The following is a 144,179-nucleotide window of genomic DNA, read 5'->3' on the forward strand; positions in this document are numbered from 1 at the left end:
ACACGTGCTGCGCCGATTCTTTGGAATGCACTACCTAGGTTAATACGATTAATCCCCAATCCCCACAGTTTTAAGCGTGCCCTAAAAATGCATTTGTTCAGACTGGCCTACCGCCTCAACGCATTAACCTAACTATCCCTGTGTGGCCTAATAAAAAAAAAAAAAAAAAAAACATAATCAGGTTCCTCGCATCATGTTCTCATACACTTTATGCAGTCAATAGCCTCTGTGTCTGTACTGCTACATACTTAGGCTGTTAACTGGTTCATGCAGCTTTACATGAACACCCGAGCCTTACACTATGGCTGGTCCAAATAACTAAAGCAATTGTTACCATCCACCTTCCGTGTCTCCCCTTTTCCTCATAGTTTGTAAGCTTGCGAGCAGGGCCCTCATTCCTCCTGGTATCTGTTTTGAACTGTGATTTCTGTTTTGCAGTAATGTCTATTGTCTGTACAAGTCCCCTCTATAAGTTGTAAAGCGCTGCGGAATATGTTGGCGCTATATAAATAAAATTATTATTATTATTATTATCTCCTGAATGTCATACTCGGTCTTTCTCCAACATATTGCAAGATAATAGGATCAGCTTGAAGAATAGAACAAGACTTCTCAAGATAGAATCTCATCAAATCAGTTTGGCCATTGTATTGGGTGATATATCTAACTGGTTGTTTTGTAATTGATGGCCTGGAAGAGTAGAGGGCCTGGTGTTTTGTGGTATTCTTGGCCCGATTATATGCTTTTTTTTAATGGAGCGATGGCTATAGCCACGATCCAAAAATCTTAACTTAAGATCCTCTGCCTGTTTTTCAAAATCATCCTGGTCTGAGCAGATTCTACGGAGGCGAAAAAATTGGCCAATAGGTATTGACCGTATCATTGCCGGTGGATGTGAAGAAGTTGAATGTAAAAAAGAATTTACTGCTGTAGATTTACGAAATAAATCTGTTTTTAGACAGTCATCATTCCCCCTTTGGACACTGACATCCAGAAATTCAATCCGATCTGTACTGGAATGATAGGTCAAATGTATGTTATATGCATTCTGATTTAGATGAGATATAAACTTATCCAATGATTCAGCAGAGCCCTGCCAGATCAAAAATATGTCGTCAATGTACCGTGCCCAGAAGAGGACGCGGTCCATTGACGACGATCGATCCGACAGGAAGAGGTCGCTCTCCCACAGCCCCAGGAACAGATTGGCATAAGCTGGCGCAAAGGAGGCGCCCATGGCTGTTCCCTGGAGCTGCAGGTAGAAGGACCCCTTGAAAAGAAAAAAATGATGAGATAAAGTAAAAGATAGAAGTTTTTCCACAAACGAACCTATATGGGTTGATGTAACAGATGACTTTAGGAAGAACTGAGCAGCTCGTATACCATCCACATGACGAATGTTCGTATATAGTGACTCTACATCGCACGTCACTAATAATGTATCCGTGTCAATGTATAAGCCATCCACCTTTTTTAAAAAGTCATTTGTGTCCTTAATGAAGGATTGTAGTGTTTCCACTAAAGATTATAACTCAGAATCACCAAATCTGTTCACATTTTCCAAGTAGTTTCCACAACCAGAAATAAGTGGTCTGCCTGGAGGTGTCCTTTGATTCTTATGGATCTTGGGCAGCAGATAAAGAGTGGGAATGGATGGTTCAGATACCTGCAAGGCACCAAATAAATCCTTGAAATAATGAAAGACTCAAATCTTAGGGTACCGTCACACAGTGCAATTTTGATCGCTACAACGGCACGATTCGTGACGTTCCAGCGATGCATTTACGATATCGTTGTGTCTGACACGCTACTGCGATCCGGAACCCCGCTGAGAATCGTACGTCGTAGCAGATCGTTTGAAACTTTCTTTCGTCGTCTAGTGTCCCGCTGTGGCGGCATGATTGCATTGTGTGACACAGGCTGTATACGATGTGCGCACAGTAACCAACGGCTTCTACATCGCAAATACGTCATGAAATTATCGCTCCAGCGCCGTGTATTGCAACGTGTGACCGCAGTATACGACGCTGGAGCGATACTTATACGACGCTGCAACGTCACGAATCGTGCCGTCGTAGCGATGAAAATGGCACTGTGTGACGGTACCCTTATAGTGAACAAAGTGAACAAACTAAAGCCAATAAAAAAGAATGGTGGAGAAATAGCAATGATGAGTCAGAGCCATAAAATGAACAAAAGGCGGAGGGAGGGTCAGAGAGAACTTGTTGGTCAAAATAATGGTCCGACCATGGGGTTAATTATCTATTAACTGCATGCAGTAATTGTAAGGAAGAGCAAACTATGCCCTGTCTATAGGAAAATAAAAATGCAGACTCTCTCTCCTTCTGCTTCCGCAACTTGCATGTCCCTGCTATACGCATTACCCATGATGAAGCCACAAGTCTAGTGGCGAAACAAGTGGGGATTTCTCTCTCCCTCAACTTAAAGGTCCCTCCTTTACCCATTAAACATGATTAAGCCACAGATCTAACTGCGATAAAAATGTGGATTTCTTCTTCCTCTGGCTCCACTTACAGGTCTCTCCTATACCCATTACATGTGATGAAGCCACAGGTTTCTTAGCGACACAAATAGGGATTTCTTCCTCCCTTTTCTGCCTCAATTTATAGGTCCATGCTATACCCATTACCCATGATGAAGCCACAAGTCTAGTGGTGATATGAATGGAGATTTCTCTGTCCCTCCTCTGCCTTAACTTACAGGTCCCTGCTACACCCATTACCCGTGATGAAGCCACAAGTCTAGTGGTGATACTAATGGGTATTTCTTCCTCCCTCCTCTGTCTCAACCTACAGACCCCTGCTGTACCCATTACCCATGATGAAGCCACAAGTCTAGTGATGATATGAATGCAGATTCCTCTGTCCCTCCTCTACCTCAACTTACAGAACCCTGCTATACCCATTACCCATGATGAAGCCACAAGTCTAGTAGCGATACGAATGCAGATTCCTCTGTCCCTCCTCTACCTCAACTTACAGAACCCAACTATTTCCATTACCATTGATGAAGCCACAAGTCTGGTGGCGATACGAACGGTCCCTACAATGCACATTATCTCATGGACCACTGTTTTTATTTTTTCACTACAGATCTTTTGTGCATATTTCCCCATTACAATGTTTATTATTACAACTGTGTTCCATGACTTGTTGTTATCTCTGATATTCTGTTTATTATACCGGGTATATTATTAGCTATATTGAGGTGTTCTTATAGGACCAGATTTGTTTTAATTGCTTGATAGTCTATACATTGTTTGGAACTGGCACTTACAGGTTCTTTGGGTCAATACTCTATTCCATTTTGAAGGTTACTCTGTTCTGTGACACAATTTTGGCCTATGAACATTGTACTTATTGCTGCCTTTTGGCTTTTAAAGTGTTTTTTATTGTCTTTTTTTGTACATTTCTATAATAGGTATTTGATCCCTTTCACACTTCCTTTTCTTTTTGTCTTAAATGTCTATGGGAAAAGGTAATAAAGCGAAAGAAAGCTGAAGCACCTTCGTGCATGGATCCTGATGCCCGAATGATACATACTCTAGGTTCTGTTTTGTAAAAATGAGCCTAGTCATTGACTAAATAGGGGCTTTCTTAATTGCAGGTTATTAATAGTGCCAATGGTTCTTACCTATCCAAGAGCTGCGAATATAATCTCCTCTCCTCCCTGTTCAACCCTTCGTATTCATTTCTCCGTCAATCCATATATACGTGCACATGCCTGCATACCACTATATGAAATATTCAGGATATTGACACGGAATGACGCGGCTGCACGCTGCATTCTGGACTCACTCATTGACCCAGCTCTCCAATTAAATTAGATATATACCGTACTTGCATTGGCATGCCTAGGCTGGGATTAACCCATACTTTTTTTTTCTTGCATATCGGAAGGGTTAATATTTTCTCCTGTGACTTGGCCTCTTTTAAAGTCCCATCTCGTGCACACTCCTTTCTAATCTGATACCTCAGTGTACATATCCAAACATGATCAGTGACAGTTTTAGCTGCGGGGTGAGACTTTCAGTGACAGGGCTAGAGAGCTATGATTTGAGACCAGTCATTGCAAGTGACTTTAGCTGCCTCTTCAAGTGACATGCTTTTACTTGAGGAACGAGGAATGACAAAAGTTCTTTGGACAGGAAACTTTCACTGACAAGACGGTGACAGGTCTTTGCACAGCTGGTCTCTGAGAAGCCTTGGATGGGGCCCACATAGATGCTAATTTAAGCTTAGTGGTGGCAAGGAGCCTAGAGCAAGCAAGTTCTTGTAGGCTTGTAAGTCATCTGTAAGAATGACAGCAGTGCGCGATGCGGTACACTTGTGGAATTAGTGTTGTTGTATAGGATTTCTCATAAGCCATGCTTATTTCAAGACGACGGGGAAGTTAATATACAGGCTGTTGTTTTAACTCCTACAGCAATTGGCCAAGTCATCCAGAAGGTAATAAGAATACTGATTATTTTGCCGCCTGGACCAGCCTTTGGATTATTTTCAGGCCTTGGTTTTCTGCCCAGTGGAGTCCAGTCTAATCTCGGTTCCCCCAAGGTTTACCCACATAAAGAGACTAGCCTGAAGCCACAAGGACTGATGTTAGGATTAAATTCAGAGCAGTATTTTAGGTAGTCGGCCTATAAGTATAATCGAAACCTTGTATGTGCCATTTATGACTGTTATTAGGTAGTTGTTCTATGAGTATATTCGAAACCTTGTATGTGCCATTTATGACTATATTATTAGGTAGTTGTCCTACAAGTATATTCGAAACCTTGTATGCGCCATTTATGACTATGTTATTAGGTAGTTGTCCTACAAGTATATTCGAAACCTTGTATGTGCCATTTATGACTATTTTATTAGGTAGTTGTTCTATGAGTATATACAAAATGTTGTATGCGCCATTTATGACTATTTTATTAGGTAGCTCTACAAGTATATTCAAAACCTTGTATGCGCCATTTATGACTAATTAGGTAGTTGTTCTACGAGTATTTTCGAAACCTTGTATGTGCCATTTATGACTATTTTATTAGGTAGTTGTTCTACAAGTATATTCAAAACTCTATATGTGCCATTTATAACTATTTTATTAGGTAGTTGTTCTACAAGTATATTCAAACGTTGTATGCACCATTTATGACTATTTTATTAGGTAGTTGTTCTACAAGTATATTCAAATGTTGTATGCGCCATTTATGACTATTTTATTAGGTAGTTTTTCTACAAGTATATTCAAACATTGTATGCGCCGTTCATGACTATTTTATTAGATAGTTGTTCTACAAGTATATTCGAACCTTGTTTGCGCCATTTATAACTATTTTATTAGGTAGGTATTCTACAAGTATATTAGAACCCGTATATGCACAATTTATGACTATTTTATTAGGTAGTTGTTCTATGTGTAGATACAAAACGTTGTATGCGCCATTTCTGACTATTTTATTAGGCAGTTGTTCTACAAGTATAATCGAAACCATATATGAGCCATTTATGACTATTTTATTAAGTAATTGTTCTACAAGTATATTCGAAACCTTGTATGCGCCATTTATGACTATTTTAATGTAAAACATGATTTCTTGAAAATTGGATTTTTAACCAATTTATATTGGTGGATAGGATTGTTGTCTTCCATTGGGATCCGGAGTACAACAGCATCTGAAAAATATTGGTGCTCCATGGAAAAAATATATGTTATTTTGGAATTTAGATTATGAGCCCTGGTAGTTAGAGGGACTGGTTATATGTTGGTGCTATTATAAGTGACTTGCATAAGTCAATTAAGCTTTAGGAATTATTGGACATATGATATAGGGGGGATTGGACTTGTACTTCCAGGGAGTGAAGGCATCTTGATGCTTGTTATTTCATCAGGGTAACTCCAGAAATATCACCTTTAAAATCTATACTGCAGCTAAAGGAAAAAGATATCCTGCTACTGACCTCTCCAAACAGAATCAAGAGGTCCTGGTGTGCCAATTAAATGGCACAGCCCTATCCTTTTGGGAATCGGTGGACTCTTAATTGTCCCTGTAAATTAAATTATCTTTAAAAATGAATATATATAATATTAGATTAGTTCCCAGGTAAATAGTGCCTACAATGGCAGTGCCAATGCACATAGCACCCAGATAAATAGGGTCAAATAGTGCAATACAATGTCCATGTAAATAGTCCTATATAGTGCTAAGCCATGTGCAGATAAATAGTCTATATCGTGCCATAGTTTTCAGATAAAAAGCCTTGTACAGTGATATAGTGTCCAGATAAATAGCCCTATATCATGCCACAAAGAGTCCAGATAAAAAGCCTTGTACAGTGCCACACAGTGTCCAGATAAATAGCCTTATACAGTGCTACACAGTATCCAGATAAATAGCCCTATACAGTGCTAGCCAGTGTCCAGAAAAATAGCCCTATATTGTGCCACAGTGTCCAGATAAATAGCCGTATACATTGCCACAGTGTCCAGATAAATAGCCCTATACAGAGCCACACAGTGTCCAGATAAATAGCCCTATACAGTTCCACACAGTGTCCAGATAAATAGCCTTATACAGTGCCACACAGTGTCCAGATAAAAGGCCATATACATTACCACAGTGTTCAGATAAAATGGCCTATTCAGTGCCACATAACGTCCAGATAAATAGCCTTATACAGAGCCATAGAGTGTCCATATAAATAGCTATATACAGTACCACACAGTGTCCAGATAAATAGCCTCATATCGTGCCATACATTGTCCAGATAAATAGCCCTATACAGTGCCACACAGTGTCCAGATAAAAAGCCCTATTCAGTGCCACATAATGTCCAGATTAGGGTTGAGCGAAACGGATCGGTCATTTTCATAAGTCGCCGACTTTTGGCAAAGTCGGGTTTCATGAAACCCGACCCGATCCCTGTGTGGCGTCGGCCATGCGGTATGTGACTTTCGCGCCAAAGTCGAGTTTAAATTACGCTAAAAGCGCCATTTCTCAGCCAATGAAGGTGGACGCAGAGTGTGGGCAGCGTGATGACATAGATCTCAGTCCCCACCATCTTAGAGAAGGGCATTGCAGTGATTGGCTTGCTTTCTGCGGCGTCACAGGGGCTATAAAGGGGCGTTCCCGCCGACCACCATCTTACTGCTGCTGATCTGAGCGTAGGGAGAGGTTGCTGCCGCTTCGTCAGAAGCAGGGATAGTGTTAGGCAGGGTACATTCACCCCCAATTGTAGCGATTTCCACTGTCCAACACCACCTTTTGTTTGCAGGGACAGTGGAAGCTACATTTTTTTTCCTCAGCGCTGTAGCTCATTGGGCTGCCCTAGAAGGCTCCCTGATAGCTGCGTTGCTGTGTGTGTACGCCGCTGTGCAAATCAACTGCTTTTTTCAAAGCACAAATCCTGTTGTTCCTTCCTTTCTGCACAGCTATCTTGTTTGTTTGTCCACACTTTTGTGTACAGCTGTCCTTTTTATAGCTGCCTGCCATACTTTTCTGAGATTACTGCAGGGAGATAAAGATTGGCAAGTCTGCCTCTGTGCCAGTGCTGTGTGTGGCATCTGTCTCTCATTGTGTGCCACAGAAAACCTAGTATGTAATACTGGGCCATTTTTTTTTTTAATTCTCCCTGAAAAAAAATAAATGGTGGGAGATAAAGATTGGCAAGTCTGCCTCTGTGCCAGTGCTGCGTGTGGCATCTGTCTCTCATTGTGTGCCACAGAAAACCTAGTGTGTAATACTGGGCCATTTTTATTTTTAATTCTCCCTGAAAAAAAATAAATAAATAGTGGGAGATAAAGATTGGCAAGTCTGCCTCTGTGCCAGTGCTGTGTGTGGCATCTGTCTCTCATTGTGTGCCACAGAAAACCTAGTGTGTAATACTGGGCCATTTTTTTTTTTTTTAATTCTCCCTGAAAAAAAAAAATAGTGGGAGATTAAGATTGGCATTTCTGCTTGAGTGCCGGTCCTGTGTGTGCCATCTGTCTCAAATTATTGGTGCACAGAAAACCTAGTGTGTCATACTGTTAATTTTTTTTTTTTTTTTAATTCTCCCTGAAAAAAAATAAATAGTGGGAGATTAAGATTGGCATTTCTGCTTGAGTGACGGTCCTGTGTGTGCCATCTGTCTCAAATTATTGGGGCACAGAAAATCTAGTGTGTCATACTGTTAATTTTTTTTTTTTTTTTTAAATTCTCCCTGAAAACAAAAAATAGTGGGAGATTAAGATTGGCATTTCTGCTTGAGTGCCGGTCCTGTGTGTGCCATCTGTCTCAAATTATTGGGGCACAGAAAACCTAGTGTGTAACATTGGGCCTGATTTTCCTTTCAGTGTCAGGCACCTATAAAGGTATATATAAATCCTACAGAAGTTTGAGTTCACCTGATAAGTTGTTTTACAGTAACAAATAGCGTTACTTTGGTTACGTTTTGCAAAAAATGAGGAAGTCTGGTGGAAGAGGTCGTGGCCGTGGGCGGTCATTGTCAGCTGGTAATGATGGTAGTGGTGGTGGAGCATCAGGTGGTCCTGGTAAAAGCAGTACAGCACCTAAGTCTCGAGTTGTTGAGCCAGGTTCATCGTCTGGCTATACAAGGCCTCGAACGCTCCCTTTTCTGGGAGTAGGAAACACCAAGGTTACTTACCGGTAGCCGGTTTTTCCGGAGCCCATGACAGCACACCTGAGAGAGGGATCCGCCCAGTCAGGACAGGAAACCTACTGAAATAAAAGGGCGGTACCTCTCCCTCGCTTCAGTTGGTTTTCCAGAGCATGAGAGGCCCTTTTGGTTAGTACATGGTAATCCATCACCACATTATAAATATAACAAAATACACCCAGCTAAAAAGTGCGCACCAAAGGGTGAAAAAGAAGGGAGGGAATATACAGGTGCTGTCATGGGCTCCGGAAAAACCGGCTACCGGTAAGTAACCTTGGTGTTTTCCCGTCTCCCATGACAGCACACCTGAGAGATTTTTGGAGAAAGAACACCTTAGGGAGGGACCACCGCTTGCAGCACCCTTCTACCAAAGGTAAGGTCAGACGAGGAGGATAGATCTAGCCGGTAGTGTCTAAAGAAGGTAGACGGAGAGGACCAGGTAGCGGCTTTACAAATTTGATCTATCGATACCTCTGCTTTTTCAGCCCAGGAAGTAGACACGGCCCTGGTGGAGTGAGCCTTGATGCCATCAGGGATCGGGGCGCCACAGGAAGCATAGGATAAGGAAATAGCCTCCCTAATCCACCTGGCAATAGTACACTTGGATACCCCATATCCTTTCCTACTACCCTGGAAGGCTATGAAAAGGGATTGATCTTTTCTCCACTGATTTGTCAAGGATATGTACTGCACAATAGCCCTCCTCACATCCAGTGTATGAAATTTTGCCTCCCCTGGGTTCCTAGGATTATTACAAAAGGAGGGCAACACAATCTCTTGACTTCTATGAAATTTAAGTACGACCTTTGGAAGGTATGCCGGATCTGGTCTGAGTACTACCCTGTCATCAAAAATTTGCGTGTAAGGAGGGGAGACGGACAGGGCCTGTAAATCACTCACCCTACGGGCTGATGTTAACGCAACCAGGAGTACCGTTTTAAGAGTGAGTATCTTTAATGATGATTCCTGCAGGGGTTCAAATGGACTATTGGTTAGAGCATTTAATACCAGATTTAAATCCCACGGGGGAAGTCTCTGAATTTTTATCGGTCTAGACCTACTACAGGATTTAATAAAGCGGGACACCCATCTATTGGAGGCAAGATTGCAATTATATAAGGCACCTAATGCCGACACCTGGACCTTGAGTGTATTGGTTGCCAACCCCAGTTGTAAACCCGCTTGTAAAAATTCTAAGATGGTACCCACAGGAGCCTTGTCCCCCAAAAGTTGCCCCGAAAAATCCAGAAACTTTTTCCACGTTCTACCGTAAATTCTAGATGTTACTGGTTTTCTACTTTTTAATAAGGTGGAAACTAACCCTGGCGAAAACCCCCGCCTACTCAGTAATGCCCTCTCAAATTCCAGGCTGCAAGATGGAAGCCCTTCACCTGAGAGTGGCATATTGGGCCCTGGGTTAGAAGGTCCGGAATCTCTGGTAGGATCCACGGATCGGTTATAGACATTTGTCTCAGGAGGGAGAACCAAGGTCTTTTCGGCCAAAATGGAGCAATCAATATTACTCTCGCTTGCTCCATCCTGATTTTCCTCACTACTGCTGGTATCATTGCTATTGGTGGAAACACATACGCGAGACTGAAATCCCATTGAATCTGCAGGGCATCTACTGCGAAGGGATTCTCCCTCGGGTCTAGTGAACAGAACCTGTCTACCTTCCTGTTGATTAGGGTGGCAAACAAATCTATCACAGGTAAGCCCCAGGCCTGCACTATCTCTTGAAAGACCCGGGGATTTAAAGACCACTCCCCCTGCCTCAGTGTCTTGCGACTTAGGTAGTCTGCTCTCGAATTCTCGATTCCCCTTATGTGAAGAGCAGAGAGGGATAGCAGGTGGTGCTCTGCTATTTGTAGGAGGACAGACGCTGACTTCATTAGGGAAGGGGATCTCGTCCCCCCTTGGTGGTTGATATATGCCACCACTGCGCGATTGTCCGACATGACCCTGGTATGGTGGCCCTGAATGATGGGAAGGAAGTGTTTCACAGCTCTTTCTACGGCCCCTAATTCCCTTAAATTTGACGCCTGTTGAGACTCTAGATGGGACCAAGATCCCTGAACTGAAAGAGTCCCTAAATGAGCTCCCCATCCTGTACCGCTTGCGTCTGTGGTGATGACCTGTTCTATCGGAGTTACCCACTGGACCCCAGATGTTAAATGATTTCTTATGGTCCACCATTTTAGGGAATCCGTTACCCCCAATGAAAGACACAGTTTGCCCTCTAAACGCCCTTTTAACAGTTTTTGCGCCGACAGGACCTCCCACTGTAATAATCTTAGATGGAATTGAGCCCATCTTACTGCGGGTATACAGGACGTCAGAGAGCCCAGCAAGGACATTGCTTTTCTCAAAGTCATTACAGGGTGTTGAATTGCTGATTCCACCAGATTTTGGATTTTGACCAACTTGTTTTCTGGTAGAAGACAAAGCTGACGCTCGGAGTCCAGAACCAGGCCTAAAAAGGACTGAACCGGCTCTGGCGTCAACCTTGATTTGGCAAGATTTATTTTCCACCCCAGCAATTCTAGTGTCGTCGTAACCTCTTCTATTTGTGACCGGCAGTGCGCCGCTGAGTTCCCTATTATCAGGAAGTCGTCCAGATATGGAACAATTACCACGTCCCGTGAGCGGAGGAAGGACATGACCTCTGACATCAGCTTGGTAAAAATTCTTGGCGCTATTGACAGGCCGAACGGGAGGGCAGCGTACTGATAGTGCCTGAGACAACCTTGGACATAAACCGCTACCCTTAGGAATTTTTGAAAATCTTGATGAATTGGGACGTGATAATAGGCGTCTTTTAAATCGATAGCTGCCATGAAGCACTGTGGGAACAGGAGTTTTATCGCTGTATTTATAGACTCCATTTTGAAGGAACAGTTTTTTACCGATTGATTGAGGTTTTTTAGATTGACGATAGTTCTTAAAGACCCGTCTGGTTTTTTTATCAAAAAAAGAGGGGAATAAAAACCTTTTCCCTGTTCCTCCCGCGGGACTTCTACCAGAACACGTTTTGAAACCAGCTCTAGTACCTCTGTTTCCAAGGCTAGCTGCTCTTCCGGGGTTTTTCTTTGGGGTGTTGAAATAAAAGTCCGTCGCGGTGGATAAACAAAATCTATTTTTAGGCCGTCTTTGACCACCATCAGAGCCCAATGAGAGGGGGAGATGTTTACCCATGCTGGGAAAAAAGATGAAAGCCTCCCCCCTACTGGCCTGGCGTCATTGGGAGGGCTTTTTAGTTGAAGTTGAGGGACCTTTAAACATATATCCAGATCCCCTTTTGTCTCTGGAGTCCCAGCCCCTTCTGTCTCCCGGGGGGCGGCCCCTACTAAATTTGCCCCTCCGAAAATAAGGCCTTCTAAAGTCCACTGGAAAGCGAGGAAAACCTTTTTTCCTGTCACCGGCTTTTTCCAGAATGTCCTCCAACTTTTTACCGAAGAGGAAATGGCCATCACATGGTATAGAACAGAGTCTATTTTTTGAGGGCAGGTCTCCCGGGCACCCCTTTAACCAGAGAGCACGCCTAGCTGCATTGGATAAACCTGCAGCTCTGGCCGCCAGCCTTACGGAATCTGCTGATGAATCTGCTATAAAGGCGGCTGCCCCTTTAGCCATAGTCACATTAGATAAAATTTCGTCTCTTGGGGCTTTAGATGTCAACTGCTCCTCTATTTGCTGTAACCAGACAATAAGGGAACGAGACACACAGGTTCCTGCAATTGCCGATTTCAGTGCGCCTGCGGTTGCTTCCCAGGTGTGTCTTAAGAAACCGTCCGCCTTTTTATCTAAGGGGTCCCTTAATACCCCAGAGTCCTCTAAAGGAAGGGATAGTTTTTTAGAGGATTTTGCTACTGCGCCATCTATCTTAGGTACTTTATCCCAAGTCTCTGAATCTTTTTCCTCAAAGGGGTAACGTCTTTTAGAAGCCGAGGGCAGATTACCCGATTTTTCCGGCTTTTTCCATTCCTTTTCAATAAGGGCTTTTATTTTGGAGTTAACGGGAAACGTACGTTTTCTTTTTTCCTCCAACCCTCCGAACATAATGTCCTCCAGGGATTTGGTTGTTTTCTCGTCTTTTAGGCCCATAGAAGTTCTAACGGCTTTAACCAGTTTGTCCATGTTCTCGGTAAGAAAGCATGGACGCCCCCCAATATCACTGTCTGAGGAAGAGCCAGGGGACTTAGAGGCGGAGGAGCAGGGAGACAACGGATCCTCCTGATATTCCTCTTCAGAATGAGAAACCTCCGACGCGGAAACCGGTTCTGGGTCTCTACTACCCTTTTTCTTAAGGGCCGCTTTAACAGAGCCTTCTACTTCAGCTCTAATAATTGCCCTAAGACTAGAGGCAAAGTCAGGGGTTTCTTCCTGGATGGTTTTTTGAATACAATCTATGCAAAGACTTTTTTGCCACTGGACTGCCAACGGAGCTCTACAGAGGGCACATTCCTTATTCCTGGTCTTGGAGCTAGCCTTCCTCGGCGCCTGCCAAGTAAACAGAAAATGTAGCCTATTACCACCAGGGTGACATTCACGTAGATCACTCACCACCCGCTGACCACAAACGGTACCGGAATCTGAGGCGGACTAGGAGCACGTTGGACGATTCTCCTGGGGGTAGAATCCTGAGACGACCGACCAGGGCGTTTGCCACTCCTTGCACTCGAGCGGCTATCTTTTTTGGTACGCTGGTGAGCAGGCGTATCACTTGAAAGGGGCTCACGCTGCTGCTGCTGCTGCTGTAAAGGCTGCTGCTGCTGCTGCTGGAGTTCCATACGATCCTCCATGTCTGGATAGCTGCATGGAAATGAGCGTTGTTCCAGCGTTATTTCTCCCTTAATAAAGGGTACTCGTGCTCCCACCTCTTCCGGTGACCGTTGCGCTCTTTTTCCTCCCCCTGGATACCGCCGGGTAGCCTGTGGCGTTACCGGCGTTCTTTGCATGGGCGCCGCCATCTTGGATCCGGCGCGCCGGTCTGACGTCACGCGGGCACGCCCACTCCCAGCGTACCTTGCGCGAAACGTCAGCCGCGCACCCGGAAGTGGCCCAGCTGAGGGGGAGAGAGCGGCGTGGCGGACAGAGACCGGCCCCAGGAGTCCGGACTGTGCCGGACCGACGCCCGCACGTGCGCAAGAGCCCTATGGGATCTGCGAACGGCGCTACCGCTTCCTGAAGGCCGACATACAGGCGCCCTGCCTGTGCTTCCAGTGCCGGGACAGGAGCGGGTAAGAAGATCTTCTATTAATAAAATCGAACCGCCGTTCTTCAGCACAAGGGGTTCCCATCAGGACAGGAAACCCAACTGAAGCGAGGGAGAGGTACCGCCCTTTTATTTCAGTAGGTTTCCTGTCCTGACTGGGCGGATCCCTCTCTCAGGTGTGCTGTCATGGGAGACGGGAAAAACCGCTTTTAAAGCCGGAGCAGCAAGAACAAGTTTTGGCTTTCCTTGCTGACTCAGCCTCTAGCTCTTTTGCCTCCTCTTCTGAAAGTGCTAAATGTAAAAGCAGCGCGTCGTTAGTGGATGTTCACGGTCAGGGACAAGTCGCTTCCTTGTCTTCTTCACCCAGAACAAGAGAGAAGGATGCGTCAGGCGACACAACGGGTTACTCCATGGAGCTCTTTACACATACCGTTCCTGGGTTAGACAGTGAAACAGTTAACAGGCCATGCCCATTAGAAGTTGAATCGGACATGGAGTGCACAGATGCACAGCCACAGCCAGATTACTATGCTGTTCCTTTGACTCAGAGCAGAACATTGCCCTCGCAGTGTACTGAGCCAGAATCAAACCCAGCGGAGACTATGGTGCCCCGTCACGAACGCTATACCACCGGCTTACACGGTGCCACAGACGAAGTTGCACACGACATAGAAGAGGAGGTCATAGATGACCCAGTTGTTGACCCCGATTGGCAGCCATTGGGGGAACAGGGTGCAGGCGCCAGTAGTTCTGAAGCTGAGGAGGAGGAGCCGCAGCAGGCATCAACATCACAACAACTTCCATCTGCCGGGCCCGTATCTGGCCAAAAACGCTTGGCAAAACCAAAACCAGTTGGAGGACAGCGTGGCCATCCGGTTAAAGAAGCTCAGTCTGCAATGCCTGAAAAGGTATCCGATAGTAGAAAGAGTGCAGTCTGGCATTTTTTTAAACAACATCCAAATGATCAGCGCAAAGTCATCTGTCAAAAATGTTCAACTACCTTAAGCAAAGGTCAGAATCTTAAAAGTCTAAATACAAGTTGCATGCATAGACATTTAACCACCATGCATTTGCAAGCCTGGACTAACTACCAAACGTCCCTAAAGGTTGCAGCACCCTCGGCCAATGAAGCTAGTCAGCAACGCTACATCCCTTCCCTCCCTGTCAGCCCAACATTTCCCGCACCACCTGCAGTATCTGTGCAGCTTTCGTCGCCAGGCCAAAGCAGTCAGGGAATCACCAGGTTAGTAGTAGGAAACACTGCATGTAGGGCACCGGCAAGAATACCATCTCCAACCCTCTCTCAGTCACCCATGTCCACCGGCACCCCCGCTAGTTCCACCGTATGCAGCTCTGTTATGGTTACCCCAATGACCATGGGAAAAAGAATACAAAACGGACTAGCTCTCGGGTGATGGAAACTAAGGTCGACCGTGACCTGAACCTGACCCAACACTTACAGTAGCCGGGGGATGTACCTACGATGCCCTAGACACCACGCGCCAGCCGGAGATCTAACTACCCCTATAAGAGGAACATACAGGCCTGCCTTACCTCCAGTGAGGAACCCCAAAAGATGATAGTAGGCCCCCACAGATATTGACGGTGAGTTCAGAGGAAAGGACATACGTAGGATGAACAGCAGATTTAGCACAGTGAGGTCCGCTTACTAGATAGCAGAAGGACAGGAAAGAGTTACTTCACGGTCGACCTAAAAATCACTATTCAAAAACACCATCCAGAAATTACTTTAAACTCCAGTGACAACTCATGCCACTGGAGTAGTAATTTTCTGTCCACAAGAGCTTCCAGCACTGAAGAGTCACATTGCAGATAGCTGGACAAAAATAGCAAAACAAGAAACAAAATTCCACTTAGCTGAACTGGAACTTGAGGCAGGTGAATGCAACAGAATGCTACTAGCACATTGTTGGCCGGCATGTGACTAACAGCCAAGCAGCCTTAAATAGGAAACTCCCCAAGAGGGTGGCGACAGGTAATCAGAGATGGAGGAAGGCACATAAGAGACACTACCATAACAGACCACCGGGGGAGCCCACAAACCGAATTCACAACAGTACCCCCCCCTTAAGGAGGGGGCACCGAACCCTCACCAGAACCACCAGGGCGACCTGGATGAGCACTATGAAATGCACGAACCAAATCGGGAGCATGAACATCGGATGCTATCACCCAAGAATTATCCTCCTGGCCATAACCTTTCCACTTAACCAGATACTGAAGTTTCCGTCTGGAAACACGGGAGTCCAAGATCTTTTCCACCACATACTCCAATTCACCCTCAACCAACACAGGAGCAGGTGGATCAGCAGAAGGAACAACCGGTACCTCATACCTCCGCAATAATGACCGATGGAAAACATTATGGATATTAAAAGATGCTGGGAGGTCCAAACGAAAGGACACAGGATTAAGAACCTCCAGAATCCTATAAGGGCCGATAAACCGAGGCTTAAACTTAGGAGACGAGACCTTCATAGGAACAAATCGAGAAGACAGCCACACCAGGTCCCCAACACAAAGACGAGGACCAATACGCCGATGACGATTAGTGAACTGTTGAGTCTTCTCCTGGGACAACTTCAGATTGTCCACAACCTGTCCCCAAATCTGATGCATCCTATCAACCACAGCATCCACTCCAGGACAATCCGAAGACTCCAATTGACCGGACGAAAACCGAGGGTGAAACCCTGAATTACAAAAAAATGGAGAAACCAAAGTGGCAGAACTAGCCCGATTGTTAAGGGCAAACTCTGCCAATGGCAAAAAGTCAAGCCAATCATCCTGATCAGCGGACACAAAACACCTCAAGTAAGTCTCCAAGGTCTGATTAGTACGCTCAGTCTGGCCATTAGTCTGAGGATGGAATGCAGACGAAAAAGACAAATCGATACCCATCCTGGCACAGAACGTCCGCCAAAATCTAGACACAAACTGAGTACCCCTGTCAGACACTATATTCTCAGGAATACCATGCAAACGCACCACATTCTGAAAAAATAGAGGAACCAACTCAGAGGAGGAGGGCAATTTGGGTAAAGGTACCAAATGAACCATCTTGGAAAAACGGTCACAAATCACCCAGATGACAGACATCCTACGAGAAACCGGAAGGTCAGAAATAAAGTCCATAGAGATGTGCGTCCAAGGCCTCTTAGGAATAGGTAAGGGCAACAACAACCCACTGGCCCTAGAACAGCAGGGCTTGGCCCGAGCACAAACATCACAAGACTGCACAAACATGCGCACATCTCGAGACAAAGAAGGCCACCAGAAGGACCTAGACACCAAATCCCTGGTGCCAAAAATTCCAGGATGACCTGTCAACGCGGAAGAATGAACCTCCGAGATAACTCTACTGGTCCAATCATCAGGGACAAACAGTCTACCAGGCGGACAGCGATCAGGCCTATCCACCTGAAACTCCTGCAAAGAACGCCGCAGGTCTGGGGAGACAGCTGACAATATCACCCCATCCTTCAGGATGCCGGTAGGTTCGGAATCACCAGGCGAGTCAGGCTCAAAACTCCTAGAGAGGGCATCCGCCTTCACATTCTTGGACCCAGGCAGATATGACACCACAAAGTTAAATCGGGAGAAAAACAACGACCAGCGCGCCTGTCTAGGATTCAGACGCCTGGCCGACTCAAGATAAATTAGATTCTTGTGGTCAGTGAGGACCACCACCTGGTGTCTAGCACCCTCAAGCCAATGACGCCACTCCTCAAACGCCCACTTCATGGCCAGAAGTTCCCGATTTCCCACATCATAATTTCGCTCAGCGGGCGAAAATTTTCGGGAGAAAAACGCACATGGTCTCATTACTGAGCAGTCAGGATCTTTCTGCGACAAAACTGCACCTGCTCCGATCTCCGAAGCATCCACCTCAACCTGGAACGGAAGTAACACATCAGGTTGGCGCAACACAGGAGCGGAAGAAAAGCGGCGCTTAAGCTCTTGAAAGGCCTCCACAGCCGCAGAGGACCAATTAGCAACATCAGCACCCTTTTTGGTCAAATCAGTCAAAGGTTTAGCAATGGCAGAAAAACCCGCTATAAATCGGCGATAGAAATTAGCAAAACCCAAGAACTTTTGCAGACTCTTCAAAGAAGTAGGTTGCATCCAATCACAAATAGCCTGGACCTTGACAGGGTCCATCTCCATAGATGAAGGGGAAAAAATATATCCCAAAAAGGAAATTCTCTGAACTCCAAAACTACACTTTGAGCCCTTTACAAAAAGAGAATTAGCTCGCAAAACCTGAAAAACTCTCCTGACCTGTTGAACGTGAGATTCCCAGTCCTCCGAAAAAACAAGAATATCATCCAAATACACAATCATAAACTTATCCAGATATTCACGGAAAATATCGTGCATAAAGGACTGAAAAACGGAAGGGGCATTTGCGAGACCGAAAGGCATTACCAAATACTCAAAATGGCCTTCAGGCGTATTAAATGCGGTCTTCCACTCATCCCCCTGCTTAATCCGCACCAAATTATACGCACCACGTAGATCGATCTTAGTGAACCACTTAGCCCCCTTTATACGAGCAAACAGATCAGTCAGTAAAGGTAACGGGTACTGGTATTTAACTGTAATCTTATTCAAAAGTCGATAGTCGATACAAGGTCTCAATGAACCATCCTTTTTACCTACAAAGAAAAATCCTGCCCCTAGTGGAGACAATGAGGGGCGAATATGACCCTTTTCCAAGGATTCTCTGATATACTCCCGCATAGCAGTATGTTCAGGTACAGACAAATTAAACAAGCGACCCTTAGGAAACTTACTACCGGGGATCAATTCAATAGCGCAGTCACACTCTCTGTGGGGAGGGAGAGAATCAACTTTAGGCTCTTGAAAGACATCATAAAAATCTGACAGAAATGCTGGGATCTCAGAGGGAGTAGATGAAGAAATAGGAACCAAAGGTGCATCCCCATGAATACCCCGACATCCCCAGCTCAACACAGACATAGATTTCCAATCCAAGACGGGATTATGAATCTGTAACCATGGTAATCCAAGCACTAAGACATCATGTAGGTTATATAATACAAGGAAACGAATAATCTCCTGATGGTCTGGGGTAAGACGCATAGTCACTTGTGTCCAATATTGTGGTTTATTGCTAGCCAAAGGTGTAGAATCAATACCCTTCAGGGGAATAGAAACTTCCAACGGCTCCAAATCAAACCCACAACGCTTGGCAAAGGACCAATCCATGAGACTCAGAGCGGCGCCAGAATCCACATAAGCATTCACAGTCACAGATGATAAGGTACAAATCAATGTCACGGACAAAAGAAATTTTGACTGCAAGGTACCTGTAGAAAAAGATTTATCAACCTTTTTATCAACCTTATTTATACGTTTAGAGCATGCTGATATAACATGAGCTGGATCTCCACAGTAGAAGCACAATCCATTTTTGCGCCTGTAATTTTGACGTTCGCCTCTAGACAAAACACGATCGCATTGCATATGCTCTAATGCCTTTTCAGAGGTCACCGCCAAATGGTGCACAGGTCTTTGCTCAGAAGACACCGCCATATGGTGCACAGATTCTTCCTCAGAAGACCCCGCCATATGGTGCACAGATTTGCGCTCCCGCAAACGCCGATCAATCTGGATAGCCAATTTCATGGCATCATTCAGACCTGTAGGCACAGGGAACCCCACCATGACATCCTTCACGGCATCAGAGAGACCTTCTCTGAAATTAGCTGCCAAAGCGCACTCATTCCATTTAGTAAGCACCGACCATTTACGGAATTTCTGGCAGTATATCTCAGCTTCATCTTGCCCTTGGGAAAGAGCTATCAAGGCTTTCTCAGCCAAAATCTCCAAATTAGGTTCTTCATAAAGCAACCCCAAAGCCTGAAAAAACGCATCTACATTTAACAACGCAGGATCCCCTGGCGATAATGCAAATGCCCAACTTTGTGGGTCGCCGCGCAGTAGAGAGATAACAATTTTAACTTGTTGAGTCTGATCACCAGCAGAGTGAGATCTCAGAGACAAAAACAATTTGCAATTTTCTCTGAAACTCAAAAACCGGGATCTGTCTCCGGTAAAGTATTCAGGCAGAGGAATCTTAGGTTCAGACATTGGAGCACGTATAACAAAATCTTGTAGGTTCTGTACTTTTGTCGCAAGGTTATTCAAACCCGCAACTAAACTCTGTGGATCCATGTTTCAAATGGGTGTAACCCAAGCATTCAGAGTTTAAGAGGAGAGGAGAAAAAAAAAAAGGCTGAAGACTGCAGTTTAAGCAAGGAATACAAATGATCAAACTAAGGTGCACTTTCAAACACAAAAAAAAAAAAACCTTTTCTTCTCCTTCCTACTTTAGTGCATATTTTAACACATAGATTTTTTAATGGCCGGCCAAACTGTTATGGTTACCCCAATGACCATGGGAAAAAGAATACAAAACGGACTAGCTCTCGGGTGATGGAAACTAAGGTCGACCGTGACCTGAACCTGACCCAACACTTACAGTAGCCGGGGGATGTACCTACGATGCCCTAGACACCACGCGCCAGCCGGAGATCTAACTACCCCTATAAGAGGAATATACAGGCCTGCCTTACCTCCAGTGAGGAACCCCAAAAGATGATAGTAGGCCCCCACAGATATTGACGGTGAGTTCAGAGGAAAGGACATACGTAGGATGAACAGCAGATTTAGCACAGTGAGGTCCGCTTACTAGATAGCAGAAGGACAGGAAAGAGTTACTTCACGGTCGACCTAAAAATCACTATTCAAAAACACCATCCAGAAATTACTTTAAACTCCAGTGACAACTCATGCCACTGGAGTAGTAATTTTCTGTCCACAAGAGCTTCCAGCACTGAAGAGTCACATTGCAGATAGCTGGACAAAAATAGCAAAACAAGAAACAAAATTCCACTTAGCTGAACTGGAACTTGAGGCAGGTGAATGCAACAGAATGCTACTAGCACATTGTTGGCCGGCATGTGACTAACAGCCAAGCAGCCTTAAATAGGAAACTCCCCAAGAGGGTGGCGACAGGTAATCAGAGATGGAGGAAGGCACATAAGAGACACTACCATAACAGACCACCGGGGGAGCCCACAAACCGAATTCACAACACAGCTCTCCAGTCCAGCTCACCCTTCATGAGACTCTCATTAGGAAAAGGAAGTACTCATCCTCGCATCCGCGTACACAGGGTTTGAACGCCCACATTGCTAGACTAATCTCATTAGAGATGATGCCCTACCGGTTAGTTGAAAGCGAAGCTTTCAAAGCGCTGATGGACTATGCTGTACCACGCTACGAGCTACCCAGTCGACACTTCTTTTCGAGAAAAGTCATCCCAGCCCTCTACCACCATGTTAAAGAGCGCATCGTCCATGCACTCAGGCAATCTGTGACTACAAAGGTGCACCTGACAACAGATGCATGGACCAGTAGGCATGGCCAGGGACGTTACGTGTCCATCACGGCACACTGGGTGAATGTGGTGGATGCAGGGTCCACAAGGGACAGCAATATTGGGACAGTTCTGCCTAGCCCATGGTCTAGGAAACAGTTGGCTGTAGGTGTTCGCCCCCCTCCTCCTCGTCCTCCTGCAGAAGCGAGAGCTCGTCCACAGACTGCAGTCGCACATCCACTCCATCCGCAGGTGCCACTGTTGCACACCAGGTGTGCCATTATGGGACAGCTAGTGGCAAGCGTCAGCAGGCTGTATTGGCAATGAAGTGTTTGGGCGACAACAGACACACCGCGGAAGTTCTGTCCGAGTTCTTGCAGAAAGAAACACAGTCATGGCTGGGCACTGTACATCTTGAGGCAGGCAAGGTAGTGAGTGATAACGGAAGGAATTTCATGGCTGCCATAGCCCTTTCCCAACTGAAACACATTCCTTGCCTGGCTCACACCTTAAACCTGGTGGTGCAGTGCTTCCTGAAAAGTTATCCGGGGTTACCCGACCTGCTCCTCAAAGTGCGCAGACTTTGCTCTCATATCCGCCGTTCGCCCGTACACTCCAGCCGTATGCAGAACTATCAGCGGTCTTTGAACCTTCCCCAGCATCGCTTAATCATCGATGTTGCAACAAGGTGGAACTCAACACTGCACATGCTTCAGAGACTGTGCGAACAGAGGCGTGCTGTTATGTATTTGTGGGAGGATACACATACACGGGCAGGCAGTTGGATGGCAGACATGGAGTTGTCTGCTGTGCAGTGGTCGAAGCTCCAAGACCTCTGTCAAGTCCTTCAGTGTTTTGAGGAATGCACACGGCTGGTTAGTGCAGACAACGCCATAATAAGCATGAGCATCCCCCTAATGCGTCTGCTGATGCAAAGTTTGACGCACATAAAGGAGCAGGCGTCTGCAGCCGAGGAAGAGGAAAGCCTTGATGACAGTCAGCCATTGTCTGGTCAGGGCAGTCTACAGGATGAGGTAGCGGACGAGGAGGATGATGGGGATGAGTATTTTTTAAATGAGGAAGCTTCTCCGGGTCCAATGGAAATTGCTGGTGTGGCAAGGCCGGGTTCAGGTTTTTTGAGGGAGACAAGTGACGTAGATTTGCCTGTAACTGCCCCTCAAACCAGCACAACCGCAGATTTGACTACTGGAACTTTGGCCCACATGGCGGATTATGCCTTACGTATCCTCAAAAGGGACCCACACATTCTTAAAATGATGACCGATGATGATTACTGGTTGGCCTGCCTCCTTGATCCTCGCTATAAAGGCAAATTGCAAAATATTATGCCACATGAGAACCTCGAACAAATATTAGCAACCAAACAAGCAACTCTTGTAGACCGTTTGATTCAGGCATTCCCAGCACACAGCGCCGGTGATGGTTCTCACACGAGCTGCAGGGGGCTACAGGGCAGAGGTGTTAGAGGTGCACAAATCAGAAGTGGCGTTGGACAGAGGGGTTTTCTGACCAGGTTGTGGAGTGATTTTGCAATGACCGCAGACAGGACAGGTACTGCAGCATCTATTCAAAGTGACAGGAGACAACATTTGTCCAGTATGGTTACTAACTATTTTTCAGCCCTTATCGATGTTCTCCCTCAAGCGTCATTCCCATTTGATTACTGGGCATCCAAATTAGACACCTGGCCAGAATTGGCAGAATATGCATTGCAGGAGCTTGCTTGCCCAGCAGCTAGTGTGCTATCAGAAAGAGTATTCAGTGCTGCTGGTTCAATATTAACCGAAAAAAGGACTCGTCTGGCTACCCAAAATGTTGATGATCTAACCTTCATTAAAATGAACCACTCCTGGATTTCAAATTATTTTGCCCCACCTTTCCCGCCTGACACCTAGCTTTCCTATAAAAAGGTCTTGCTTGTGGACTGGTCTTACTGAGTGTTCCAATCTCTTAATTTGCAGCAGCTGTTTGTCCAGCATACGACATGTTTACACCTCCCTAAATGGGAAAACTACCCCCACGGGGCCGTGGTCTCACCACTTGGCGCAAGCACCCGTTAGAGTGCCGTTTGTCTGAAGAGGTGGGTGTGCCCACTTTTGGTCGACGGCACTGCCACTGGGTCCCTCATAGTACAATAAAGTGTCTCTGGCGGTGGTGGCATGCAACCAACGTCAGACACACCGTTGTAATATGAGGGGCCCTGGGCCTGTACCGCCGGCCACAAGAGAGTTCCCCCCCCCAGCTCAAACTGTGCTCTACCATGTGCAAAATTATCTCTCACAGCTCCAACAATGTTTAGTCTATGCGCTGACATCCTTCAATGCCTGACACTGACAATACCAATTTGTTGACATGTATGATGCTAGTTAAAATAGTCAGGGTCAGTGTCCTATATTGACACCAGTAAATACGTATTGCCAAATTACTATGTCTGAAACTCAGTAGAGGCGCCCACCCCTGTACCTAAGTATGCCACACTTTTTTTTTTTTGTTTTGTTGTTTTGCGAGACATTAACATCTATTTATTTTTTGTGAGTACTAACTGTGTCAGACACTCCTTGCAATCGTCCTCCGCTGACCACACCATTGCTGCCTGTGTACCCCTGCGAGATAACTCTAAGTGCCTTGAGCCTATTTTTATTTATTTTAGGCCTAGTAAGCCTGTCTGCGGTCCCTCCTTGCAATCGTCCTCCGCTGACCACACCAATGCTGCCTGTGTACCCCTGCGAAATGACTCTAAGTGCCTTGAGCCTATTTTTATTTATTTTAGGCCTAGTAAGTCTGTCTGCGGTCCTTCCTTGCAATCGTCCTCCGCTGACCACACCAATGCTGCCTGTGTACCCCTGCGAGATAACTCTAAGTGCCTTGAGCCTATTTTTATTTATTTTAGACCTAGTAAGCCTGTCTGCGGTCCCTCCTTGCAATCGTCCTCCGCTGACCACACCAATGCTGCCTGTGTACCCATGTAACCTATTTAAAACGGCCTTGAGCCTATTTTTATTTATTTTAGGCCTAGTAAGCCTGTCTGTGGTCCCTCCTTGCAATCGTCCTCCGCTGACCACACCAATGCTGCCTGTGTACCCCTGCGAGATAACTCTAAGTGCCTTGAGCCTATTTTTATTTATTTTAGGCCTAGTAAGCCTGTCTGCGGTCCCTCCTTGCAATCGTCCTCCGCTGACCACACCAATGCTGCCTGTGTACCCCTGTGAAATAACTCTAAGTGCCTTGAGCCTATTTTTATTTATTTTAGGCCTACTAAGTCTGTCTGCGGTCCTTCCTTGCAATCGTCCTCCGCTGACCACACCAATGCTGCCGTGTACCCCTGGAACCTATTTTAAAGTGCATAGAGCCTATTTTTTTATTTTAGTTAATATTAATAAAGCCATGATGGACTGCGCTGTACCACGCTACGAGCTACCCAGTTGACACTTCTTTTGCGAGAAAAGCCATCCCAACCCTCCACCAGCATGTAAAAGACCGCATTGTCCATGCACTCTGGCAATCTGTGAGTACAAAGGTGCACCTGACAACAGACGCATGGACCTGTAGGCATGGCCACGGAAGGTTACGTGTCCATTACGGCGAAATGGGTTAATGTGGTGGATGCATGGTCCACAGGGGACAGCCTACTAACTCTGTCTGCAGTCCCTAATTCAAATTGTCCTCAATTCAGGTTTTCGGGCTTTTTTAAAAAATAGGAAACTGCATTTGGGCTACTAGTTTGGTTGGGGCCTACTGTTGATGTCTGCCGCTCCTGGGTGTTCTCCTCCTCCTGGGTGTTCTTCTCCTGGGTGTTCTCCTCCTCCTTGGTGTTCTCCTCCTGGTTTCCTTGTCTGAGCTTCAACCTTCAGGCTCTCAAAGTATTTTTAAATGTAACACTGCAGTTGCCCTGCTACCTGGGTTGGGGCCTAGTAACGGTGTCTGCCGCTCCTTGGTGTTCTCCTCCTCCTTGGTGTTCTCCTCCTGGTTTCCTTGTCTGAGCTTCAACCTTCAGGCTCTCATTAAGTATTTGCTTTTAAAAATTGGTGGTTGGGGCCTACTAACGGTGTGTGCCGCTCCCTGGTGTTGTCCTCCACTGTATAAAGCTGAGCTTCAACCTTCAGGCTCTCATTAAGTATTTGTTTTTAAAAATTGGTGGTTGGGGCCTACTAACGGTGTGTGCCGCTCCCTGGTGTTGTCCTCCACTGTATAAAGCTGAGCTTCAACCTTAAGGCTCTCGTTAAGTAGTTGTTTTTAAAATGTGTGGTTGGGCCCTTAAAACGGTGTCTGACGCTACTGGGTTTTCTCCTGTTTTGTTGTCCCGACCTTCAATGTTCAGGCTTTCGGCTTACATTTTAAATAATTAAACTGCAGTTGGCCTACTACTTTGGTTGGGCCTAGTAACGGTGTGTGCCGCACCTTGGTGTTGTCCTGTGTTATTTTCCTGACCTTTAATCTTCAGGCTTTCGGCCTTCATTTGTAATATTAAACTGCATAGGGCCTACTAGTGTGGTTCGGCCCTACTAACGGTGTCTGCCGCTCCTGGGTTTTCTACTCCACTGAACTAAGCAATGCCACCTGGTTAGTCCTGTTACCAATTTTGAACTGCATTTTACCCACTTTATTATTTGGGCCTATATCAGTGTTTCGTCCTCATCCTGCCCATTGCCCAGCCGCTGCTAGATGAGTCTTGTGGTACTTTGACCCAGACCACTACATTCCCCTTGCACGCTACACAGCCACAATCTGACCCTGCTGAAAGTCAGGTTCCCCTTCCCGCATACTATACCACCTTACACAGGGACAAAGAGGAAGGTGCAGATGAAAGTGCAGCTTTCTTCAACAGGTAGAGGGGCATACTCGTTGGCGACGTCACAGGCACAGGGCCCCTCAGAGTACGCAAAAGTGTCGCTGCCGGTGGGAGGCGCCCCCGCCGTGCAAACACACCGCCGTACTTTGAGGGGCCCTGTGCCAGTGCCAATGCGAACGAGTGGGCCTCCCTGCTTGCTCAGGATCACAGCACTTGCAAAGTTGAAATACTTACCTCTCACTGCTCCACCGCCGTGACGTAGTCCACGTTTCCTGGGCCCACTAAAACCTTGAACCAGCCCTACCCCCCACAACTTTTGCCAAATGACCCCCAATTTCCAATGCCCAACTATTATTAGAAAGTTAATTAAGATTGACAAGCTTCAGAAACAAGAATGGATGTTTTTGGCATTAAAATGGGCACTGTAGGTGTTTTCCTGGCCTCCACTCACTGCCGACTATGCTTCCCCATTGACTTGTATTGGGTTTCATGTTTCGGTCGATCCCCGACTTTTCGCGATAATTGGCCGACTTCACTCGACTCGACTTTGGACAAAGTCGGGTTTCGCAAAACCCGACTCGATCTTAAAAAAATGAAAGTCGCTCAACCCTAGTCCAAATAAATAGCTCTATACAGTGCTATTCAATGTGAAGTTAAATAGCCTAATACAGTGCCACACAATGTCTAGGTAAATGGCCCTATGCAGTGCTACCTAATGTCGAGATAATTATCCCTATACAGTGCCACAAAATATCGAGATAAATAGCCTGATACAGTGCCACACAATATCCAGATAAATAATTCTACACAGTGCCACACAATGTCGAAATAAATATTCCTATATAGTGCCACACAATGCAGCGCCATACAGTTCTAAACAATGCCAGATAAATAGTTCTATACAGTTCCACACAATGTTCAGATAAATAATCATCTAAAGTGACCCACATTGCAGTGCCATACATGACAAACTATAAAAGACAAAAAGTAGTGAAAAACAGTGACACACAATGCTCGGTTAAATAGTGCCATACAGTGCCATACAATGTTCAGATAATTAGCCCTATGCAGTGCCACACAATACCCAGATAAATAGTGCCATACAATGTTCAGATAATTAGCCCCATACAGTGCCACATAATGTTCCAATAAATAGTGACATACAATGTTCAGATAAATAGTTCCATACAATGCTCAGATAAATAGTCCCATGTAGTCCCACACAAAGTTCAGATAATTAGCTCTATACAGTGCCACACAATGTCAAGATAAATAATGTCAAACAGTGCCACACAATGTTCAGATAAATAGTGCCATACAATGTTCCGATAAATAGTGCCATGCAATGTTCAGATAAATGGTGCCATACAATGTTCAGATAATTATCCCTATAGAGTGCCGCATAATGTTCAGATAAATAGTTCCATGCAATGTTCAGATAAATAGTGCCATGCAATGTTCAGATAAATAGTGCTATACAATGCCCAGATAAATAGTCCCATGCAGTGCCACACAATGTTCAGATAATTAGCCCTATACAGTGCCACATAATGTTTAGATAAATAGTGCCATACAATGTTCCGATAAATTGTGCCATACAATATTCAGATAATTATCCCTATACAGTGCCACATAATGTTCAGATAAATAGTGCCATACAATGTTCCGATAAATAGTGCCATGCAATGTTCAGATAAATGGTGCCATACAATGTTCAGATAATTATCCCTATAGAGTGCCGCATAATGTTCAGATAAATAGTTCCATGCAATGTTCAGATAAATAGTGCCATGCAATGTTCAGATAAATAGTGCCATACAATGTTCAGATAAATAGTTCCATGCAATGTTCAGATAAATAGTGCCATGCAATGTTCAGATAAATAGTGCCATACAATGTTCAGATAAATGGTTCCATGCAATGTTCAGATAAATAGTACCATACAATGTTCAGATAATTAGCCCTATAGTGTGCCACATAATGCTCAGATAAGTAGTGCTATGCAATGTTCAGATAAATAGTGCCATACAATGTTCAGATAAATAGGGCCATACAATGCCCAGAGAAATAGTGCCATACAATGTTCAGATAAATAGCTCTATACAGTGCCACACAATGCAGTGCCATATAGTGGTGAGCAAAGCTGAGAAATAGTCCTATACAGTGCCACACAATGTCCAGATAAGTGATGCCACACATTTTTCACACATACTGTGCTCTGAATAGTGCACTGAGTGATCCCAGAAATATTGCATCTAAGGACCTTTTATATCACCATTCTATGGCTCATTAGTGTCATGTGAGAGTTGTGATGGCCTCCATGTTGTATGTTGCTCAGATTTATAGGAATTAGGTAAATTAAAGCCATATTTATGGGGATGTGGAAGAAACCACTATTTAAGCTGTTCCATTTGGAAGTTCGCAGAATATCAGTGGGAAATTTTTCAAAGTTTTGTGAAGTGAAAGCCGATTCTGTAGAGTCTGAATAATTTAGAGCCTGTTGACGGCATCAAGTGTTTTCCTGCACAACGTGTCCACTTAGCAGCTGTTGACATATTTGCAAGAGCTGCATTTAGATTTTGTCATCTTGAAAGATGGTAAATGAGCTGGGCTAATATTGTACATCGGTAATGAATCTGCAAACATTATTGCTAATTATGTGACAGACATGTTATGCCATTAGAATGAGTTAAATAAGAGAGATGAGGACAGATGGGCATAAATGGACGCACTGTGATGAAGGCAGGAGAGTGTAAATCTAGAAGATAAAGCTATAGCTATCACTCTTACTCCTGACCACTTCTAATAATATATATATATATATATATATATATATATATATATATTTATATATATATATATATATATATATATATATATATATATATATATATATATATGTATATACACTCACCGGCCACTTTATTAGGTACACCATGCTAGTAACGGGTTGGACCCCCTTTTGCCTTCAGAACTGCCTCAATTCTTCGTGGCATAGATTCAACAAGGTGCTGGAAGCATTCCTCAGAGATTTTGGTCCATATTGACATGATGGCATCACACAGTTGCCGCAGATTTGTCAGCTGCACATCCCAAAGATGCTCCATACAAGGCAGGATGGATCCATGCTTTCATGTTGTTTACGCCAAATTCTGACCCTACCATCCGAATGTCGCAGCAGAAATCGAGACTCATCAGACCAAGCAACGTTTTTCCAATCTTCTACTGTCCAATTTCGATGAGCTTGTACAAATTGTAGCCTCAGTTTCCTGTTCTTAGCTGAAAGGAGTGGTACCCGGTGTGGTCTTCTGCTGCTGTAGCCCATCTGCCTCAAAGTTCGACGCACTGTGCGTTCAGAGATGCTCTTAGGCCTACCTTGGTTGTAACGGGTGGCGATTTGAGTCACTGTTGCCTTTCTATCAGCTCGAACCAGTCTGCCCATTCTCCTCTGACCTCTGGCATCAACAAGGCATTTCCGCCCACAGAACTGCCGCTCACTGGATTTTTTTTCTTTTTCGGACCATTCTCTGTAAACCCTAGAGATGGTTGTGCGTGAAAATCCCAGTAGATCAGCAGTTTCTGAAATACTCAGACCAGCCCTTCTGGCACCAACAACCATGCCACGTTCAAAGGCACTCAAATCACCTTTCTTCCCCATACTGATGCTCGGTTTGAACTGCAGGAGATTGTCTTGACCATGTCTACATGCCTAAATGCACTGAGTTGCCACCATGTGATTGGCTGATTAGAAATTAAGTGTTAACAAGAAGTTGGACAGGTGTACCTAATAAAGTGGCCGGTGAGTGTATACATATACTGCTCAAAAAAATAAAGGGAACACTTAAACAACAGAATATAACTCCAAGTAAATCAAACTTCTGTGAAATCAAACTGTCCACTTAGGAAGCAACATTGTTTGACAATCAATTTCACATGCTGTTGTGCAAATGGAATAGAAAACAGATGGAAATTATTGGCAATTATCAAGACACACTCAATAAAAGAGTGGTTCTGCAGGTGGGGACCACAGACCACATCTCAGTACCAATGCTTTCTAGCTGATGTTTTGGTCACTTTTGAATATTGGTTGTGCTTTCACACTCGTGGTAGCATGAGACGGACTCTACAACCCACACAAGTGGCGCAGGTAGTGCAGCTCATCTAGGATGGCACATCAATGCGAGCTGTGGCAAGGTTTCCTGTGTCTGTCAGCGTAGTGTCCAGAGGCTGGAGGCGCTACCAGGAGACAGGCCAGTACACCAGGAACCGTGGAGGGGGCCGTAGGAGGGCAACAACCCAGCAGCAGGAACGCTACCTCAGCCTTTGTGCAAGGAGGAGCACTGCCAGAGCCCTGCAAAATTACCTCCAGCAGGCCACAAATGTTCATGTGTCTGCACAAACGGTTAGAAACCGACTCCATGAGGATGGTCTGAGTGCCCGATATCCACAGATGGGGTTTTGCTCACAGTCCCACACCATGCAGGATGCTTGGCATTTGCCACAGAACACCAGGATTGGCAAATTTGCCACTGGTGCCCTGTGCTCTTCAAAGATGAAAGCAGGTTCACATTGAGCACATGTGACAGACGTGACAGAGTCTGGAGACGCCGTGAAAAGAGATCTACTGCCTACAACATCCTTCAGCATGATCGGTTTAGCAGTGGGTCAGTAATGGTGTGGGAGATCATCCACCGCCTCATCAGGAGCATGCCGAGGCATTGTACAGAGGTCATACAGGCACGTGGAGGCCACACACACTGCTGAGCGTCATTTCCTTGTCTTGAGGCATTTCCACTGAAGGTGGATCAACCAGTAACTTCATGTTCCACTTTGATTTTGGTCATCTTTCCAACTCCAGACCTCCGTGGGATATTAGCTGTGATTTCCGTTGATAATTTTTAGGTTTTATTGTTCTCAACACATTCCACTATGTAATGAATAAACATTTACGACAGGAATATTTCATTCAGTGATATCTAGGATTTGGGATTTTAGTGTTCTTTTTATTTTTTTGAGCAAAAAAAATAAAATAAATAATATATATATATATATATATATGCAGTATATTATATATATAAAGAATTTAATATATACCATCTATATAAAAAAAGTCAATCTATGCAATAAAACATTGTGTTTGTTAACCCCTTTCTGAAATCGGGTTTAATAGTACGCCAATGGCGGACTCCCCCTGTACAGCTGACATGTGTATCTGTGACAGCTGCATTTAACTTGTGCTTATTGTGTCGGAAATCCCGCCCATCGGTGACCCCGTCACATGATCGTGGGTCACCGATGGGTCAGCATGACAACCAGAGGTCTCCAGCAGACCCCTATAGTTGTCATTGCCAGATTGCTATGAACACCACCCTATGGTCAGTGCTCAAAGCACGTGAGCATTTCTGCTACATACAGGCGATCCTGATCATCACTTGTGTGCAGCAGAGGTGATCAAAGGACTGCAGCTTCTAGTCTCCCATGGAGACTATTGAAGCATGCAAAAAGTAAAAAATAAAGTTTGTAAAAATATAAAAAAAAAAAAAATATATATATATATAAACGTTCATATCACCCCCTTTCACCCCATTTAAATAAAACCATAATAATTAAAAATATACACATATTTGGTATCGCCGCGTTCAGAATTACCCAATCTATAAAGATGAAAAATAATTAACCCGATCGCTAAACGACGTAACAAGAAAAAATTTCAAAACGTCAGAATTAGGTTTTTTGGTACCTGCTACATTGCAATAACGGGCGATCAAAAGATTGTATCTACACCAAAAATGTATCAATAAAAATGAGAGCTGAGCAAGCAAAAAATAAGCCCTCAACCAGCCCCAGATCACAAAAATTGGAGACGCTACGAGTCTCGAACCCCCCCCCAAGAAACTGTGGAATTGCCCAATTTCTTTCAATTTCACCGCACTTGGATTTCTTTTCCCGTTTTCCAGTACACAATATTTTAAAACCAATGGTGTCGTTCGAAAGTACAACTCGTCCCGCAAAAAACAAGCCTCACATGACTATATTGACGGAAAAATAAATAAAGTTATGGCTCTGGGAAGAAGGGGATTAAAAAATGAAAACGCAAAAACAAAAAAACCCCTGGTCGCGAAGGGGTTAAACATCATGCCACTTACTGTCCATTGAAACAGGAAAAGAAGTTAGATACTTCCTGGTGTTCCCATCAATGTAAACTCAGAATATAGGAGACCTCTAGGTTTTTTTTATTTTATTTCTTCTTTGAAATGTCAGTAAGACACATCAGAAAATTAAATAAGCAGAGCCTTTTGACAGGGTGATATGTGAGTGGATAAACTACACATATACACTCACCGGCCACTTTATTAGGTACACCTGTCCAACTTCTTGTTAACACTTAATTTCTAATCAGCCAATCACATGGCGGCAACTCAGTGCATTTAGGCATGTAGACATGGTCAAGACAATCTCCTGCAGTTCAAACCGAGCATCAGTATGGGGAAGAAAGGTGATTTGAGTGCCTTTGAACGTGGCATGGTTGTTGGTGCCAGAAGGGCTGGTCTGAGTATTTCAGAAACTGCTGATCTACTGGGATTTTCACGCACAACCATCTCTAGGGTTTACAGAGAATGGTCCGAAAAAGAAAAAAAATCCAGTGAGCGGCAGTTCTGTGGGCGGAAATGCCTTGTTGATGCCAGAGGTCAGAGGAGAATGGGCAGACTGGTTCGAGCTGATAGAAAGGCAACAGTGACTCAAATCGCCACCCGTTACAACCAAGGTAGGCCTAAGAGCATCTCTGAACGCACAGTGCGTCGAACTTTGAGGCAGATGGGCTACAGCAGCAGAAGACCACACCGGGTACCACTCCTTTCAGCTAAGAACAGGAAACTGAGGCTACAATTTGCACAAGCTCATCGAAATTGGACAGTAGAAGATTGGAAAAACGTTGCTTGGTCTGATGAGTCTCGATTTCTGCTGCGACATTCGGATGGTAGGGTCAGAATTTGGCGTAAACAACATGAAAGCATGGATCCATCCTGCCTTGTATGGAGCATCTTTGGGATGTGCAGCTGACAAATCTGCGGCAACTGTGTGATGCCATCATGTCAATATGGACCAAAATCTCTGAGGAATGCTTCCAGCACCTTGTTGAATCTATGCCACGAAGAATTGAGGCAGTTCTGAAGGCAAAAGGGGGTCCAACCCGTTACTAGCATGGTGTACCTAATAAAGTGGCCGGTGAGTGTAAATATATACCAGCAGGATATGTAGTGTATACATGGATATATACATGCAAAGAACAAACTGTGTATATTAGTGTACAGATAATGTGCAGAGAATAAATCATCCCATTAACATATACCAACAGAGAATCTACTATATAATTGTCTAAGGGTCACTTCCGTCTTTCTGTCTGTCTGTCATGGATATTCATTGGTCGCGGCCTCTGTCTGTCATGGAAATCCAAGTCGCAAAACACCCACGACCATTGCCACGACCAATCAGCGACGGCCATAGTCTGGCAGCGAAATGGCCGCTGCTTTACTGCCCTGCAGTCAGCGCTGAGCGCTCACACAGGGTTAATGCCAGCGTTAACGGACCGCAGTGTAACGCACTCTGTTAACGCAGCTATTAACCCTGTGTGACCAACTCTTTACTATTGATGCTGCGTATGCAGCATCAATAGTAAAAAGATCTAATGTTACAAATAATAATAATAATAAAAAAAAAAAGGTTCTTCTCACCTTCCGACGTCGCGCTCTGTCCTCGGCAATGCAAGCGGCAGGTTCCGGTGCCAAGGATGCTATGCGAGAAGGACCTGCCATGATGTCACTGTCATGTGACCGCGACGTCATCACAGGTCCTGCGCTCATACCAACCCTGGGACCGGGAGCTGCCGTGTGCACCGCACACAGGCGCCAGGACTTCAAGGGGCCTTCGGAAGGTGAGTATATGTTTATTTTTTATTTTAAGACTTTTTTAACCACGCATATAGTGCCCACATTGCTATAAACTACGTGGGCTGTGTTACATACTGCGTGGGTTCTGTTATATACTACATCTCTGTGCTATATACTATGTAGCTGGGTAATATACAACGTGACTGTGCAATATACAACGTGACTGTCCAATATACTACGTGGCTGTGCAATATACTACGTGTTCTGTGTTATATACTACGTAGCTGTGCAATATACTATGTGGCTGTGTCGGTTCTGTTATATACTACGTCGACTGTGCAATATACTACGTGGCTCTGTTATATACTATGTGGCTATGCAATATACTACGTGCCTCTACAATTGTAATAATTATAGGGGATAACTCAGGAGACTCTTTGCGTGGAACAAGACAACTACAGGACACAGTTTTATAAGTGGTAAAGTCTATATTATCACACGGTGATTCAAACAGGTGCAGAGAGAAACTCAAGTCCACAACACTTGTAAATAATAAATGCAGCTTAACAGTCTATAGGGAACTTCAGAGGAAAATGCAATCAAGCAGAAAGTCTATGAAGCACAATTATTCTTGAGGATACTTGACACGAATAAGTCCTTGTCTAGTCCAAACACAGATAGATATGCTTATAAGGCAGTTCAAGCAATGTCTTATCTCAACCAGGAAGGCCTGGGTGATAATCTCAGGTTTAAGCAGAGCAGCAACAGCTTACATGTCCAGCAAATGCAGATGGAGAAAACACCGCAGCAGATGAAGGAGGATTACTGGAATCTGGTGTATGCAGCAGGAACTCAGAGCAGAGTAGCAGGAACACCATACAGGTTCACAGGAGCAGGTATATAGCCAGGGAGTCACCAAGGTCAGGAGCTGGATGCAAGGCAGAATACTCTAGCACAGACTGAAGGCTGGGGTGGAGTTTTATAGCAGGAAGACACAGTGCACATGAGACCAAAGACGCCATCTTGAAAAAGGGCAGTAATGCACAAAAGGTAATAAAAATGTTCAGAGTCCTGACAACAATATACTACGTGGCTATGTTATATACTACGTGGCTCTGCTATATACTACGTCGCTGACCAATATACTGCCATAGCTGTGCCATACACTACGAAGCTGTGCAATACACTACGTGACTGTGTTATATACTACGTGGCTGTGCAATATACTACATGCCTGTGCAATATACTACGTGGCTCTACAATATACTACGTGGCTATGTTATATACCACGTGGCTCTGCTATATACTACGTGGCTGACCAATATACTGCATACCTGTGCAATGCACTACGTGGCTATGTTATATACTACATGGCTGTGTTACATACTACGTAGCTCTGTTATATACTACGTAGCTATGTTATATACTACATCGGTTGTGTTATATACTACGTCACTGTGCAATATAGTACGAAGCCTGTGCTATATACTACCTACATATTCTAGAATACCCGATACGTTAGAATCGGGCCACCATCTACTAAACCATATAAATGAATTAATATCAGGAGAAAAAAAATATATATATACTGTGTATATATATATATATATGTATCTATAATATAACGCTGGGAGCGTCACTCTGTCCGAAGCCTCTATAGACTGCGCAAGCGCACGCGCCGGCGCAGTCTAGGCCCCACAGAGCGACGCTCCCAGGAGATCGCGGTATGCGTAAACACTGAACGCTCACCGCGATCTCCAACGGAGAAGCAGGGACCGCCAGGAGGGTAAGTATGATATATTTACCTGTCCCGTTCCTCCGTTGCGCGCTGCCCCTCCGTCCTCCGGTCCACATCCTCTGCCTGTGACGTTCACAGTTCAGAGGGCGCGATGACGCGCTTAATGCGCGCCGCCCTCTGACTGAACAGTCACAGGCAGAGGACCCGGAAGACAGACCGGCGCGCAGCGCTGGATCAGGGCCAGGTAACTATAGCAAGTGCCGGGGGCCTGAGCTAGCGGCGACTCCGGCACCTGACCCCCACAGCGCGCCGGTGTCCCCGCCTGCTCAGGCCCCCAGCACCGCCGCGCACAGCCTGAGCCACCGCACCCAGCACAGCCTGAGCCACCGCAGCCAGCACCGCCTGAGCCACCGCAGCCAGCACCGCCTGAGCCACCGCAGCCAGCACCGCCTGAGCCACCGCAGCCAGCACCGCCTGAGCCACCGCACCCAGCACGGCCTGAGCCACCGCACCCAGCACGGCCTGAGCCACCGCACCCAGCACGGCCTGAGCCACCGCACCCAGCACGGCCTGAGCCACCGCACCCAGCACGGCCTGAGCCACCGCACCCAGCACGGCCTGAGCCACCGCACCCAGCACGGCCTGAGCCACCGCACCCAGCACGGCCTGAGCCACCGCACCCAGCACGGCCTGAGCCACCGCACCCAGCACGGCCTGAGCCACCGCACCCAGCACGGCCTGAGCCACCGCACCCAGCACGGCCTGAGCCACCGCACCCAGCACGGCCTGAGCCACCGCACCCAGCACAGCCGCCCACAGCCACGCACAGCCGCCGCACCCAGCACAGCCTGAGCCACCGCACAGCCTGAGCCACCGCACAGCCTGAGCCACCGCACCCAGCACAGCCACGCACAGCCGCCGCACCCAGCACAGCCACGCACAGCCGCCGCACCCAGCACAGCCACGCACAGCCGCCTGCACTCAGCACCGCCACGCACAGATGCCCGCGCTCAGCTCCGCCACGCAAAGCCACCCACGCACAGCACAGCCACATACAGCCGCCCGCACTCAGCACAGCCGCCCGCACTCAGCACAGCCGCCCGCACTTAGCACAGCCGCCCGCACTGATGGGGGCGCAGGATGGAGCAGCACATGATAGGGTGGAGCAGCACATGACAGGATGGGGGCGCAGGATGGAGCAGCACAGCCACCGCACCCAGCACAGCCACCGCACCCAGCACAGCCACCGCACCCAGCACAGCCGCCCGCACCCAGCACAGCCTGAGCCACCGCACCCAGCACAGCCACGCACAGCTGCCGCACCCAGCACAGCCACCGCACCCAGCACAGCCACGCCCACCCAGCACGGCCACGCACAGCCGCCTGCACTCAGCACAGCCACGCACAGCCGCCTGCACTCAGCACCGCCACGCACAGCCGCCTGCACTCAGCACCGCCACGCACAGCCGCCCGCACTCAGCACCGCCACGCACAGCCGCCCGCACTCAGCACCGCCACGCACAGCCGCCCGCACTCAGCACCGCCACGCACAGCCGCCCGCACTCAGCACCGCCACGCACAGCCGCCCGCACTCAGCACCGCCACGCACAGCCGCCCGCACTCAGCACCGCCACGCACAGCCGCCCACGCACAGCATAGCCACGCACAGCCACCGCACCCAGCACAGCCACCGCACCCAGCACAGCCACGCCCACCCAGCACGGCCACGCACAGCCGCCTGCACTCAGCACAGCCACGCACAGCCGCCTGCACTCAGCACCGCCACGCACAGCCGCCTGCACTCAGCACCGCCACGCACAGCCGCCCGCACTCAGCACCGCCACGCACAGCCGCCCGCACTCAGCACCGCCACGCACAGCCGCCCGCACTCAGCACCGCCACGCACAGCCGCCCGCACTCAGCACCGCCACGCACAGCCGCCCACGCACAGCATAGCCACGCACAGCCGCCGCACCCAGCATAGCCACGCACAGCCGCCGCACCCAGCATAGCCACGCACAGCCGCCGCACCCAGCACCGCCACAAACAGCCGCCGCACCCAGCACAGCCACGCACAGCCGCCCACACCCAGCACAGCCACGCACAGCCGGCCACACCCAGCACAGCCGCCCGCACCCAGCACAGCCTGAGCCGCCGCACCCAGCACAGCCGCCGCACCCAGCACAGCCGCCGCACCCAGCACAGCCACCGCACCCAGCACAGCCACGCCCACCCAGCACAGCCACGCACAGCCGCCCGCACCCAGCACAGCCGCCCGCACTCAGCACCGCCACGCACAGCCGCCCGCACTCAGCACCGCCACGCACAGCCGCCCATGCACAGCACAGCCACATACAGCCGCCGCACCCAGCATAGCCACGCACAGCCGCCCGCACCCAGCACCGCCACGCACAGCCGCCGCACCCAGCACAGCCACGCACAGCCGCCCGCACCCAGCACAGCTGCCCGCACCCAGCACAGCCGCCTGCACTCACACAGCCACGCACAGCCGCCCACAGCCACGCACAGCCGCCTGCACTCAGCACCGCCACTCACAGCTGCCCGCACTCAGCACCGCCACGCACAGCCGCCCACGCATAGCACAGCCACATACAGCCGCCCGCACTTAGCACAGCCGCCCGCACTGATGGGGTGCAGGATGGAGCAGCACATGATAGGGTGGAGCAGCACATGACAGGATGGGGGCGCAGGATGGAGCAGCACAGCCACCGCACCCAGCACAGCCACCGCACCCAGCACAGCCACCGCACCCAGCACAGCCACGCACAGCCGCCCGCACCCAGCACAGCCACGCACAGCCGCCCGCACTCAGTACCGCCACGCACAGCCGCCCGCACCCAGCACAGCCACCTGCACCCAGCACAGCCACGCCCAGCCGCCCGCACCCAGCACAGCCACGCCCAGCCGCCCACGCACAGCACAGCCACATACAGCCGCCCGCACTCAGCACAGCCGCCCGCACTGATGGGGGCGCAGGATGGGAGCACATGACAGGATGGGGATGCAGGATGGAGTAGCACATACCAGGATGGAGACCATATACCAATATAAATGCTCGCCACCCGGGCGTAGAACGGGTTCAATAGCTAGTATATATATATATATATATATTATTAGTATGTATCGAAGATAAAAAATGGAGGCGACACACCAGTTTTAAAGGTAAAAAAAAGAGTGCTGTTTAATAGCCCATAATAGTGCCGTTTCAACACAAGGTATGAACCTTTCTCAAACACGGCGTTTTATTGCATGAAATAAGTATGTGATCACCCACCAACCAGCAAGAATTCTGGCTCTCACAGACCTGTTAAGGTTTCTTTAAGAATCCCTCCTACTCTGCACTCATTACCTGTATTCAGGGCTGCCACTAGAAATTTCGGGCCCCATACTGGCAAAATTTTCGGGGCCCCCTTGAGATTCCTCCCAGGCTCCACCCCAGCCCCGCCTCCACCCCTCGAACTGTCCACAGCCCCACCGCTCTCTCTTGGAAAAACTCCACTTCTCATCTATCAAACATTAACAGTTCCCATCACCAGATCACACATATAGCCGGCAGCTTTTGATTTGGCCAAAAGAATTTTTAAGCATCCACCATAACACGGTAGACACTTTTGGCCGGCCTCTACTCTACTGTAACCTGCTAAATATTTGTTAAAATATGCAATACAATTTAGGCATATTTTTATTTATTTTTCAATTTTTTAAATGACCAATAATATTACATACAACGAACAAATACTGCTACACATGTCCAGACCACATATTACTACCACAGTGATCGAATAATATCAAATACAGGGAACAAATACCATAACACCATGACCAGGCCACATAATACCACCAATGACCGAATAATATCACATACAAGGAACAAATACCACCGCACCATGACCAGACACCATATTACCACCACATAGTGACCAAATAGCACATACAAGGAACAAATACCACCGCACCATGACTAGACCACATATTACAGCCACAGTGATCGAATAATATCACATACAAGGAACAAATACCGCTACACCATGATCAGACACCATATGATTACCACATAGTGACCAAATAGCACATACAAGGGACAAATACCACCGCACCATGACTAGACCACATATTACCACCACAGTAATCGAATAATATCAAACACAAGGAACAAATACCACCGCACCATGACCAGACCACATGTTACCACCATAAAGTGACCAAATAGCACATACAAGGGACAAATACCGCAACACCATGTCCAGACGACATATTACCACCACATATTGACTGAATACTACATTACTGATCAGTAATAAAAAAATACAATACTATCACCATAAGTGCCATTATACACAGGAGATCTGTACTTAGTATGCAGTGTCTGTGTACAGGTAATGCAGTAGTCACCTGTGGCATTATACACAGGAGCTCTGTATATAATGTATAGGTAATACAGTGATCACTGGTGACATTATACACAGGAGCTCTGTATATAGTATACAGTGTATAGGTAACACACTGACTCACCAGTGACGTCTCTAGGTGAAGTCCTTCATCTTTCATCCAGCACAGACCGCCATCACTTCATCCAGCCAGGACTCGTCTCTGCAGGAAATAACACAGTTATCTCGAGCTCTGCTTGCAGAACACATTACTTAATTTTTCCCAACTTCTACATTACACCACATGAAGAAAAAAAGGCGACACTTTACACAGTAACAGGATCGCCGCCCATTTAAAACAGTATTCTCAAAAAATAAAATAAATACATGACTGCAGTAATATCCCTTAATTAGCCCCTATGGTAATAATATTCCCCATCCTGACCCCCGTGTGTCTCATTCCTGGCGTCAGCCATACGTTCTCCCATCCTGCCCTCATGAGTATCCATCCTGCCCCATATGATCTCCCCATCCTGACCCATCTGTCTCCATCGTATCCATCCTGCCCCATGATCCAATCCTGCCCCCATGTCTTTCATTCTGCCCGTGTCTCCAATCATGCCCTGTATCTCCATTCTTGCCCCACCTGTCTCCAGTCCTGCCCCAGTGTGTCCAGCATTCTGCCCCCAGTGTCTTCAGTCCTGCCCCCAGTGTGTCCAGCATTCTGCCTCAGTGTGTCCAGCATTCTACCCCCAGTGCTCCTGCATTCTGCCCCCAGTGTGTCCAGCATTCTGCCCCCAGTGATCCAGCATTCTGTCCCCAGTGTCCAGCATTCTACCCCCAGTGTCTCCAGTCCTGCTCCAGTGTGTCCAGCATTCTGCCTCACTGTGTCCAGCATTCTGCCCCCAGTGTGTCCAGCATTCTGCCCCCAGTGTCTCCAGCATTCTGCCCCCAGTGTCTCCAGCATTCTGTCCCAGTGTGTCCAGCATTCTGCCCCCAGTGTGTCCAGCATTCTGCCTCAGTGTGTCCAGCATTCTGCCCCCAGTGCTCCAGCATTCTGCCCCCAGTGTGTCCAGCATTCTGCCCCCAGTGCTCCAGCATTCTGCGCCCAGTGTCCAGCATTCTACCCCCAGTGTCTCCAGTCATGCCCCAGTGTGTCCAGCATTCTGCCTCACTGTGTCCAGCATTCTGCCCCAGTGTGTCCAGCATTCTGCCTCAGTGTGTCCAGCATTCTGCCCCAGTGCTCCAGCATTCTGCACCAGTGTGTCCAGCATTCTGCCCCCAGTGTGTCCAGCATTCTGCCTTAGTGTGTCCAGCATTCTGCCCCCAGTGTCTCCAGCATTCTGCCCTAGTGTCTCCAGCATTATGCCCCCAGTGTCTCCAGTCCTGCACCCAGTGTGTCCAGCATTCTGCCCCCAGTGTCTACAGCATTCTGCCCCCAGTGTCTCCAGTCCTGCCCCTAGTGTGATGAGCATTCTGCCTCAGTGTCTCCAGCATTCTACCCCCAGCGTCTCCAGCATTCTGCCCCCAGTGTCTCCAGCATATTGCCCCCAGTGTGTCCAGCATTCTGCCCCCAGTGTGTCCAGCATTCTGCCCCCAGTGTCTCCAGCATTCTACCCCCAGTCTGTCCAGCATTCTGCCCCAGTGTGTCCAGCATTCTGCCCCCAGTGTGTCCAGCATTCTGCCCCCAGTGTCTACAGCATTCTGCCCCCAGTGTCTCCAGTCCTGCCCCTAGTGTGACGAGCATTCTGCCTCAGTGTCTCCAGCATTCTACCCCCAGCGTCTCCAGCATTCTGCCCCCAGTGTCTCCAGCATATTGCCCCCAGTGTGTCCAGCATTCTGCCCCCAGTGTGTCCAGCATTCTGCCCCCAGTGTCTCCAGCATTCTACCCCCAGTCTGTCCAGCATTCTGCCCCAGTGTGTCCAGCATTCTGCCCACAATGTGTCCAGCATTCTGCCTCAGTGTCTCCAGCATTCTACCCCCAGTGTGTCCAGCATTCTGCCTCAGTGTGTCCAGCATTCAGCATTGTCTGTCTGCATTTTATTGCTTATTTATTTTTAATTTTATAAAATAAATAAAATATTTTTTTTTTCTTTGTATTATGGGAATGTATGTAATTGTGTGCATATATGTGTATGTGTATTATACAATGGGTATGTGCATGTATACAGTACATGGTTATGTATGTATGGAGATGTGTATAATTTTTAAAATTCTTTTTCCCGTTTTTTTTCCCCTTCGTATAAATGGGAGGACTGAGGTTTTGTGTATATTTATATATATCAGCACTTATATTTATTTACATATTTTTTCTTTATATATTTATCTTTGTTTAGGATCGTATTTGACAAGGGATATGGATGCATATGTCTGTGAAAAGGATCCGAATTAAATTTGAATCGAAGATCTTATTGCACTTTATTAAATAGCACTTTATGTGTAATATTTTTTGCACATATTTATAATTATATCTACGTAGGTACTTAGTTATTTTGTTTATGCATATTTATGCACTTTTGTACACTGTATTATTAATATTTTTTCCCTTTAAATAATAGATATATCACATTATGTCACATATTTATATGTTGTATTAATGTTTATTTTTGTCTGGAATGAATTTATTCCATTTCATGTGATTATGTAATCTTCGTTTTATTCTATTTTTGTAATGGTTATTGTTTTAAAATTATCTTCTTTTAAGTGCTGAAATGGTTATAATTTGCCCATATACTTATTAGAATGTAATATGGCTTTAGTGGTGTTGTGCGCGTCTCCTGCTTCTGTTGTGTGGGCGTCTCTATTCGCACGCCTCCTTTGTGACGTTGTGAACGGCGCACCTGCACCTCCTTTGTGACGTTGCTGGGGGGGTGTGTGGCGGGGACACCGTCACCGCGGCAACACGCGACGCGCCGGCATAACACGCACTTACCCATATCCAATATGGCTCCAGCGAGGTGGTGCGCATCTCCTGCTCCTGTTGCCTAGGCGTTCCTGGCCGCATGCTTCAATGGTGACGTCGCGGTCGGTGCGACTGCGCCTTTCTGTGACGCCACTGTGGGGTGTGTGGTGGGTGCGCCGTTGCCGCGGCAACACGCAATGCGCTGCCAATTACACATCTTATCTTGGATTGGTTTAAGCCTCAGCACAGACCGGATATAAACCATGGGGGTCCTCCCATTGCTTCACTCCCTGACGAAGCAACGTGTGAAACGCGCGTTGGAGTGTGAGGCGGCGGGATCACTACACCAAACATGAGCACTGGTTAGTATGCATTGTGCTTCTTTTGAAATACAATGATAGAGGAGGTTCTTTGAGGAAATATGCCATTTATTGGTAGCTATTGGCAATATAGCATTATGTGGTTCTTGAAACTATAATTGTGGAGGAGTCTCCTAAAGATATATGCTATTTATGCAATTATTGGTAAGGGGTTACATGTTTGTCTCCTCCCCTCCCAGTTATTTATTGAATCTTATATTGTCTAAGTGACCAGTGTTGTGGAATTATAAAATATTGAGACTTGTTGTACAAAAAAATCATATATATATTGACCTACCCCTCTTGTTTTTATATTTTTCTTTTTTGTGTATTGTTCTTGATTGGTGTATAAATAAAAAGATTTATTGGATTTTAATTTGTGTGAGAAAATTTCTTCAAGTAGTTTCATTTTTTTTTCTTTTGGATATTTATATGTATCTACTTGAAATATATTTATATTTATTTAGGATAATGATATTCTCCTAATTTATTGGATTAAATTCTACCCCTAGTGTGTCCAGCATTCTGCCCCAGTGTGTCCAGCATTCTGCCCCAGTGTGTCCAGCATTCTGCCCCCAGTGTGTCCAGCATTCTGCCCCCAGTGTCTCCAGTCCTGCCCACAATGTGTCCCGCATTCTGCCTCAGTGTCTCCAGCATTCTGCCCCCAGTGTCTCCAGCATTCTGCCCCCAGTACTCCAACATTCTGCCCCCAGTGTCTCCAGCATTCTGCCCCCAGTGTGTCCAGCATTCTGTCCCCAGTGTTCCAGCATTCAGCTCCAGTGTCTCCAGCATTCTGCCCCCAGTGCTCCAGCATTCTGCCCCAGTGTGTACAGCATTCTGCCCCCAGTGCACCAGCATTCTGCCACCAGTGTGTCCAGCATTCTGCCCCCAGTGCTCCAGCATTCTACCCCCAGTGTGTACAGCATTCTGCCCCGGGCCCCCCCGGATCGCCGCTCTCAATAATAAAAAAAAAGTTCTTCTTACCTGGCCGCACTTCTGCAGCGAAGACAAAACTCCCTCCACTCAGCTGAAGCGTGCACTTGCCGGCAACTGACACTGATGTCAGACGCCGGCAACGTGCGCGCTGCTGCTGACATCAGCTGCCAGCCGCTGATTGGCTGGAGGCTGTTAACTATTGACGAGCGGGGCTCGCATCCACACGTCAATAGTGTTGCCACAGCTAAGGGACTGGTTTAGCCTGCCGGTAGGGGCCCAGTGAGCAGATGAGACGGGGCCCGATGCGGGCCCCCTCTGCCCACCGGGCCCAATACGCCAGTCAGGGCAGTAATGCCCTGATAGCGGCCCTGCCTGTATTAATTGCATCTGTTTGAACTTGTTACCTGTAGAAAAGACACCTATCCACACACTCAATCACACTTCAACCTTTCCACCATGGCCAAGACCAAAGAGCTGTCTAAGGACACCAGGGACAAAATTGTGGATATGCACAAGGCTGGGATGGGCTACAGGACAATAGGCAAGCAGCTTGGTGAGAAGGCAATAAATGTTGGCACAATTATTAGAGAATCGAAGAACACAAGATTACTTGTAAGGTAAGGATGATGCTAAGAAAGGTCAGGAATCATCCCTGAACTACATGGGAGGATCTGGTCAATGACCTGAAGAGAGCTGGGTCTACAGTCTCAAACATTAATGTTAGTAACACACTACGCTGTCATGGATTAAAATCTTGCAGGGCACACAAGGTCCCCCTGCTCACCCCAGCACATGTCCAAGCTCATTTGAAGTTTGACAATGACCATCTTCATGATCCAGAGGAGGCATGGGAGAAGGTTATATGGTCAGATAAGACTAAAATAGAACTTTTTCTATCAACTATCAACTCCACTTGCCATGTTTGGAGGAAGAAGAACAATGAGTACAACCTCAGGAACACTGCCCCAACCGTGAAGCATGGTGGGGAAACATCATACTTTGGGGGTGCTTTTCTGCAAATACGACAGGACAACTGCACTGTATTGAAGGGAGGATGGATGGGTGTTATGACCCCAATGGCAGAGGGTCTCAGAAATAATTACTAAGTCTGCAAACACAAAAAACCAGCTCATAGGGCAGTGGTAACTGAGCTGACCATATATCTAATCCTAGCACCACAAATAGCAGCAGCCGGGGAAAGTGCCTACGTTGGTTCTAGACGTCTCGCGCCAGCCGGAGAACTAACTAACCCTAGAAGGGAAAAGAAAGACCTTTCTTGCCTCCAGAGGAAAGACCCCAAAAGTTGGATACAAGCCCCCAACAAATAATAACGGTGAGGTAAGAGGAAAAGACAAACGTAAGAATGAGCTAGGTATTTAGCAAAGAGAGGCCCACTAGCTAATAGCAGAATATAGTAAGATGACTTATATGGTCAGCAAAAACCCTATCAAAATATCCACGCTGGATATTCAAGAACCCCCGAACCGTCTAACGGCCCGGGGGGAGAACACCAGCCCCCTAGAGCTTCCAGCAAAGTCAGGAATCACATTTAGTACAAGCTGGACAAAAATTAGAGCAAAGCAAATAACCAAAAAACAAAGAAGCAGGACTTAGCTTAATTTTGCACGAACAAGGAGCAGCAGACAGGAGCAAACAGAAAGGATCTGATTACAACGTTGCCAGGCACTGGACTAAGGATCCAGAAAGTTTATATAGCAACACCCGTGGACTAACGGCCCAGGTGGGTGCCAAACTGAGGGAAGACAATCCCAGAGTCATATCACTAGTAACCAGAAGAGGGAGCCAAAAAGTCTAATTCACAACAGTACCCCCCCCTTAAGGAGGGGTCACCGAACCCTCACCAAGACCACCAGGGCGATCAGGATGAGCAGCATGAAAGGCACGAACTAAATCGGCCGCATGCACATCAGAAGCAACCACCCAGGAATTATCCTCCTGACCATAGCCCTTCCACTTGACCAGATACTGAAGCCTCCGTCTGGAGAGACGAGAATCCAAGATCTTCTCCACCACGTACTCCAACTCGCCCTCAACCAACACCGGAGCAGGAGGCTCAACAGAAGGAACCACAGGTACAACGTACCGCCGCAACAAAGACCTATGGAACACGTTGTGAATGGCAAACGACACCGGAAGATCCAAGCGAAAGGACACAGGATTAAGGATTTCCAATATCTTGTAAGGACCGATGAAGCGAGGCTTAAATTTAGGAGAGGAGACTTTCATAGGAACAAATCGAGAAGACAGCCATACCAAATCCCCAACACGAAGTCAGGGACCCACACCGCGGCGGCGGTTGGCAAAACGCTGAGCCTTCTCCTGTGACAACTTTAAGTTGTCCACCACATGATTCCAGATCTGCTGCAACCTATCCACCACAGAATCTACCCCAGGACAGTCAGAAGGCTCCACATGTCCCGAGGAAAAACGAGGATGGAAACCAGAGTTGCAGAAAAATGGCGAAACCAAAGTAGCGGAACTAGCCCGATTATTAAGGGCAAACTCAGCCAACGGCAAGAAGGTCACCCAATCATCCTGATCTGCCGAAACAAAACACCTCAAATAAGCCTCCAGAGTCTGATTAGTTCGCTCCGTTTGTCCATTCGTCTGAGGATGAAAGGCAGACGAAAACGACAAATCAATGCCCATCCTAGCACAAAAGGATCGCCAGAACCTGGAAACAAACTGGGATCCTCTGTCAGACACAATATTCTCAGGAATGCCGTGTAAACGAACCACATTCTGAAAGAACACAGGAACCAGATCGGAAGAGGAAGGCAAGCACAAGCCACTCAGAGGTAAAGGGGAGGAAGAGAGGAAAAAAAACCAAAAAAAAAAACCTCAGAATTTCCTTTCTTATTATCCCACTTCTGCAATGCATTAAACATTCAATGAGGGCCTGGCATACTGTTATGACCCCAATGGCAGAGGGTCTCAGAAATAATTACTAAGTCTGCAAACACAAAAAACCAGCTCATAGGGCAGTGGTAACTGAGCTGACCATATATCTAATCCTAGCACCACAAATAGCAGCAGCCGGGGAACGTGCCTACGTTGGTTCTAGACGTCTCGCGCCAGCCGGAGAACTAACTAACCCTAGAAGGGAAAAGAAAGACCTTTCTTGCCTCCAGAGGAAAGACCCCAAAAGTTGGATACAAGCCCCCAACAAATAATAACGGTGAGGTAAGAGGAAAAGACAAACGTAAGAATGAGCTAGGTATTTAGCAAAGAGAGGCCCACTAGCTAATAGCAGAATATAGTAAGATGACTTATATGGTCAGCAAAAACCCTATCAAAATATCCACGCTGGATATTCAAGAACCCCCGAACCGTCTAACGGCCCGGGGGGAGAACACCAGCCCCCTAGAGCTTCCAGCAAAGTCAGGAATCACATTTAGTACAAGCTGGACAAAAATTAGAGCAAAGCAAATAACCAAAAAACAAAGAAGCAGGACTTAGCTTAATTTTGCACGAACAAGGAGCAGCAGACAGGAGCAAACAGAAAGGATCTGATTACAACGTTGCCAGGCACTGGACTAAGGATCCAGGAAGTTTATATAGCAACACCCCTGGACTAACGGCCCAGGTGGGTGCCAAACTGAGGGAAGACAATCCCAGAGTTATATCACTAGTAACCAGAAGAGGGAGCCAAAAAGTCTAATTCACAACAGATGGGGTCATGCATCGTGAGATTTTGGCCAACAACCTCCTTCCCTCAGTAAGAGCTGTGGTGTATTGACCCCTGTTACAGGTAGGAGGCGCTGCATGGTCTTCCCGGAATACGCATGGCGGTGTATTGAGGCCATAGGAACGCATGGCAATCGCAGGCATAACTGTGTTGATGAGTCAAAGTGCAGAATTATTGTGAATGGCTGGTATGTGTGTCGCAGAGGAAGACACTCTGCACTGCCAGCCTGAGGTAAGGATAAGGATGTTCTAGGACCTGTAGTCCCACAAGTAACTGTGCTGTTGTTTGTATAATTATGAAGGAAGGCTGGCAGGGCTAGTTATGAGAGATGGGCGGGTCAAACTATCCACACACACACACACTCCCATCTAGAGGAGTGGCTACAACTTGATAATGTGACCAGGGTGTGGGTCACATGTTCCTGTATGGTCTCTGAGTAAGGTCCTGTAAGCCTATGTGTTGGGGGTGCCGTCTCCCTGAAGAGCACATAGTGGGGCTTTGGACCTGGTGGCCTGGGGTGTTGGACTAATGTCCTGAATAGCACCTGGACAGGCCACATACCTCTTTGTTGGACGGTCCCAGGTGGGATGGACATCCTGAAGAGCACAGTGTGATCGTGGTCCTGGACGGTCTGTTTTGGAAGCTCCTGTGAGTGGAGTCTTCCTGGAGCACCTGAGAGACCATGGACCTGGACAGTCTGTGTTGGGGAAGCTATTGTCCTTTGCTGGGTCTAGACTGACTGAGGTATGCCTGCCAGGCAAGTTGGTGAGTGCCGTGAGGCAGCTTTCCCAGAAGACAGGACTGACAAGTAGTCAGCATGAGGAGCGGAGCTCCTGGAAGGTAACCCCGGACAAGGGGATTGTCATAAACAGTGATATACGGCATAGAAATATATTTGCCATATGAACTGTGCTGTCACCCACTGCAACTGGTCAGATAAGGATCAGTGTGTTTAGTGACGCAAGCTAGTGATGTAAAATTATATGTGACAAAGTACTATGTGTAAGGCAGTGATGTGTAACCTGGCTTACGGTGCGGTTTATGACATTTGAATAAACCGTATGGACTGTTTTGTGTTTAAAAATCGTGCCTGTGTGCTTGAATCCCATGCCAAGCGAGTATTCCCCAACATCTTAGTGAGCGCTATCGTACAGAGCATTGAAGATGGGTCGTGGCTAGGTCTTCCAGCATGACAATGACTCGAAACACACAGTCAGGGCAACAAAGGAGTGGCTCAGTAAGAAGAATTTCGAGGTCCTGGAGTGGCCTAGCCAGTGTTCAGACCTGAATCCAATAGAAAATCTTTGGAGAAAGCTGAAATTCAATGTTGCCCAGTGACAGTCCCAAAACCTGAAAGATCTGTAAAAGATCTGTATGGAGGAGTGGGCCAAAATCCCTGCTGCAGTGTGTGCAAACCTGGTCAAGAACTACAGGAAAAGTCTGTGATTGCAAACAAAGGTTTCTGTACCAAATATTAAGTTCTGTTTTTCTATTGTATCAAATAGGCATTCATCAAATATGTTCCTGCATGTTTAATGACTCTTAATGCTCCTGTTGATTTACAACAAATAGATCTCAGTCTTTGGTATCAAGATTATAGAAGTTAGCGGCTAATTAGATCTGGCATGAGTGTGTGAGCATTTATCTGGCGCCAAGCCACTGCAGGACAAATCAGCTTGTAACATTGTTGACCAAGTGGAAAATATGCTTGTTTAACCCTTAACGGAGAACTATGCCTAAAGCTGACATCTCATCAAAGAAAACCTATAAAAAGGGCAATTCCTAGAACTGGAGGTATGTGAAACAAAGTAGCTGTGCATTCATTTTTTTTTTTAACGTACATCTTTTAGAATTAATGTATAATATATATATATATATATATATATATATATATATATATATATATATATATATATATATATATATATATATATATATATATATATATATATTCACAAAAATAAAGGGAACACTAAAGTCCCACATCCTAGATATCACTGAATGAAACATTCCAGTTGTAAGTCTTCATTCATTACATAGAAGAATGTGTTGAGAACAGTAAAACCTAAAAATTATCAACGTAAATCACAACTAATATCCCACGGAGGTCTTGAGTTGGAATGATGCTCAAGATCAAAGTGGAAAATGAAGTTACAGGCTGATCCAACTTCAGTGGAAATGCCTCAAGACAAGGAAATGATGCTCAGTAGTGTGTGTGGCCTCCACATACCTGTATGACCTCCCTACAACGCCTGGGCATGCTCCTGATGAGGCGGCGGATGGTCTCCTGAGGGATCTCCTCCCAGACCTGGACTAAAGCATCTGCCAACTCCTGGACAGTCTGTGGTGCAATGTGACGTTGGTGGATGGTGCGAGACATGATGTCCCATATGTCATATAAAGAATGGCCTTAAGGGTGGCACTTCAAGAAAATCGTACAATCAATGGAAGCCAATGCCAAATGTTAAAAAAAATAATCAATACATCTTTATTTAGTAATCACATTAAAAAAATACAAACAGAGATACAAATGCAAAAAATAGTACCGCCATATACAAGTATGCATTAATATGAAAAGTATATACTCAAGGTCCTTTAAATAAATATCTAGTGAAGTTACAGATTGAATATGTATAAGGTTTTAAAACCAAACCAACAATTAGAATGCCACATGGACCTGAAGAAAAAAACAAAAAAACTCCTACCAGCTGAATATACACCCTTTTTCACTCAACAAAGTCTCTAGTGCAAGTATATCCTACCAACTGAATGTACCCCTAGCCTCTCAAACCAAGGGCTGCAAAAAAGTGGCTAGTGCATGTGTAGCCATTTGTGGATAGCCTAAAAAAAGTGCTTCATGCTGAATAAATACAATTGCATAGTGCAAGTCAATTTTGGCATCCCTGGCTCATAACACAATGAAATAGAATGCAGCAGTATTAATTAATTAATAGCATGATATATACCACAGGATGGGTTGAGTCTATGGTAAAAGCCCCATAGACAAACGTGCTTATATATAAGGAGTAAAAAAAGTACATATGAATCAATACATGACCTGTATAGGCGGTGCCTGCGTCCCAACGCGCTTTCACGTTAGCTTCTTCCTGGGGGGTACTACGCCCCACTGGGTGGCAAACACAGGACACAGACCAGGGTACAACGTCCCACTGGGTGGCGGACACAAGAGTCACAGAAACAGGACCTGGTACCTCAGCAGCTAAGAACTGACTGAGGGAGTAAGTTGCACAGGCCCTGTCTCTGTGACTCTTGTGTCCACCACCAAGTGGGGAATTGTACCCTGGTCTGTGTCCTGTGTTTGCCACCCAGTGGGCATAGTACCCTGGCCTGTGTCCTTGTGTAGCCACCCAGTGAGGCTTCGTACCCAGGCCTGTGTCCGCCACCCAGTGGGGTGTCGTGCCCTGGCCTGTGTCCATGTCTCTGTTTCTTGTCCCGTTCCTGACTTTGTCTTAGCCTAGTCCTGTTCCTGTGTCCGTTTATATCCCTGCCTTGGTTTCCTTTCTCTGCTGTGCGTACTGTGTCTTGCTTTGCTCTGCTTTTGGCTCAGCACTCTGTGTCTTGCTTTGCTCTGCTTTCAGCTCTGTACTCTGCGAACCTGCTTTGCTCCTTGCTCTGCATTCTGTAACCTTGCTCTGCACTCTGTGGTTTTGCTCTTGGCTCTGCACTCTGTGTCTTTCTCTGCACTCAGCGCTGCACTCTGTGACTTAGCTCTCACCTCTGCTCTATGTAGCTTTGCTCTGCACTCAGCTCTGCACTCTGTGGCTTTGCTCTGCAGCTCCGCTCAGCTCTCGCTCTGCAGCTCCACTCCTTGCAGTTCTTCCCTGCTCCACCTCCTGCGTCTCTGCTCTTGGCTCCGTCTCCTGCGTTTCTGTTCTTAGCTCCGCCTCATGCATCTCTGCTCTTGGCTCTGCCTCCTGCATCTCTGCTCTTGGCTCCGCCTCCTGCGTCTCTGCTCTTGGCTCCGCCTCCTGCATTTCTGTTCTTGGCTCCATCTCCTGCTTTTGGCTCCACCTCCTGCGTGTCTGTTCTTGGCTCCGCCCCCTGCGTTTCGGCTCTTGGCTCCGCTCTTGCGGTCTTTCTCTACCTCCGTTCCTCGTGTTCGAATAGGTCCATTCCTTTTCCCATATACCAGCCATGTCTGCTTGTATACCGGTCCCTACCGGCCCTGCCAGTGTATCAGTTCAGTCCTCCTGTCCTGCCTGAGTACCTGCCGTGCCCGCCTGCCTGTCCTGTGTCCCAGCCGTGCTCGCCTGTCTGCCAGTGTCTCAGCCGTGCCTGCCTGCCCGCCAGTGTCATTGCGTCATTGCCCTGTTCCGTTCCCCGGTGGGATCAGCAGCCACAGCCAGACATCACCCTGGAGTGGTACCTGGTAGCTTCCTGCCGCACAAGCCTGACCTCATCATCAGAGGCTCCAGCGAATACCAAGGAAGCTACTTAGTTATGCCCCTTCCAGGGTAGTCTGGTCTGTGGCACAGTGGGGCCACACCCCCGCACGACCACGCCAACCAGTCTGGGCGCGAGCGTGACAGTTTGCACAGGCCCCCACCAATGGGTGGGGAATTCTTAAATACAGAAAGCCTCATGGCTATTGGCCGGGGACACCTTAGCAAGGTGCACACAGTCTCAATAAAAAACAGGAGTTGCCGGCGCCGCCCCCTATGCAGACAGACTGAAGACATGCGCAGAGCAAGCAGGAAACATGAGGCACACAGCATGGAGCCAGCAGCAGAGAGAAGTCACAACATGGCCCAGAGAAGTGAGTGAGTTTGTGTGTAAAGCATGTGGGGGATGGGAGGCCATGCAGAGATGCCGGCAGGGTTGTTACACACATGCACATTTGTGGCCTACTGGAGGCCATTTGCAGGGCTCTGACAGTGCTCCTCCTGTTCCTCCTTGCACAAAGGCTGAGGTATCGGTCCTGCTGCTGGGTTGTTGCCCTCCTACGGCCCCCTCCACGTCTCCTGGTGTACTGGCCTGTCTCCTGGTAGAAAACATGCCCGCAGTGCACATTATGCTCTTTTTCTGTACAGAAAAAAAGTCAGGTCAATTGTTGCCGTGTTTTTGGAATGGAGGTATAGAGGTACAATTTCTTCTTAAGGTGACCTCAAGCTGGCGTAGGGAGTCATTTAGGTTAATCAATGCTCCCATTGAAATAAGATTATGCTATTTAGCCTCTTCAAAGACAAAAAATGTCTGCTTTCTGGATGGGGTGTATTTATTTTGGATGAGACTCTCGTTAGGATCCGGAACATCAGTTCGTACAAGTGGTGGTGGTACAGCAGGACAGAGAAGTGGCTGAAGAGGAGATGTAGAAAACGTATCTGAGCTGGACTACCAATGATCAATGTCTCAGAAATGGATCACCTGGGACTGATGTAGCAGAGCTGAAAAAATGATGACTAGTGTAGCCGAGCTACATCTGTGATACTGGTTTAGCAGCATTAGATCAGCAAGGACTGATGTAGCAGAACTGGAATTGTAATAAAACAGAATAGTTACCATTATGTAGAAGAACTGGAGTCATGGATTAGCAAAGTTGTAGCGGAACTTGCTGGAACCACGATGACTGGAATAGCTGAGTTATGTTTCTTTAGCAGTGGAGTGTTGCAGCAGTAAGCTAATTACCTGAATACTCAGGCAGTGGTCTGCTGCCTGAGCCAGGTTTTAATTAACTGGGTTGATGACGTTAGAATAGATGTAGCGTTTGACACTGAAACAGGGAGAAGTGAACGCAGAAAACAATTGAAATTTACCCATTATACTTTGAAGCTGAAAAAAGCTCCACACTATTATATATATATATATATATATATATATATATATATATATATATATATATTCGTGTATAGGGTTGAGCGAAACGGGTCGATCATTTTCAAAAGTCGCCGACTTTTGGCTAAGTCGGCGTCTCATGAAACCCGATCCGACCCCTGTGCTTGTCGGCCATGCGGTACGCGACTTTCGCGCCAAAGTCGCGTTTCAATGACGCGAAAAGCGCCATTTCTCAGCCAATGAAGGTGAACGCAGAGTGTGGGCAGCGTGATGACATAGATCCTGGTCCCCACCATCTTAGAGAAGGGCATTGCAGTGATTGGCTTGCTGTCTGCGGCGTCACAGGGGCTATAAAGGGGCGTTCCCGCCGACCGCCATCTTACTGCTGCTGATCTGAGCTTAGGGAGAGGTTGCTGCCGCTTCGTCAGAAGCAGGGAGAGCGTTAGGCAGGGTCCACTAACCACCAAACCGCTTGTGCTGCAGCGATTTCCACTGTCCAACACCACCTTCGGTGTGCAGGGACTGTGGAAGCTATTTTTTTTTTTTTTTCCCCTCAGCGCTGTAGCTCATTGGGCTGCCCTAGAAGGCTCCGTGATAGCTGTATTGCTGTGTGTACGCCACTGTGGAAACCAACTGCTTTTTTCAAAGCACATATCCTCTTGTTCCTTCCTTTCTGCACAGCTATCTTTTTTGTTTGTCCACACTTTTTATTTAATTTGTGCATCAGTCCACTCCTATTGCTGCCTGCCATACCTGGCTTACATTACTGCAGGGAGATAGTAATTGTAGGACAGTTTTTTTTTTTTTTTTTTTTTTTTTTTTGTGGGAGATTAAGATTGGCATTTCTGCTACAGTGCCATCCCTGTGTGTGCCATCTCTCACTGAGTGGGCCATAGAAAGCCTATTTATTTTTTCCGTGATTTGTGTTCTAAAATCTACCTCAACACAAAAACACTACATCAATCAGTGGGAGAAAAATATTGGCCTCAGTCAGGGCTTGTGTGCCACTGCTGTGTGTGCTATCTCTCATTCAGTGGGCTATAGCAAGCCTATTTTTTTTTTTTTTTTTTAATATTATTTGGTTTCTAAAGTCTCCCTGAAAAAAAAAAAAAACCTAAAAAAACAGTGGGAGAGTAATATTGCCCTTTCAGCTTGTGTGCCAGTCTTGACTCCTGGGTGTGCCACCTCTCTCCCTCTCATTCAGTGGGCCATAGAAAGCCTATTTATTTTTTTTAAAAAATATTATTGGGTTTCTAAAGTCTCCCTGAAAAAACAAAAAATACATAAAAAAACAGTGGGAGAGTAATATTGCCCTTTCAGCTTGTGTGCCAGTCTTGACTCCTGGGTGTGCCACCTCTCTCCCTTTCATTCAGTGGGCCATAGAAAGCCTATTTATTTTTTCCGTGATTTGTGTTCTAAATTCTACCTCAACACAAAAACACTACATCAATCAGTGGGAGAAAAATATTGGCCTCAGTCAGGGCTTGTGTGCCACTGCTGTGTGTGCTATCTCTCATTCAGTGGGCTATAGCAAGCCTATTTTTTTTTTTTTTTTTTTTTTTTTTAATATTATTTGGTTTCTAAAGTCTCCCTGAAAAAAAAAAAAAAACCTAAAAAAACAGTGGGAGAGTAATATTGCCCTTTCAGCTTGTGTGCCAGTCTTGACTCCTGGGTGTGCCACCTCTCTCCCTCTCATTCAGTGGGCCATAGAAAGCCTATTTATTTTTTTTTTTTAATATTATTTGGTTTCTAATTCTCCCTGAAAAAAAAAAAAAAACCTAAAAAAACAGTGGGAGAATAATATTGCCCTTTCAGCTTGTGTGCCAGTCTTGACTCCTGGGTGTGCCACCTCTCTCCCTCTCATTCAGCGGGCCATAGAAAGCCTATTTATTTTTTTTTAAAAATATTATTGGGTTTCTAAAGTCTCCCTGAAAAAACAAAAAATACATAAAAAAACAGTGGGAGAGTAATATTGCCCTTTCAGCTTGTGTGCCAGTCTTGACTCCTGGGTGTGCCACCTCTCTCCCTTTCATTCAGTGGGCCATAGAAAGCCTATTTATTTTTTTTTTTAAATATTATTGGGTTTCTAAAGTCTCCCTGAAAAAAAAAAAAAAACCTAAAAAAACAGTGGGAGAGTAATATTGCCCTTTCAGCTTGTGTGCCAGTCTTGACTCCTGGGTGTGCCACCTCTCTCCCTCTCATTCAGTGGGCCATAGAAAGCCTATTTATTTTTTTTTTAAAATATTATTGGGTTTCTAAAGTCTCCCTGAAAAAAAAAAAAAAAACCTAAAAAAACAGTGGGAGAGTAATATTGCCCTTTCAGCTTGTGTGCCAGTCTTGACTCCTGGGTGTGCCACCTCTCTCCCTCTCATTCAGTGGGCCATAGAAAGCCTATTTATTTTTTTTTTAAAATATTATTGGGTTTCTAAAGTCTCCCTGAAAAAACAAAAAATACATAAAAAAACAGTGGGAGAGTAATATTGCCCTTTCAGCTTGTGTGCCAGTCTTGACTCCTGGGTGTGCCACCTCTCTCCCTTTCATTCAGTGGGCCATAGAAAGCCTATTTATTTTTTCCGTGATTTGTGTTCTAAATTCTACCTCAACACAAAAACACTACATCAATCAGTGGGAGAAAAATATTGGCCTCAGTCAGGGCTTGTGTGCCACTGCTGTGTGTGCTATCTCTCATTCAGTGGGCTATAGCAAGCCTATTTTTTTTTTTTTTTTTTTTTATATTATTTGGTTTCTAAAGTCTCCCTGAAAAAAAAAAAAAAACCTAAAAAAACAGTGGGAGAGTAATATTGCCCTTTCAGCTTGTGTGCCAGTCTTGACTCCTGGGTGTGCCACCTCTCTCCCTCTCATTCAGTGGGCCATAGAAAGCCTATTTATTTTTTTTTTTAAATATTATTGGGTTTCTAAAGTCTCCCTGAAAAAACAAAAAATACATAAAAAAACAGTGGGAGAGTAATATTGCCCTTTCAGCTTGTGTGCCAGTCTTGACTCCTGGGTGTGCCACCTCTCTCCCTTTCATTCAGTGGGCCATAGAAAGCCTATTTATTTTTTTTTTAAAATATTATTGGGTTTCTAAAGTCTCCCTGAAAAAAAAAAAAAAACCTAAAAAAACAGTGGGAGAGTAATATTGCCCTTTCAGCTTGTGTGCCAGTCTTGACTCCTGGGTGTGCCACCTCTCTCCCTCTCATTCAGCGGGCCATAGAAAGCCTATTTATTTTTTTTTAAAAATATTATTGGGTTTCTAAAGTCTCCCTGAAAAAACAAAAAATACATAAAAAAACAGTGGGAGAGTAATATTGCCCTTTCAGCTTGTGTGCCAGTCTTGACTCCTGGGTGTGCCACCTCTCTCCCTTTCATTCAGTGGGCCATAGAAAGCCTATTTATTTTTTTTTTTAAATATTATTGGGTTTCTAAAGTCTCCCTGAAAAAAAAAAAAAAACCTAAAAAAACAGTGGGAGAGTAATATTGCCCTTTCAGCTTGTGTGCCAGTCTTGACTCCTGGGTGTGCCACCTCTCTCCCTCTCATTCAGTGGGCCATAGAAAGCCTATTTATTTTTTTTTTAAAATATTATTGGGTTTCTAAAGTCTCCCTGAAAAAAAAAAAAAAAACCTAAAAAAACAGTGGGAGAGTAATATTGCCCTTTCAGCTTGTGTGCCAGTCTTGACTCCTGGGTGTGCCACCTCTCTCCCTCTCATTCAGTGGGCCATAGAAAGCCTATTTATTTTTTTTTTTAAATATTATTGGGTTTCTAAAGTCTCCCTGAAAAAACAAAAAATACATAAAAAAACAGTGGGAGAGTAATATTGCCCTTTCAGCTTGTGTGCCAGTCTTGACTCCTGGGTGTGCCACCTCTCTCCCTTTCATTCAGTGGGCCATAGAAAGCCTATTTATTTTTTCCGTGATTTGTGTTCTAAATTCTACCTCAACACAAAAACACTACATCAATCAGTGGGAGAAAAATATTGGCCTCAGTCAGGGCTTGTGTGCCACTGCTGTGTGTGCTATCTCTCATTCAGTGGGCTATAGCAAGCCTATTTTTTTTTTTTTTTTTTTTTTATATTATTTGGTTTCTAAAGTCTCCCTGAAAAAAAAAAAAAAACCTAAAAAAACAGTGGGAGAGTAATATTGCCCTTTCAGCTTGTGTGCCAGTCTTGACTCCTGGGTGTGCCACCTCTCTCCCTCTCATTCAGTGGGCCATAGAAAGCCTATTTATTTTTTTTTTTAAATATTATTGGGTTTCTAAAGTCTCCCTGAAAAAACAAAAAATACATAAAAAAACAGTGGGAGAGTAATATTGCCCTTTCAGCTTGTGTGCCAGTCTTGACTCCTGGGTGTGCCACCTCTCTCCCTTTCATTCAGTGGGCCATAGAAAGCCTATTTATTTTTTTTTTAAAATATTATTGGGTTTCTAAAGTCTCCCTGAAAAAAAAAAAAAAACCTAAAAAAACAGTGGGAGAGTAATATTGCCCTTTCAGCTTGTGTGCCAGTCTTGACTCCTGGGTGTGCCACCTCTCTCCCTCTCATTCAGTGGGCCATAGAAAGCCTATTTATTTTTTTTTTAAAATATTATTGGGTTTCTAAAGTCTCCCTGAAAAAACAAAAAATACATAAAAAAACAGTGGGAGAGTAATATTGCCCTCTCAGCTTGTGTGCCAGTCTTGACTCCTGGGTGTGCCACCTCTCTCTCTCTAATTGTGGGCCATAGAAAGCCTTTTTTTTTTTTTTTTTTAATATTATTTGGTTTCTAAAGTCTCCCTGAGAAAAAAAAAAAAATAAATTAGGTGGGAGATTAATATTGACATTAGTGCTTGAGTGACAGTCCTGCGTGTGTGTCATCTCTGTGATTTTGTGCCACAGAAAACAGAGTGTGTAACATTGTGCCTGATTTTCCTTGTGGTCTCACCAACCTGTTAAGGGATATTGAAATCATACTGAAGTTATAGCTCACCGTGTAAGTTGTTTGACAGCAACAAATAAAGTTACTTTGGTTAAGATTTTAAAACAATGAGGAAGTCTGGTGCAAGAGGTCGTCGTGGGCGTTCATTGTCAGCTGGTAATGATGGTAGTGGTAGAGGAGCATCAGGTGGTCGTGGGGATAAAAATATTCCACCTAAGTCTGGAGCTGTGGAGCCAGTTTCGTCGTCAGGCTACACAAGGCCTCGAACGCTCTCTTTTCTGGGAGTAGGAAAACCGCTTTTAAAGGCGGAGCAGCAACAGCAAGTTTTGGCTTACATTGCAGACTCAGCCTCTAGCTCTTTTGCCTCCTCTTCCGAAACTGGTAAATGTAAAAGCAGCGCGTCGCTTGTGGATGTTCACGGTCAGGGACAAGTCGCTTCCTTGTCCTCCTCAGCAAAAACTACAACAAGAGAGAAGGATGCAGCAGGCGACACAACGGGTCACTCCATGGAGCTCTTTACACATACCGTCCCTGGCTTAGAAAGTGAAACATTTAACAGGCCATGCCCATTACAAGTATATTCTGACATGGAGTGCACTGATGCACAGCCACAGCCAGAGTACTATGCTGCTCCTTTGACTCAGACCACCACATTGCCCTCTCAGGGTACAGATCCACAATCAGACCCTGATGAGACTATGTTGCCCCGCCACGAACGCTATACCACCGACCGACACAGTGACACAGACGAAGTTGCACACGAGCTCGAAGAGGAGGTAATAGATGACCCAGTTATTGACCCCGATTGGCAGCCATTGGGGGAACAGGGTGCAGGCGGCAGTAGTTCAGAAGCGGAGGTGGAGGAGGGGCCGCAGCAGGCATCAACATCGCAACAGGTTACATCTGCCGGGCCCGTATCTGGCCCAAAACGCGTGTCAAAGCCAAAACCTGTTGGAGCACAGCGTTGCCATCCGGTTAAAGCTCAGTCTGCAATCCCTGAAAAGGGATCCGAGTCTAGGAAGAGTGCAGTCTGGCATTTTTTTAAACAACATCCAACTGATCAGCGCAAAGTCATCTGTCAAAAATGTTCAACTAGCTTAAGCAGAGGTCAGAATCTGAAAAGTCTAAATACTAGTTGCATGCATAGACACTTAACCACCATGCATTTTCAAGCCTGGACTAACTACCAAACGTCCCTCAAGGTTGTAGCACCCTCGGCCAATGAAGCTAGTCAGCAACGCAACATCCCTTCCGTCACTGTAAGGCCACCATTTTCCGCACCACAGGCAGTATCTGTGCAGGTTTCTTTGCCAGCCAAAAGCAGTCAGGGTCAGGGAATCACCAGTTTTGTAGGAGGAAATATTGCATCTAGGGCACCGGCGGAAACAATACCGTCTCCAACCGTCTCTCAGTCTGCCATGTACACCGGCACACCCGAAAGTTCCACGATCTCCAGCTCTCCAGTCCAGCTCACCCTACATGAGACTCTGGTTAGAAAAAGGAAGTACTTATCCTCGCATCCGCGTACACAGGGTTTTAACGCCCACATAGCTAGACTAATCTCGTTAGAGATGATGCCCTACCGGTTAGTTGAAAGCGAAGCTTTCAAAGCCCTGATGGAGTACGCTGAACCACGATACGAGCTACCCAGTCGACACTTTTTTTCCAGAAAAGCCATCCCAGCCCTGCACCAGCATGTTAAACAGCGCATCGTCCATGCACTCAGGCAATCTGTGAGTACAAAGGTGCACCTGACTACAGATGCATGGACCAGTAGGCATGGCCAGGGACGTTATGTGTCCATCACGGCACACTGGGTGAATGTGGTGGATGCAGGGTCCACAGGCGACATCAATTTAGGGACAGTTGTGCCTAGCCCACGGTCTAGGAAACAGTTGGCTGTAGGCGTTCGCACCCCCTCCTCCTCCTCCTCCTCGTCCTCCTGCAGAAGCTACAGCTCTTCCACAGAACGCAGTCTGCCAACCACTCCATCGGCAGATGACACTGTTGCACACCAGTTGTCCCATTATGGGCCAGCTACTGCCAAGCGTCAGCAGGCTGTATTGGCTATGAAGTGCTTGGGCGACAATAGACACACCGCGGAAGTTCTGTCCGAGTTCTTGCAACAAGAAACGCAGTCGTGGCTGGGCACAGTAGATCTTGAGGCAGGCAAGGTAGTGAGTGATAACGGAAGGAATTTCATGGCTGCCATCTCCCTTTCCCAACTGAAACACATTCCTTGCCTGGCTCACACCTTAAACCTGGTGGTGCAGTGCTTATTGAAAACTTATCCTGGGTTCTCCGACCTGCTCCTCAAAGTGCGTGCACTTTGCTCACATATCCGACGTTCGCCTGTACACGCCAGCCGTATGCAGACCTATCAGCGGTCTTTGAACCTTCCCCAGCATCGCCTAATCATAGACGTTGCAACAAGGTGGAACTCAACACTGCACATGCTTCAGAGACTGTGCGAACAGAGGCGTGCTGTTATTTATTTGTGGGAGGATACACGGGCAGGCAGTAGGATGGCAGACATGGAGTTGTCAGGTGTGCAGTGGTCTAAGATACAAGACATGTGTCAAGTCCTTCAGTGCTTTGAGGAATGCACACGGCTGGTTAGTGCAGACAACGCCGTAATAAGCATGAGCATCCCCCTAATGCGTCTGCTGATGCAAAGTTTGACGCACATAAAGGAGCAGGCGTCTGCACCAGAGGAAGAGGAAAGCCTTGATGACAGTCAGCCATTGTCTGGTCAGGGCAGTGTACAGGACGAGGTAGCGGGCGAAGAGGAGGTGGAGGACGAGGAGGATGATGGGGATGAGTATATTTTTAATGCCGAACCTTTCCCGGGGGCACAGGAATTTGGTTGCGTGTCACGGCCGGGTTCTGGTTTTTTGAGGGACACAAGTGACGTAGATTTGCCTGCAACTGCCCCTCAACCAATCACAACCGGAGATTTGACAACTGGAACTTTGGCCCACATGGCGGATTATGCCTTACGTATCCTAAAAAGGGACACACGCATTACGAAAATGATGAACGATGACGATTACTGGTTGGCCTGCCTCCTTGATCCACGCTATAAAGGCAAATTGCAAAATATTATGCCACATGAGAACTTGGAACTAATATTAGCAACCAAACAATCAACTCTTGTTGACCGTTTGCTTCAGGCATTCCCAGCACACAGCGCACGTGATCGTTCTCACACGAGCTCCAGGGGGCAGCAGACTAGGAGTGTTAGGGGTGCACACATCAGAAGTGGCATTGGACAGAGGGGTTTTCTGACCAGGTTGTGGAGTGATTTTGCTATGACCGCAGACAGGACAGGTACTGCTGCATCAATTGAAAGTGACAGGAGACAACATTTGTCCAGTATGGTTACTAACTATTTTTCATCCCTTATCGATGTTCTCCCTCAACCGTCATTCCCATTTGATTACTGGGCCTCCAAATTAGACACCTGGCCAGAATTGGCAGAATATGCATTGCAGGAGCTTGCTTGCCCGGCAGCAAGTGTCCTATCAGAAAGAGTATTCAGTGCTGCAGGTTCAATATTAACCGAAAAAAGGACTCGTCTGGCTACCCAAAATGTTGACGATCTAACATTCATTAAAATGAACCACAACTGGATTTCGAAATCTTTTGCCCCACCTTGCCCGGCCGACACCTAGCTTTCCTATGAAAAGCTCTTGCCTGTGAATTACTTTTCTAATGTCTAATTTGCTGCAGCTGATTGTACAGCATACGACATGTTTACACCTCCCTAAATGGCAAAACTCCCCACACGGGGCCGTGGTATCGCGACTTGGCGCAAGCACCCGTGAGACTGCTGTTTGTCTGAAGAGGTGGGTGTGCTCGCTTTTGGTTGACGGCATTGCTACTGGGTCCCTCATAGTACAATGTAGTGTCTCTGGCGGTGGTGGTGCGCACCCAACGTCAGACACACCGTTGTAACATGAGGGGCCCTGGGGCGGTCCCGCCGGCCTCAAGAGAGTTCCCCCCTACCCCAGCTCAAAATGTGCTCTACCACGTGCAAAATTATGTCGCACAGCTCCACCAATCTTTAGTCTATTCGCTGACATCATTCAATGTCTGGCACTGACAATACAAATTTGTAGACATCTATGATGCAACTTAAAGTAGTCTGTGTCTGTGTCCTATATTGGCACCATTAAATAGTTACTGCCAAATTACTATGTCAGAAACTCAGTAGATGAGCCCACCCCTGTACCTAAGTATGCCACCTTTTTTTTTTGTTTTGGTTGTTTTGCGAGACATTAACATCTATTTATATTTTGGGAGTACTGGGACAGACACTCCTTGCACTACTCCTCCACTCACCACCAAGCTGCCTGTGTATCCATGTAACCGCTGTAAAACTGCCATGAGCCTATTGTTTGTTATTTTAGGCCTTTGATAGCCTGTCTGCGGCCCCTACTTGCAATACTCCTCCACTGACCACCAAGCTGCCTGCCCGTGTATCCATGTAACCGCTGTGAAACTGCCATGAGCCTATTGTTTGTTATTTTAGGCCTTTGATAGCCTGTCTGCGGTCCCTACTTTAAATACTCCTCCACTGACCAGACCACTGCTGCCCGTGTACCCCTGGAACCAATTATAAAGTGCCTACAGCCAGCCCATTTTTTTATGTTAGGCCTTTGAAGCCTGTCTGCGGTCCCTACTTGCAATACTCCTCCACTGACCACAATGCTGCCTGGAGTGCCTGCCTGTGTATCCATGTAACCGATGTAAAACTGCCATGACTGCCTACTGTTTGTTATTTTAGGCCTTTGATAGCCTGTCTGCAGCCCCTACTTGCAATACTCCTCCACTGACCACCAAGCTGCCTGCCCGTGTATCCATGTAACCGCTGTGAAACTGCCATGAGCCTATTGTTTGTTATGTTAGGCCTTTGATAGCCTGTCTGCGGTCCCTACTTTAAATACTCCTCCACTGACCAGACCACTGCTGCCCGTGTACCCCTGGAACCAATTATAAAGTGCCTACAGCCAGCCCATTTTCTTATGTTAGGCCTTTGAAGCCTGTCTGCGGTCCCTACTTTAAATACTCCTCCACTGACCACCAAGCTGCCTGCCCGTGTATCCATGTAACCGCTGTAAAACTGCCATGAGCCTATTGTTTGTTATTTTAGGCCTTTGATAGCCTGTCTGCGGCCCCTACTTGCAATACTCCTCCACTGACCACAATGCTGCCTGGAGTGCCTGCCTGTGTATCCATGTAACCGATGTAAAACTGCCATGACTGCCTACTGTTTGTTATTTTAGGCCTTTGATAGCCTGTCTGCAGCCCCTACTTGCAATACTCCTCCACTGACCACACCAATGCTGCCCGTGTACCCCTGGAACCTATTTAAAAGTTCATAGAGCCTAGTTATATATTTTATTTACTATTAATAAGGCCATGATGGACTACGCTGTACCACGCTACAAGCTAACCAGTCGACACTTCTTTTGCGAGAAAAGCCATCCCAACCCTCCACCAGCATGTAGAAGACCGCATTGTCCATGCACTCTGGCAATCTGTGAGTACAAAGGTGCACCTGACAACAGACGCATGGACCTGTAGGCATGGCCACGGAAGATTACGTGTCCATTACGGCGCAATGGGTTAATGTGGTGGATGCATGGTCCACAGGGGACAGCCTACTAAGTCTGTCTGCAGTCCCTAATTCAAATTGTCCTCCACTGTCTAAATCGGAACTTCCACCTTCTGGCTTTCGGCCTATAGTATCAGAAATTAAACTGCATTTGGCCTTCAACTTTGGTTAGGGCCTACTAACGGCTTCTGCCCCTCCCTGGTGTTGCCCTCAACTAAATAAAGCTGAGCTTCAACCTTCCGGCTCTCATTATGTGGTTTAAAAAAAAAAAATGGTGGTTAGGGCCTACTAACGGCTTCTGCCCCTCCCTGGTGTTGCCCTCAACTAAATAAAGCTGAGCTTCAACCTTCCGGCTCTCATTATGTGGTTTAAAAAAAAAAAATGGTGGTTAGGGCCTACTAACGGCTTCTGCCCCTCCCTGGTGTTGCCCTCAACTAAATAAAGCTGAGCTTCAACCTTCTGCTCCAAATTACCATTTTAAAAAATGCAATAGGCTTTTCAGGCCTACTAAAGGTGTCTGTCTGTGTGCCCCTCCCTGGTGTTGTCCTCAACTAAATAAAGCTGAGCTTCAACCTTCCGGCTCTCATTATGTGGTTTTAAAAAAAAAAATGGTGGTTAGGGCCTACTAACGGCTTCTGCCCCTCCCTGGTGTTGTCCTCAACTAAATAAAGCTGAGCTTCAACCTTCCGGCTCTCATTATGTGGTTTTAAAAAAAAAAATGGTGGTTAGGGCCTACTAACGGCTTCTGCCCCTCCCTGGTGTTGTCCTCAACTAAATAAAGCTGAGCTTCAACCTTCCGGCTCTCATTATGTGGTTTTAAAAAAAAAATGGTGGTTAGGGCCTACTAACGGCTTCTGCCCCTCCCTGGTGTTGTCCTCAACTAAATAAAGCTGAGCTTCAACCTTCCGGCTCTCATTATGTGGTTTTAAAAAAAAAAATGGTGGTTAGGGCCTACTAACGGCTTCTGTCCCTCCCTGGTGTTGTCCTCAACTAAATAAAGCTGAGCTTCAACCTTCCGGCTCTCATTATGTGGTTTTAAAAAAAAAATGGTGGTTAGGGCCTACTAACGGCTTCTGCCCCTCCCTGGTGTTGCCCTCAACTAAATAAAGCTGAGCTTCAACCTTCTGCTCCAAATTACCATTTTGAAAAATGCAATAGGCTTTTCAGGCCTACAAAAGGTGTCTGTCTGTGTGCCCCTCCCTGGTGTTGTCCTCAACTAAATAAAGCTGAGCTTCAACCTTCCGGCTCTCATTATGTGGTTTTAAAAAAAAAAATGGTGGTTAGGGCCTACTAACGGCTTCTGCCCCTCCCTGGTGTTGTCCTCAACTAAATAAAGCTGAGCTTCAACCTTCCGGCTCTCATTATGTGGTTTTAAAAAAAAAAATGGTGGTTAGGGCCTACTAACGGCTTCTGCCCCTCCCTGGTGTTGTCCTCAACTAAATAAAGCTGAGCTTCAACCTTCCGGCTCTCATTATGTGGTTTTAAAAAAAAAATGGTGGTTAGGGCCTACTAACGGCTTCTGCCCCTCCCTGGTGTTGCCCTCAACTAAATAAAGCTGAGCTTCAACCTTCTGCTCCAAATTACCATTTTGAAAAATGCAATAGGCTTTTCAGGCCTACTAAAGGTGTCTGTCTGTGTGCCCCTCCCTGGTGTTGTCCTCAACTAAATAAAGCTGAGCTTCAACCTTCCGGCTCTCATTATGTGGTTTAAAAAAAAAAAATGGTGGTTAGGGCCTACTAACGGCTTCTGCCCCTCCCTGGTGTTGTCCTCAACTAAATAAAGCTGAGCTTCAACCTTCCGGCTCTCATTATGTGGTTTTAAAAAAAAAATGGTGGTTAGGGCCTACTAACGGCTTCTGCCCCTCCCTGGTGTTGCCCTCAACTAAATAAAGCTGAGCTTCAACCTTCTGCTCCAAATTACCATTTTGAAAAATGCAATAGGCTTTTCAGGCCTACAAAAGGTGTCTGTCTGTGTGCCCCTCCCTGGTGTTGTCCTCAACTAAATAAAGCCGAGCTTCAACCTTCCGGCTCTCATTATGTGGTTTTAAAAAAAAAAATGGTGGTTAGGGCCTACTAACGGCTTCTGCCCCTCCCTGGTGTTGTCCTCAACTAAATAAAGCTGAGCTTCAACCTTCCGGCTCTCATTATGTGGTTTTAAAAAAAAAAATGGTGGTTAGGGCCTACTAACGGCTTCTGCCCCTCCCTGGTGTTGTCCTCAACTAAATAAAGCTGAGCTTCAACCTTCCGGCTCTCATTATGTGGTTTTAAAAAAAAAATGGTGGTTAGGGCCTACTAACGGCTTCTGCCCCTCCCTGGTGTTGCCCTCAACTAAATAAAGCTGAGCTTCAACCTTCTGCTCCAAATTACCATTTTGAAAAATGCAATAGGCTTTTCAGGCCTACTAAAGGTGTCTGTCTGTGTGCCCCTCCCTGGTGTTGTCCTCAACTAAATAAAGCTGAGCTTCAACCTTCCGGCTCTCATTATGTGGTTTAAAAAAAAAAAATGGTGGTTAGGGCCTACTAACGGCTTCTGCCCCTCCCTGGTGTTGTCCTCAACTAAATAAAGCTGAGCTTCAACCTTCCGGCTCTCATTATGTGGTTTTAAAAAAAAAATGGTGGTTAGGGCCTACTAACGGCTTCTGCCCCTCCCTGGTGTTGCCCTCAACTAAATAAAGCTGAGCTTCAACCTTCTGCTCCAAATTACCATTTTGAAAAATGCAATAGGCTTTTCAGGCCTACTAAAGGTGTCTGTCTGTGTGCCCCTCCCTGGTGTTGTCCTCAACTAAATAAAGCTGAGCTTCAACCTTCCGGCTCTCATTATGTGGTTTAAAAAAAAAAAATGGTGGTTAGGGCCTACTAACGGCTTCTGCCCCTCCCTGGTGTTGCCCTCAAGTAAATAAAGCTGAGCTTCAACCTTCTGCTCCAAATTACCATTTTAAAAAATGCAATAGGCTTTTCCGGCCTACTAAAGGTGTCTGCCCCTCCCTGGTGTTGTCCTCAACTGAACAAAGCTGAGCTTCCACATTCTGGCTTTCGCCCTATACTATCAGATATTAAACTGCATTTGGCCTACTAGTGTGGTTAGGCCCTTGAAACAGTGTCTGCTGCTCTTGGGTTTGCTACTCCACTGAACAAAGCAATGCCGCCTGTTTAGTCCTGTTACCAATTTTGAACTGCATGTAGCCTACTTTATTCTTTGGCCCTATATCTGTTTCCTCCTCATCCTGCCCATTGCCCAGCCACTGCTAAATGAGTCTGCTGGTACATTGACCTAGACCACTACATTCCCCTTGTACTCTACACAGCCAGAATCTGTCCCTGCTGAAAGTAAGGTTCCCCTTCCCGCATGTTATACCACCTTACACAGGGACAAAGAGGAAGGTGCAGATGAAAGTGCAGGTTCCTTCATCAGGTGGGGGGGCATACTCGTTGGCGACGTCACTGGCACAGGGCCCCTCAGAGTACGCAAAAGTGTCGCTGCTGGTGGGAGGCGCCCCCGCCATGCAAACACACCGCCGTACTTTGAGGGGCCCTGTGCCAGTGGCAATGCGAACGAGTGGGCCCCCCCCCTGCTTGCTCAGGATCACAGCACTTGCAACTTTTAAATACTTACCTTTCCCTGCAACACCGCCGTGACGTAGTCCGCATTTCCTGGGCCCACGAAAAACTTGAGCCAGCCCTACTCCCCCCACAACTTTCACCCAATTCCCTATGCCCAACTATTATTATACAGTTAATTAAGATTGGCAAGCTTCAGAAACAAGAATGGATGTTTTTGGCATTAAAATGGGCACTGTAGGTGTTTTCCTGGCCTCCACTCACTGCCGACTATGCTTCCCCATTGACTTGCATTGGGTTTCGTGTTTCGGTCGATCCCCGACTTTTAGCGATAATCGGCCGACTGCACTCGACTCGACTCTGGACAAAATCGGGTTTCCCAAAACCCTACTCGATCTTAAAAAAATGAAAGTCGCTCAACCCTATTCGTGTACAATAAAGACCTTATGAAAACCTTTATTTAAGCCGTTGGTCAGCTATTTCTTCCAGTGAGATCTGCATAAAAAACTCCATGTGAACACACTCTAAGAAGTGTGATGATAATTATTATTCTAATGAAACTCTTGGGACTTTTCTGCTCAAGAGATGAAATCTGAATTTTTTAAAGAAAAGTTAAACATACCTTTAACAATAAATTATTAAAAAGCGGGACATGTAACAGAAATACTGTCTCTCTGCTTAAGGAATTCTGAAGAAGCTAACATCAGCTCAGGTTTGACACATCGCAGTTCCTCATGGGTGGGTTAAATTTGTTATAGGCTCCTCCTCTGCACAAACAACATGTTACCAACCACTTAGGGGAATCTGACCCTGGTGTCACATCGCCTTTGCCTTCTATACGGAACTGGGTTAAAAAGAGCTACGCCCTACTGTTTAGCCTAATTGGTGTAGACCATTTTGGAGTTCTAATATGGTCCCTGCTCCTTTCTTGACCAGCTTAAGGGATCCTGAAGAAGCTAACATCAGCTCAGGTTTGAAACATCGCAGTTCCTCATGGGTGGGTTCAATTTGATATAGGCTCCTCCTCTGCACAAACCATTTTCAAGTTCTAATATGGTCCCTGCTACTTTCTTGACCAAAAAAGCAACTAATGTAGAATATAAATTTAATTTTTGGGATTTTAGATGCAGAGGACCTAGCCTGGTTTATCATGACTTCCTTACTGCTGGCTGAGTAAAAAACTGGAAGACTTTCTGGGGAATCATGGATAGAGTTTAAAGGGGAAAACAGGTGAAGGGCCCTTTTTAGTATTTGCTATGAGTTCCCCATTCCTATGATCATCGGTGGCTTATTTTCCAAGTTCTTGTGTAAACCATAAGAAATAGAATGGCAGTCAATTAGATAATTTGCCCATAAGGCAAACTCTGGGAAGTGGTTTCCGCTATCATCTTCACAATGGATTATTAATGCACACTGCAAGCGGGCTCGGCGCTCTGCCTCCTCCATAGTGGGCTAGTTAGCATTGTAAATGATGTGGACAGTTTCATTAGTGATGGTCTGAGTTGTAATGCAATGTGCTGCGGAGTGATTAGTTTCTTGAGGTAAGCTGACACTTTTCTCTATCGCTGTATTAATTCAATTATTACTAATTAGCTAATCCCTGGAAAATTAGCGTCATCTTGTAAAGGTAGTTTACATATGAACACATTCTGTAAAAATAATTAAGGTCTTTTCTGTGTACTTCATCACCGGATGGTGACAGCCTTCCTTCCAATGTTAATTATTAAATATTATGCGGTTAATAACATATTTCGTTACAGTCTGGTTAAAGGGTTCTTAATTGGCTAGTAGGCCTTTAAATACATAAAAAGTAATCGATTTATTGCCAAATCTGTGTCTTAAATGTCCAGTATCATGGTAGCGCATTTTGTCTGAGATTAAAATAAATTATATTCTCAAAATCCTCTACCCACAGAAAAACAGCACCCCCACAGTCTGAGTCTGGCATTGCGGATCCTCCCCATTTATGGGAATTTTAAAAAAAGCTGCAAAACCACAGATCATTCTCAATAATGTGGCTATTGCTAACATCAGATTTCCTTTATTAAATCTGTCAGTAGGTTTTTGCTATGTAATCTGAGACACCGTGATACAGGGACAGATACCCCGATTCCAGCGATTTCACTTACTGGGCTGCTTGGTGCAGTTTTGATACAATTGCTGTTTTCTCTGCAGTAGATATAGCAGTTTTCTGAGCTGTGTAGAACCCCACCCACATCACTGATTGGTCGATTCCCTGTGTACACTGTACATTCTAATAAAGCTGCCAATTAGTGGTGGGGTGGGGTTACACAATTTAGCTGGACTACCTGGCACATGACGCCTGGTCTTGCAGTGATAACCTCCTGCTGATAAAACACTGATTCTATTGAAACTATAGCAAGCTGCTGAGCAAGTGACAAATCCCTGGAATTAGGCTCTCATTATGCTGTTGCAGCGCCCCAGAGTCCTGGTCGTTGCAGTACTGTGGCTCCGCCACTATGGGGAGCTACGGTGCGTCCGATGGCACTGAAGGAGTTCATCTGATCAGGTATCACAGACACCAATACATTTCACAGCTGGGCCTCCGGGGGGAGCTAAGGGTGCTATTCATTAGGCCACTCCCCACCATAGTGGGTAAACTGGGGGTCAGGCAGGAAGTTAGATCAGAAAGCTGACTGGATTGGACGAAGCAACACCTGGTGGCAGAGGGTGTTGTGGAGGAAGAGACAGTAGGGTCTCTGTCAGGGGTGGGATCCTGACAGAGGCTTGGCATTGGAAAGAACGTAACGGGTCCGCGCCAGCTCCGGGAAGCGGCGGGGCCCAAGAAAGGACTAGAAGCGAGATAGATTGTGCTGAGTGAGAAACGAGATCAAGCGATAGGAGAATACCAGTAGGGGTCGTGCTGTAAGACCGGAGCAACACCCTACTGAGGCGCACTACCGGTGGCCGGAACGCCGAGGGAGTATCATAACATTCAGCTTCAAGCAATACTCTAAACAGCGGCAGGACAGTCAGTCTAAGGCGGGCTGTCTCACACAAATCACCTATGAAGTCTTGGGGGGCACCTTGTGGAGAGGGGCGACTCTAGGGTCCCGGAAGAGCTCCGAGCCTACCGGTCAAACGGGTGCCGTCCCAACCAGAACAACAGGAAGGGATGGAGGATTAGAAGAACATCATTTAATCGAGTTGTGAGGGAACTTAAGAAACAGACACAACGGTTGTGGGGACTTTCCGTAAGCACAGCAGGGGAGGACCGCAACACATAGCGCTAGAAGGAAGGCATCGATTTCCACCTGTGAGGAGAGCTCTGGAGGTGCCATCGGACCGGCCGGACTTGCGCAGCCTGGTGAACCGTATTCTGGACTGAGGACCCAGAGATCTTCAGTAAAGAGGTAAAGAGACTGCAACCTGGTGTCCTCGTTATTTACTGCACCGCACCACCACCACTGTCATTTACACGTATTAAAGACTGTGCGCCCCACGGCAGGGTCACGGACCGGGGCCTAGCCGCCGTGACAACCCCAGAAGCAGAGACCCGTAGGCCCGGTACCGGGTCACCCCTCGGCCCTGCGGCGGTGGGGGCGCTACAATTTGGCGTCACGAACAGGATCTACTTAAGCCTGAAGAATCAGGTCATGTGTGCCTTGGAACTGTGATTTGTTGTGCTTGGACTGTATTTTATTGCAAAGACTGCGGGTTGTCATTTGCTGCCAAAAGTTCGCGCCAAAAAAAAAAAAAAAAAAAAAACCGCCGCCATTGCAAGCGTCACAGGGAGCGCAGAGGAAAAAGGAGGGCGTGCCATGGGAGGAGACTACCAAAGCGGCGCCAGAAGTAGCAACCGCCCCCTCCAATTCCTGCTGCGAGATGACGACTTGCCCAGCAGCAGAGGAGAGCCGCCCCCTGACTTGCGACGGCGGGAACGAGGTGAAGGAGGAGCTCGACCTTGGAGAAATGGCGGAGTCAGATACATGCCTTGCCCTCGAATGCCGGACAGCGACGATGAACAGCGGGGGCCTGAACAACGGCGAGGTGAACCCAGCTTGTCCTCATCCATCAGAGGAAGACCCGCGTCCACCGCAGCGGGAGGACCTGAGTTCCTCGGAGCCGGTAGCGGAGCTGAGCCTACCTATCCCAATCTCGGAACTAGCCGAAGAAGAGCTATGGGGAGCGGAGCCGTATTCGGAGACTGCCGGGGAGGAGCCGCGGTCCGGGCTGCAGCCGACTCCAGCGTCCTCGTCAATGGAACGGACCGACATCGGTGGAATCACATCAGACGCAGGTATAGAAAGCGTCCCTGCTCCCCCGACCGATCCCGATCCTGTGATCGATCCCCGCCCCCACAATAACCGTTTCCTCTTGGCGGGGCTAGGGGTATTATCCCCCGGCGCAACGGGGAGGCTGATACCTCTGCCACCGACCCAGACGGGGGAGTTCGTAGATGTGAGCCCGGAGGGAGTTATCCTCCGGTGGGAGGCCCCCCGAATTGGGCTGGATGGAGTCCGGCGAGAAGGTCACACCATTGCCGTACTGAATTGGGAACAATATAAGCGGTACTTGATCCTACAATGGAAAGATTGGAAAGAAAGGGAACAAACTACCGCTGCATCAGCCGTGGACCAAGGGCTGAAGCCTGCACGGTCGGGAGGTGTCCACCATCAGCTGATGTTTGGCAACCTACCAAGAGAATAAACCTCGATACCATGAATCTGTAAATAGTTAACTGTTTCCTTCCTGTGTTCTGCTAAACCCGTTCAGGGTAAACTCTAAAAGGGATCCCTTTGTTGACCCGGGATCCCTATTGTTTTTGGTTATTTTCTATTTTTCTACGTTACTTCAAAAACTGTGAAATCATGAACAGTGCATGATCCGAACTTTTTGTATATAGTTTGCACCTTATTAAAGGCGCTCCCTACTGGTTTTACTTAAAGAAGGACTCTTTGCGAAGATACCGCACTGGAACCTTTGCTGAGTATGGACTGGTAGCTTGAGAAGATATGCTACCTCACAGAGACTTGGTCCCCTCTTAAAGGGGATGTTCATTTGCCGCACTTCGATAGTAATATTGCTTAAGACAAGTAGCAATAATGTTGATGAGAGAAAAGTGATGATAATGTTTGTACGAGAAAGTTATATGTGTTCAGCTGGTTAATTGTGAAGAAATGTTAATGATGTTATCTGAGAAGAAAAAGGTGAAAGATAGAAGAAGGATGCAGTGGACCCGTAGGGATAGATGTGGTGTCCAGCATGCAAGAAAGAAAGATAATGAGAAGGCTTGATGTTTAGAAGAAAATGCTTGATAATGTTGACAGATAGTTAGGATAGAAGGTAAACCCTGAGTCCTCATAGGAGCCATGTAGAGATGGCTCAGTGCTCTTGAACTGAAAGTAATGTTATGTTCTATACTGTGTATAGTAGTTGAAAAGGCAGAAGGCCCTGGCTGAACGGGGCGGTCCTGTAACAGAAAGGAGAGGCAGTAGGTCTGGTGCCGATAGGACAGGCGGTCCTGCAGATCCAAAGTAGGAGAATGTAAAAGTTAAAATACCTTATAATGTGATTATAAGAAGGTCTTTAGTGGATAGAGAGTGTATGTCCTTAAAGGCAAAGTTAAATTATTGTTCAACAATTTTGCGCTTAGTAGAATACCCGGTTGGGTAACAGGAGTTATTTATAACCTGTAATTTATAATGTTAACCATGTTTGTAACGTTTAAGTGTCCTCACCTCCCATAAAGGGAAGCTCTGTTCAAGTATACTTATTGTTATTGCACTCAACAAAATTGTATGTCTTTTTGCTAACTTGTATTGTTGTTTTCTTCCCAGTCCCGGAGTACTGTGTTTAACCAGGGGGGAGTGCAGCGCCCCAGAGTCCTGGTCGTTGCAGTACTATGGCTCCGCCATTATGGGGAGCTACGGTGCGTCCGATGGCACTGAAGGAGTTCATCTGATCAGGTATCACAGACACCAATACATTTCACAGCTGGGCCTCCGGGGGGAGCTAAGGGTTCTATTCATTAGGCCACTCCCCACCATAGTGGGTAAACTGGGGGTCAGGCAGGAAGTTAGATCAGAAAGCTGACTGGATTGGACGAAGCAACACCTGGTGGCAGAGGGTGTTGTGGAGGAAGAGACAGTAGGGTCTCTGTCAGGGGTGGGATCCTGACAGAGGCTTGGCATTGGAAAGAACGTAACGGGTCCGCGCCAGCTCCGTGAAGCGGCGGGGCCCAAGAAAGGACTAGAAGCGAGATAGATTGTGCTGAGTGAGAAACGAGATCAAGCGATAGGAGAATACCAGTAGGGGTCGTGCTGTAAGACCGGAGCAACACCCTACTGAGGCGCACTACCGGTGGCCGGAACGCCGAGGGAGTATCATAACATTCAGCTTCAAGCAATACTCTAAACAGCGGCAGGACAGTCAGTCTAAGGCGGGCTGTCTCACACAAATCACCTATGAAGTCTTGGGGGGCACCTTGTGGAGAGGGGCGACTCTAGGGTCCCGGAAGAGCTCCGAGCCTACCCGTCAAACGGGTGCCGTCCCAACCAGAACAACAGGGAGGGACGGAGGATTAGAAGAACATCATTTAATCGAGTTGTGAGGGAACTTAAGAAACAGACACAACGGTTGTGGGGACTTTCCGTAAGCACAGCAGGGGAGGACCGCAACACATAGCGCTAGAAGGAAGGCATCGATTTCCACCTGTGAGGAGAGCTCTGGAGGTGCCATCGGACCGGCCGGACTTGCGCAGCCTGGTGAACCGTATTCTGGACTGAGGACCCAGAGATCTTCAGTAAAGAGGTAAAGAGACTGCAACCTGGTGTCCTCGTTATTTACTGCACCGCACCACCACCACTGTCATTTACACGTATTAAAGACTGTGCGCCCCACGGCAGGGTCACGGACCGGGGCCTAGCCGCCGTGACAACCCCAGAAGCAGAGACCCGTAGGCCCGGTACCGGGTCACCCCTCGGCCCTGCGGCAGTGGGGGCGCTACACTGTTCTCAGATTAAAAAGCAAAAACCTGCTAACAGATTCTCATGTTTTATGACATATCGCTTTAATATTCTATACTATAACATTATGATCTGCAGTGGTCCGACCTCTGAGGTCCTTAGGCTGGAATTATTTGAGGTGTTCAAAAACAACAAGTTTTTCAAGCTCACAATGCCTTAGGAAACTCCTTTTTGTGTGAGATTTTGGAGAATTTTTTTTCCTGAACCATTTCCTGATGAAGTTTTGGGAGTTTTTTCCTAGAGCATTTTTTTTTTTTTGGGAGACAGAGCCTAGTTTGTACATTTTTTTTTTTGTTCAGGATCAACTTTAACCAAGTGAAAATAACTTTCTTTTTTCCCACTAGACTTTTTTTAAATACTGTTCAGGGGAAAATTGTTTTTTTTACAAAAAGTGGATTTCTCATAGAAATGAATTGGAAGAGCTTTCCAAGAGTTTTTGAAACGGCACTTGAGGAGGATTTTAGAGGGGAACCACAACTAAAACTCCTAAAAAAACTCAATATGAACAGTGGCATCTTTTAAACTCCAGTAAGTAATGATGAAAATGCTAGTGTTTTTTTTTTTTTAAAGGGCATTTCCCTGGTGTCTTTTTAGCCTTCCTATTGACTTGGATTGTAAGAATTTAGCATCTTCCTACGGTAAAATGGCAGAAGAACAGACGTTCCTTCTTTTGGAGTGTTTTGAAAGCCTTAAGCAGAAGCTAAAATGCTTGAAAATATAAACAGCAAGTTGATTTTGCACAAAAATTAATATGTTCATTCATGTGAACATTTGTTTCTGGCAATATCTACTCAAAAAATGGAGGAAAAAGAGGCAATGTGAACATTCCCTTATTGCTCATAGGAATGGAGAAACAAAGGTGCCATAAGCTTCATTTGTGCACAGAGGGATCTTGGTCCCTTCTTCTCGTCATTGGCAGAAGTCCCAGATCATACCAATCATAATCCCATGGCAAAAATCTATGAATAGCTATGTCACTATGCAGTTCTGCCCCCATTCACACTGTGCAGGGAACTGCAAGATGATTCGGTTTACTATGTAAGGCGGTGGCAAATAGATGATGTATCCTGTCACCATCACACCAAAGTTGCAAGTAAATGCAGCCATCTGCTGTTTGGACTGGATAGGCAGGAACTGAAGGATGGAGAGTGTGTTCCCTGAAGGGAAGAATTTGAGGTGGGTGTTGGGAAAGGCACAGTTCCTAATTATAAAAGGCTGGGATGGCAAAGCAGAGTTCAATTGGTGCCAAGACGTGAGAAGGGAGGACATGTAAACAGCAGAACAAATTCGTGGCCACCTCTGCTGAGGAACTACCTGAGAGCGACTTGACCCGGGAGCAGATGAGATATCATTGGTCAAGTAACGAAGACCAGACTTCGTCGGTTAAATCCCAAAGTCCCGACGTCATAGCGGGTCAAATACCGAAGACCAGACTTTGCAGCTAAAATCCAAAAGACCCAATGTTGTAAGTCAAATACCGAAGACCAGACCTCACAGATCAAATACCAAAGTCCCAATGTCATAGATTAAGCACCGAAGACCAGACTTCGTAGGTCAAGCATCGAAGGCCAGACTTCGTAGGTCAAGCCCTGAAGGCTAGACGCTGGTCTTCGAATAAGGAGGAAAATAAGACTGTGACAGGTCTAGTACTGAGAGCAACACCTGTTAAGCTGGAACATAAAGGCTATGCACTACTCTCTAATTGTCAGTTAACTGGTAGATAATGAGAATGGTGTAGGTCATAGAACATTGATTATTATCCACCACGTTGTGATTAATTGTATACATATATATATACCGATAGATAAATTTTACCTCTGTGTTGGTCAATTGCATTGTTTCATTGCAGGGTCTTGCCAGTTGAGCCGCTATGTTCATAGAGTCAGAGCAATATGCTAGAATTTCTAATAATGGTAAACTCACTTTATCCCAATGAACTATTGGTTTTCTAATGACCCTAGCTCTATCCTTGTGAGGCCTTGCAACCCAATGAATCTGTCTTAATTAAATGTTAAGCAATTAGATCAAGGAGTAAATCCCTCTGAGCGAGGAGATAGTGAAGGTCTTCTAAGGGGAGGTCAGAATTTGCAATTCAGGGACCTGTTCTTTACATTCAGTAGCCTTGTAAAAGTGTATCCAGAGCCAAGGAAAACATTTTCTTTTGGACTTTTTAGGTGGTAATATTGTAGAAGGGCCCCATATATCAGTACCGTGCCTTGTCTAATTTCTTTAATGTGATCTTGTGTCCATCGTGTGGCAGTTTAATGACCAGTATTTGTGGCCTCCATCAAATAAACCACTGGCCGTAAATCCCATGTCACGTAAATGAAGACATAAACGTCAGTGCACATTACTATATAATATCTGGTTTTTTAATTAAATGAAACTGATTGTGACATTTATTAGATCACAAGTTACTTGTTAATCACATTGAATGGCATAAAGATTGCTTACCTTGTAAGTGGGATTCTGGGGAGGTTTAATAATAACACTTGGGTTATGATACTGCTTTGTACATCACTACAACACACACACAGTAGCGGGCTAAACTCACTGGGCCATAATGATTAAAGAAAATAAAAAAAATTCCCACTGGGATTGTTAAAAAAGTCTTATATATTAAGTAAATGAATTGGAATTTTTAGGCCTCTAAACTTACTGAACTTAAAGTGAATGTCCTCATTTTTACACTATGTCTTTTTAGATTCACAATTCTGTGCTGATAAATTTCTTAATATATCTTCATAATGTCCAATGCTCACTTTTTCTTGTACGGAGGATCAAACCCGCCCCATATGCATCTATTTATAACATTCTGCTTGCCTGCATCCACCACTAGAGGGAGCTTAGGAGCCCACTGAATGCTGTTTATTTATTGTTAAAGCTCCCTCTAGTGGTGGCTGCAAGCATCAAAAATACTAAGCTTCATGTGAAGTGAATCTCCCAAAATTTGAATCCACCTAAATTCAAAAATTCAGGAAAATTCTAAACAAGTTTGATTAGTTTCGTATTGATTAGGTCATTTCTACAACCCAGGTGAGTTAAAGGAGTTCTCCACCGCTAGGACAACCCCTTCTTCATCAAAATGTTTGGTGGCAATAAAATAATAAAGCTTATACTGACCTCTCATGTCGGCACAGATCCCGCCGTGTCAGCTCTCGCTCTCCTCTTGTCTCCTGTGCGATTGTTGTGACACGTGACCCCGGCGCCCAATCAGCGCTGGCGTCACTGTCTCCGCCTTTGGACAAATCGAGCATGAAGAGGAAGTCCGGGCTGCAGCTGATCTCAGACTTCCTCTTCCTGTTCAACAAGACAGGAGGTGGGGACAGTGACTCCAGCACTGATTGGATGCCAGCGTCACATGTCACAAGAAGAGCACTGGAGCCCCATGAGATGGAATGCCAACACCACGGGAACGGCACCATCACAGGAGGTGAGTATAAGCTCTATTATTTTATGGGGGCCCAGTGAGGGGTATGAGAAGAAGTTGTCCATGTAGTGGACAACTTCTTTAAGACATACCATACTTATCTACTTCTATGATTTTTATTCTGGAAAAAGTTAATTTTTTTTCACCTCCCTCCTCTTTTTTTTCTAAGCCCACACCCTCTTTTGTGGCAACCCACATCTTATTCACGACATGTTTCCACCCCATTAATGCACTTCTGTATGGCATTACCGTGGATGAGGGGGGGTTGCTGGAAGTTTGCAGTATCCAGGATATCTGCCAACTTTTCCGGTCTTGCCATTTTAAGGAGTCTCCTGAATGTCTGGATAGCATTGGCATCACATTAACAAGCAACCACCCGAGTAAAGCCACCTCTTATACAGAGGAACATAAAAGTGCCCAATGGCATAATTCTTCATAGTATGAATATGGGTCTATGTCACACTGGGCTTCGCCATGTTAAAGGACCCATTGACCATAAACTTTTGGCTTTGGGGCCAAAGGGAAAACACAACTTGGCTCTTCACTGCGGGCTTGGCTAATTAGCACATAATATTTACCATGCAGAACCAGGGTCTAAGGGTACCGTCACACAGTGCCATTTTCATCGCTACGACGGCACGATTCGTGACGTTGCAGCGTCGTATGATTATCGCTCCAGCGTCGTAGACTGCGGTCACACGTTGCAATACACGGCGCTGGAGCGATAATTTCATGACGTATTTGCGATGTAGAAGCCGTTGGTTACTGTGCGCACATCGTATACAACCTGTGTCACACGATGCAATCATGCCGCCACAGCGGGACACTAGACGACGAAAGAAAGTTTCAAACGATCTGCTACGACGTACGATTCTCAGCCGGGTTCCGGATCGCAGTAGCGTGTCAGACACTACGATATCGTAACGATATCGCTAGAACGTCACGAATCGTGCCGTTGTAGCGATGAAAATGGCACTGTGTGACGGTACCCTAAGGCAGGTAGAAAATGTATGAAACTCAACGCTTTGTAATAGCGCATCAGATTTATACAGAAGACACACGGAGGTGCAGCCGCACCATGTAGACTATACTGTGTACTGTACAATGTACTGTACAATGCAATGAGCCTAATATCTTCACTTATATAGAGAGAAGAGACTTCATAATAAGATGAGACATTTCTCTCATTTAGGGCTTGTGCAGACGACTGTAGTATCAGTTTGATCTGACAAAACATAGCCCCAATGTTAGTCTTTGGGGCCGTGCAAATGTCCGATTTTTTTCCCTGCATGCCTGAAAAATCGCTGCATGCCCAAGTTTGATCCGAAATTCTGATTGCACTCGGCCATGCAAGCCAATGAGTCTGTGAAAAACATAACATAACATAATTTCCACGTACTGACACAATGGAGAAGATGGAAACATTATTTTCTCCATCTTCTTATCTGTTTGATCGGAGTGTCATCAGCATATTTGACCCGATTCTTTTGGATTCTAGCCTTATCACATCGGTTTCTCAGACTTTTTTATTTCCTCTATGTAAATATTTCCATATAAAAGCAAATGTGGAAAAAGTAGCAAACTGGTTATTGTACTATACAGTACAGTACTGTTTTTTTCTATTGTTGCATTTTTTGCCTTTTAGGTTAATGTAGATTCCAGCCGGGCTTACTTTATTATACAGTAGTTTTTGTTGTTGAGCCTATTAAATATGATTGTAAGTGGCACGTTGCAGGGGGAAAAAAAATCCTCCGGTATTTTATAACATGTAATTGCTGGCGATGTACTGGAAAGTCTCCGGTATACGCTCAGTGATCTGGAGACATTTATTTCCTATTATTTCTGTGAATGAAACATTGTGTAATTGAAATACCTTGCTGGTTTTATTATTAAAGCGAGTTTCTGACTCCTGTTATGATCTGGAGAACGTGACGAGCGCTCCTCCCGCTACGACAGTCAACACGTCCACATTTCATGCAATTAAATTACACACTGCGTTTGACATGGCGGTTAAGGTTAAAAAAAAATTGGTTTCGTGTTTCGTCTTTTTATATATCCAATTTGTTGAAATCGGTAATGATAAAAAATTCTCTAATGTTTGTAGCATCTGTCTGCGGGAACGACATTCGAGATCTACTGCTCCTAAATCGCAAATTGTACGTGAGGGAGCAGTGAAGCCAAGGTGAAAGGTAACGCGATGCCAGTAAGGGCTCGGGAGTCCATGGAAAATGAATCAACAACCCAAAAACCACATTATTTTTTTTTCTTTTTTAAATACTGAAATTCGAAGCAAAATGGATGCATTTTGTAACATAATAGGAATCAGGAGCACCGGGGCGGCTGATGTTCTTCTTTTTTTAGAATTAGTTTAACTATTTGTAGACTTTTCCTCCTTAGGATATAAAATCAATACAATTGAGCAAATGATTACATTTTTCACCATTTATTCAAAATTTTTATCCTATTTTATGAAAGTGGAATGATCAAAAGTATTCTATATAAGCCCTCTTGCCCCACATCGAGAGAAACTGCTTTCAACTTTTCAAATTTTGGACCCCACATCAAGGCAAACCAAATATCATTGTTTTTGACTTTTTAAATTTTGTAACTTTATGATAACGCTTCCTGTCCTATGCCCTGACAGATCAGGTTTGTGAAAGGGTTAGGGTTGACCATAAGCCTAGCCCTAACCCTATTTGGAGAGCCCTATGGATGTTATAATCTGAAATGACTAAATCACAAATCAGGCAAAATATATTTGAGATGAATTTTGTTTCAAACACAGAGAGATTTATTTCTATGACTGTGCAACAGGAAATAGATAACAGAGTATCCTACCACTGGGACCTCCAGCTGTGAGTAGAGATAATTACAAAAGATTCTCAGGACCCTGATCCAGTGGCCACATTGGTAGTTAGTGGCTTCTGGTCACAACAGGAAATAGATAACAGAGTATCCTACCACTGGGACCTCCAGCTGTGAGTAGAGATGATTGAAAAAGATTCTCAGGACCCTGATCCAGTGGCCACATTGGTAGTTAGTGGCTTCTGGTCACAACAGGAAATAGATAACAGAGTATCCTACCACTGGGACCTCCAGCTGTGAGTAGAGATGATTGAAAAAGATTCTCAGGACCCTGATCCAGTGGCCACATTGGTAGTTAGTGGCTTCTGGTCACAACAGGAAATAGATAACAGAGTATCCTACCACTGGGACCTCCAGCTGTGAGTAGAGATGATTACAAAAGATTCTCAGGACCCTGATCCAGTGGCCACATTGGTAGTTAGTGGCTTCTGGTCAGAGCCCTGCACCCTCTTCTTAGCTGCCTGCATCTATTTCCTCGTCTGATTAGTAGGCAACATCATCAATGTGGCACAAGTCATGCATGACCGCTACTTATCGGAGGAGTAGGTTGTAAGAGTTAGTTCTCATGGCTCTAAAGTGGACACTGAACCAGGGTCCTACAAATCTTTTTGATCCTCTCTAGCTGTGATCTATGGGGGAACATGACAGCAAGTGTTTGGTTTCTCTGAAGTGCCGAAACATTACACAGCTCCCATTGAAATCAACGGGCTTTCCTTGTAATGCATAGGTTAGCACTGTTGCTTTCCAGTGCTCGGTTCCTAGGTTCAAATCCCACCAAGTACAACATCTGCAATGAGTTTGTATATTCTACCCGTGTTTGCGTGGGTTTCCTCTGGGTTCTCTGGTTTCCTCTCACACTCCAAAGACATACTGATAGGGAATTTAGATTGTGAGCCTCATCGGGGACAGTGATGACGATGCCTGTTGAATGTAATGGCGCCTACACAGTACCTGGTCGGATAAGACAGCTAATAATCTGTAAAGGGCGCTATATTTTTCTAAAACCCAATTATTAACTCCTGATATTTAAAAAATGTGTTTACTAGTCAGAGGACAACCCCAGGTTTTATAGTGTGCACGGGTGATGTCCGATGCAATCATCTACCAGGGTTTCACTTTATTTCCGAAAGCTAAAATGTAAATGTTTGTATTGTGTCGGTAGGAAACTCCTTTCCATTTATGTTCTCTGTTTACAGAAAAAATTAAAGATTTCCCCCCCAGCATTGATTTAGTTAAGGAACATTAGATTGAATGCAAAATCATTATTGATCAAGGCTAATAATTCAGTGAACAAACGCCGGCTCCAAAGACAATCGTGATGTATTGTTAACTGCATCCTGCAAGGCAGCTCTACCCGCATTACAATTACAGATTCTGCTGCAACTGGCTGACAATATTGTATATATATATATGGACACTGTTATATATGATTATATTATTGAAGCAGATTATTCTGTTGGAGCATTGTGCACAGTTTATAAAACTTCAATAGGCAGGGCCGGTTTTAGACAAAGTGGGGCCCTAGGCAAAAATTTAAAGTGGGGGCTCCAAATGATAACATTGCACTGTGGCCCCCATATTTAGGGGCCTTATATCGGCCAACGGGTCTGCCACTATTAGCTGTACACAGGGGCGTTGCTAGTGTCAGAAAAGATTGGGGACCCAAGACAAAGAGCTGCCCCCAACCCCCTCTTAATTTTTTTTTTTAACTCTTCAGATAATACAGTGCTAACTCTCTGAGAACAGATAATGTAGTAGATGTCACCTGCAGTCCTATGTAACACCAGAGAAAGCAGTGATAACTCTCTGAGTACAGATAATTTAGTAGATGACATCTGCAGTCCTATGTAACACCAGAGATAGCAGTGATAACTCTCTTAGTACAGATAATTTAGTAGATGACATCTGCAGTCCTATGTAACACCACAGATAGACATAGCGTTTCAGAGTAAGACTATGTTCACATGCAGCATTTTTTTTTCAGTAGCCAAAACCTTTTCTATTAGCAGTAAAAATGTTGCGTTCAAAACCCCTGTTTTTCAGCTTGTCTTGTGGTGCTCTTCACACTTGTTTCAGCTTTTTTTTGGAGTGAGGATGTTTGTTTTGTCTACAGTATGTTTAAGGCCACGTTCACACGTTGAGTGTTTGGTCAGTATTTCACATCAGCATATGTAAGCCAAAACCAGTTGGGTGAGAAATACAGAAGTAGTGACGTGTTTCTCAGGGTATGTGCACACGTTGCGGATTTTGCTGTGGATCTGCAGCAGTTTTCCATGCGTTGTACAGTACCATGTAAACGTATGGAAAACAAAATCCGCAGTACACATGCTGCAGAAAATACCGCGCGGAAACACTGCGTTGTATTTTCTGCAGCATGTCAATTCTTTGTGCGGATTCCGCAGCGTTTTACACCTGCTCCATAGGAATCCGCAGGTGTAAAAACGCTGTTGAAAACCGCACAAAAACTGCGGTAATTCCACAATAAATCCACGGTAAATCTGCAGGTAAAACGAAGGGGATTTAAAAAGTGCTACAGTTCTGATATCCAGTCAGAAAAAAAACAAGCGCATGCAGGAGATTTCGGAAATCTCCTATGTTTTGCTGGCACTTTGAAAAGCAGCTTTTCGCCATGTTCATATGCAGAATTTTTGCTTCTTTTTCTTCTGCAAATAAGAAGTTTACAGCATTTTACAGCACAAGCAAAAACTGAGATTTTCAGAAATCTCCTGCACACCCTTTTATTTTCTCCTGACTGAATTTCACAACTGCAGCCTTTTTTAAATCTGCAGCATGTCGCTTTCAGCAATTTTTTTCACCCGTAGAAAGCAATGAAAAAGTTTAAAAAATGCTGCAGATGTTGCAACGTTGTTTTTCACTGCGTTTTTTGTGAATAACACTAACTTTATTAAACATGTACTGTAGACAAAATGCATACCGTAAAAAACAAACAGCAAAAGCTCTAAGGGTGTGTGCCCACAATCAGTAAACTCTGCGGGTCGGCTGCTGTGTACTTGTGCAGCGTCCAACCCGCAGCGGCCAGATGTTACAGTATAGTGGATGGGATTTCAAGAAATTCCATCTCTACTATGTGTGCACTATCACCTGCACCTCACCCTCAGAGACGGATATGGGGCGCGTCTGTCCAGGCTGCAGCATGTCAATTTATATGGCATAGACGCGAGTCTCCACAAGAGAAATCTCACCCCTGCAATGTATAGGACGCGGTGATTCCGCACAGATCAATGAACACACGCGGAATCACCTGTGTTCAAAAGATGGCAGCACTTTGGACGCAGCACATGTCCGCTGCATCCAAAGGGCTGCCATTTCTGGATCCTCTGCACATACCCTAAAAAAAGGGTGTTGTGAAAGCAGTGTTTTTACTGCCAAGAGAGCAGGCTTTGGCTGCAAAAAAAATGCACCAAAAACGCTGATTCCTATGCACACCTGTACTATATGTGTATAATTTACCCTTATTATTTCACATGGGAATTCATTTATTTCTATATAATAAATACCCTGATTCAGCAGACAATATTCCTGTCTTGTGTCATCCAGACAGTAGTGACAGGAGGTCGCCCTGTCAGATTACAAGCAATGATCCAGTGACTGGTCAAAGCCTATTCTATTCCCTGCTGTATGTGACTGTGAAACTTGATCCTACAGCAAACAGCACAGAGCTCCGGGACCACAGTGAGTAAATCACTGCACTGAGGGGGTCTCCAGGGGGGTTTGGGAGAGACACCACTGCTGTACACCCTCTGGGAACTTCATACAGGGGCTGCAGAGGTAGAGGGCCCCCTTTCTAGGTGGGGGCCCCAGGCGTCTGCCTGGTCTGCCTGTGCCAAATACCGGCCCTGTCAATAGGGAAACTGCATCTTCAATGAAAACCACAAATTTAACTTGTTTTTCTTGCGATCCCACATTGCAGCTCGTCAGTGTAGAATTCTAAAAACACTTCCTGTAGTAATTTCATTAACTGAAACCACAGCCATCATCATTGCAGTGTTACTTGACACAATAGGGAATTAATTCATGTCTTTATGCCATTTATGGGGCCAAAAGAATAACACATATGTGTACAAGCCTCCTTTGCATAAATATGTTTTTCAACTTTTTTGCCATTTTGCACCTACCAAGTGAAAAAAAACATAAGTGGGGAGTACGTTTCTTGACCCAACAGATTTCCCATAATTTATTATATAAACTGGCATGTATTAAAGTTGCAGTCTACAGATGTAGGTGTAGACTTCATGTTCACATACATCGAATGCTACAAACGTATTAAGGGGCGTGCTCCTCGTCATAAATCCGTTGTGAGTCTTAGTAAATTCTGAGTATGCTATCATGTATGTTTTATCAGTGGTTACTCTTAGATAGCCTGGTGCACAGCAGGAAATGCTATATCTCTCTGTATGTGTATGGATTTTTATATACAGTGCCTACAAGTAGTATTCAACCCCCTGCAGATTTAGCAGGTTTAATAAGATGCAAATAAGTTAGAGCCTTCAAACTTCAAACAAGAGCAGGATTTATTAACAGATGCATAAATCTTACAAACCAAAAAGTTTTGTTGCTCAGTTAAATTTTTATAAATTTTAAACATAAAAGTGTGGGTCAATTATTATTCAACCCCTAGGTTTAATATTTTGTGGAATAACCTTTGTTTGCAATTACAGCTAATAATCGTCTTTTATAAGACCTGATCAGGCCGGCACAGGTCTCTGGAGTTATCTTGGCCCACTCCTCCATGCAGATCTTCTCCAAGTTATCTAGGTTCTTTGGGTGTCTCATGTGGACTTTAATCTTGAGCTCCTTCCACAAGTTTTCAATTGGGTTAAGGTCAGGAGACTGACTAGGCCACTGCAACACCTTGATTTTTTGCCTCTTGAACCAGGCCTTGGTTTTCTTGGCTGTGTGCTTTGGGTCGTTGTCTTGTTGGAAGATGAAATGACGACCCATCTTAAGATCCTTGATGGAGGAGCGGAGGTTCTTGGCCAAAATCTCCAGGTAGGCCGTGCTATCCATCTTCCCATGGATGCGGACCAGATGGCCAGGCCCCTTGGCTGAGAAACAGCCCCACAGCATGATGCTGCCACCACCATGCTTGACTGTAGGGATGGTATTCTTGGGGTCGTATGTAGTGCCATCCAGTCTCCAAACGTCACGTGTGTGGTTGGCACCAAAGATCTCGATCTTGGTCTCATCAGACCAGAGAACCTTGAACCAGTCAGTCTGAGTCCTCCAAGTGATCATGAGCAAACTGTAGACGAGCCTTGACATGACGCTTTGAAAGTAAAGGTACCTTACGGGCTCGTCTGGAACGGAGACCATTGCGGTGGAGTACGTTACTTATGGTATTGACTGAAACCAATGTCCCCACTGCCATGAGATCTTCCCGGAGCTCCTTCCTTGTTGTCCTTGGGTTAGCCTTGACTCTTCGGACAAGCCTGGCCTCGGCACGGGAGGAAACTTTCAAAGGCTGTCCAGGCCGTGGAAGGCTAACAGTAGTTCCATAAGCCTTCCACTTCCGGATGATGCTCCCAACAGTGGAGACAGGTAGGCCCAACTCCTTGGAAAGGGTTTTGTACCCCTTGCCAGCCTTGTGACCCTCCACGATCTTGTCTCTGATGGCCTTGGAATGCTCCTTTGTCTTTCCCATGTTGACCATGTTTGAGTGCTGTTCACAAGTTTGGGGAGGGTCTTAAATAGTCAGAAAAGGCTGGAAAAAGAGATAATTAATCCAAACATGTGAAGCTCATTGTTCTTTGTGCCTGAACTACTTCTTAATACTTTAGGGGAACCAAACAGAATTCTGGTGGGTTGAGGGGTTGAATAATAAATGACCCTCTGAAAAAACTTTTCCCAATTTAAAAAAAAAATAAACAAAGAAATAACATTCTTTTTTGCTGCAGTGCATTTCACACTTCCAGGCTGATCTACAGTCCAAATGTCACAATGCCAAGTTAATTCCAAATGTGTAAACCTGCTAAATCTGCAGGGGGTTGAATACTACTTGTAGGCACTGTATATATACAGGAAATTTGGGTTTTGGAAACCGCATGCAGGCGGGAAATGTCCAGGAGACCACAGGCAGGTGTGATAATGGAAATTGCAGGCAGGAGACATCCAGGAGACTGTAGGTAGGCAGGATGCTGGAACCCGCAGGCAGGCGTGAAACATCCAGAAGATCGAAGACATGCAGGTAGGTTGCTGGAAACCACAGGCAGGAGGGAGACGTCCAGACGACTGCAGACAGCAGCTAAGCAAGTCAAGGTGCACAGAAAAACTCACAGTTTAGCAACTCTGAACTCTTAATACCTTATATGTAGCCTTATATAGGCCCAGGCAGATGCTCACATGGGATCATGCCAGGACATCTGCAAAGCCCTAAGTGGAGCAAAACAAAGTCTAATAGACCTAGGTGAGGGAAGCAAGGCATGGATTCGAGACAGATGCATAACACTATCTTTAGTGTAAAGAAGTGCAAAGGGTCACAGGAGATTATGATACGGCCCCCCACAGTGCCCTGATCTCAACGCCATCCAATCTGGGATTATATGAAAAGAGAGAAGGATTTGCACAAGTGACATCCACACAAGATCTGGGGTCAGTTCTCCAAGATGTTTGGAACAACCTCCTGCCGAGTTCGTTCATTATCTGTGTGCACGTGCAATTATTTTGATGAATTAATGTTTTAATGCTGTTTCAAAGTGAAAGGGTTTTCTCATCAAATATTGATGTGATTTATATTTCTCTTTTGTTTATTCAATCACTATGCATTTTGTTAATTGATTAAAAATAAATAAAAACTTCTATTTTTTTATTCATTCTTACTTTGCAACATTTATAATTTACATTTTTTTTTATTGCTTTTTTCACTCCTCCTTTTCCTCTGATTCTTTTTTGTTACAATTTTTTTATAAGCTTGACAGTTTTTCAGACATATTCGCCGTCTGCCCCTAACAACCTGTCAACAACTGCCATGATGGGAAAATAGCATCTTCTGGGCTTGAACTCTGGTAAAAGTGACAGCCATGCCACAAGAAGAATCTTACTCTGAAACGGTGGGCTAAAATTTTTGAAAGGTGCTTCAGCCTTTGCAAGGAAAAATGAACAGTCAGATGTCTGGGAAACACACACACTTGTCACATCCGATATTGATTTCACTCTGCGCTCAATTGAGATGTTGCTCGGAGAAGAGGAGCAAAGGAGCGACAGAACAGAGAGAGAGGAAAAGAGAGAGTGTGTTTTGTAGTGATGTCTGCATTTTCTCAATATTTGGATATCTGGAGATTATCTGCTCTAGCGATCATGACTTTCTCTCACTCTTGTATTGATCTTTATTTAGTTTGACACCCAATGTAGCTTATTATTGGAGAAGGTTACAGAAAGTCTTGCTGCAGTCTTCCAAGTGCAAAAATAGCGGTATAGAAATCCAGTCTTTGCTCCTGGGTTGCAATCTGCAGAAGATTAATGACACCACACTGTGCTGGGTAATTTCTATTTGTAATGTGAAATGTAAATTTATATGCGTAGCGAACACCATTGTTACTGGCTCTACCATAATGATCCTTCTATAGGCGTAACATGCACTACATAAGTGTTACGCTGGGTGAGGAAGGAGTAAGTTCACAACAAAGGGTAGAGGAAGTGGGAGCCCAAACACTAGGAAAGTGGGGAGTGGAGACCCATAGGCAGATCTAAAATGACCATGTCTGCCCTAAACATCCCTATATAGGTTCTGCACCTATCGCCGAGCTGGAACCTAATCCCTGCTTGACCCTAGCAATAGGCCCTGGTTATGGAGAGGACAGGGTTAGCATTAGTCAGTCCCCACTACAACTAAAGACAGAAATGGAAGACGAACAAGGGGAACAGATAGCTTGAAGACCACCGAAATGTCATGCCAGCAATCCTCCAAGAGTCTTCTGAGAAGGTACAAACCAACAATTAGTACGCCCAACTAGACAAAGACAAGTAAGAGCTAACACCAGCAACATGCTGCAGACACAGAATGAATATGCAATAAACCCTCAGCAAAAGTGTCTAATTAGCAGCAGAAGGTGGAGGTAACCGCTGGGTCATAAAGAGAGCGCTATATCGCTCCACAACAGAGATACAAAAATCAAGAAGGTGCTTCAGCTAATCACAAAGATCTTCAACAGTTGGATCCAGGATGAGTGTCAGTCAGCCCTGACACACCAGTGACAATAAGTAGAACAGAGCACCGAACTTAGTGAATACATCTATCAAACTAACCATTTGATTGGCACTTGCTATATCTGTATATATTTAGAGGTACAGCTTGGATTTAACCAATAGTTACCCCATATGTTGGGTGCCAGTTGAGTTGCCACCAAGTCATTCTGGTATATAGATGCAGGACTAGGATGGCAAACTGAATACTAGGTGAAGGAATGCCAATCTATTGTAAAAGCCTATATGTACCAACTTGCTCACTATACCCAATTGGCTACTGGTAGCACAGGATCCGGTTGAATAGACGAATCCAGATTGTGATCAGAGACATCCCAGTCCCCTCAAATGCCACCACTTGTACCCGAGTGGAAATGTTCGGAGTCTCATGACTGCAAAGTGGAATCAGAGACCGGCAATGCAACCTGATGTAATGTGAAGGCATTGGCTTCACTTGTATGTCACCAGCTCCCTGGCTGTTCGATAGGGCAGAGTGAAGTGATTACACAGGTCTCTGATTCCATTGCAAAGCGCGAGTCTTCGAGCACCGTGTGGATGACGTAGAGACATCTCCACTATCATGCAAATAGAAGAGGTGGCGTTTGAAGGGAGCGGGGCAGTGCTGATCGCCATCTGGATTCACTTATCAGACCGGACCACATAGGAAAAAGCATAAATCACTGTTTCAGAGATATGCAGGGGCACGTATGAGGATATAAAGGGGTTGTAGGAACCAGATTTACATGATGTTGAAGGTCATGGACAAGATTTATAAGGCAAAAAACTGGTGACTACTTCCCTTTAACGGTGGCAATCTCTAGCTAGCCAGACCATAGCTGTGCACCCTGAATATATTTCTGAGTACTAAACTAAATAAAGCAACAAGGTGACTCTGCCTTTTGGAAACTTCTGAAGTGCTCAAGAGTTTTCTACTTTTCCAAGATTCATTTTTATAGAGTCTTCCTTAAACAGATCATAAAGATGCAAATTCTGCCCCCAAGATAGATTCATTATCCACGTTTCACAATCCAAGCTCGAGTATGGATCACAATGAAAGGATTGGCCGAGGATCTCCTAATCCGATCTCGACAGCCTCGTAGGCATATATGATCCTGTTGAGTTTGGGATAGGAGACCTGTGGCCAGTACATGAATCCACGAAATGGGTGGAAACGGCCTAAGGTTTTGATTTAGCAGGTCTTTGCTACATCAGGAGGACCATCTACAGATGCTCTGGCTTCATCTCCATGCTCGGACTGGCCCACAGGGGAATGGGAAAATCTTCCAGTAGGCCGTTGTCCCTCTATATGTGAAGTAGTTGACATAATATTCTTGATTCACTATTTTCAGACAAAGGCAGCATCAAATGATTGATTTAACAAACTACAGAGTAAATTACTATATATAAGCATAGGCAAAAAAAATATTATTTGCATATAAATGAGCAGTGAGCCATCCAGAGTTAATGTTAGTGGTGGGTCCTGGGCATGCTAGTCCGATGCTGTTCATCTCTAAACCTAATTTTGGTCAGTAGGGATGTGAATCCTAATACATCACCTATTAGTGGGTTTCGCAATGTGTTTGCTTGAGGTTAAGATTGTCTCCTCATTTTTCTTTATTTGCTTTAACCACCTTATGCTTTTATTTATTGTTAGATTAGTCAATTACGTAATGAAAGAGCAGAAGTTAAAGACCCTTAGTTTACTGGTAGACAAACGGTCAATCTGGTCCGCTAATCCGGGTCACAGATGGCTTTTAATCAGCGTCTAATAGCTATTTATAAAGCTTAGCTTCCAGCCGTGGCAGGCTGCTGCCAAAGAATCTTAATAATGCCTGGAAAAACATTGGAGTTTGCCGTCTGATCTGCCTTTGTAGAAGATCTATTTCTCCGACCCTTCTCATTGTTCACACTGGCATTGTCAGACTTACACTCTTCATTACCTGGTAAAAACTGGAAGCGCTCGCCTGTAATGACAGCTGGTGTGAGCTGAGGCTAGAAAGATAATATAATGACATTGCCCTACTTACCACCAGATATTATTAGACCTGGGGATTACCTGACCACATAGAATATGTTCGTTTGCATTAGTAGGTGGAATTATTTAATTTCCACTCGATTGAGGTTCCTCAAGATCGATCCCAGATCAGATCATAGTCCTGCTATGTGGGTGGTGGTGGGAAGAGGACAATGTATTATAATGGACTGATCGACCAGACCTCCTTGTTAATTCCTTCTCTGGAGATGGATAGAATCCAGTTACTTCAGAATCAGGGGGTTGGATAAGGACATATTAGGAGTTATTATTATCTGAGCTGAATGTGGCTACCTGGAGAAATATATCTCCGCTTATGCTTTGATTAAGAGGTCAATTTGTCTTCCAGAGTTACCTTGTCTTAGATGATCACTGTCATTCGAATCATGCTACCCAATCCATGGAAAGCATAAATCAGACCATGATTGCAACCATCTGTTTTCTCAGAAACAATCCAGAAAATAGAGAAAATATAATATGAAGAGCCTGGGACCATAGCGAAAGACGAGACTGTCCCTGGGTGGATTTTCCCAGCCTTGTTCCAGGGGATTGACAAGTCCTTCGCTACGTACATACATGATAGAAACTTGTCGATCATCAGGAGTGGTGCTGGAAAAAGCCTACTAATGCAGCATCGGGCTAGTCTCATCTCTAGCTATGTTCTTCAAACACTAGAGCAGTTCCAAGAAAAATATACTTGACTCCAATCATGCAGCCAAGCTCGTGATTTGGGCATGAATCGAGTTAAAGGTTCTCTAAAGGGGTGGTCCAACCCCTTTCGTTTTTTTATTAATAGATTAAATTAATTTAAAATAGCAAACTTAGTCACGCCTTACTGTTTCCCCTCACTCACATGCTGTCCCTGAGCCACCAGTTGGTTTCTGCATCCTGGCCACCACAGATGATGTTTTGACATGGACATGTGATAGCTACAGTCAATTAGTGGCTACAGAAGATACCACTGAGTTCATCCCTGCAGCCAAGGTCAAGAATGTAAAAAATGTGACTGCAGACTGCCAAGTTGAGTGCATGTTATCACGATTCTCTCAGTAATTCCTGTGCTAGTTGTCAGTCAAGTGACTGTATGAGTAACCAATTTTCCAGAAACATCATTGTGACCCCCATATGTCACAAAAAACCATAAACATCCTCCTTATAGATCATAGTTAATAGAAGAGAACAAAGGAAGCTTTCTCAAATATATAAAAGCGATAAATTTATTAATTACAAAAAACACTCATACAAAAAAGACCAATAAAATAGACATGATACAAAAACACATGAACACGTTATCTGTAAATACCCGTGTACAGAACACAAGAGTGTAAAGAAAGACACCAGGATTAATAGAGGAGCGTACCACATAAACCATTAGCTGTACATGTTCTTAATGTGGACCATAACTAAGGTGCTACCAAGCCAAAATCTCCATGTGTAACTATGAATAAAATACTATGTCTATCACCCTCTGTGTGTCCTATGCCATATGGACACGAGTGGTGAAAGAGCTATAGACCATGCGTTATGTGCACCCTAAGGTCCTAGACACAAAAACCTTGTGGACCCTGGAAACGCTAGTGGTCCTGAAAAAACGGTTATCATATTGAACACATGGGAGGCTGGTCTCACCTGGTATGCGGACGCTCCAGCACGCACCCCGACGCACGTTTCGCTACCTGTAAGTACTTGCTTTATCAAGGGGAATAGTGTTCCCCTTGATAAAGCAAGTACTTACAGGTAGCGAAACGTGCGTCGGGGTGCGTGCTGGAGCGTCCGCATACCAGGTGAGACCAGCCTCCCATGTGTTCAATATGATAACCGTTTTTTCAGGACCACTAGCGTTTCCAGGGTCCACAAGGTTTTTGTGTCTAGGACCTTAGGGTGCACATAACGCATGGTCTATAGCTCTTTCACCACTCGTGTCCATATGGCATAGGACACACAGAGGGTGATAGACATAGTATTTTATTCATAGTTACACATGGAGATTTTGGCTTGGTAGCACCTTAGTTATGGTCCACATTAAGAACATGTACAGCTAATGGTTTATGTGGTACGCTCCTCTATTAATCCTGGTGTCTTTCTTTACACTCTTGTGTTCTGTACACGGGTATTTACAGATAACGTGTTCATGTGTTTTTGTATCATGTCTATTTTATTGGTCTTTTTTGTATGAGTGTTTTTTGTAATTAATAAATTTATCGCTTTTATATATTTGAGAAAGCTTCCTTTGTTCTCTTCTATTAACAAGTGACTGTATGAGTACAGTTTGCATATTTTGCTGTCACTTGCCAACTAGACTTGTTTGGAGTCTCTCAATAAAAGTGAATTTCGAGAAGCTGGATGAGTCTAATTGGCATATGACAGCATGAATGCAAATCAAATACATATGGTCATGTGACCTCCAACTTGCCCAAGGATTACCAGCGGGGGAATTGTGACAGCATATGCTCATGATTTGGCAGTCTGCAGACAAATAGAGTGACTGGTAATGCTGGTGGATGTGGACCCACTGTGCCACGGGCTGGACTTACCTTGATGGGCCGTGACTAAGCAACTGCCTGGTTTTCACTAAAGCCTCTGGTGGTGAGGTTAGACTTGGCCAAAGGTAGTCACCAGGTGCCATCCCAGGGCTGTCCCTGGGACTGTGGCAGCTGTCCAGTGGGCCAGATGAATGGGTACATGTATGGAGGGGTGAGACAGAGGCAAAGACAGACAGTCTGAGGACAGGGCAGGCAGCACAGGATCAAAAAACGTAACCGATGTCAGGAGCGGAGAGGTCAGGCAGGACAGGTAAACAGGCCAGGTCATTAATGAGAAGCTGGGTACAGGAGGTTGCATGCTCATAAACTAACAGAGCTGAAACCACGTTCAAGCAAAGGGTGGAGAGATATAATGCCTATAAGAGAAAAAGAGCTCAAGACTCAGAACTACACAGGGCCAACTCCAAATCTGATTAAGTATAAATTTTATTAAATACAACATCAACGTCAAATACAAAAAGGAGAAAACATACAGGCCCAATATATATACACATGAATTCTATGGACGAGTGTCAAAAAAAGGGGGGATAAAAGAGCAATGGATAGTATGCACAATGGCTGCAAACAAACACCACTAAAAAATGGGTCAGTAGGAGATTATATCACTGATATATTAGCCCTGTACCCATACCAGTAAGCCAAAAGACTAGAATTGAATAGATAAAATGTATTGCACATCCAATATAGGAACCTAAATCTACATAAGTATCTGGACACTCAACAGGTGAAGAGAGTACCACTCATACCGTCCTCAAGAAAGTGCTTATGCTAAAGTGCAAATATGCAGGACGGCAGCGTTTCAAGGCAAGGCTTACCCATGTCAGGCAGTGATAGCGCAGTCACTGTGCATACGGCATGCCCCGACGCGCGTTTCGCGTTGCGGGCTTCTTCAAGGGGCAGTGACGAGTAGGGAGGAGAGAGCAGTTGCTTTAAATAGAGCCTGCTCACATGGGATAGGCCCGGGGAGCTAAATCTCTGCAGGACACAGCAGGGTTAAATTCCTGCCGGAATGTTCCCCTAAGGCCAGATGGAACCACTATGCTTTAATAGTAGTATAATAGTATAGTAAGTAACAAACTTCAGTAAACCGACCTGTTGCTAAGAGTCACTGTGTGGTGACCATGGTGAGTAGGGTGGTCCTGAGGAGACACACGAGTTACCGCCATAACAAACAGTAGACTTTTGTCCTGGGTCTGGCCAACCTTTTTAATGGGATATCATTTTGCTCTCCCTTTTCTTCTCAATCCTTCCTAGACCTCCATAAACATTTCTTCCAGCCATAACTCATTTCTAGAGTTTGTTGTCCAGACACGTTGGCTCTTTACACCCATTCCCCATCCTGCACTGAAATTCCTCATCCTGCCGCTCTACCTGTTGCTGCACCACTTCCCTCTTTTCTACTTCTCTTTCCCATTGGGTTAAACAGTGTCCACCAATACCTTACTTCATAAATACAGTAAATAAGAATGACACATAGAAAGTGACCTTAATCTAGTGTCAGATGACTAGTGCCTCACACAGTTAATGTGCCCTACATAGCAATAATGCCTACTTTTGTGCCCCCCCATCCCATATAAAGCAATAATGCCCTTTGATAGTCACTGAAATCCATTTCAACCACAGGGGACAAAACACTGTGCTGCCAGTGGCCCTGTGCATTGACATTTATGTGCCACCTGTTGGACCTTTGAGAGCCAAAGACAGGGGCAGGCTAGTGCTGACAGTATGATGACATAGCAGTCTGCCACCTGCTCTTGGCTCAGACCCCTGTGGTGTCTAAAGAGAATGGTGGAACTGATGCTATAAAAAATTTTTAGATAAATCTTTTTTTTTACCTTTATAAAGCCATCATTGTCCGCAGTGCTTTACAACATCATCCTCACTGTCCCCATTGGGACTCACAATTTTAGCAGCTAACATAGAAAAAACTCAGAAAAAATACATACAATGAGATACAGCCTTCCCAAAACCCTGTCTGATGACAAATGCACACTTAGCAGGATGCAGCAGGCCTCCACTGATAAAGGCTAGGAGCGACACAGGTGCAGACTACTTGATAAAAACAACCACCCCCACCCTCCAAACATTGCAGGGGTTGGCTGCCTAGTAGAAAAAATGCACATTGATATAACTCACATAGGACGCAAGTCACACTGATAAGTGTGGTGCACAGTGTCTGGTATGCAACCTATTAATGACGCCCCTTGTATTATCAGGCGGGCTGCCCAGCACTATAATATGCAGCACACAGTGACAGACGCCCCAGAAAAACCTAACCAACATAGAGGCCTGGCCACATCCTGCAAAAAAGGATATGATATAGTGCAAAAAAATGCATGCATATGATAAACACATACACCATATGAGGTATTGGTTTAATATTTTGGCCAAAATAAAGTAAGCCCGCAACCCAACGTCAAGGGTCCTCATAATATTGCGGGTCCTACCACTAATATCAAAAAACAGCTAACATAGAAAAAACTCAGAAAAAATACATACAATGAGATACAGCCTTCCCAAAACCCTGTCTAATGACAAATGCACACTTAGCAGGATGCAGCAGGCCTCCACTGATAAAGGCTAGGAGTGACACAGGTGCAGACTACTTGATAAAAACAACCACCCCCACCCTCCAAACATTGCAGGGGTTGGCAGCCTAGTAGAAAAAATGCACATTGATATAACTCACATAGGACGCAAGTCACACTGATAAGTGTGGTGCACAGTGTCTGGTATGCAACCTATTAATGACGCCCCTTGTATTAACAGGCGGGCTTCCCAGCACTATAATATGCAGCACACAGTGACAGATGCCCCAGAAAAACCTAACCAACATAGAGGCCTGGCCACATCCTCCAAAAAAGGATATGATATAGTGCAAAAAAATGCATGCATATGATAAACACATACACCATATGAGGTATTGGTTTAATATTTTGGCCAAAATAAAGTAAGCCCGCAACCCAACGTCAAGGGTCCTCATAATATTGCGGGTCCTACCACTAATATCAAAAAACAGCTAACATAGAAAAAACTCTGAAAAAATACATACAATGAGATACAGCCTTCCCAAAACCCTGTCTGATGACAAATGCACACTTAGCAGGATGCAGCAGGCCTCCACTGATAAAGGCTAGGAGCGACACAGGTGCAGACTACTTGATAAAAACAACCACCCCCACCCTCCAAACATTGCAGGGGTTGGCTGCCTAGTAGAAAAATGCACATTGATATAAAAAGGATATGATATAGTGCAAAAAAATGCATGCATATGATAAACACATACACCATATGAGGTATTGGTTTAATATTTTGGCCAAAATAAAGTAAGCCCGCAACCCTGCTGCATCCTGCTAAGTGTGCATTTGTCATCAGACAGGGTTTTGGGAAGGCTGTATCTCATTGTATGTATTTTTTCTGAGTTTTTTCTATGTTAGCTGTTTTTTGATATTAGTGGTAGGACCCGCAATATTATGAGGACCCTTGACGTTGGGTTGCGGGCTTACTTCATTTTGGCCAAAATATTAAACCAATACCTCATATGGTGTATGTGTTTATCATATGCACGCATTTTTTTGCACTATATCATATCCTTTTTTGGAGGATGTGGCCAGGCCTCTATGTTGGTTAGGTTTTTCTGGGGCGTCTGTCACTGTGTGCTGCATATTATAGTGCTGGGCAGCCCGCCTGTTAATACAAGGGGCATCATTAATAGGTTGCATACCAGACACTGTGCACCACACTTATCAGTGTGACTTGCGTCCTATGTGAGTTATATCAATGTGCATTTTTTCTACTAGGCAGCCAACCCCTGCAATGTTTGGAGGGTGGGGGTGGTTGTTTTTATCAAGTAGTCTGCACCTGTGTCGCTCCTAGCCTTTATCAGTGGAGGCCTGCTGCATCCTGCTAAGTGTGCATTTGTCATCAGACAGGGTTTTGGGAAGGCTGTATCTCATTGTATGTATTTTTTCTGAGTTTTTTTTAAATTCCCTATGAGTATGTAATTGGTATATATGAGAAAATCAAAGCAAACATGGCGAGAACATACAAACTCCTTGCAGATGTCCTCCTTAGTATGGGGTATGTACATTGGGGTATGCAAGGAGACTAATTGTCTGTATTTTTAATGGCACATACCCAATATTAATTCAGTGCGATCCTGTTTATATTCCTGTAGACATGTAAAGGAAGGAAGAGGACTGATATTTAAGAACAACCCAATGTCATTAGTGACTCACTTGACGTAATACATTATATAAAATATCTCCCATTTCTACATAGCTGATCTCCATCCTAGATTAATTGCACACTTGACACATCCCAGTTACTAGTTGTTGACTTGAATACATTAAAATATTCAGGCTGCATTACAGTATATGAGTGATCTGGTACCATGTCACAGTGGTGAGTTATGGTAAGGTCTGATGGTATCTGGAGAACTTTTCAGATTATTTTGTTAATTATGCTAATTGGAGAAAACAATGATATAAGATATGTGAGATGTTACATATTTTCCAAGCTCCCTAGAGAAACTCAGACTAAAAAAATAGGGTCTGTCAGCAGACCCCTCTGAACTGTGCATTCATTTACCTTCTGCCCAGTGGATCACTATTATATTTCCTGTTTTTTAAAGGGAGTGTGTCATCAGAAAGGTTTAAGGTATAGTAGCCTAGCTCTCCGATCTTGTAATCCCCATACATTAGTAAACTAGCAGCAAAAAGGTATCGGCCAAGTGCATATGCATATAAGTAACAACTAAGAAGCTTACCCATTCTAAGGTGCAGAATCCCAGGGGACAGCCCCGACGCGCGTTTCGCATTTGCTTTGTCAAAAGGGTAACCTCCATAAAGATCTCATCTTCAATATGAGTTTCAGTTTTGTACTCCACATGTCATGTCACATGACGCAATATCCCCACATTGACAATCATTAGCTGGATTCACAACTACACTGCTCAGTACTGCTGTCTGATGTCCTCCTCGCTGCTGTTGCTTCTGAACATGGGCCTAATACAGATACACAGGAGAGCAGGAATCAGTCAAGTCTCTGTGTTCTGTTAATGGGAGATATTACGGCAGAAACAATGTTGTTTATAGACATTTTATTCTCTAGAACGGAATTGTTATTTTTTCATAAATTGCTCTTTAGTCATTTGGAGTCAGCATGATCACACTGCAATATAATAACCCAGTACCAACCTAAGGACTATAACAATAAACTTGGAGAAAATATTGCTCTGGAGATGCAAAGTATTCTGACATGACGCAGTCTTAAAGCAGTCACAGAGTTTTCTCCACAATGTAGCAACCAGAAATCCTTTTTCTCCCTCTGGTTATAAAATATGCAATTTTGCTTTACATTGAAAACTTGTCATTACACTCGTGTGCAATTTTTGTGATTTCTCCCAAGAATGTATAAAAAGAACAATAGAAGGTTTTACTGTCAACCATTCTCTGTGATTTTAATTAGGACACTAATATAAAAGTTTTACAGCTGTGTATTTTTTTCTAATTGTTAGGTAGGTTTATAACATCTTTGAAGAACCTGTATGCCTGGAACAACCACCCCGATGTATGCGGAAGATGTTTCCATAGACTTTAATCTACAATGTCTGGTATAGGATGGCATACCTTTTTATTTAAGTGTATCAGCAAAGATTGAGAACTACACTTTTTAATATGAGTGAAAGAGTATCTATGAGCTTGTACTCGCCTATCTCTACCAGACCCTAAAACTCTGATTAGAGCAGTAGTGCACGTCAAGAAACACAGGAGCCCTGTTCTGCTGATCATTTAGGACCCTGAGGCTATGTGCACACTTTGCAGATTTTGCTGTGGATCCGCAGCGGATTTTACCGCTGCGGATCCGCAGCAGTTTCCCATGAGTCTACAGTACAATATAAACCTATGGGAAACAAAAAACGCTATGCACATGCTGCGGAAAAAAACGCGCGGAAACGCAGCGGATTACATTCCGCAGCATGTCACTTCTTTTCTGTGGATTTTCACCTGCTCCAATAGGAAAATGCAGATGAAAACCCGCATAAGAATCCGCAGTGAAAACCCGTCGCAGTTTTTACTGCGGATTTATCGCGGTTTTTACTGCGGATTCTTATGCTTTTTTTTCTAGTTAACCTTTTGTTCATCGCTCTTATTTAACTGAAAAAATTAGGATTTGGAGGTCAATGAAGGGGGACATTGGGAGATACAAAATTTCAAGCAAAAATTGCTTTTTGTCAATATGAAAATACTACGCACACTGTAGCAACCATAATGATCACAGTCACAAGGGATGCGACCATGGCTGGATCCGTGAATGAGTGTGGCACCTCCAGTTGAAAACTATTCCTGAAAGAGAGTTCCTGGCTCCCTGCCCCACACTAAGGCCAGCATCACACCTAATGTATAAAAATACAGTCTGTTTTTTACGGCCGAGATACGCAGAAATGTTCATGAACAGTGATCCATATGTCATCCGTATTCAATGCGAGGATGCGATTTTTTTTCTTAAAAAAGTATAAAGTATCCATGTGTCATCCATATAGCGAGATTTTCTCGCCAGCTTTCAAAATGGACATATAATGGATTCATGGGCTCAAATATTTGTAAAAACATATATATAGTGTGTATATAGTCAGTGAGACACACATATATAAATATATATTTATATTTCATACAGAGCTATATAGCAGAAAAGCCGGTAATTCAATTGTCGGCTTTTGCTAAGTCATTACCGAACCCGACAGGATATGAGACATGATTTACATATTGGACTGTCTGCATTATGCACATTACTGTTTAAGGGAAGGGGGGGGAAGGCTGCTTGGAATATTTATATATTTATATGCTTATAGTGATATATTTGATATACCTTATATGAATTTATTTATTCCCAGTGTCTTTAATTATCACATTCTTGCTGCCACCGGTCATTTCTGTTTAAAAAAACTCCCTTGTTTTGTTTATGTATGTTTTTTAACCTATGGATATTAATAAAATATATATTTTACTCTTCGCTTTTTGCCTCTGTGAATTGCCAGTTATATTTCTGGTAAATGGATGTTTGATATTCTAGTTAAGAGGTGGGCACTTTATGATTGGACCCATTTTTTGGTAATGTATAAAATTGCTGTTCTGTTTTCTAACAGAGTGTCCGTCACATTTAGGATGGATTTAAAAGCCAGGGAAACCACCTGGCGTACGAAAGTTTCAGACCTGTTCAAGCAAGGGGTTTCGTCAGGATCACAGGATTTTACGGTGGAGAATAGAGACCTTTCCTTACAATACAAAAATGCCATACATAAAAAAACAAAATTATGGTGGAATAAAGCCACCTTAGAAAACTATCTTATCCAAAATATTGTACCCAGAGGCCTTAGAGTGCAGGTATATCCCTCGTTTGAGCTGGAAGATCTTGAATTAGTTCAAAGGTGGAAGAAAGCAGCCATTACATGCTCATTAGAATTTATAAAAATCATTATTGACAAGAATACTGGTAGTATGCATGCCCTAGATAATGAGATAGAAGAATTGCAAAATACTCTCAAAAGGCAACTGGCTGCTGATAAAATGGAGAATTTCATCAAAGCAGTAGAAAAAGATATTGACAAGTGGGAAAAGGATATAAGTGAACTAAAAATTAAGAAATTTACAAGAGATACAGCTGATTTTGAAGCGGATAAGATTTTTAGGTGGCAAATTCCAAAAAAGAAACTGATACCAGAAGGAACCAGGAACTCTAATCCAAGACATGAACATGTGTCATATGCAGAAAGCAGCACTTCGTGCAGTGAAGCAGAAAGTTCTAATGACAGCCGCATGCAGACCAGAGCGAGTAATCGCGAGATCCGCGAAAACAGAAAATATCCTGACATCTTTAATTATAGGAGAACAAATAGGAGACACAACGACAAACTCAAGGTAATTAATCTGTCGAGTCATGTTTTGAGTGATTCCCAAATAAAATTACTTGAGAAAGGTTTAAATTTTTCTCCTTCCTCGCACTTAGACACCTTCCAGGTAGTAAAGGACCTGCATCTGTTCTCACGTAAGGTCATCTTACAAAAACTACATTATAGAAAAAATTGTGATACCACCGGTTTGTCGGAAATGGAAAAAGAAACCTTGAAAAATCTGGAGGACCTCCTGGAAGAAAACCAAGTGCTGGAGGATGGTAAGTTTCCATCTCATCTATTGGGTAGATCACATAAATTTCCAAACCTGAGCACGTGTTCGGCTGTGGAAATTTTTACGAAAGTAGTGACCAATGACATAGAAAATCTGCCGCACATACCCAATTGGGTCTCTAACCTAAATGGCAAAGAAAAGAGAGCACTTGGGGAGTTACAGTCCCTCAGGGATATAGTTATAAAGAGGGCAGATAAAGGTGGTAATACTGTGATCTGGCCCTGTGCACAGTACGAAAAACAAGTGGCCAAAATTCTGAACAATGAGAATTGCTATAGGAAGCTATCATATAACCCTTTGACAGAGTTCCAACAAAAATTGATTTGCATTTTGGAAACAGCGTACGAGGATGGTATTATTCCTAAAAAATTGGTAGATGAAGTCACCAAATTACAACCAAAACTAGCAACATTCTACATTCTCCCTAAGTTGCATAAGGACCCAATTGATCCACCTGGGAGGCCCATAGTGTCCGCTATTGGAGGTTTGTGTGAAAATATTTGTGCAATAATAGACTTTTATTTACAACCATTGGTCATAACATTACCATCTTATATTAAAGACACCACCAGTATGCTCAAAAGATTAGATACACTACAATTGGAGGAAGGTGCTTTTTTTGTCACGGCCGATGTAGAGGCACTATATTCATCAATAAGACATCAGGACGGTTTGTTGGCAGTCTCCCACTTCCTATATGAGAGTAATTTGGATCCCCCCTTAAATGAATTTATTTTGCTGTTGCTTAAATTCGTGTTGGAACATAATGTTTTTATTTTTAATAACAAAATTTTTTTACAAGAACAAGGCACAGCAATGGGGGCTTTATGTGCTCCTGCATACGCCAATTTACTCATGGGATTCTGGGAGAGGAAGATCTTCCAGGAAGACGCTATTGTGGGCATAGAGGCAATACATGGGTGGAGTCGATTCATCGACGATATTATCTTTATATGGGAGGATTCTGTTGATAATCTCATAACACTCATGGATAAGCTTAATCAGAACGACTTAAATATCAGGCTCACTTTTAATTATGGGAGAAAAGTTGACTTTCTTGATCTTCATATTGAAGCTCTAGCAGATGGTAATGTTGTCACAGACGTTTTTCGAAAAAAGACGGCGACTAATAGTCTGCTCCATGCGGCCTCTGCCCATCATAGGTCAACAATCAAAGGGATACCCACAGGTCAATTTATAAGATTAAAAAGAATTTGCACTACAGAGGAAAATTTTATAAGGCAAGCCTCAGACCTCACAGAGAGACTATATGACCGTGGATATAGTAAAAGAATGGTGAAGAAGGGGTTTAAGAGAGCCAATAGATTTTCTAGAGATGAACTTCTCTATAGCCAAAATTCAAACAGGAACCGTGGGGATAGAAGAGACATCCCTAATTATGTGAGGTTTATTACCGAACATAATAAGCAATGGCCGGAACTAGTAAAAATTATGGAGAAACATTGGGGCATACTGCAATCTGATCCCATTTTAAGAGAGATATTGCCGACTCGGCCATTAATGACCCCCAGACGGTCAAAGAATTTGGGTGATTTTCTGATGCATAGTCACTACCAAAAGACATCTAGGACTAGGTTGGAATCATTGCCCCAGGGATTTTTTCCATGTAAAGCATGCAAGGCATGCAATAACCATTTTAAAAGCACCTCTTTTCAAAATCATAACAATACTAGGACTTTCAAAATTTGGAAAACCCTAACGTGTTCATCTAAAGGGGTAGTTTATCATGCTTGTTGCCCGTGTAAAAAAGTATACATTGGCCTAACTACCCGTGAATTGAGAATAAGGACTAGAGAACACGTTAGGGATATAGAAAAGGCTGCAACTGCGGAAGATGTTACCACGCTTAAAACCCTCCCCAGACACTTTAGGCTCTTTCACAATTGTGGCCCTACAGGCCTGAAGATACAGGCCATTGATCAAATTAGTTTAGGACCTAGGAGAGGCAACCTCAGTAAGGTCCTAGCGCAGAGGGAGAGCAAATGGATTTATCTTTTGGGTACCCTAACCCCACAGGGTCTAAATGAGAATTTGGGGTTTATAGCATTTTTGTAGGTATGGAGAGGTAGTATTGATTATTGTATCGGATATATATACCTTTATCTTGATTCTCCCATATAGTATCAATAATGTTACTATTTTTATGTTTCTTGATCCTGTTTTAATTCATTGAGTTTTGTATTCTGTTTATTTGTTGTGTATGTGTGTTTTGTTTTACTAATATTATTTTAATCCTTTATACAGAACGGATCATTTTTAGGTGGTTTTGGTCTCCTCTGGCATATGAACGCTTTTTCCGTTGAAATTAACGCCTTTTGAAGACACCAATTTTAGAACATCTTCAGGAGCTTCACGGAATATTTTTTCAGTATTAATAATAATTAAGGGACTATTTTATGGCACTATTTAGAATATTTTGAGCAATTTGACATATTGTTGTCCATATATAAAATTTTCACATGTATATTTATTTGGTGGTATTTTCACGTATTATATTTATATAGTTTATTTTATTCGATTTCTTTCATAATTCTTATCATTGGTGTAATAATTACTTACTATTTTGTTTATATACACTGTATTCTAATTTTATGGAAGTATCTACTTTAATCTTATTATAAGAATTTTGGACACTTTATGTATTTTATTTCACTTGTATTGGCACCTTAGTTATTATATAGTACAACCAGTGATATAGTCTCTGATATCCCACATAATGATAGGATCCGTTCCTTCTTGTGTTCCCCGTAGTCTAGCTACCTTTTCACACATATCAGTTCCCAGCTAGCGCATGCGCGGTTTGGGGTAACTCCGTGACTTCTTACTCCGCCCCATATTGAATGCAGTGCGTTGTACGCCTGCGTTCTAAGTGTGCGGCACGGGAAGTCACAATTTACACAGGAGGACATCCCGTAAAACTACGCATGCGCAACAAGAAGCCGGTATTACTGATATTTTCATCAGCTGTTAGGACACATGCACCGGGAGCATTTAAAACCTTTCAGAATGTAGCGCACATATACGCCCCCATTTGAGGAAGCCTGTGAGGCGAAACGGCGCTGTCGGGGTCTCCGGTGGTTATGCATAGTGAGTAACTAATTATACCTTATTGGGACATTTTTGCTATTAAGGCTTATTTTACTGAGTGTTCTGCTGCTAATGTTTGGATAGGATTTATATTTGCACAGCACTATGCACTTTAACTAATAGTGTCCACATATAGAGCAGCGTCTATTTATAGAAACACCTTGTAAGCCCCTTTTTTCAGCTCTATAGCTTTACGGTTACTATACTGAGCCTTATTTTGTCGGCCCCCAATTGGACTGTCTGCATTATGCACATTACTGTTTAAGGGAGGGGGGGGTAGGCTGTTTGGAATATTTATATATTTATATGCTTATAGTGATATATTTGATATACCTTATATGAATTTATTTATTCCCAGTGTCTTTAATTATCACATTCTTGCTGCCACCGGTCATTTCTGTTTAAAAAAACTCCCTTGTTTTGTTTATGTATGTTTTTTAACCTATGGATATTAATAAAATATATATTTTACTCTTCGCTTTTTGCCTCTGTGAATTGCCAGTTATATTTCTGGTAAATGGATGTTTGATGATTTACATAGAGTAAACCATTGCAGAACAGTTAGATTTTTATATATTCCTCCTTAATGTTAGTACTGTGTGTGTAAAATTTGGGAACTGTAGGTGTTAAATTAAAGGGTTAAATCATGAAAAAAACTGGCGTGGGCTCGGCAATTTTCTCCACCAGAGAGGGAAAGCCAGTGACTGAGGGCAGATATTAATAGCCTAGAGAGGGACCATGGTTATTGGTCCCCCCCCTGGCTAAAACCATCTGCCCCCAGCCACCCCAGAAAAGGTGCATCTGTAAGATGCGCCTATTCTGGCTCTTGGCCTCTCTCTTCTCACTGCCCTGCAGCATTTGCATATGGGGTAATAAGGGGTTAATGTCACCTTTTTATTGTAAGGTGACATTGAGCCTGGTTAATAATGGAGAGGTGTCAATAAGACACCTATCCATTATTAATCCAATAATCTGAAAGGGTTAAAAATACACACACAAACACACACACACACACACACACACACGTTAAGAATGAAGTATTTTAAAGGGCCACTGTCACCCCCCCCCCAGCCGTTATAAACTAAAAGAGCCACCTTGTGCAGCAGTAATGCTGCAGTCTAACAAGGTGGCTCTTTTAGTTTTTGATTCATTTATTACCTCAAAAAAGCGTTTTAAAAATTGGCCACACATACCAGATATTGTACCAGGAGGCGGTCCGAAGCGTCCTGTATGAATCCCCCAACTGCCGTCACTCTTCTCTTCAGGGGCGATGGTACCCGCCCCCTGAGCGCTGTTATCTTCTGAAATCCGGCGCCTGCGCTGTGCGTGCCTGCCTGGGGCCTGCGCAGTGTTCATTGTCAGTGCGGCCACACTGTTGCTGAATCCCCCGCCCCGCACTGTTATTCATTATGCACAGTGCGGGGCTGGGGTTCCTGGGAAGGCTGGGGAGCATAATGAATAACAGTGCGGGGCTGGGGTTCCTGGGAAGGCGGGGGAGCTGGGGAGCGTCGGAGCTGGGGAGCGTCTAAACAGCGCAGTGCGCATGCCCAGGAACCCTAGCCCCGCACTGTGCATAATGAATAACAGTGCGGGGCTGGGGTTCCTGGGAAGGCGGGGGAGCTGGGGAGCGTCGGAGCTGGGGAGCGTCTAAACAGCGCAGTGCGCATGCCCAGGAACCCCAGCCCCGCACTGTGCATAATGAATAACAGTGCGGGGCGGGGGATTCAGCAACAGTGTGGCCGCACTGACAATGAACACTGCGCAGGCCCCAGGCAGGCACGCACAGCGCAGGCGCCGGATTTCAGAAGATAACAGCGCTCAGGGGGCGGGTACCATCGCCCCTGAAGAGAAGAGTGACGGCAGTTGGGGGATTCATACAGGACGCTTCGGACCGCCTCCTGGTACAATATCTGGTATGTGTGGCCAATTTTTTAAAACGCTTTTTTGAGGTAATAAATGAATCAAAAACTAAAAGAGCCACCTTGTTAGACTGCAGCATTACTGCTGCACAAGGTGGCTCTTTTAGTTTATAACGGCTGGGGGGGGGGGTGACAGTGGCCCTTTAATGAAATAAATAAACACACAGGTTTTAACATCTTTATTGTATGCTCAATCCAACTGACGACCCTCGTTCTCCTGAAAAAAAAAAGGAAAATAAAAAAGCAACAATATCCCATACCTGTCCGCCATACAGTTATGTCCCACGAAGTAATCCATATCTGGGGGCATTTACATTTACAACCGGGAGCGCTGCTAATGTGGCCGCTCCCGGCTGTAAACGACTGGGGAATGAATGAAAGGCAGGGAATGGAGCTTCGCTTCGGTGACTAGTGGTGCCGTCACCAAAGCTGCACCCACTGGAGGCATGAACTCATATGAACTCTGTAGCGTACTGAATTGCCGGCTTTTCTATAGGTCACCGGTGCGTATTTCTCGCAAGTCACACTGATGGTCCGTGTGGTGTGGGAGTTTTTCTCACATTCCTAGACTTACATTGGCGTATTTTGGGCGTAATACGGTGACAATCGCAGCATGCTGTGATTTCTCTCGCACGTATAATACGTCTGAGAAAACAACGGATGATCGGAGCTGCCCCATAGATTAACATTGGTCCGAGTGCTATGCGATTTTTTTATAGCATAGCACTCTTCCGTATTACGGTCTAGTGTGACTCCGGCCGTACTCAAAAAACCGCAAGCTTATCAGAGGCCACAGATGTAGAGCACTCCAGGGTAATGACATCAGGCCAACATGGTGCCATCATGATGTCACTATGCCGCCTGCAACATGATGCCAAGATGGTCTGCAGCTGAGGCTCTCTATAGGGTATGTGTGGGGCAAGGCGCCAGCTGGGAGAGAAAGGAGGAGAAACGAGATGCAGGACCAGGAACAGGCAAGAATTTTTATTGTTAATGATAGAAGAGCACTGCGGGGGCATAATGAGAGCCACATAGAGGGCCAGTATTAATGGGGGCAAGAACTGTGAAACATTATTACAATATAAGAGCCACATAGGGGGGCATAACTTAATAAGGCCAGAATTAGAGAATATTATTACTTTAGGGGGCCTCATGGGGGACATTATTACTATATCAATGTATGGGGGCTACATAGGGGGCATTATTATTATATAAGGACCACATGGTGGACATTGTAAATGTACGGGGGCCACAGAGGAAGATACTATTAATGTATGGGGGCTACATAGGTGACATTATTACAATATGGGGGCCACCAGGGCACATTGTTAATGTATGGGGCCACATAGGAAGATACTATTAATGTGTGGGAGTTACATAGGGGGACATTATGACAATATGGGTGCTACATGGGCACATTGTTAATGTATGGGGCCACATAAGGAGATACTATTAATGTATGGGGGCTACATAGGGGACATTGTTACAATATGGGGGCCACCAGGGCACATTGTTAATGTATGGGGCCACATAAGGAGATACTATTAATGTATGGGGGCTACATAGTGGGAATTACAATATAGGGGCCACATGGGCACATTGTTAATGTATGGGGCCACATAAGGAGATACTATTAATGTATGGGGGCTACATAGGGGACATTGTTACAATATGGGGGCCACCAGGGCACATTGTTAATGTATGGGACCACATAGGAAGATACTATTAATGTGTGGGAGTTACATAGGGGGACATTATGACAATATGGGTGCTACATGGGCACATTGTTAATGTATGGGGCCACATAAGCAGATACTATTAATGTATGGGGGCTACATAGTGGGAATTACAATATAGGGGCCACATGGGCACATTGTTAATGTACAGGGCCACATAGGAAGATGCTATTAATGAATGGAGGCTACATAGGGGGACATTAGTCCAATATAGGAGCCACATGGGCACACTGTTCATGTATGGGTCGGTATAGGAAGATACTATTAATGTATGGAGGCTACATAAGGGGACATGATTAGAATATAGGTGCCACATGGGCAAAATGTAAACGTGAGGGTCTACATAAGAGACCACATTTTGCCTTGGGGCCCTTAGGTTATTTCACATGTAGCAACCAGTCCGTATAGCCATAAGCCATTGTGAACCCAATAAATTTATATAAGAAAATGAATATAGTAAATGAAAAAAAAAAATCCATGAAGTGATCAAACAAAACAAGACTCTTCTTATGACAGTGTTCTCTGTTTGTAACTAGTAAATTACTGCACTTCACAAATAAGCCGGGGACTTACAGTCGGTGCCATAAGCAGATGACAAGTGTCTGATTTTACCCTGGCAGATGGAATTATACTTTTTGCTACATGACGACTCAGGGGGGACATGCTGAAATTTACAGTAATGTTTCTTAGGTAGAAATTAATATTAAACTGTCTAAGTTTTCTTTTTTAGTAACCAATTATTTTAACTGCTGTGCAATTAAACACGCGCTTAATATTCCACCTACAGATAATTATCCTTACCTAACTTCGACCACAAATTGACATTTAGATTTTTAGAAGCATCCTATCACCTTTATTGCAGCATGTAATTAACAAATTAAATTATTTATTTGAGAAATGTTATTTTTGGTCTGAAGTAGAAGAGATGCGACTTTTGGTGTTTCTTAACCTTTATACTGGCAGGAAAAAAAAATGTTAATGCAGAAATCCAGACTTTATTTTTTACATTTATTTCATATTTTATTTAGTTTTTTCTTTATATATTTCTATAGATTTTATAATATTTTTTTATTTTAATTTACTTTTGTTCCTTTTTTGGGGTGTGTTTTTGTGACACCAGTTTTTCTTAATTGTCTTTTTTGACAGAATTTTTGGAAAGGGATGTTTTAAGCAAGGATGCCATACTTACTATTAGGAAGCTAGCCATATACATAGCAGTTGGGGCTAGGCTATCACCTACAGGGCAAAATATTGCTTTTAAAAATTATTAATTTAAAGCGGTAGTTCCCCTTAAGACAATGCAGTTTTTTTTTTAAGAACATAAAAATCCATTCTTTACTCACCCTTACAAGGTCCACCGACACATCTCTGCTTTCTATTACTTATTTTTATGATAGCTTGTGATCTGGAAAAAAAAAATTGCCAAAATGCTAAAAAATACAGTTAAAGGGAACCTGTCACATGAAAAAACGCTATTAACCTGCAGATATAGGGTTTATCTACAGATTAACAATGTTTTGAACCTGCCACTTAGACTCCCACTGCAAGGAGGAAATTAACTTTATTCCTGTCTGTGGCCTTTAGGTTGTAGTTACGCAGGTGATACCGGCCCCGGCGCACGTTCAGTCACCACTCTGTATATATAGAGTGGTGGCTATAGCCACACCCCTGATACCGACTGACAACAGGCCATAATGCTGAGCTGCTGTCAGTCAGTGCTGGCGGTTACAGGAGCCGCTCTCTATACAGAGTGGTGACTAAACCCATGACTGCGGCACCCTCATGACTGAAACCAGAATGCTCCAGGGAAGCATAAAGTTAATTTTCTCCTGGCAGGGGGGCTCTAAGTGCGGGCAGCAGGCAGCTTCAGGACGCTATTAACCTGCAGATTAACCCCATATCTGTAGGTTAATAGCGGTATTTTTACGTGATATGTTCCAAAAACCTACAAAAACCTGATGTAAAAAATAAATTTTCAATTCTACAGTTTATTGCTCCTTGCCTAGGTTACCTGCCACCACTGCAGCCTAAAAGAGGTGGCCAGTCTCACAGGCAATGAGAGCAGTACTTGCAAGCTCTTTAATATAGGGATTGGAAGTGCTGCTCTGAAGCTGGCCAGAATCATAATTTCAGTTAAATTACAGAAGCAAAGTTGCCTTAGTTTGCAAGTATGGGAGTGTGCACAGTTTGGGTCAGCGGCGTGGCAATGATCCAAGCTGTCAATCAGCAGGAGCGCACAGCTTCCTCTTCAAGCAGGATTCCAAAAGGCAGGGGAGTCAATCGCTTCTGAAGATAGACCGTGAAAGTAACCTCATAAAGCCTCATGATCATGGGCATATTGAGACTAAACAGGAGTGCACAGTTTCCTCGGAAAGTAGGAAGCCGGGAGGCAGGGTAGCAATGTGCTTCTGAAGTAAAGTAACCCTGTAAAGCCTCATGTTCATGGGCATATTGAGACTCAGCAGGAGTGCACTAGCAAAAAAGTGTGTCACTGGTGCACAAATAGCACAAACATAAATAAATTTGGGAGTGCATACAGAGTGGTCAATAGGTACTGTCAATTGAAAGAAAGAAAAAGAAACCACTATAAGGCTTGTTTCACATTTGCGGTTGAGTCCACAGCGTATCGTCCGCAACCACAAATGCATACAAAATCACCTGCAAATGCATAACACAGCGTTTTTTATCCGCATCAGCTTACGCATGACGGCAAAAAAAAATGCAGCGTTTGCATGTGAGTTGCCCACCTGGGCCATGGGGTACTCGGTACCGGGTCCGGTTGCACTTAAAGGGGATGTCACGGTGGCTGGGACCCGGTCCGTTGCCCTGGGCGCTCACTTAAAAGGGGAACGGTCTTTAAAGGTAATTGTAAATCAAGTCTATTGTTCGTGACACCACCTGTGGTTTTCGGTCAGTAGGGACCGATGCCGCTTAACCCCTTTCTGTCATTAGACGTACTATTCCGTCCATGTGGGGTGGGCCCTACTTCCCAAGGACGGAATAGTACGTCATACGCGATCGGCCGCGCTCACAGGGGGAGCGCGGCCGATCGCGGCCGGGTGTCAGCTGACTATCGCAGCTGACATCCGGCACTATGTGCCAGGAGCGGTCACGGACCGCCCCCGGCACATTAACCCCCGGCACACCGCGATCAAACATGATCGCGGTGTACCGGCGGTATAGGGAAGCATCGCGCAGGGAGGGGGCTCCCTGCGTGCTTCCCTGAGACCCCCGGAGCAACGCGATGTGATCGCGTTGCTCCGAGGGTCTCCTACCTCCCTCCTCACCGCAGGTCCCAGATCCAAGATGGCCGCGGCATCCGGGTCCTGCAGGGAGGGAGGTGGCTTACCGAGTGCCTGCTCAGAGCAGGCACTGGTAAGCCTGCACCGATGTAAGTGAGATCGGTGATCTGACAGAGTGCTGTGCACACTATCAGATCATCGATCTGTAATGTCCCCCCCTGGGACAAAGTAAAAAAGTAAAAAAAAAATGTCCACATGTGTAAAAAAAAAAATAAAAAAAAATTCCTAAATAAATATATTAAAAAAAAAAATTATTCCCATAAATACATTTCTTTATCTAAATAAAAAAAAATATCAAACAATAAAAGTACACATATTTAGTATCGCCGCGTCCGTAACGACCCCACCTATAAAACTTTATCACTAGTTAACCCCTTCAGTGAACACCGTAAAAAAAAAAAAAAAACGAGGCAAAAAACAACGCTTTATTCTCATACCGCCAAACAAAAAGTGGAATAACACGCGATCAAAAAGACGGATATAAATAACCATGGTACCGCTAAAAACATCATCTTGTCCCGCAAAAAACGAGCCGCCATACACCATCATGAGCGAAAAAATAAAAAAGTTATAGTCCTCAGAATAAAGCGATGCCAAAATAATTATTTTTTCTATAAAATAGCTTTTATCGTATAAAAGCGCCAAAACAAAAAAAATTATATAAATGAGATATCGCTGTAATCGTACTGACTCGAAGAATAAAACTTCTTTATCAATTTTACCAAACGCGGAACGGAATAAACGCCTCCCCCAAAAGAAATTCATGAATAGCTGGTTTTTGGTCATTCTGCCTCACAAAAATCGGAATAAAAAGCGATCAAAAAAATCTCCCGTGCCCGAACATGTTACCAATAAAAACGTCAACTCGTCCCACAAAAAACAAGACCTCACATGACTCTGTTGTCTCAAATATGGAAAAATTATAGCTCTCAAAATGTGGTAACGCAAAAAATAGTTTTTGCAATAAAAAGCATCTTTCAGTGTGTGACGGCTGCCAATCATAAAAATCCGCTAAATAACCCGCTATAAAAGTAAATCAAACCCCCCTTCATCACCCGCTTAGTTAGGGAAAAATTAAAAAAATGTAAAAAATGCATTTATTTCCATTTTCCCAATAGGGTTAGGGCTAGGGTTAGGGTTAGGGCTAGAGTTGGGGCTAAAGTTAGGGTTAGGGTTTGGATTACATTTACGGTTGGGAATAGGGTTGGGATTAGGGTTAGGGGTGTGTCTGGGTTAGAGGTGTGGTTAGGGTTACCGTTGGGATTAGGGTTAGGGGTGTGTTTGGATTAGGGTTTCAGTTATAATTGGGGGGTTTCCACTGTTTAGGCACATCAGGGGCTCTCCAAACGTGACATGGCGTCCGATTTCAATTCCAGCCGATTCTGCGTTGAAAAAGTAAAACAGTGCTTCTTCCCTTCCAAGCTCTCCCGTGCGCCCAAACAGGGGTTTACCCCAACATATGGGGTATCAGCGTACTCGGAACACATTGGAGAACAACTTTTGGGGTCCAATTTCTCCTGTTACCCTTGGGAAAATACAAAACTAGGGGCTAAAAAATAATTTTTGTGGAAAAAACTTTTTTTTTATTTGCATGGATCTGCGTTATAAACTGTAGTGAAACACTTGGGGGTTCAAAGCTCTCACAACACATCTAGATGAGTTCCTTAGGGGGTCTACTTTCCAAAATGGTGTCACTTGTGGGGGGGTTTTACTATTTAGGAACATTAGGGGCTCTGCAAACGCAATGTGATGCCTGCAGACCATTCCATCTAAGTCTGCATTCCAAATGGTGCTCCTTCCTTTCCGAGCCCTCCCATGTGCCCAAACGGTGGTTCCCCCCCACATATGGGGTATCAGCGTACTCAGGACACATTGGACAACAACTATTGGGGTCCAATTTCTGCTGTTACCCTTGGGAAAATACAAAACTGGGGGCTAAAAAATAATTTTTGTGGGAAAAAAATGTTGTTTTATTTTTACGGCTCTGCATTATAAACTTCTGTGAAGCACTTGGTGGGTCAAAGTGCTCACCACACCTCTAGATAAGTTCCTTAGGGGGTCTACTTTCCAAAATGGTGTCACTTGTGGGGGGGCTTTAATGTTTAGGCACATCAGTGGCTCTCCAAACGCAACATGGCGTCCCATCTCAATTCCTGTCAATTTTGCAGTGAAAAGTCAAACGGCGCTCCTTCCCTTCCGAGCTCTCCCATGCGCCCAAACAGTGGTTTACCCCCACATATGGGGTATCAGCGTACTCAGGACAAATTGTACAACAACTTTTGGGGTCCAATTTCTTCTCTTACCCTTGGGAAAATAAAAAATTGGGGGCGAAAAGATCATTTTTGTGAAAAAATATGATTTTTTATTTTTACGGTTCTGCATTATAAACTTCTGTGACGCACTTGGTGGGTCAAAGTGCTCACCACACATCTAGATAAGTTCCTTAGGGGGTCTACTTTCCAAAATGGTGTCACTTGTGGGGGGGCTTCAATGTTTAGGCACATCAGTGGCTCTCCAAACGCAACATGGCGTCCCATCTCAATTCCAGTCAATTTTGCATTGAAAAGTCAAATGGCGCTCCTTCGCTTCCGAGCTCTGTCATGCGCCCAAACAGTGGTTTACCCCTACATATCGAGTATCGGCGTACTCAGGACAAATTGTATAACATCTTTTGGGGTCCATTTTTTCCTGTTACCCTTGGTAAAATAAAACAAATTGGAGCTGAAGTAAATTTTGTGTGAAAAAAAGTTAAATGTTCATTTTTATTTAAACATTCCAAAAATTCCTGTGAAACACCTGAAGGGTTAATAAACTTTTTGAATGTGGTTTTGAGCACCTTGAGGGGTGCAGTTTTTAGAATGGTGTCACACTTGGGTATTTTCTATCATATAGACCCCTCAAAATGACTTCAAATGAGATGTGGTCCCTAAAAAAAAAATGGTGTTGTAAAAATGAGAAATTGCTGGTCAACTTTTAACCCTTATAACTCCCTAACAAAAAAAAATGTTGGTTCCAAAATGGTGCTGATGTAAAGTAGACATGTGGGAAATGTTACTTATTAAGTATTTTGTGTGACATATCACTGTAATTTAATTGCATAAAAATTCAAATTTGGAAAATTGCGAAATTTTCAAAATTGTCGCCAAATTTCCATTTTTTTCACAAATAAACGCAGGTAATATCAAAGAAATTTTACCACTATCATGAAGTACAATATGTCACGAGAAAACAATGTCAGAATCACCAGGATCCGTTGAAGCGTTCCAGAGTTATAACCTCATAAAGGGACAGTGGTCAGAATTGTAAAAATTGGCCCCGTCCATAACGTGCAAACCACCCTTGGGGGTGAAGGGGTTAAAGGGGTCCTCCAGGGTGATGGTATGGCGGCTAGATGGTGACGCTTCCCACAGGTGAAGCGGGGTCCCCAGGGCTCCCGAGGTGTAGGCGGCAATGATGATGTATGCCGATAAATAACAAAGGACACCGTATGATAGTCTTTACCTGGTTTACTGACGGTAGCAGTCCATCTCCGTCCAGGGTACCAGGTACAGATGTCGCTGTGGTCCGGCCGGCCGGGAGGCAATAGATAAATCTCTTTTCCAGTTGAGATCCGTGAGCCTTTCCTGCTAACGCTGGTGTGCGAGGTCCCTGCTGTCTGAAGCTTGCTGGCAAGGTACCCCTCCTTTCCCTTGTCCTGGGACAGGTACCTGTATGGCGGGCAGCTTGAGCCGTTTTACAGGATCTCTATCATGACCCGGGCCCTTCAGGTGCTGCTGCGTCTTCAGGTGTGGGCAAATCACATACAGTTCTTAGCCCTCTGGTTCTGTCGTGCGTCCTGGAGAGTGACACGACCTCGGGCTTCCGGTGCCCGGTTTCTGCCTTCTGGCTTTGAGGGTGCCCGGTCACAGTTCCCCTCTGAGCCCTTTATCTCTCCTCTGCTCCTTCCCTCAGTAGATCCACCACATTCAACCCCTCAGGTTCTCCTTCCTTCCTGGAGCTGCAGCTCAAATCTTGGCTGCACGGGTCCGATGTCTGCACTCCTTCTCTGTCCACTGTCTCCTCCAGACTGCACTCTTTGGTCTCCCTGGACCAACTAACTAACTCCTCCTCCAGGCCAGGATACATATATCTGAGGGAAGCTCCCCTGAATCCGCATCCTGAGCTCCCCCTTCTGGCCTGGATTTTGAATGTGTTGTGTGTGGGTGCCTTACGTGGTGAAGAGGATCCCTCTTGCCTCCAAGCATGATATTACCCTCCCTGAAAGGAAGGCAATATCACTGTAACAACCGGTCACCTGGGGTGTTACACATGCGTTTTACATGCGTTTGCGCTTTTTATGCGCATATGTTTGATATTTCCAGGAGGGCGTGTCTCAATGGACGTATCTAAATCAGTTCCTGGACATACGCAGTACGAAGTACGCAAGCGCATCGAACGCATGCGTACGCAAAGGCATGCGTACGTATGCGTTCCCATAGATAGTAATGCGCTTTTTAACGCACTCATCCGCATGCGCATGCCTGCGCATATTTGACAGAAATTTGCCGCCTCCAAAACTGCAACATGTTGCGTTAGCCGCGCCCCGCCGCACACAGCGAAAAACGCATGCGCAAGCAAACGCAGGGGAATGCATGCAAAAGCATGCACCTGCGTCTACAATGTTAAAGATAGGAATGAAGACGCATGCGGATGTATGTGTCAGAAACGCTGCGGACACAACCGCAAATGTGAAACCAGCCTAAGGTACTGTATGCACACCACCAGTAAAATTATTATAAAAGTGAAAATCTTTATTAACAACAATAATTAAAACAACCTAAAAACAGTATATCAGAAACCCTCATGAGCCCTGCTTTTATATAACCAATAAATGTGTGACAAGTTCAACTCACAACCAATTGAGACACATGGCAACCAGTGTATAAGGCTATGTGCACACGTTGCAGAATGGGGTGCAGAATTTTCTGCACAAAATCCGCATCTCTTGGCAGAAACTGCAGGTGCAGATTTGCCGCGGATTTTCTGCGGTTTTTATGCAGAATTGATGCGGATTTTGTGCGGATTTTCTGCGGTTTTCTACCACTGCGGATTTCTATAATGGAAGGGTGCAGAAACGCTGCAGATCCGCACAATAGAAGTGACATGCACTTCTTTTAAATCCGCAGCGTTTCCGCATGGAGTTTTCCGCACCCTCTGCACAGCTTTTTTTTTTCCCATTGATTTACATTGTACTGTAAATCACAGTACAGATCTGCAGCGTTTCTGCACGGAAAAATCCGCTGCGGATCCGCACTAAATCCACATTGTGTGCACATAGCCTTAAGGCCCCGTCTCACATAGCGAGATCGCTAGCGAGATCGCTGCTGAGTCACAAGTTTTGTGACGCAACAGCGACCTCAGTAGCGATCTCGCTATGTGTGACACGTACCAGCGACCAGGCCCCTGCTGTGAGATCGCTGGTCGTGTCGGAATGGCCTGGACCTTTTTTTGGTCGTTGAGGTCCCGCTGACATCGCTGAATCGGTGTGTGTAACACCGATCCAGCGATGTCTTCACTGGTAACCAGGGTAAACATCGGGTTACTAAGCGCAGGGCCGCGCTTAGTAACCCGATGTTTACCCTGGTTACCAGCGTAAATGTAAAAAAAAACAAACAGTACATACTCACCATCTGATGTCCGTCAGGTCCCTTGCCGTCTGCTTCCTGCTCTGACTGACTGCCGGCCGGAAAGTGAGAGCAGATCACAGCAGTGACGTCATCGCTGCGCTCTGCTCTCACTGTACGGCGGCACTCAGTCAGAGCAGGAAGCAGACGGCAAGGGACCTGACGGACACCGAAAGGCGAGTATGTACTGTTTTTTTTTTTTGGTAACCAGGGTAAACATCGGGTTATTAAGCGCGGCCCTGCGCTTAGTAACCCGATGTTTACCCTGGTTACCCGGGTGCTGCAGGGGGACTTCGGCATCGTTGAAGACAGTTTCAACGATGCCGAAGTCGTTCCCCTGATCGTTGGTCGCTGGAGAGAGCTGTCTGTGTGACAGCTCCCCAGCGACCACACAGTGACTTACCAACGATCACGGCCAGGTCGTATCGCTGGTCGTGATCGTTGGTAAATCGCTATGTGAGACAGGGCCTTTACACATGGTAATCTTATATGCAGAATAAACACAACACATGGTCAAACAATATTGACAATTGAAAACAAAATCACACCTGGGGATTTTAAAAGTAAATAAATAGCCCTTAATGGTAGAGAAGTGTCAAATCAATTGTGGCAAGGTGTATGGTGAAACCAGCCACACAAAGTGTGTGTGCAATCCAATTGCCTATATGTAAAGTTATACGGTCCAACCCATGGAGCAAGTGAAAAAAACAGCTCACATAAAAACCAAAATGTCCTTTGAGCAAAGATCCATGCTTGGAAGCCAGTGAGTGAGAAGCAGGGTAGAGCAGAGGGAAAAACCCAACGTGTGTCGCCGTTACCCAAACAGCTTACTCAGGGGAAGTCAGCAGGAGTGCACAGCTCTCCTGGCCAGCAGGAAGCCAGACAGCAGGGGAGCCATGCGCTTCTGAAGATAGATCATGAAAGTAACCCTGTAAAGCCTCATGATCATGGGCATATTGAAGCTCCATATAACATTTCTGTTTTTCTATATGCCTCTTATTACATACGTGGGTAAGAGGTGGCTGCACTCCCTGTGTATCTCAACACGGAGTGAATGGTCATGGTTCTGATGTGGACATTAGGTCTTTATCACGCTAAGCAGTTGTTGCCAGTAAACGGAAATCTTTGTCTGACAAACAGATTAAGAAACTGTATTGAATAATTTCCATTGCTAACAGCTGTAGATATATGGAATTTCGACCATATATAACAAGAACATCCGTGGAGATGTCGATGGTCCATCCTCTTGGGGGATTTTAAGGTCACATTATGGGTAAATCATGGCTAATTTGATGTAGGAAGACAAAAAAACCATCAAATTAAAACGGTTGTCATTTTGGAGAAAATGTGTTAGCCTCTTTGACGCTCGACGGGAATTCTTATGTTTTGTGGAATGTTTTGTCTCGTGTTTTTCTTAAGTATTGTCAATTGTTAAAAAGCAGCTGCTTCTCCAACACCCTGGGATTTGGCTTCCAAAGAAAAATGACTTTGCCTGTCATGCCTGCATTTTTTGAAAGTAACATAACGGATGATAACGTTTTTTTTAGTACAGAAGAGTCGGGCATATGGTACAAATTGGTTTAGCGGAGATAAGGCATTAAATAAACCGTAGCTCGAAAAACAAAACAACAACAATGTAAAAAAAAAGTCATTATCCTTATTAGGTCTGAACTCTCTGGCTTTCGCCTGATACATTTAATTAAAGAGGCTTGGGTCTAATTAGGTTGCAGAAGACATATCCAGGCTTTATAAAAAATGAGCTCTCTGAGCTTGAATTCCTACTGATCTGCATATTATATTGCAATTGAACAGTTGTCCCAATTAGTGATAAAATACAATTATTCACTCCCCATGTATGCTAGGCGTTAAGATGTAGCGCAGGTTTCTAAAGAGTGCAAATCATTGGAATCTGTCAAAACAAAGCAATGCTAGGAAAAGCAAATCCCGGTTTCACCACTAATTGATATTTAGCATCAATAGAGGAAGTTTCTGTAAATTCAGAACTGTGTGTCCTATACTCATGTGTATATTTAAATGTAGACATTTTCTGTGAGTTTTATCATCTTCTTTCAAACATACAAGTTGGGGTTCAAATTTGGTCTTCAAATTTGGTCTTCAAGACTTCCTATAGACCAATGTCAGTGCTACATATTCCATATCAATAGAAAATGTCCAGATGCATCATCTAAGGGCAGTATCAACTGGACCGATTGGACTGGACAGCGGCTCTCCCAACCCGAGCGTGACAGTTACATAGAAATACATGAACATGTTACGTTTGGTAGGGAGAGCTGCCGGCCAGTCCTTGCTTTGCATTTCGATCTCTGTCCAATTTATAAGGGCTCACTCACACAATCAGATTTTCACATACCAGTATTATCCATATTTTTCACAGATAGCATTCGTACCCATGAAAGTCATTGTGGCTGTTGCAGACCGAGTCGTCCATAGAATATTGTGGAGACATATCCAGTGTTGTAAAAAAAGAAGAAAAAAATGCGATAGCACTCACCAGATAGGTGTGGTTAAGTCCTCTTGAGACCCGTAGAAGTGCTGTAATAGCGCAAAACGGCCGTCGTCGATCCCTGCTCACCTCCCTTCTACCTGCACTCCCTCGAGCCGTGAAAATGCTGTCATGAAATATCGTCTTCAATAAAAGGACTTAACCACACCTATCTGGTGAGTGCTATCGCATTTTTTTCTTCTTTTTTTACAATTGGTGTAGCTTTCTTTCATGCGAGCACCTCCAGTAGTGAAGTCAGGCATTGTTGAAATACACCGCGGTTGGACTGTTTGTTATCTGCTCTAGGTTGAGAGGCTGTGCGGCTCTACTTTTTTCTTTTTTTCATATCCAGTGTTGTTCCATGTGTTGGATTAAACTTGGCAATGAAAGTCTTTGTGCCTGTGATTAGGGATAAGCAGACCCGTGGAAGATCGAGTTCTGGTACATCATTGATCACCTGTCCTGGTACCCTCGCTTTCAGTGCTTGCTGCCTGCTGTCTGGCTATCTCTTCTTTCTACAGTTGCGCACTGGTGTCTCCACTCTAGAACAGGATTTCTAGCCATGAACAGGCCTTAGAGGTGACGGCGCATCGTAAAAGTGTGACTTCAGAGATCTAATTGTGGCCAAAAGTCCTGTTCTAGATGGAGACACAAAGCTTCAGAGATTACATGCCCTGACCTCCAAGACTCAGTTGCTGTCGGAACTCCCATTCCAGAGTGAAGACCAGCATGGCACATGTGTAATGAAGAGGCCCTGAAGACTAGTTCTTAGGCCATAGTGGTGCAAGGACAGATGAGGTGAGAGGCATGGGTTATTTTTTTGCGTATTTCATTTATTGTGCTCTGGGGTCTAAGGAGAACATGTCAATCGAACGTCTTGGAAAAAATCAATGCGATGTGGTGAATTCCAGTCTCACCAGATCCGCTCACACCTAAGCAGAACCTCAAAAGGTTTCCCATCATTAGGAAAACATTATTAGAGATAAGCAATTTGACATGCACTGCCCTGGTATGGTATCCATTCATCCTCAGCATGGGTGCTTACTAGGCTCTGTGACATCATGATGTTGCGTGAGGGATATTCATGCAAAGTCATTACATCATGTGACACAACATGAAGGCATCACAAAGCTTAGTAGGCACCAGAAGAGTCAAAGATGCTGGGCCAAGTATACCAGTCAAGTGCAGAAGTGACAATCATTTGCCATGGAGGACCCAACTGGATGTGGACAAGGGCAGTGTGAATCAATTTGCTCAAACCTACGGCATTCTTCTGAACATAGCACAACAGCTATCTATGGGTTGTGTAGGGTATGTAACAGGCTTGCATTTTTTACTAAACGGGGTCAGACAGGGAGTTTCAGAATGAGCCCCCAGTTTCTGAAATTTTGCATCATAATTTTGGGATGAACAGTCATTCATTCCAAAGGGCACTTCAATCTCAAAACATAATGCTAGTATATTTCTAGGTTATGCCATTACTTTTTGATCAGAAGGGGTTCAAACTTTGGGACCTCAACTGATCCTAAGAGAGTAGAGGCTGCAGAACTGATGCTGAACATTCCAGTGCCTGTTTTTGCCTTTAGTTGTCATCCCTATATCAACTTGCTTACACTACAGTCAGTATTGACCATTGCATCTGAGGGATTATACATCAGGGCAAAGAGACTGTTTCTGTACCCTGGGTCTATGCAGACCACTTGGTTTCTGGTAAGTTAGATTTTAGACGTCAGGACATGGAATCTAATTTAGGGAAAAGCTGATTTTTTTTCCCTTTGGCGAAGCGCACTATATGAAATGAGGTCACTGCTTTTCTGCAAATGTTTCATATTGTGCCATCCAGGGCCATGCTTTTCTTCTTCAATAATTGTTCCTTTAAAAATCTGCCATTTGAGCTAATTCCCTTTCATTGATTTATATAAAAGGTTTACTTGAGGTCTGGTAAATTAGGCAAAGACTATGAATAACATTACATGATGACTTTTTTATACACCATACACATCAGCTTCACTGTTTCATTACCATAGCTTTCATACCATACTATACCATAACATACCTTTTACCATAACTTTCTTTCTCTACGGTGCATAACATAGTCAAGAAGTGTACAGCCAATGGAACTGTAGCTAATCTACCTGGACGTTGACAGCAGAGAAAAATTGATGAAAGGTTGCAACATAGCTGTCCTGCAGGCTCAGGGTGCGTCAATGTCAGCGAGAACTATCTGTCAACATTTAATTGAAATGAAACGCTATGGCAGGAGGCCCAGGAGGACCTCACTGCTCACACAGAGACATAAAAAAGCTAGACTGCAGTATGCCAAAATAGACATGAGAAAGCCAAAATCTGTCTGTGAAAGTATCTTGTGGACAGAAGAGACCAAGTTAGATCTTTTTGGTGAAGCATATTATTCTACTGTTCTCCAAAAATGGAATGAGGCCTACAAAGAAAGGAACAGTACCTACAGTCAAATATGGTGGAGGTTTAAAGATGTTTTGCATGGTTTGGGTTGTTATGCTGTCTCTGGCACTGGGTGCCTTGACTGTGTGCAAGGCATCATAAAATCTGAAGATTACCAAAGGATTTTGAGTCAATGTAGTGCCCAGTGTCAGAAAGCTTGGTGTTCTTCCTAGGTCATGGGACTTCCAGCAGGACATTGACCCCAAACATACTTCAAGAAGCAACCAGAAATGGATGGAAACAAAGCACTAGAGAATTCTGAAGTAGCCAACAATGAGTCCGGATCTAAATCCCATTGAACACTTGTGGAGAAATATTAAAATTGCTGTTAGGAAAAGGCACCTTCAAATATGAGAGACCAGGAGCATTTAGGAAAAGTTGATGGTTATAGGAAGCAATTAATTGCAGTTATATATTCCAAATGGTGTGCAACCAAATATTAAGTTAAGGGTGCCAACAATTTTGTTCGGCCCATTTTTGGAATTTAGTGTGAAATTATGTCCAATTTGTCTCTTTTTTGTTTTATTTCAATACACACAAAGGAAATATATATATATATATATATATATATATATATATATATATGTATAACAAAACATGTGTAACTGCACTAATTTCCTGGGAGAAAAGGGGCCAACGCTTTCGGCCATGACTGTGTATACGTGTGTATATGTGTGTGTGTGTGTATATATATATATATATATATATATATATATATATATATATATATTTATCTATTTATTATGTATGTATTTTTTATATGGGCAGGGAACCTGTACCTCAGGAGCAGTATTGAAAGGAATAGTGAAAAACGGAGTAAGCTCACCCACATGGAAGTCTGATGCTTGGAATTAGCTGTTCTGCAGGGTAATAATAGTAGTAGAGAAGGATTGTTCCAGCGTCAGGATTTTCGTAAGATCATCAAGTTTATTGGATAAATATAAAAATGCGTAATAACATACAGTGAGGAACATAAGTATTTGATACATTGACGATTTTGAAAGTTTTCCCACCTACATAGAATGAAGAGGTCTGTCATTTTAATCGTAGATACACTTCAACTGTGAGAGACAGAATCTTAAAATAAAAGTCCAGAAAATCACATTGTATGATTTTTACATCATAGAACTTAATATTTGGACAAGAAACCTTTGTTTGCAATTACAGAGGTCAGATGTTTCTGGTAGTTCTTGATTAAGTTTGCACATACTGCAGTAGGGATTTTGGCCCACTCCTCCATACAAATCTTCTCCAGATCTTTCAGGTTTCGGGGCTGTCGTTGGGCAACATTGGGTTTCAGCTCCCTCCAAAGATTATTAAAATTGGGTTCAGGTCTTCAGACTGGCTAGACCACTGCAGGATCATGTAATGCTTCTTACGGAGCCACTCCTTAGTTGTCCTGGCTGTGTTTTTCCAGTCATTGTCATGCTGGAAGACCCAGCCACGACCCATCTTCAATGCTCTTACAGAGTGAAGGAGGTTGTTGGCCAAAATCTTGCAATGCATGACCCTACCATCCTCCCTTCAATACGGTGCAGTTATCCTGTCCCCTCTGCAGAAATACACCACCAAAGTATGATTTTTTGCCCACCATGATTCACGGGTTGGATGGTGTTCTTGGGTTTGTGCTAATCCTTCTTCCTCTAATCACGGAGAGTGGAGTTGATACCAACAAAGTTCTATTTTGGTGTCATCTGACCACATGACCTTCTCCCATTTCTCCTCTGGATCATCCAGATGGTAATTGGCAAACTTCAAACTTGCCCTGACATGTGCCTTGTATTCTGCAAAGATCGCAGGTAACTAAATGGACCACATATGATGAATTGCAGTTTATGAAATTGAATATATTGAATGTTTTGTTAGTGGCTAAAGATGTGAAATTGGAAGTGTTTACTGCATATTTGCAACAAGTGCAAATGGAGTGTTCGCATTTGTAGAAGCCTTTCATATATAGTCATTTTTTTAGGGAATGTATCATGATTCAAATTATTGACTAGGGGATAGAATGTTTCCTAAGATGGGTGCTTTTTTGGACACAAATCTAACTTGATTGGTAATAAGTACTTTTTAGGATTGGCATTGGTATAAAATAGGAATAGATTTTTCCACAGTATTTCTGATAGCTGCAAATTGTGGACTATAACTTGAAACAAAAGTGATGTTATCTGAGTGTTGACTTGGCTCCTTATTTTTTTCACTAAGCATACATTTTCTATGGATGTGGTTGTTAGCTCTCCTGAGCATCCAGTGGGGATAATTTCTGTATCGCCATCTCTAATTGACATGCAACCTGCTGGAACCTGTCATTTAAGGTTGTATTCCTTTTTGTACATATCAATTCACTAAGGCCTCTTTCACATTTCCGTCGGTACGGGGCCGTCGCAAACTGTCGGCCCCACGTACCAACAGATGTTGTGCACAATTGTGCACAACGTGGGCAGCGGATGCAGTTTTCAGATAGATCCGCTGCCCATTTTGAGTTCCGGGGAGGAGGGGGCGGAGTTCCCGCTGCGCATGCGCGGTCGGAAATGGCAGTTTCGACTGAAGAAAAAACATTACATTGAATGTTTTTTCGTAACGACGGGCCGCCAAATACTGAAGCATCCAGTGCACAACATATGGAACGTGTGTCCATTCGTCGCGATGCGTCGGTAATACAAGTCTATGTGAAAAAAACGCATCCTGCGGGCAACTTTGCAGGATGTGTTTTTTTCACAGAGCGACGCATTGCGACGTTCACTTTCCGACGGAAGTGTGAAAGAGGCCTAAGTGGTATATTTTTAATAGTTTGTTTAGGGTGGCATGAAGTGACCAATAATGTAGAGATAGTTTCTGTACTTTTTCTATTTGTAGCAACTATAATGCCTATGTGACTTGACCAAGGAAATATCTAGGAAGTCTATTTGTATTTTTTGGATGTTAAATGTAATGTAAATTTGAGGTTCATACTGTTTTTATTAAGATAGTCAACAAAATTGACAGCCGTTTCCTTGGTCCTGTCCCATATCAGGAGGAGGTCGTCAATCTAGCGACCATACCACCTGATATAGGGCAGCACGGTGGCTCAGTGGATAGCACTGCAGCCTTGCAGTGCTGGAGTTCAAATCCCATCAAGGACAACAGCTGCAAGGAGTTTGTATGTTCTCCCCGTGTTTGCGTGGGTTTCCTCCGGGTACTCTGGTTTCCTCCCACATTCCAAAGACATACTGATAGGCAATTTAGATTGTGAGCCCCATCGGGGACAGCGATGATAATGTGTGCAAACTGTAAAGCACTGCGGAATATATAAAAATAAAGATTATTATTATTATATGGGACAGGTAAAGACTGGCATCAGAAAAAATAAAGACCTTTTGGTATACTTCACTTTGTTAGGCAGGTCCTTTTTAAGTGATTTCTTGATTGAGGACAGGTGTGTCAGTAATCTGGCCTGGGTGAGGCTAGGGAATTAAAATTCAGTTTCCAAAAAAAGGTGAGAAATCACAGTTAATTTCTGTTATAAGGGTTGGCAATCATTTTTTTCACACAGAGCTCTACAGGTTTGGATTGTTTTTTTCCCATAATTATAAAGACCTTCATTTAAAAACTGCATTTTGTGTTTAAATTTGTTTGGTGATCTGAAACATTTAAGTCTGATAATCATGCAAAAGAATAGGAAATCAGGAAAGGGGGAAAACACTTTTTCAGAGCACTGTATTTGTGTCTCCACTATAGCCACTGCCACCTGTCACTTGTGCTGTCACTTCTGATTTCCTTTTACCTGTGCATACTGTGTTACTGAAGAGGGTCAATTTTAAGACCAAAATGTCTGTTTTGGATTACCTGCACAAATAAATATCTACTGTTTTCACGTCTGAGTGCCAAGTTACTTTACATACTTAAAGGGATAGGATCCTACTGGGGCACCAAATACAGCAGTGCTGTGCTTCATTGTTCTACATTCCTGATATAATGTCCTCATCCTGGCCACTTCCAGTAATACATGCCACCTGTCCTGAGCTCCTTCCTGGTATAATGGCCCCTATCCTAGGCTTCTTCCTAGTATAATACCCCCAATGCTGGTCCCCTTCCAGTAATAATGTCCCCTATCCTGGTGTAATGTCCCCATCCTGGCACCTTCCAGTAATATATGCCCCCCTTCATGAGTCCCTTCCTGATCCTAGACTCCTTCCTGGTATAATGCCCCCTATCCTGAGCCCCTTCCTGATATAATGTCCCCCATCCTGGGCCTTATTAATTAATAATTTTACCAATCCTGGTGTAATGTTCCCATCCTTGCCCCTTCCTGGTATGATGTCCTCCAACCTGGTACTATGTGCCCATTATCCATCCAGTAATATCGTCTCCATTCCCCATTGAGTAATTTATGTCTTCCATCTTTGGCTCCTTCCTGGTATAATGTTCCAGCTCCTGGACCCATCCTGTAATAATGCTTGACTGTTCTCTAACACCAAAACACTAAAAATAAATGATTCTTATCACCTTCCCTCGCTCCCACGATGTGCGACGTACGTTTCCATAGCCTGTGCAGGAGGCGGTAGCAGACTTCAGCGTGCCTACTATGTGCGACATTTTATGTCACTGTTATGCGCCACTCATGACTGCATGTCGACGTCAGCTACTGGTCTCTGATTGGTTGGCGGCGTGTACTGCAGTGCAGGGATCCGGTGGGTCTCTACGTCGCAATACATTTCATCTGAATGTGCGTCCAAAGACAGACATCCAGGTGAAATAGGATCTGGCGTCGGCAGCCCCCCTCCTGTATGGCCCCGGTTGCATCCATGATCGGTACGCCTTTGTACACAAAGGTGTGAAATCGGCCAACTAATACTAAGCAAATAGATAAATACAGAGTGGCATCTGCCAACCAGTCTTAGGGGTCCATTATACAGTTTGATTTATTTAGCAGACACTTGGTTGTAAAATTGTATATAATTGAGTATATTATTATACACAAAATTCTAGTACAAGACGAAAAATAATAGAAGTGTTAAGTTCAGTTGGTTGTCTTACAAGGTGCTGAAAATTCATTCTTTCCAAATGTGCAACTCAGTATTGTCAGACTGGATAATGTTCTCCACTATTATCCTTCGTCTTGTGACAAGGCTATAATTTATTCCACTTTAAATAGTCTGGTTTATTTAGCCCTTTACCGGTACTGTCAGTTGTCAAGGACGATATGGACTGTGGGTGTAGAAAAACGGAGCAGTTTGTAGACTGTGTTTTTTTTTTTTTACTCTTTCTCTTTGCTGGCGGATTTTTCACTTTTTCTTAGCTTCCTATAAAAATGCAAATCTATGTCAGGGAAGCAGTGAAAATCTTTAGCATGGAACTGTATAATATTGTATAATCCACATCTAAAATTGGATTATAAATTCTTCTTGGTAGATATGAGTTGTTCTTTTTATCATTCCAACCTCGCGTTTTGTCTTTCCTGGTTTCTGTTGTGCCCTTTATATTCGATTGATATTAATTTCCGATCAATATTATTGTGGATGTTTAGCTATTTTAATACATTTAATACATTTTCCATAAAGGAATATTTTACATAAGGCCATGTGCACACTTTGAGTATTTGCAGCAGATTTTTCTGCAACAGAAACCGAAGTTGTTTTCAAAATTCAGATTGTTGTCCGAATGAGCCTAACAGCAGAATATCTTTTTTGTCCAGTCTGGTCCGGGTTCCCCTGCTACCTGCTAAGGGGTCGCTAGCAATGAAGGGCTAAACCACCTTGTTAATTTAGAAACAATAGAAAAAAATGTTTTAATCATTATTTTTATTTACATTATTGGCATAAAACATTTTTTTCTAAGGTAATATGAAAAAAGTTCTATCATATATGTTCTATATTATTATTTTACTAAAACAATATTAATAATTCCTATTTCATGCTTTCATTGTTATAACAAAGATTATATTTTTACCAATATTGTTTTTTTACTGTTATTATTGTCATCTATATATATAAGAGGCATCGTGATTACTCGCTAATCCCGCCCCCTGCACAGTAGCTCTGCCCCCCACCACATCACCACACATAATCCTGCCCCCCACCACATTACCACACACAATCCCGCCCCCCACCACATTACCACACACAATCCCGCCCCCCACCACATTACCACAGATAATCCCCCCCACCACATTACCGCACATAATCCCGCCCCCCACCACATTACCACAGATAATCCCACCCCCCACCACATCACCACACACAATCCCGCCCCCACCACATCACCACACACAATCCCGCCCCCCCACCACATCACCACACATAATCCCGCCCCCCCACATCACCACACACAATCCCGCCCCCAACACATCACCACACACAATCCCGCCCCCCCACCACATCACCACACATAATCCCGCCCCCCCACCACATCACCACACACAATCCCGCCCCCTCACCACATCACCACACATAATCCCGCCCCCCAACACATCACCACACATAATCCCGCCACCCCACTCCATTACCACACACAATCCTGCCCCCCCACCACATCACCACACATAATCCCGCCCCCACCACATTACCACACATAATCCCGCCCCCCACCACATTACCACACATAATCCCACCCCCCACATTACCACACATAAACCCGCCCCCGCACCACATTACCACATAATCCCACCCCCACCACATTACCACACATAATCCCGCCCCCCACCACATTACCACACATAATCCCACCCCCCCACCACCTTACTACAGATAATCCCGCCCCCCACCACATTACTACACATAATCCAGCCCCCCACCACATTACCACACACGATCCATCCCCCCACCACATCACTACACATAATCCAGGCCCCCCACCACATTACCACACATAATCCCGCCCCCCCACCACACTACCACACATAATCCCGCCCACCACCACATCACCACACATAATCCCGCCCACCACATCACCACACATAATCCCGCCCCCACCACATCACCACACATAATCCCGCCCCATACCACATCATCATACATAATCCCGCGCCCCCAACAAATCACCACACATAATCCCGCCCCCCACCACACATAATCCTGCCCCCCACCACATTACCACACATAATCCCGCCCCCCAACACATCACCACACATAATCCTGCTCCCCCACCCCATTACCACACATAATCCCGCCCCCCACCACATTACCACACACAATACCGCCCCCCACCACATTACCACACATAATCCCACCACCCACCACATTACCACACATAATCCCGCCCCCATCACGTTACTACAGATAATCCCGCCCCCACCACATTACCACACATAATCCCGCCCCCACCACATTACCACACATAATCCCGTCCCCCCACCACATTACCACACATAATCCCGCCCCCACCCCATTACCACACATAATCCCGCCCCCACCCCATTACCACACATAATCCCGCCCCCCACCCCATTACCACACATAATCCCGCCCCCCACCCCATTACCACACATAATCCCACCCCATTACTGCAGCGCCCCAGAGTCCTGGTCGTTGCAGTACTGTGGCTCCGCCACTAAGGGGAGCTATGGTACGTCCGATGGCACTGAAGGAGTTCATCTGACCAGGTATCACAGACACCAATACATTTCACAGCCGGGCCACCAGGGGGATCTACGGGTTCTATTCATTAGGCCACTCCCCACCATTGTGGGTAAACTGGGGGTTAGGCAGGAAGTTAGACAGAAAGCTGACTGGGTTGGAACCAGGCAACACCTTGTGGCAGAGGGTGTTGTGGGAGAAGATTCGGTAGGGTCCCTGTCAGGGGCGGGATCCTGACAGAGGCTTGGCAACTTGAGCGAACGTAACGGGACCGTGCCTGCTCAGTATAGCGGCGGTACCCAAGGAGGGACTGGAAGCGAGATAGATTGTGCTGAGTGAGAAATGAGATCAAAGCAACAAGGAGAATACCAGTAGGAGTCGTGCTGTAAGACCGAGGCAACATCCTACTGAGGCGCACAACCAGCGGCCGGAACGCCGAGGGAGTATTACAATATTCAGCTTCAAGCAATACTCTAAACCAACGGCAGGACAGTCAGTCTAAGGCGGGCTGTCTCACCTAAATCACCTATGCAGTCTTGGGGGGCAACTTGTGGAGAGGGGCGACTCTAGGGTCCCGGAAGAGCTCCGAGCCTACCCGTCATACGGGTGCCGTCCTAACCGTAACATCAGGGAGGGACGGAGGATTAGCAGAACATCATATAATCGAGTTGTGAGGGAACTTAAGAAACGGACACAACAGTTGTGGGGACTTTCCGTAAGCACAGCAGGGAAGGACCACAACACATAGCGCTAGCAGGAAGGCGCAGATTTCCACCTGTTAAGAGATCTCTGGAGGTGCCATTGGACCGGCCGGACTTGCGCAGCCTGGTTATCCGGATTCCGGACTGAGGACCCAGAGATCTTCAGTAAAGAGGTAAAGAGACTGCAACCTGGTGTCCTCGTTATTTACTGCACCGCACCACTACAACATCACCACCACCATCATCTATTACTGTACGCCCCTCAGCAGGGTCACGGACCGGGTCTAGCCACCGTGACAACCCCAGAGCAGAGACTCGGAGGCCCGGTACCGGGTACCCCTCGGCCCTGCGGCAGTGGGGGCGCTACATTACCACACATAATCCCACCCCCCACCCCATTACCACACATAATCCCGCCCCCACCACATTACCACACATAATTCCACCCCCCACCACATTACTACAGATAATCCCGCCCCCACCACATTACCACACATAATCCCGCCCCCACCACATTATCACACATAATCTCGCCCCCCCACCACATCACCACACATAATCCTGCCCCCAACACATCACCACACATAATCCCGCTCCTCACATCACCACACATAATCCCGCCCCTCACCCCATCACACATAATCCTGCCCCCCACCCCATTACCACACATAATTCCGCCCCCCACCCCATTACCACACATAATCCTGCCCCCCCACCCCATTACCACACATAATCCCGCCCCCCCACCCCATTACCACACATAATCCCGCCCCCCACCCCATTACCACACATAATCCCGCCCCCCCACCACATCACCACACATAATCCTGCCCCCAACACATCACCACACTATTGTTATTAACTTAATTTTAAGTTAATTTACCACCTGCGTAAGCACTATTGAATGTTGTCATTATTTAGTTTAATCACCAGCAGCGTTAATTAGATAGCAATGAGCGTGCCGAGCGTTAGCTGGCTGGAAACATCTAGTTTATCATATTTATTTTTTCTGTTTGTTCAATTGTCATCAGTAAATTTATCTTTTTATTTTATTATTTATCTTTGTATATTATTATTATTATTTATCTTTTTGTGTTAATAAAATTATTATCATTAATAATATTAATAATAATAATAACTTCTGGACTAAAGATTTAAAAACTTGGGCTTGGTCAGAAAATAGTTCAATACCTCTTCAAATATTGTTATAATTTTTTTTTGTAACTTTATTATTATTTATTTCATTATTATTATTATTATTATTATTATTATTATTTTATATTTTTATTTTATTACTACTTATTTTTTGTATTATTTTTTATCTATTCACATTATTGTTGTTATTATTATTATTATTATTATTATTCACCTCTGTACTAAAACATTTAAAAAATAATAGTTGGACTTGGTAAAAAAATGGTTAAATCTTAATAGCTCTTCAAATATTGTTATTATTTTATCTTTTCATTTTATTATCATTTATCTTTGTGTTTTATTATTTTTATCTATATATTATTTTTATTTTTCACCTCTGGACTAAAACATTTCAAAACTAATGGTTGGGCTTGGTCAGAAAATGGTTAAACATGTCTTCAAATTTTCTTTTCACCCATAGTAAGGCCGGTTTCACACGTCAGTGGCTCTGGTACGTGAGGTGACAGTTTCCTCACGTACCGGAGACACTGACACACATAGACCCATTAAAATCAATGCATCTGTGCAGATGTCATTGATTTTTTGCGGACCGTGTCTCCGTGTGCCAAACACGGAGACATGTCAGTGTTCATGGGAGCGCACGTATTACACGGACCCATTAAAGTCAATGGGTCCGTGTAAAACACGGACCACACACGGACCTTCTCCGTGTGCAGTCCGTGTGGCGTGCAGGAGACAGCGCTACAGTAAGCGCTGTCCCCCCCACATGGTGCTGAAGCCGCGATTCATATCTTCTGTGCAGCAGCGTTTGCTGCATAGAAGATATGAATAATAGTGTTTAAAAGAAAGATCTATCTGTCCCCCGCCCTCCCACCCCCTGTGCGCCCCCCCACCCCCTGTGCGCCCCCCCGCTGTTCTGAAAATACTCACCCGGCTCCCTCGTTGGCTGTCGCTGCTTCCTGTCCTGGCGGCACCTTCTACTGTATGCGGTCACGTGGGGCCACCGATTAGAGTCATGAATATGTGGCTCCACCTCCTATAGGGGTGGAGCCGCCTATTCATGACTGTAAATGAGTGGCCCCATGTGACCGCATACAGTAGAAGGGGCGGCCAGCACAGGAAGCAGCGACAGCCAACGAGGGAAGCGGGTGAGTATTTTCAGAACAGCGGGGGGGCGCACAGGGGGTGGGAGGGCGGCGGACAGATAGATCTTTCTTTTAAACACTATTATTCATATCTTCTATGCAGCAAACGCTGCTGCACAGAAGATATGAATCGCGGCTTCAGCACGATGCAGTGTACCACACGCGTGGGTACCACACGCTCCGTGTGGTACCCACTCGGCACACGGGCGGCACACGTGTGCCGCACGTATGGCCTACGTGAGCTCATGGGCACACGGACACGGATAACTCCGGTACCGATTGTTTCCGGTACCGGAATTATCTGGACGTGTGGGACAGCCCTAACATAGGTTAATAAAGGGTCCAAAAAAAGTCCCACTTCAGATTCAGCTATTTAATCTGGAGAAAGGTAAAACAGAAACCCCCTGGGCGATGACTTTTGGCTCTCACTAAGGGAAGTTAGAGAAATTCCATACCGTCCTGTTATTAATTAAAACTTTCTATATAATTAGCCTTAGGATTAGGGACTTGGCATTTTTTTTAATACAACTATTGATTTTTTTTTCACTCCTATCTTTTACAGTAGGATAGCACATAGTATATGTAATCATTTATAAACAAAAAATAATAATAATCATATTGGACTCTTTGTGAAATTACTTTATTTCTTTTACAGGATTTTTTTTTCATATTTTTTTTCATATTTTTTTTTAGTTTAATAACATACAAAATGTCTCAGTGCCACGGGGGCAATTTAACACCTTATGTCAGGATCTTTGAAAGTACGTGTTATCCAAAAGCAGATGGTAGGAGCATGTGTTAAGTTCTTTTACAGGGGAATCTAAGTGGGCTCATTGATTCCTCTGCAATGACAGGTGACACGAAGAATTAAGATGGGATGTTCCTGACACTTTCAATAACGCAAGATTTCTTCATTATTCAAACAATTTTTTTTTAATTCTGTTTGGAAAATCTTGTGCGATGTAGAAAGTCTTCCCCGTAGACCAGTAAGAGCTCGTTTAACTGTTTGGAACAGCTGAGTCAGCAGCCAGACATCTAGTAAAATGCACAAATTATATTTTGTTGATATTGTTTACATGAAAAAAAATGAAAATAAAACTCCTTATTTTTTTTTTAAGACACACAAAAAATCAAAACAACCAATGTTCAACTTCAACCAACCCTCTCTGCTCCATTTCCCATGTCTACAAGTTCTCAACTTCATTCTGCTTCCTGGTTCCTCCCAACATGCAATAAAATTCTGCTCAGCCAATCACTGGCTAAGACATATGAATTATGTGAACAATGATTGGCTAAGTGGGCATTTCCTGTTTGTCTAGGCAGGAACAGGAAGTAGAGACTAGCAGGTACTTGGGGGACTTGGAGATCACACAAACATGAGTGATGGGGGATCGCGAGGTCAGTGTTTCTTTTTTTAAGTCCAAGTACAAGGTCTAATAATTTATTAGGACTTAAAAAATAAAAATTGCTCCTTTAATTTCAAAATTAAAGTGAAAAAACAAAACAAAACAAAAACAAAACACGCATGATTTATAGTATGAAGTTAATAATATAATAAATTTGCACTCCTGCCTTTGGACCGTGCCAATCAAACCAAGGGAGTGAGGTTACTTTAGGCACTTTGGTTGCCACCCTCACTTTTAAAACATTTTTTATTTTCTTCTTATGAAAAGATATATTACACCTAAAAAGAAAGATATTACTATTGTCCTGTCGTACAAGGTATTATAAACACCTTTGTATTTTTCTTTTTTTTTATGTCATTTTCTGTGACAAATTCTTCAAACATGGTGCATGTGGTTCATGAATCTTGTGCAAAATAAAAAATACTGTTTTTTTTGCCACCTTAACTGTAAAAAAGTCACATGTTCCACTACAATGTAGTAAAATTTGCACAAAAATGTCCGGACATATATAATCACTCCAGGAGAAGGCGGGACTAATTTACATTTGTGGCAAAATTGTAAAAATTGGCAATTGATAAATCAGTTGGAAACATTTGGAAACCCCAAACCCTGCCCAAAATGAGAAATATAAACAGGAGAACACATGTAAAAAGACATTAATATAGGCCTAAAGAATAGGCGTAAATATAGGTGTGAAAAATAGGTGAAGAACACTAAAACCTAGACTGCAAAAAGGCGCAAATGCAATAATAAATTTATTTCAACCCCTTAAAAATTTGCAAAAACAGCCCATGATTACAGCAGACATGGGAATTTCTAAATGATAAAATGTATGAGTTACAAAAAACTATAATAAAAAAGCATTAATGAATGGCACAAGGTCAAAGGGCTAAAAATTCCAAAAAAGTTAGAAAAAATATCAATGACTTACTAAAAGAGAGAATACACTAATAATTATATTATTACTGAGGAACCCCATGGTTCATATGGTCCTAAATTTGAAGTCAACCAGGACATATAATTTCTTTTTGTACCACCCACTTTCCAAAAATGTTCCCATTTGCTTCTTACGATTTTGAGATGACAAGGAATTTTTACAATCTACCCAGTAGTACTAGATAAATGAAAATCCCATAGAAACAAAAAGTAAACTACAATATCTAATAGTTCTATTAAATGATCTAAAAACATGTAATGCAAAAAAGTGGACAAATGGGGAACTCATTTACGACTATAATAAATAAACATGACCAGATGCCACTAAGCCAATGGGGTAAAACAAAAGCAACATAAAATAATAACAACCAAGTAGCCTAAAGGAGGAAAAGAGGTCAGTAAGAAATATATCAACCATGTCCTATCCAGGGAAGAAAGCATTACTTACCCAGGGTTTTGACATGCGTTTCGCAGAAGCTTTCTCAGGGGGGTTCTTGGTCAGTTATGTTCTTAGGTTAGATAATTCAGTATCCAGGGTCAAAGCAGATAAATATATATTATATATATATTATATTATATTTTGCTTATATAATTGATATTACCCCATATAAAAATGGCTTTATACCACAGCTGCCAACTGCCCCTTAATTACAGCATTGTGAATTGCACAAGATAATATGATGTCTTCAACCTGAGATTTTTTTTTTCAGGAAAGAATCTGTTACAGCCATTAACAAGCCAGTGATACTTTGGAGCAACCTACTTAAAATCTTCCTCGAGGGCAAAAATGTTTATGGCATGGTTTAAATAAAACATACTATGTGTTTTGTATTAACATACGTATTATTATTCCTGTGGCTGGAGCAGATATAATTCCTGACACCATGCGCTAAGCCTCATGCAAAATTCATAACACTTCATTAACGTAAAAAAAATATCCTGGTTTAATGCACTAATCTTTCGCTAAACGGGCTATCTTTTTCAAAACGAATACGTACAATTAAATAGCTTAAGAAGCCAAGTGTGCGGGCAATAAATCATTAGGACTTTTACTGAATAATATATTTCTTGGGAAGTAATTTTGCAGCTCGACTCACATTTTCTGCAATGTTTAATTAATTTTTTATTCTTTTTTTTTTCCAGTTTATTTGCTCATGTTGTTTGTATGTGTATGCGGAGTTTGGCTAGGCTGGAAAGCAGATGGTTTATTCTGAATTGTTCTGTCTCATAATATTCCACCAAATGTTATATATATATATATATATATATATATATATATATATATATATATATATATATATATATATATCTTATATACTTATCTACACATATATACATAATAAATATATATATATATATATATATATATATTTATTTATTATGTATATATGTGTAAAGGTATATAAGCTCAGTGGTGTTTCCCATGGCAACCATTCGATTGTTGGAACTTGTATTCCAAAAATTACAGTTACGGCAAATAGGAATTTCACCTTAAGCAAAATTATGATTAAACACTTAGAGTATGCTAAAAAAAATAAAATAAATAAGTATTTAAGCCCTTCATGAAGGGAGCAATTTCCAATTTTGCGTTTCCGTTTTTTTCTCCCCTTCTTCCCAGAGCCGTAATTTTTTTATTTTTCAGTCCACATAGACACATGAGGGCTTGTTTTTTGGTGGGACGAGTTGTACTTTTGAATGACAGACCACATAGTGTACTGGAAAATGGGAAAACAAATTCCAAGTGCGGTAAAATTGTGAGAAAAAAAATGCAATCCTGATATTGTTTTTTTGGGAATTGTTTTCACGGTGTACACTTTGTTGAAAAAATTACCTCACAATATAATTCTCCTCATCAAAACAATTACGGCAATACCCAAAATTTCCTTTTTTTTAATTTTATTGTAGTTGTGAAAAAAAATCAGAAGTTTGCAAAAAAAAATGTTCTGGGTAGCCCTGGCTAGCACTCATTGTCAGAGATAGCTTATGCTGCATGACTGGAGGTTGTTGGTTGGTGGTTGTTATTTTAGAAAGCATTTGGTGTATTTATCTGTGACTGTTTTGGGTGTGTGCTAATTTTGCTTCTCCTCTTTTGGTTTTACCCCATCCTCCATTCACCGGTGTTTACCTCTGTTGTTTGTGTGAGTATATTTGTATGATTGGTATTTTCCTTTAGCCCTGTTCGTATTAACCTTGTTAGTCTGGTTGTTGTATTATATACACTACTACTCCCCTCTTCCCTGGGTGGGGGAAGGGTACAGACTGAGGGCAGATTCAGGAGCTAAGGCAAGGTACGTGGCCCCGGTGTCTTCACCATCAGAAGTAATTTTTGGCACAGGGCAAGCTAGGGCACCCCTAGTGTTAGGGACAGGGAAGGATCCCCTTGTCCCAGGATATCTGACAACAGAGTAGTGACAGGCAGCTTTTTTGCCCGCTCTGAAAGTGTTGTCTGAGTTTGGTTTTGCCTCCAATTGAAGTCAATGGGGCTCGGGTATGTTCATCGAACCATTCGGCGAGCATGTTCACCGAACATCAGGATGTCGATCCGAACTGAACCAAACCTTGAAAGTTTTGCTCATTTCTATTTATGACCTGCATGCTCATATAGACGGCTTAGGCTGCTTTCACACATCAGTTTTTTGCCATCAGTCACAATCCGTCGAATGTTGAAGAAAACGGATCCATCACAGATTGTGAAAAATGGACGCTATGGATCCGTTTTTTCAACGGATCCGACTAGCTGATCCAGCTAATTGGGTCCTGAAAAAATCAGAGCATGCTCAGTCATTTGACGGATCCGGCGCCATAGCGTTCCATTTTAGCAAATGATGGACGGCGACGGATCCGTCGCGGTCCGTTTTTTCGACAGGCAAAAAAAAAGTTACTATGTTCGTTTTCTCCGGCCACCGGAAAAACCATTTTCGACGGATCCGGTGAAATACGGATTAAACGTGAGGCCATCCATCGCAATTTGTCGCTAATACAAGTCTATGAGAAAAAAACGGTTCCAGCGGCATCTTTTGCCGCATCCGTTTTTTTCAAAATTCACCGTTATTGTGACTGACAGCAAAAAACTGATGTGTGAAAGCAGCCTTAGGATGGTTGATCCTACTGATAGATTCCCCTTAATAATATCAATTGTAAAATAGCATAGGATTATATAAAGTAAAGGATTTTTTTAAGTATTACAACTGGTTCACAGCATGGTTTATATGTAGGTCCACTATAAAATCACTTGAATCTTTATTTTGAGGGCCATATGCTGAGTTCTCTATAAGCTAAGGTCTTGTTACATAGCAGTTGTTTGGTTATGATGAGCCCTTGTCACACTTTTAGTAGTTAAAGAAAGTAAAAAATATATTCCAAACATTTTATCTTTACACTATAAAAAATGGTAAAGTAATAGCTTGTAACATACAAAGTTAGAACGTAGCACTATCCTAGAGAGCCGCGCTTCGAGACACGCAAGTCATGGTAGAAGAGACTGACACTATATCAGTGAACTCTGAAGTGTCAAGTGTTTACATGAACTGTACTTAAAGTTAATTTAACAACCCACTAGACCATTTACCTGGCTAAACATTCACAACCCTGAGTCTGAAGATTAGCTCATACCAGACGCTTATCTCTTGGTCACCCATGGGATATTCGACATAAGACGCTTCATAAAAAAATACAACCGATAAGATGCCTATGACACGACTATGGTGTACCCAACACATTTGTTTCCAGAGCAATAAGGAAGTGTGTGTGAGAATTGTACTACTTTGCAGTTGCTCTGCATCTTCACGTGTCAGAGTAACAAGGTACAAAGTGTCTGGTACTAACAATCTCTCTTTTTGTTGGCAATAGGACTAGTTTTACAGGGCATTTAACCACATGAAGAAAGTAAAATAACCATGTGTTATACAATAAATTATGACATTTTTAGGATTGCTTCGGTAATATTATATGGTAACTATATGGCAGTATCATGTGGACTCTTTAACATTTTAAATATTATATTATTTAAAGGGAAAAAAAGCATAGCCTCAGTAAGTAAAAAGTCCTTCAAGGGTAACCTGCCATATACCCTATCCACAAACAGGCCCGGACTGGCCCACTGGAAGTCAGGTAAATCCCCTGGTAGGCCATCCTGCAGGAATAAGCCATTTACCCTCTAACATGAGCAGTAGTTGGCACAATACATTTGATTCACTATGTACAAATCAAAAATGCAAGTCGTCATTCACCCAACAAACTACCTGGCGTATTACATAGAGGCAGAAGTAAATTTGCGAATCAAAAACAGCATCACCAGCCACATGTACAGAATATTGAAAAAGCTTAAATGAAAATGAAACTTACAAAAAACATGCATCACTATTCACTATCTAATTTTATATAAGTATAAAGAACAAAACCAAATATATTGTAAATTTCCTTTTCCACATCTCTACATGGACCTGTTTCAGCGATGTCTGCTTTAGTCACCACCAGGAGCTACCATGTTCACTCTGTAAGCGCAGCTAGTGATGAAGGAATTGTCATGGTCAGTATCTCAGGGCAGCGCAGGTGCTGTCTAGCCATGTATTAGGCTACTTTCACACTTCCGTCTTTTGCCCTCCTTCGCAATCCGCCGTTATGGGCAAAAAACGGATCCTGCAAATGTGCTCGCAGGATGCGTTTTTTGCCCATAGAATTGTATTGGCTGTGGCCAATGAGACACTGTTGCACCCTACTTAAACTCCCAGCCTACTGCTGAGTTGTCAGATATTGTGCCTGGATTACTCCGTGGACTTTGGTGCTATTATTTGTGATGTTAAATTAACCCTGGTATTGACCCAAATTGTGAACCTGTCTATGGAAATGGTGATCACGGCACTCAGGGCTTCTTGGAGGTGCACAAGTTAAGTATCCAACCCGTGTAGTATAAATAAGAAGTACTTGGCACTCTGGAGATATTTGTTGCAAATTTTAGAAATAGATTTTATTCGGTGCATCCAGCTCAACATATATAAACGTTTTCGGTCTATACACAAAAGACCTTCATCAGATACAGTAGTGAGTGCTGGAGCCACTGACAATGTGTTTAAGCCAACACGTTAATTCAGACAACAGCCACGGAACGGGAGCGCAAGGCGCCTTAATGTATGAGGCGATGTGTGTAGTAAGCGCTATGGAAGAGCGAGGTACTCGCAGGGGAGAGAGCGCTGAAAATCGCCGACGCCACAGACGCCGTGCTGCGGGGAATAGACGCTCCCGGGGCTGTTTGTGAACCTGTCTATGTCTGCCTCTATGATCCCTTTGACTTTGACACTAGCCTGTCTATTTTGACTGATCTCCTCTGGAATCTAACCCAGACAATTCACTTGCCTACCTTTTTGCCTTCTGATTATGTCTCTGATTCTGTCTCTTCTTTTCCATACCTGGCATATGTGACTATCCCTGCCTGAGACTGGATCTTCTAGCCAGCAGCTACTCCATGGATGCAACCCAAGGGGCCCGTTGTAAGTCCAGATCCATTTATAGGGTTTAAAGAGTGAAAACCAGGGTTCCTCTGGGTCCTGCTAGAGCCAAGTCTGTATGCTGTAGCCTTTGAGTTTACAGCCTCTAACAGTAACACCATTAAAGATGAAAACCAAGAATATTTGGTGAAACATCATTCTTAAAGTAGTATATATACATTCTAAAGTAAGAACTCCTACTTTGACCCCCTCAGACCAGACATTTAAGAATGGATTGAATATATATTTGCCTGTCTATCAGAGTCACTATGTTGCACAATAGTAGGGTGTCATCACTGCGACACTATTATATCCGTGTACAGAAGCAGCGAGCGACCTGCCCTATAACTTAGGGAGAGCTAATAAATCCATCTCCCATCATAGGGAAGGAACAGTCCCATTCAGCAAGGGAAACAGCAATAAAGGGCATGAGGTTTAATATTCTTTTGAAGAGAGCATCTTAATTAAAAGAGTCTACACTACCAAAGGTTTCCTGATAAAACATAATTTCAATGAGAAAGATAAGGTGGATCTTGCTTGATTTGGACCATTCTGCCAAAATCTAATTACAGTTTCTACTGAAATGATACATCAATATTATTAGGTGTCAGACTTATACAATGTATCAAGCTTAAGTGGAAATTTAAAAGTGCAAATCCATCTGTCTAAACCACGTAACAGGCACAAATCAGAGAGAAATTTATTTGGATAAAGCCGATGACTATTTGTCTCACAACATCACCCATTGTAATGTCTGAATTCACGTGATTGGGAAGTTGAGATGAAAATGATACTGAGAGGTGTGACTCGAAGCTCCAAGTCCCAATATAAAATCTGTAACAGCCCACAATTTACCATGTGCCATTGTATAATACTAGTGTACTGTTATGTGGCCAAGAGACCTTTGGACCCACTGAGGCACTGAGTCCTTAAAAGGGTGTTCTGAGGTATAAAAGTTTTCCCCTATCCATAGGATAGAGGATAAGTTTCCAATCACTGGGAGTCCAATTGATGTGTACACTAAAGGTACCGTCACACTAAGCGACGCTGCAGCGATACAGACAACGATGCCGATCGCTGCAGCGTCGCTGTTTGGTCGCTGGAGAGCTGCCACACAGACCGCTCTCCAGCGACCAACGATGCCGAGGTCCCTGGGTAATCAGGGTAAACATTGTGTTGCTAAGCGCAGGGCCGCGCTTAGTAACCCGATGTTTATCCTGGTTACCAGTGTATAATGTAAAAAAACCAAACACTACATACTTACATTCGCATCCCCCGGCGTCCGCTTCCTGCACTGACTGAGTGCCGGCCCTAACAGCAGAGCGGTGATGTCACCGCTGTGCTGTGCTTTCACTTTATGGCCGGTGCTCAGTCAGTGCAGGAAGCGGACGGCGGGGGACGCGAAGGTGAGTATGTACTGTTTGTTTTTTTTACATTTTACACTGGTAACCAGGGTAAACATCGGGTTACTAAGCGCGGCCCTGCGCTTAGTAACCCGATATTTACCCTGGTTACCATTGTAAAACATCACTGGTATCGTTGCTTTTGCTGTCAAACACAACGATACACGGCGATCTGACGACCAAATAAAGTTCTGAACTTTAATCAATGACCAGCGATATCACAGCAGGATCCTGATTGCTGCTGCGTGTCAAACACAATGATATCGCTATCCAGGACGCTGCAACGTCACGGATCGCTAGCGATATCGTTTAGTGTGAAGGTACCTTAACAATCCTGAGAATAGGAGCTCTAAAGAGCCCAGGCTAAATGGGAAGAGGTCGAGAATGTGCATTACTGCTCCATACATTCTTAATGGGAGTGTCGGAGATTGTTGATCGTAGCACTTGGATGAACTTCGATGCTATGACTAGATGGAATGGAAAGGCAGAGTACATGCTCAACTTCTGCTCTTTTTAGCCAGCACTCTTAATAACTGTTTCTCGGGATTGTAGGGGGTTATGGCAGTTGGACTCTCAGCAATTAGAAAGTTTGAATTGGAAATACTTTTAAAAATTGAGACTTGCACTTGCTTCTTATGGTCTTTCCTGATGAAGAAGTCATTTGTACTTTGAAAAGCGTAGAAAAAAACCACCATTTCATTTTATGTCCTGGGAGATATGTCTCATTAACTGTCAGCAAGTGCGGAAACCATCCACAAACCTATCCTTCCAACCTTTGATGTCTTATGTCTTATGCAGCTGATTTTTCATATGACATGCTTTCTAAATACTTCTAATAAGTGAGTTTAATCTGATTATACTGCCTGTCATGTCTCTCGGATAAGACCCCTATTTTTGCGCTGATCTCTCCTACAGTTCTGTGATTAAGGCCTCTGTCATACCTGCTCTGAGCAAAATTGTGCTCCATCTGCTGTCTCACTGAAGTTACTCTTTCCCGTGGCTCAGATCGCAGAAGCTAGATTGGGCTTATTACAACTGTGAATACTCCCAGCAGGCCCTTTTGGACATTCTTACAGTTCGAGCTGCTCTTCTTAAACTGCCCACTCCTTCCTTCCTCTTGTGCTGCCCTCTCCTCTTACCCGCATCATCTTCCAACGGAGCACCAGGAAGATTGGATCATGGTACCCAACGCAAGTGTCAGTGGTTTTTCTCACTGGTCATTAACTGAAGAAATTGTAATGGCAGCCACTGATCCTTCCGGTAATAAATAAACACTCTTTAAGAGGTCAAGAATCTAAACCATAAAATATAAAACAAGGCTCTGCATCTCTCCAGTATAAGTCCAAAATAGGTTTTAGCCGCCGCTATTGATAAGAACATTTTGTCTCTTATTTTCCATAGGAGCAAATTCACTGATGGACACAATGTGCTGCAAGTTCCTTTAGAACTGGGAACCTCCGATTTAACTGTTTAACGATTCCAATATAACGGCCTTTGTGGTCTGATATCTCTCCTATTTGTTCAATGCAGGTCTGGCAG

The sequence above is a fragment of the Ranitomeya variabilis genome, chromosome 2, assembly GCF_051348905.1.
Source record: "Ranitomeya variabilis isolate aRanVar5 chromosome 2, aRanVar5.hap1, whole genome shotgun sequence".
NCBI lineage: Eukaryota > Metazoa > Chordata > Amphibia > Anura > Dendrobatidae > Ranitomeya > Ranitomeya variabilis.